At 43.9% G+C, this 144,179-nt stretch overlaps 5 protein-coding genes and 2 long non-coding RNA genes across 14 annotated transcripts in view; 2 read left to right on the forward strand and 5 right to left on the reverse strand.

The window, feature by feature from the left end:
* Positions 1–4,808, forward strand: part of LOC115152816 (integrin alpha-9) — a 151,918-nt gene extending 147,110 nt beyond the window's left edge. Inside the window, exon 28 of the mRNA XM_029697656.1 lies at positions 3,810–4,808. Coding sequence (XP_029553516.1) covers positions 3,810–3,911 — 102 coding nt within the window. The 3' untranslated portion in view covers positions 3,912–4,808. The remainder of the gene's footprint in view (positions 1–3,809) is intronic.
* A 24,521-nt stretch (positions 4,809–29,329) lies between these two features.
* LOC115152817 (fibulin-7-like) lies at positions 29,330–63,780 on the forward strand. Of its 3 annotated transcripts, none has more exons than XM_029697657.1 (8): positions 29,330–29,781; positions 34,985–35,147; positions 42,650–42,832; positions 52,853–52,978; positions 57,048–57,185; positions 59,278–59,415; positions 61,313–61,451; positions 63,334–63,780. In XM_029697657.1, exons 1-8 carry the CDS (start codon positions 29,704–29,706, stop codon positions 63,704–63,706), a joined length of 1,338 nt encoding a protein of 445 aa, XP_029553517.1. In that variant the 5' UTR covers positions 29,330–29,703; the 3' UTR covers positions 63,707–63,780. The 3 variants fall into 3 exon arrangements, with proteins under 3 accessions (XP_029553517.1, XP_029553520.1, XP_029553519.1); XM_029697659.1 differs by lacking the exon at positions 29,330–29,781 and adding an exon at positions 32,226–32,255; XM_029697660.1 differs by lacking the exon at positions 52,853–52,978.
* On the reverse strand, positions 47,699–48,291 carry LOC115152818 (uncharacterized). The gene is made up of 3 exons (XR_003867585.1): positions 48,243–48,291; positions 47,806–48,205; positions 47,699–47,768 (listed from the first exon to the last, which is right to left on the reverse strand). It is a non-coding gene; the product is annotated as an uncharacterized LOC115152818 (long non-coding RNA).
* An 8,123-nt stretch (positions 63,781–71,903) lies between the features above and the next one.
* On the reverse strand, positions 71,904–99,152 carry LOC115152819 (transmembrane protein 87A). 5 transcript variants are annotated; one of them, XM_029697665.1, is made up of 19 exons: positions 98,973–99,152; positions 97,798–97,858; positions 97,577–97,668; positions 97,073–97,207; positions 96,809–96,862; positions 96,345–96,522; positions 93,635–93,696; positions 92,985–93,168; positions 92,537–92,636; positions 92,318–92,411; positions 92,106–92,177; positions 90,989–91,097; positions 90,719–90,777; positions 88,451–88,554; positions 87,599–87,672; positions 87,426–87,502; positions 86,292–86,344; positions 85,933–85,963; positions 71,904–71,938 (listed from the first exon to the last, which is right to left on the reverse strand). In XM_029697665.1, the coding sequence occupies exons 1-19, from the start codon at positions 99,126–99,128 to the stop codon at positions 71,930–71,932; spliced, it is 1,704 nt and encodes a 567-aa protein (XP_029553525.1). In that variant the 5' UTR covers positions 99,129–99,152; the 3' UTR covers positions 71,904–71,929. The 5 variants fall into 5 exon arrangements, with proteins under 5 accessions (XP_029553525.1, XP_029553524.1, XP_029553523.1 ...); XM_029697664.1 differs by lacking the exons at positions 71,904–71,938; positions 92,106–92,177 and adding exons at positions 83,729–84,370; positions 91,658–91,729; XM_029697663.1 differs by lacking the exon at positions 71,904–71,938 and adding an exon at positions 83,729–84,370.
* LOC115152820 (uncharacterized) lies at positions 75,724–76,798 on the reverse strand. Its single transcript, XR_003867586.1, has 2 exons — positions 76,485–76,798; positions 75,724–76,368 (listed from the first exon to the last, which is right to left on the reverse strand). It is a non-coding gene; the product is annotated as an uncharacterized LOC115152820 (long non-coding RNA).
* Positions 99,153–100,712: 1,560 nt separating the features above from the next.
* On the reverse strand, positions 100,713–107,608 carry LOC115152627 (tyrosine-protein kinase Mer-like). Of its 2 annotated transcripts, XM_029697388.1 has the most exons (4): positions 107,501–107,608; positions 107,279–107,415; positions 102,504–102,564; positions 100,713–101,673 (listed from the first exon to the last, which is right to left on the reverse strand). In XM_029697388.1, exons 2-4 carry the CDS (start codon positions 107,371–107,373, stop codon positions 101,410–101,412), a joined length of 420 nt encoding a protein of 139 aa, XP_029553248.1. In that variant the 5' UTR covers positions 107,374–107,415; positions 107,501–107,608; the 3' UTR covers positions 100,713–101,409. The 2 variants fall into 2 exon arrangements, with proteins under 2 accessions (XP_029553248.1, XP_029553247.1); XM_029697387.1 differs by having other exon boundaries at positions 107,279–107,608.
* A 30,290-nt stretch (positions 107,609–137,898) lies between these two features.
* Positions 137,899–144,179, reverse strand: part of LOC115152821 (ankyrin repeat domain-containing protein 1) — a 6,593-nt gene continuing 312 nt past the window's right edge. The window contains exons 2-9 of the mRNA XM_029697667.1: positions 142,895–143,077; positions 142,634–142,756; positions 142,364–142,471; positions 141,458–141,556; positions 141,235–141,333; positions 138,986–139,084; positions 138,773–138,871; positions 137,899–138,577 (exon numbers count right to left, since the gene is read on the reverse strand). Coding sequence (XP_029553527.1) covers positions 138,485–138,577; positions 138,773–138,871; positions 138,986–139,084; positions 141,235–141,333; positions 141,458–141,556; positions 142,364–142,471; positions 142,634–142,756; positions 142,895–143,077 — 903 coding nt within the window. The 3' untranslated portion in view covers positions 137,899–138,484. The remainder of the gene's footprint in view (positions 138,578–138,772; positions 138,872–138,985; positions 139,085–141,234; positions 141,334–141,457; positions 141,557–142,363; positions 142,472–142,633; positions 142,757–142,894; positions 143,078–144,179) is intronic.

The raw sequence follows: 144,179 nt of genomic DNA on the forward strand, positions 1-144,179 counted from the left end.
CTCTAATCAGAAGTAGTGCACAATGTTGGGAATAGGGTGCCATTTTGGACACAGCCTGTCTGAATCAGAGAGAGAGAGAGAGAATCTCTTTTGTTGTCTTTTCGCTGAGCTGACCCTTAGTGTTTTCTCACAGTAGCGTCATCTCTATGTTTAGATAGACATCAACAGATCCATGGTGTGTATCTATTCATCTGTCTATCTAGCTGACGTTTACTGAATTTCTATATTTTCCTTATACAAACTATACACTGAGTGTACAAAACCTTAGGAACACCTTCCTACTATTGAGTCGGGGCCAGGACTCTACAAGGTGCCGAAAGCATTCCACAGGGATGCTTGCCCAATGCTTCCCACAGTTGTGTCAAGTTGGCTGGATGTCCTTTGGGTAGTGGGCCATTCTTGATACACACAGGAAACTGTTGAGCGTGAACAACCCAGCTGCATTGCAGTTCTTGACACACTGGTGCGCCTGGCACCTACTACCATACCCTGTTGAAAGGCACTTTAATATTTTTTCTTGCCAATTCACCCTCTGGATGGCACACATACACAATCCATGTCCCAGTTGTCTCAAGGCTTAAAAATCCTTATTTAACCTGTCTCCAACCCTTCCTCTACACTGACTGAAGTGGATTTAACAAGTGACATCAATAAGGGATCATAGCTTTCACCTGGTCAGTCTATGTCATGGAAAGATAAGGTGTTCCTAATGTTTTGGACACTCAGTGTATCGTCACGGAGTGCAGAATCCAGTTCAAGACTGGTCAACGTTTTTTGAAGAAAAATAAGTAGCAGGATCGCTTCAGGCATTCCAAAACACCACAGGTGGTGTAATCCCCTTGTGGTATCACTTTTCCTTTTGCTTTTCAACTGGTGAATGTTTCTGGAAAAGGCAAATTATATTCTTCAGTCTGTTGACCACTAAGGCACATAGCATGAACAGAGGCTATGTGTAGCCAGTGTATTCTTCCCATTCCTTTTTAAATTACATTCAATAAAAACATTTATTTTTAAATATGTGATTTATCCCTGAGGGGCTTTGAGAAACAACAACTAGACAGCATACCAACCACACAACAATGATAATACCACGCAACCATGACAATACCACACAACCATGACAATACCACATAACCATGACAATACCACGCAACCATGACAATACCACATAACCATGACAATACCACGCAACCATGACAATACCACACAACCATGACAATACCACATAACCATGACAATACCACACAACCATGACAATACCACACAACCATGACAATACCACACAACCATGACAATACCACATAACCATGACAATACCACGCAACCATGACAATACCACGCAACCAGGACAATACCACGCAACCATGACAATACCACGCAACCAGGACAATACCACATAACCATAACAATACCACGCAACCATGACAATATCACACAACCATGACAATACCACACAACCATGACAATACCACATAACCATAACAATACCACGCAACCATGACAATATCACACAACCATGACAATACCACATAACCATGACAATACCACGCAACCATGACAATACCACATAACCATGACAATACCACGCAACCATGACAATACCACGCAACCAGGACAATACCACGCAACCATGACAATACCACGCAACCAGGACAATACCACATAACCATAACAATACCACGCAACCATGACAATATCACACAACCATGACAATACCACACAACCATGACAATACCACATAACCATAACAATACCACGCAACCATGACAATATCACACAACCATGACAATACCACATAACCATGACAATACCACGCAACCATGACAATACCACATAACCATGACAATACCACGCAACCATGACAATACCACGCAACCAGGACAATACCACACAACCATAACAATACCACGCAACCATGACAATACCACATAACCATGACAATACCACGCAACCATGACCATACCACACAACCATGACAATACCACGCAACCATGACAATACCACATAACCATGACAATACCACACAACCATGACAATACCACGCAACCATGACAATACCACGCAACCATGACAATACCACGCAACCAGGACAATACCACACAACCATGACAATACCACACAACCATGACAATACCACGCAACCATGACAATACCACGCAACCAGGACAATACCACGCAACCATGACAATACCACGCAACCAGGACAATACCACATAACCATAACAATACCACGCAACCATGACAATATCACACAACCATGACAATACCACACAACCATGACAATACCACATAACCATAACAATACCACGCAACCATGACAATATCACACAACCATGACAATACCACATAACCATGACAATACCACGCAACCATGACAATACCACATAACCATGACAATACCACGCAACCATGACAATACCACGCAACCAGGACAATACCACGCAACCATAACAATACCACGCAACCATGACAATACCACATAACCATGACAATACCACGCAACCATGACCATACCACACAACCATGACAATACCACATAACCATAACAATACCACGCAACCATGACAATATCACACAACCATGACAATACCACACAACCATGACAATACCACATAACCATGACAATACCACATAACCATGACAATACCACGCAACCATGACAATACCACATAACCATGACAATACCACGCAACCATGACAATACCACGCAACCATGACAATACCACACAACCATAACAATACCACGCAACCATGACAATACCACATAACCATAACAATACCACGCAACCATAACAATACCACGCAACCATGACAATACCACACAACCATGACAATACCACACAACCATAACAATACCACATAACCATGACAATACCACGCAACCATGACAATACCACGCAACCATGACAATACCACGCAACCATAACAATACCACGCAACCATGACAATACCACGCAACCATGACAATACCACGCAACCATGACAATACCACGCAACCATGACAATACCACGCAACCATGACAATACCACAATACCACAATACCATGACAATACCACGCAACCATCACTTCATCATCAAATAAAACATTTAGAATAGTAGAAACTACATAAAACAACATTTTAAACTTGGCGCACAACAAAGACAGCCCAACTAGTGTCACCACAAGAGCAGAGCCCGGAAGCTCACTTTGGGCCTCAACAGCTTTTCCAGCCAGGGAAGCCTTCATTCCACATAAGCAGAGACCAGAGCAAAGGCTCTCAACAGCTTCTCCAGCAAGGGAAACCTTCAATCCACAAGGTTCTAACCTGGTGGTTTCTGCCTGATGGCCAGTATAATAGAGACTAGTAAATCTTAACAGGTCAAACATCTGGCCATAGGTCCATCTCACATAGGTCCTTAGAACAACTGACTGCGTTGCCCGGATGGTCTAGTGGTCTAAGTTGCTGCCTCAGGAATACATGCACCAGTCCAAGCGAGGGTTCAAATCTGACCCACTGCTAGCAAACCCTCAGTCTCACTGTCCTATATAATAAATACAAAAAGATATATGAAGCCACTGACCCTAAAGAACAGCTGACAGGGGTCAAAGGTCCATCTCACTCCCTAACCATTTCACCTGAGATTTAAGCCACTGTTGACCATTGAGGCCCATATGAGCAGAGGTAATCCTCAATCTTAACAGGTCAAACATCTGGTCATAGGTCCACCTCCTTAACCACTGAGCCGGAGCTAACAACAAGTGTTTTTCTTCTCTCCCCCTCTCCTTATCATCCTATTCTCTCCTCCTTTTCTCATTCCCCTCTCCCAGATGGGTTTCTTCCGCCGGCGCTACCGGGAGATCATCGAGGCCGAGAAAAACAGGAAGGACAGAGCTGACGAGAGCTGGGATTGGGTGGAAAAGAACCACTGAGGGACAGAGAAGCCAATGAGAGCACAGGGTGTGGGGATTGGGTCAATGGAGGATCCAATGGGCTGAGGGCTTTCACCACAGCCAGCCAATCAGGAATAAGGGCCCTTCAATCTTCCATATGTGGAAGAGAAATAAATGGTCTCTGGATTTTTTGGAGGGAGACTTTTTTTGTGGGTGGGAGACTGGGGATCGAGGGAACTAACAGACAGACATCTGAGGTGGAGGTTGGTGTCACTCGCTAGGATCAGATTCATTAGGACCCTAATTCAGTGCAATGGAAATTGGAAATTAGCGTTTCTTATTGGACTAGGATCCCATTCCTGTTTGTCAGTTTTCTTCCGTTTTGTGTCAAATTAATACAACACTCGCAATAGAATTCAATTAGTCCCTATGGAGGTAACTTCCTGCCAACGGAAATAAACAAAATGGAACTGTTAAAGAAACAACGGGCCTGTTCAGGATGCTGTAATGTTCCAGAACATTCAGTTAGAAATATATTGTTCAGAACAGACATGATGCGTTAGCTCTAAACATTCTATTTCTATCTGCAACGTTCTGAGTGTTTCACGTCACTGAATACACCCAAGGAGATAGACGTTCTTGGACAGGATGTGGACAATGACGCGGATATTATGGGACGGGACAACAAAAACCCTCAGGGCTCTGTTTTAATAGTAGTGAACATTTATTTTTATACATATTAAAACCATATTGTATTAAATTGGGGCTTTGCGAAATGGTTGGTTCGAGTTTTTGAAGTCTAATGTAAGCATATCTATATGTTTTTCTTTAAAGCACTGATGTCCGAGTTGATGCTATGTTTCAGCGTCTTTCCTTTAGATTCCAGGCCAAAGATACAGCATGTAATGTATAGTAAATGAGTCATTTTGTATATTATCCAGTATCGTGAGATGTGGATTTTCTGGAGTGTGAAAGATTGTGTCTTTTAGTTCTGTACTGTTTCCTGCTCACAAATATCTCTTTAATATCTCACACATCTCCCTCTCCCTTAGATAGATAGCTATATGGGCAACCAGCCAAGCAAGTCCTATGAAGACCCACAGAAATACAATTACAGGAGCAGACATTCCCATTCAAGTCAAAATTATATTTCTCTGTGTAGACCTTCCATTCACCATAAACAGAGATATATTTTTTGTCACATATCGAAGTTGTCACTGTCATGAACAAATGCTGATAACCAAGCAAAAGAGCTCTGTGAAATGTTTAATTGATTATACAGTGCATTCGGAAAGTATTCAGACCCTTGACATTTTCCACATTTTGTTACATTACAGTCTTATTCCAAAATTAATTAAATATAATAAAATCCTCAGCAATCTACACACAATACCCTATAATGACAAAGCGAAAACAGGTTTTTAGAAATGTTTTCAAATTTATAAAAAATAAAAACCTTAATTACATAATTATTCAGACCCTTTGCTATGAGACTCAAAATTGAGCTCAGGTGAATCCTGTTTCCATTGATCATCCTTGAGATGTTTCTACAACTTCATTGGAGGCCAGCTGTGGTAAATTACATTGATTGGACATGATTTGGAAAGGCACACACCTGTCTATATAAGGTCCCACAGTTGACAGTACATGTCAGAGCAAAAACCAAGCCATGAGGTCGAAGGAATTGTCTGTAGAGCTCCGAGACAAGATTGTGTTGAGGCACAGATCTTGGGAAGGGTACCAAAACATTTCTGCAGCATTGAAGGTCTCCAAGAACACACTGGCCTCCATCATTCTTAAATGGAAGAAGTTTGTAACCACCAAGACCCTTCCTAGAGCTGGCCACCTGGCCAAACTGAGCAATCGGGGGAGAAGTGCCTTGGTCAGGGAGGTGACCAAGTACCCGATAGTCACTCTGACAGAGCTCTAGAGTTCCTTTGTGGAGATGGGACAACCTTCCAGAAGGACAATCATCTCTGCAGCACTCCAATCAGGCATTTACGGTAGAGTGGTCAGCCGCTCTTCAGTAAAAGGGGCATGACAGTTTGCCAAAAGGCACCTAAAGACTCTGACCATAAGAAACAAGATTCTCTGGTCTGATGAAATCAAGATTGAACCCTCTGGCCTGAATGCCAAGCGTCACGGCTGGAGGAAACCTGGCACTATCCCTACGGGGAAGCATGGGGGTGGCAGCATCATGCTGTACGGATGTTTTTCAGCGGCAGGGACTGGGAGATTAGTCAGGATCGAGGGAAAGATGAACGGAGCAAAGTACAGAGAGATTCTTGATGAAAACCTTTTCCAGACCGCTCAAGACCTCAGACTGGGGCGAAGGTTCTCCATCCAACAGGACAATGACCCTAAGCACACAGCCAAAACAACGCAGGTGTGGCTTCGGGACTCTGACAAGTCTCTGAATGTCCCTGAGTGGCCCAGCCAGAGCCCGAACTTGAACCCGATCGAACATCACTGGAGAGATCTGAAAAAGCTGTGCAGCGACGGTCCCCATCCAACATGACAGAGCTTGAGAGGATCTGCAGAGAAGAATGGGAGAAACTCCCCAAATACAGGTGTGCCACGCTTGTAACATCATACCCAAGAAGTACTGTGTAAAAGGTCTGAATACTTATGTAAATGTGATATTTCAGCGTTTTATTGTTAATAAATTAGCAAAAATGCTTTGTCATTATAGGGTATTGTGTGTAGATTGATGAGGAACAAAAAAAACTATTTAATCCATTTTAGAATAAGGCTGTAACATAACAATGTGGAAAAAGTCAAGGCGTCTGAATTCTTACAGAATGCACTGTATAAGTTAATGCTTTTCCAGGCCCTCAAAGTACTTTATACAGTAAAGAGGAAACACACCTCATCCACCACCCAGCAACCCATTGACATCATCAACACCATGACATCATCAACCCGTTGACATCATCAACTGTAGCTAGAGAATATCATTTACACTTCATTTGCCACATTTCACAGTGTGGTGTTTTCAGACTGACGGTTTTGAATGTACTCTGAGTTAGGCCGTGGAGATAGTGGATAGATAGCTTAAACAGATATACTAACAATCATTTTTAGCTCAATAACGCATTCCACTTGTCGCAATTAAGCTGAGAAGAACCATGAACACGATGATAGTCTGGAACATTTCACAAATCATGGTCTTTTCCAACAAAATGTTTTAAATTTATCCTGTCATATGAACTAGGGGCAGAGATGAGTAGAAAAGCTAACATTGTACCTTTAAATTGCGGTTATACCTATGTAACTAAACAGTAATAACTGTAGTAACAAAATTGTAGTTACATTGTAATATAATGTAATGGTATAGGGCCATGCATTAGACGCTAGTTAGAACAGTTTGGTTGACATTTAAAATGTCTATTTTTACACACATCCCACCAATCTGTGGAAGCTACTAGAAATGTGTAAAGAAAAAGTGCAATATAGGCTATATTCTATGAGAATCAAGTGTCAAAAGCTGTTTTGGCAAGTAACTATTGCTCAGGTATGCAGATGATCAATCACAAGCTTAGCCTCTTTCAAAAAGGTTTTCAATTTCAGTAAACATGTTTTTATGATTCTCAATGTAGAATCATATGGTGATTATAAAGCCAAACATGACAGTGACCAAATAGGAGTTGGCTATACAGCACAAACAGATCTGGGACCAGGCTAGAGCAATACAAACATATCTGGCCGGGTGAACATAGCCTGGACCTAAATTGTTCCATTTCACTATTGTTTCATTTCAATTTTACAATAGTGAAACTGGACAATTCAATTTGAATCTAGGCTAGGATGAATATCCAAGATTGGAGTAAACTACACCTACCTAACTACACCAATTCCATTACTAGAGGCACAGGGCATTGCATACCTACTGTACCTACACCCATTACTAAAGGCCCCTCCCCATGGCAGAGAAACAGCGTTGACTAATACCCTATAAATAGCAAGGTAGGGAATGTGCTTCACTCTACTCCATCATGCACAGACTACTAGCTCTTTAAGGCTTATGGGAACAACTTGTTTTTAAGTCAACATGTTGGAATGTACTGTAAGGAATAAGAACCGATCTGGCTGAACAGTCTAGAATACCACCATTAAAGCTACAATCTGGGATACATTTGTTTGGGGTATACAGCTGAGGGATGAGTGGTACTGGTATATATCGAGAAAGTTACAATCTGGGATACATTTGTTTGGGGTATACAGCTGAGGGATGAGTGGTACTGGTATATATCGAGAAAGTTACAATCTGGGATACATTTGTTTGGGGTATACAGCTGAGGGATGAGTGGTACTGGTATATATCGAGAAAGTTACAATCTGGGATACATTTGTTTGGGGTATACAGCTGAGGGATGAGTGGTACTGGTATATATCGAGAAAGTTACAATCTGGGATTCATTTGTTTGGGGTATACAGCTGAGGGATGAGTGGTACTGGTATATATCGAGAAAGTTACAATCTGGGATACATTTGTTTGGGGTATACAGCTGAGGGATGAGTGGTACTGGTATATATCGAGAAAGTTACAATCTGGGATACATTTGTTTGGGGTATACAGCTGAGGGATGAGTGGTACTGGTATATAATGAGAACTACAATCTGGGATTGTAGCCTTGAGAAATGGTCCATTAATCAGTTGTAAGAGACCCATAGCCCTGTAAACCCCAGTGTCTCTTTCTCAAACAGTGAATCTGTGTTATCTGATAATAGGAGTAAACCCAATTTAATCCAAAACTTTTCTTACATGGAATTATGTAATTGGCGAACAAGTGAGATGTGTTTGGCTGTGAGATACAGTGCCTTCAGAAAGTATTCACACACCTTGATCTTTTCCCACATTTTGTTGCCTGAATTTAAAATAGATACAATTTAGATTGTGTGTCACTTATCTATACACAATACCCCATAATGTCACAGTAGAATTTAGTTTTAATACATTTTTACAAATTAATTAAAAATGAAAAGCTGAAATGTCTTGCATCAATAAGTATTCAACCCCTTTGTTATGACAAGCCTAAATAAGTTCAGAAGTACAAATGTTCTTAACAAGTCACATAATTAGTTGCATGGACTCACTCTGTGTGTAATAAGTGTTTTACATGATTATTGAATGACTACCTCATCTCTGTACCCCACACATACAATTATCTGTAAGGTCCCTCAGTCGAGCTGTGAATTTCAAACACAGATTCAACCACAAAGACCAAGGAGGTTTTCCAATGCCTCGCAAATCAGGGCACCAATGGTAGATGGGTAAAAATAAAAGCAGATACTGAATATCCCTTTGAGCATGGTGAAGTTATTAATTACACTTTGGATGGTGTATCAATACACCCAGTCACTACAAAGATGCAGGGCGTCCTTCCTAACTCAGTTGCAGGAGAGGAAGAAAATCACTTAAAGATTTCACTATGAGGACAATGGTGACTTTAAAACAGTTACAGAGTTTAATGGCTGTGATAGGAGGAAACTGAGGATGGATTAACAACATTGTAGTCACTCCACAATACTAACCTGCATGATAGAGTGAAAAGAAGGAAGCTCGTACAGAAGAAAAATATTCCAAAACATCTATCCTGTTTGCAATAATGCATTAAAGTAATACTGCAAAAAATGCGGGAAATACATTATTTCTTTGGTCCTGAATACAAAGCATTATGTTTGGGGCAAATCCAACACAGCACATCACTGAGTACCACTCTTCATATTTTCAAGCATAGTGGTGGTTGCATCATGTTATGGGTATGCTTGTCATCGGCAAGGACTGAGGAGTTTTTTTTAGGATAAAAAGAAACGTGATAGAACTTAACACATGCAAAATCCTAGAGGAAAACCTGGTTCAGTCTGCGTTCCAACAGACAGCAAGACAATTACCGAAAACACAAAGCCAAATATACACTGGAGTTGCTTACCAAGACAACATTGAATGTTCCTGAGTGGCCTAGTTAGAGTTTTGACTTAAATCAGCTTGAAAATCTATGGCAATACTTGAAAATAGCTGTCTAGCAATGGTCAACAACCAACTTGACTGAGCTTGAATAATTTTTTTAAGAATAATGGGAAAATATTGTACAACCCAGGTGTGCAAAACTCTTCAAGACTTACCCAAAAAGACTCACAGCTGTAGCTGTAATCGCTGCCAAAGGTAATTCTAACATTTATTGACTCATATGGTTGAATACTTATCTAATTACATTTACATTTTAGTCATTTAGCAGACGCTCTTATCCAGAGCGACTTACAGTAGTGAATGCATATATTTAATTTCATGCATTTTTTTCTAATCATGATATATTAGTGTTTTATTTCCATTAAAAAAAATTATATCATTTTTCTTCCACTTACAGATTGTTGTGTGCATATCGTTGACCAAAAAATGACAAATCAATTTTAATCTCACTTTGTAACACAACAAGAAGTCAAGGGGTGTGAATACTTTTTGAAGGCAGTTTGTGTTTTTAGACTTACAGGTTGTGCGCTTATGAAAGTGTTGAAGAGTTTATGAATGTGAAATCCCAAATTAAGCATGTGCTGGGTATAAAAAGATAAGTGGCACATATATATAAACGGTCATCGGAGGTTCAGAGGGGCATTTGTGTGATGAAATTAGATGTGTCTCAGCATTGCTCTAACTAGGGCTCATTCAGTCTGTGTCGCTGAAGCGTTACAGATTGCGCCATAGACATGTAAAGGTAGTTTCCGATTGAGTCAATATATGCAGTGTTTACCGTGAATGCAGTTTCAGCTAACGGAGGATTTATACTATACAAGCGTCACTTGCCTAGCCACGCTACCCTCGCCCTCATGTGCGTTCTAACAAGCTTGCAAGCAAGCTATGTAGTGGTACAGCCATTGTCAGCCAATCCAGTAGGAGTGGAAGCTATGGTGAGCTTTGATTGGTCACTCATGTTGCGATATCGCAGAGGATTTGAATAATGTTTGGCTTTCCCAAGCTTCAGCTCCCTCGCCCATGCTCGCATCACTCAGCGGTCCTCCCGCCCACTCCACTTCATTCCATTGAAAGTGAATGGCTTCCGATATTCCACTGCGCGATGTTACTTGCTAGTATAAATGGGCCGTAACGCGGGAAGGCTGAACTTCCGCAGATTGAATAGAGCCCAAAATTAAGTATAGCTTTTGAAAGCCAGCTTGTGCAGTGCTCTGTTACCTGACTAAAAGGCTAAAACACTTTACTGTGCTCACTATGATGGCTTAGGTCTTTATCAATCATGCTGCATTGATCTTTGATTGGTTGGTTGATTGATTTGTTAGAAATACACCCTATATTTTAATGTCACTCCTTCCTTTCACTGGCATGGCAAATACTGTACACATTCACCACCTCCTCTGCACCTGATATAGTTATCTATTCATATTAGCAGAGAGGTAAACACTGTTGGGTTGTATTTTAACTGTGACGGTTTAGTTTTTTATTTCTGTTTCACCTTTATAACACATTAGGATGCTGTATTAGATAAACTACTGTCTATATGTTTGATGTTTAAACTCGTGTTCAAGCTTTATATTTATCTGTTGATAAATTTGAAATGAAAACTGTGGTTTTCTCTCTTTTTTTAATAAAGAAATGTTCTCCCAGTTTGACATTGCTGCAGCAGATTGCTTTTTTGTGGTGTATGGCACCCTCTGGTGGCAGACCACTAGCAGTCTTTTCTCACACAGTCAAAATGAGAAGTGGGAAACATCAGCTGATACTGGTTGCCATGAAAGACTGGCACATCAAGCACATGGCTCTTCACTCAGTTATGTGTAAATAATTCATGTGAGTTGAGACAACCAGACTACAGCAACATGCTGCAACACAGTTGCAGATAGAGCTGTCATCCTCACAGGTATATTCAATATTTAATTTATTTTAAAAATGCCAGCATTTTAATGAAGTAGTGTTGCTACATGATGCAAGTTAGCAGAGCTGAACCAGAATGCTTTCATTGTTCTCTTGTTAAGAAAATGAAATGCTTACTTTGAAGATGTTTGTAAGGAGACCTAGTTATTATTTTGTTTAAACTGCTGCAAATAAAAACAAATCAACATGATGGGCAATCTGTCTCATTTGTAAATATAGCTTCATATAACATTACTAACCTCATGGCCATCGCTCCTGCAGTACCTCGACAGGGTCCAAGACCAGTGTCCAGGTATGGCATCTCTCCTGGACCAGGCTGGTCTGATAAAGACAGCTGCTGTAGAGAAGGTGGTAGCCCCCATCGCAGCCCACCTGGTCCTGCTGTGTGAGGTGGCAGAGGGACCGCAGGGACCAGAGCAATTCACTCAGCTAGAGGGGGTAGGGGGGACCAGAGCAATTCACTCAGCTAGAGGGGGCCGGAGGGACCAGAGCAATTCACTCAGCTAGAGGGGGCCGGAGAGACCAGAGCAATTCACTCAGCTAGAGGGAGCCGGAGGGACCAGAGCAGTTCACTCAGCTAGAGGGAGCCGGAGGGACCAGAGCAGTTCACCCAGCTAGAGGGAGCCGGCGGGACCAGAGCAGTTCACTCAGCTAGATGGGGCCGGAGAGACCAGAGCAGTTCACTCAGCTAGAGGGGGCCGGAGGGACCAGAGCAGTTCACTCAGCTAGAGGGGGCCAGAGGGACCAGAGCAGTTCACCCAGCTAGAGGGGGCCGGAGGGACCAGAGCAGTTCACTCAGCTAGAGGGAGCCGGAGGGACCAGAGCAGTTCACTCAGCTAGATGGGGCCGGAGAGACCAGAGCAATTTACCCAGCTAGAGGGGGTAGGGGGGACCAGAGCAGTTCACCCAGCTAGAGGGGGCCGGAGAGACCAGAGCAGTTCACTCAGCTAGAGGGGGCCGGAGGGACCAGAGCAATTCACTCAGCTTGAGGCGGCCGGAGGGACCAGAGCAGTTCACTCAGCTAGAGGGAGCTGGAGGGACCAGAGCAGTTCACTCAGCTAGAGGGAGCCGGAGGGACCAGAGCAGTTCACTCAGCTAGAGGGAGCCGGAGGGACCAGAGCAGTTCACCCAGCTAGAGGGAGCCGGCGGGACCAGAGCAGTTCACTCAGCTAGATGGGGCCGGAGAGACCAGAGCAGTTCACTCAGCTAGAGGGGGCCGGAGGGACCAGAGCAGTTCACTCAGCTAGAGGGGGCCAGAGGGACCAGAGCAGTTCACCCAGCTAGAGGGGGCCGGAGGGACCAGAGCAGTTCACTCAGCTAGAGGGGGTAGGGGGGACCAGAGCAGTTCACTCAGCTAGAGGGGGTAGGGGGGACCAGAGCAGTTCACTCAGCTCGAGGGAGCCTGAGGGACCAGAGCAGTTCACTCAGATAGAGGGAGCCGGAGGGACCAGAGCAGTTCACTCAGCTAGAGGGAGCCGGAGGGACCAGAGCAGTTCACCCAGCTAGAGGGGGCCGGAGGGACCAGAGCAGTTCACTCAGCTAGGGGCCAGAGGGACCAGAGCAGTTCACCCAGCTAGAGGGAGCCGGAGGGACCAGAGCAATTCACCCAGCTAGAGGGGGCCGGCGGGACCAAAGCAATTCACTCAGCTAGGGGCCAGAGGGACCAGAGCAGTTCACTCAGATAGAGGGAGCCGGAGGGACCAGAGCAATTCACCCAGCTAGAGGGGGCCGGAGGGACCAGAGCAGTTCACTCAGATAGAGGGGGCCGGAGAGACCAGAGCAGTTCACTCAGCTAGAGGGGGTAGGGGGGACCAGAGCAGTTCACTCAGCTAGAGGGGGTAGGGGGGACCAGAGCAGTTCACTCAGCTAGAGGGAGCCGGAGGGACCAGAGCAGTTCACTCAGCTAGAGGGAGCCGGAGGGACCAGAGCAGTTCACCCAGCTAGAGGGAGCCGGCGGGACCAGAGCAGTTCACTCAGCTAGAGGGAGCCGGAGGGACCAGAGCAGTTCACTCAGATAGAGGGGGTAGGGGGGACCAGAGCAGTTCACTCAGCTAGAGGGGGTAGGGGGGACCAGAGCAGTTCACTCAGCTAGAGGGGGTAGGGGGGACCAGAGCAGTTCACTCAGCTAGAGGGGGTAGGGGGGACCAGAGCAGTTCACCCAGCTAGAGGGGGCCGGAGGGACCAGAGCAGTTCACTCAGCTAGAGGGAGCCGGAGGGACCAGAGCAATTCACCCAGCTAGAGGGAGCCGGAGGGACCAGAGCAGTTCACCCAGCTAGAGGGAGCCGGAGGGACCAGAGCAGTTCCCCCAGCTAGAGGGAGCCGGAGGGACCAGAGCAATTCACTCAGCTAGAGGGAGCCGGAGGGACCAGAGCAGTTCACCCAGCTAGAGGGAGCCGGAGGGACCAGAGCAGTTCCCCCAGCTAGAGGGAGCCGGAGGGACCAGAGCAGTTCACTCAGCTAGGGGCCAGAGGGACCAGAGCAGTTCACCCAGCTAGAGGGAGCCGGAGGGACCAGAGCAAATCACCCTGCTAGAGGGGGCCGGCGGGACCAAAGCAGTTCCCCCAGCTAGAGGGAGCCGGAGGGACCAGAGCAATTCACCCAGCTAGAGGGGGCCGGAGGGACCAGAGCAGTTCACTCAGCTAGGGGCCAGAGGGACCAGAGCAGTTCACCCAGCTAGAGGGAGCCGGAGGGACCAGAGCAGTTCACTCAGCTAGGGGCCAGAGGGACCAGAGCAGTTCACTCAGATAGAGGGGGCCGGAGGGACCAAAGCAGTTCACCTCCAGTCTAGATGTGGATGTATACTCTGGCGTTTCAGATCACGCCTCTGTGGTGATCCAGCACTTTAAAGTGTTAAGAGAAGAGCTGGAAGGACAACAACATCCACATCACCTCAGTCCACTGCAAGAGGATGCATGCTAGCACATCTCACCCGCAGTCCAACCAACTAATCAGGCTCTAGGATCAATTCTGGATCAAAAAGTAAGAGACCTTGTTTTTCAGTCTCCTGTTCTGGATGTTTCAGAAAGAGATTCACCAGTTGAATCTAAAGTTGAGCCTTCAGAAAAAGACATTTGAGAACCTGTGATGGCACACAGAATTCAAATAGGATTTAAAGGGGCCAGCTGTTTCAGGTGAAGCGAAACCAATTACAAAGCCTCTTAATTTCAATCTTTTCCCCTTCTTGTATGAAGTTGTGACTGTAACTAAAGAAAAATTTATGAGGGTCCTTTGCAAAGCCTGTACAGGGGTTCTGGAGCTGTCAAACTGTTATGCCCAAGCTTCAAAAGAAGCTTTAACTATTGTTGACGCTATCGATAGTTAGACAATGGATATCTTCAGATCAAAGTTAGTGACCCTGACGCAGTTAGTCCAGACAGCTCAGGAGACTGCGATGAGCTCAGTCATGAGTATGGACAGTCTCTACAAACACAGTACACTGTTCTCTGACCTGATCAAAAACATCAGGAAAGTCCTCTTACCAGCTGCTGGAATCTGGTACCATTACCGCTTATTCAATGTTTCAAGGTCGTCCGCTGAACATGGCCATTACTCAGAAACTCAGCTAAATGATGAGTCTGTGTGCTGATGAGGTGCAACTGTTGACGTCGTCTGATATAACGGTACCAAGCGACTGTCAGGAGAGCTTTACGGTTTTGCACAGCAAGCAGAATAGCTCATCAACGTCAGGTCAGGCATATCAACTTGAGGGGCCTGGTATTCTGTGGGTGTGTCAGTCTAAGTCTTACTGACTTCTCTTTATGGGAACAAGGGAACCGTTGATGAGACAGAACTCACTGCGAATTGCAGAGGCAGCAAGACTGACTACTTAAACAGTAAAGGTGCACACAAAGTGAAACCATGGATGGAATTGCAAGAGGAGTTAAAGAATCTTACTGAGGCATACTTACAGGTAGCTGAGGACCTCAGCATTGTGTCCACGTCAGTTGTCCTCCAATTTGCCAGGTCAGAACTCCTTCAAAGGCAGCTCCTGGGTGCTATCCAACCACTTGAACAAAGTGAATAATGACTATGTCTAAACATCGTAAACGTCGCTTATACAGCCGAGCTCCACAGACGTCCGAGGAGGCCCAAGAAAGATGAGAATGCTGCAGAATCGCTTTTAGAAAACATCAAAGCAGCTACGAAGAGCATTGACGACTGTTTCAACTACATTCGCAACCCTCGTGCTTGGGTTAACCTGAGGTCCATCAATGATCATCTGTCCATCCAGATCTCAGACATAGTGAGCCGAGCCAGGCTGGTAGTGGAGACCCATAGTATCCCTCAGTCTGGAGATCCAGATACATATGGTGACCAAGTCTCGCTATATAGTCTAAGAGATCTATAAGGTGGATGGGCTAAACCAGGAGGCTAAGGAACAAATCAAGGTAGATGTTTTTATGGCGTTAGCTTTGTTCATTGTTGTCTGTGTTTTGGTAGTTAGCATTTTAGCTTTGTCTACAGAATGTTCCCTTTGTTTTTATTATTTTGATCACACACTGTAGTACTTTGATATTGTTATATGATAACAATCATGTTATAAAATACATACAGTGCCTCCGGAAAGTTTTCAGACCCCTTGACTTTTTCCACATTTTGTTACGTTACAGCCTTATTCCAAAATGGATTAAATAAAATAGAATCCTCTGCAATCTACACACAATACCCCATAATGACAAAGCAAAAACAGGTTGTTAGAAATGTTTGCAAATTCATTAAAAATAAAAAACAGAAATACCTTATTTACAAAATTATTCAGACCCTATACTATGAGACTCAAAATTGAGCTCCAGTGCATCCTGTTTCCATTGATCATCCTTGAGATGTTTCTACAACTTGATTGGAGTCCATCTGTGGTAAATTCAATTGATTGGATATGATTTGGAAAGACACACACTTGTCTATATAAGGTCCCATAGTTGACAGTGTATGTCAGAGCAAAAACAAAGCCATGAGGTCGAAGGAATTGTCCGTAGAGCTCCGAGACAGGATTGTGTCGAGGCACAGATCTGGGGTAGGGTACCAAAACATTTCTGCAGCATTGAAGGTCCCCAAGAACACAGTGGCCAATGTCATTCTTAAATAGAAGAAGTTTGTAACCACCAAGACTCTTCTAGAGCTGGCTGCCTGGCCAAACAGCAATCAGGAGAGAAGGGCCTTGGTCAGGGAGGTGACCAAGAAACCGATGGTGACTCAGACAGAGCTCTGGAGTTCCTCTGTGGAGAAGGGAGAACCTTCCAGAAGGACAATCATCTCTGCAGAAATCCACCAATCAGGCCTTTATGGTAGAGTGGCCAGATGGAAGACAATCTTCAGTAAATGGCATATAACAGCCCACTCAGACCATGAGAAACAAGATTCTCTGGTCTGATGAAACCAAGATTGAACTCTTTGGCCTGACTGCCAAGCGTCACGTCTGAAGGAAACTTGGCACCATCCCAACGGTGAAGCATGGGGGTGGTAGCATCATGCTGTGGGGATGTTTTCAGCGGCAGGGACTGGAAAACTTGTCAAGATCGAGGGAAAGATGCATGGAGCAAAGTACAGAGAGATATTCGATGAAAACCTGCTCCAGAGTGCTCAGCACCTCAGACTGGGGCGAAGGTTCGACAACAACCCTAATATGTGAGTATTGAATAGCTGATACTTTAAATATTTTAACTCCATACAGTCGTGACCAAAAGTTTTGAGAATTATACAAATATTAATTTCCACAAAGTTTGCTGCTTCAGTGTCTAGATATTTTTGTCAGATGTTACTATGGAATACTGAAGAATAATTATAAGCATTTCATAAGTGTCAAAGGCTTTTATTGACAATTACATGAAGTTGATGCAATGAGTCAATATTTGCAGTGTTGATCCTTCTTTTTCAAGACCTCTGCAATCCGCAACTGGCATGCTGTCAATTAACTTCTGGGCCTCACCCTGACTGATGGCAGCCCATTCTTGCATAATCAATGCTTGGAGTTTGTCAGAATTTGTGGGTTTTTGTTTGTCCACCCGCCTCTTGAGGATTGACCACAAGTTCTCAATGGGATTAAGGTCTGGGGGGTTTCCTGGCCATGGACCAAAAATATCGATGTTTTGTTCCCCAAGCCACTTAGTTATAACTTTTGCCTTATAGCAAGGTGCTCCATCATGCTGGAAAAGGCATTGTTCGTCACCAAACTGTTTCTGGGTGGTTGGGAGAAGTTGCTCTCGGAGGATGTGTTAGTACCATTCTTTATTCATGGCTGTGATCTTAGGCAAAATTGTGAGTGAGCCCACTCCCTTGGCTGAGAAGCAACCCCACACATGGTCTCAGGATGCTTTACTGTTGGCATGACACAGGACTGATGGTAGCCCTCACCTTGTCTTCTCCGGACAATATTTTTTCCGGATTCCCCAAACAATCGGAAAGGGGATTCATCAGAGAAAATTACTTTACCCTAGTCCTCAGCAGTCCAATCCCTGTACCTTTTGCAGAATATCAGTCTGTCCCTGGTGTTTTTCCTGGAGAGAAGTGGCTTCTTTGTTGCCCTTCTTGACACCAGGCCATCCTCCAAAAGTCTTTGCCTCACTGTGCGTGCAGATGCACTCACACCTGCCTGCTGCCATTCCTGAACAAGCTCTGTACTGGTGGTGCCCCGATCCCGCAGCTGAATCAACTTTAGGAGACGGTCCTGGCGCTTGCTTGACTTTCTTGGATGCCCTGAAGCCTTCTTCACAACAATTGAACTGCTCTCCTTGAAGTTCTTGATGATCCGATAAATGGTTGATTTAGATGCAATCTTACTGGCAGCAATATCCTTGCCTGTGAAGCCCTTTTTGTGCAAAACAATGACGGCATGTGTTTCCTTGCAGGTAACCATGGTTGCCAGAGGAAGAACAATGATTTCAAGCACCACACTCCTTTTGAAACTTCCAGTCTTCCAGTTATTCGAACTCAATCAGCATGACAGAGTGATCTCCAGCCTTGTCCTCATCAACACCTACACCTGTGTTAACGAGAGAATCACTGACATGATGTCAGCTGGTCCTTTTGTGGCAGGGCTGAAATGCAGTGGAATTTTTTTGGGGGGATTCAGTTCATTTGCATATCAAAGAGGGACTTTGCAATTAATTGCAACTCATCTGATCACTCTTCATAACATTCTGGAGTATATGCAAATTGCCATCATACAAACTGACATTGTGAAAATGAATATTTGTGTCATTCTCAAAACTTTTGGCCACAATTGTACAGTATGTTAAAATAATATAAGTCATGCATTCGGAAACTATTCAGACCCCTTGAGTTTTTCTACATTGTGTTATGTTACAGCCTTATTAAAGAAAAATTTTTCCCCTAATCAATCTACACACAATAGCCCATAATGACAAAGCAAAAAATGTTTCTTTTTTACATTTTCTTTTACTGAAATATCAATTTTACATAAGTATTCAGACCCTGTACTCCGTACTTTGTTGAAGCACCTTTGGCAGTGATTACTGCAGGGGGTAGGTCCTGCATCTGGGACTGTACTGCAGGGGGTGGGTCCTCCATCTGGGAATGTACTACGGGGGTGGGTCCTGCATCTGGGAATGTACTACAGGGGGTGGATCCTGCATCTGGGACTGTACTGCAGGGGGTGGGTCCTGCATCTGGGACTGTACTGCAGGGGGTGGGTCCTGCATCAGGGACTGTACTGCAGGGGGTATGCCCTGCATCTGGGACTGTACTGCAGGGGGTGGGTCCTGCATCAGGGACTGTACTGCAGGGGGTGGGTCCTGCATCTGGGACTGTACTGCAGGGGGTGGGTCCTGCATCAGGGACTGTACTGCAGGGGGTATGCCCTGCATCTGAGACTCTACTGCAGGGGGTGGGTCCTGCATCAGGGACTGTACTGCAGGGGTGGGTCCTGCATCAGGAACTGTACTGCAGGGGGTATGCCCTGCATCTGGGACTCTACTGCAGGGGGTGGGTCCTGAATCTGAGTCAGCGCACCCCTGCTGTTGGGAGGGGTTCTGACTGAAGGGCTTAGCCCCTACTGGAGAGAGGAGGTGGGGAGATAAGAGGGAGGAATAAACAGAGAATGAGAGGTTTTAAAGAATCAACATCTGCTAACACATTGAAAGAACTGAATAGAAAACTGGAAAGCGAACACAGAATAGAACAGAATATAATATGGTCATTGCTAGGAGCCTTTAGACTGAAAACCCACATACTGTACATTGTTCAATCCCTGTTGGCTGTTATAAAATAAATGTATCCATGTATAATTTTAATACCAACCTCCGTGGCCCATGGCCTGAGCCTGCTTCCTGAAGAAGGTTCCCATGGCTTGGAACGGCGTGTTCATGTTCAGAAGCATCTGCATGGGCTCTGGGAACTGAGGGAATGGCGGAGGGGGTCTCTGGAAGCCCATGTTCATATTGGAGTTAATTTTCATATTGGGGTTCACATTGGATTGGTGACCCAGGAAGGTTGGTGGTGGACCTGGAGGCAGGAAAAAACAGCAAATAAGAGGTTTTAATTAATCAACCTCTACAGATGCATTGAGAGAACCTAATATGAAGAGAAGAAAGCTAGCAGCTAGTACTTACCTGGAGGTGGTGACATGGGGAACAAGCTACTACTTACCTGGAGGTGGTGACATGGGGAACAAGCTACTACTTACCTGGAGGTGGTGACATGGGGAACAAGCTAGTACTTACCTGGAGGTGGTGACATGGGGAACAAGCTAGTAGATACCTGGAGGTGGTGACATGGGGAACAAGCTAGTAGATACCTGGAGGTGGTGACATGGGGAACAAGCTAGTACTTACCTGGAGGTGGTGACATGGGGAACAAGCTAGTACTTACCTGGAGGTGTTGGCATGGGGAACAAGCTAGTAGATACCTGGAGGTGGTGACATGGGGAACAAGCTAGTAGATACCTGGAGGTGGTGACATGGGGAACAAGCTCGTAGATACCTGGAGGTGGTGACATGGGGAACAAGCTAGTAGATACCTGGAGGTGGTGACATGGGGAACAAGCTAGTACTTACCTGGAGGTGGTGACATGGGGAACAAGCTAGTACTTACCTGGAGGTGGTGACATGGGGAACAAGCTACTACTTACCTGGAGGTGGTGACATGGGGAACAAGCTAGTACTTACCTGGAGGTGGTGACATGGGGAACAAGCTAGTAGATACCTGGAGGTGGTGACATGGGGAACAAGCTAGTAGATACCTGGAGGTGGTGACATGGGGAACAAGCTAGTACTTACCTGGAGGTGGTGACATGGGGAACAAGCTAGTACTTACCTGGAGGTGTTGGCATGGGGAACAAGCTAGTAGATACCTGGAGGTGGTGACATGGGGAACAAGCTAGTAGATACCTGGAGGTGGTGACATGGGGAACAAGCTCGTAGATACCTGGAGGTGGTGACATGGGGAACAAGCTAGTAGATACCTGGAGGTGGTGACATGGGGAACAAGCTAGTACTTACCTGGAGGTGGTGACATGGGGAACAAGCTACTACTTACCTGGAGGTGTTGGCATGGGGAACAAGCTAGTAGATACCTGGAGGTGGTGACACGGGGAACAAGCTAGTACTTACCTGGAGGTGGTGACATGGGGAACAAGCTAGTACTTACCTGGAGGTGTTGGCATGGGGAACAAGCTAGTAGATACCTGGAGGTGGTGACATGGGGAACAAGCTAGGACTTACCTGGAGGTGTTGGCATGGGGAACAAGCTAGGACTTACCTGGAGGTGGTGACATGGGGAACAAGCTAGTACTTACCTGGAGGTGGTAACATGGGGAACAAGCTAGTAGATACCTGGAGGTGGTGACATGGGGAACAAGCTAGTAGATACCTGGAGGTGGTGACATGGGGAACAAGCTAGTAGATACCTGGAGGTGGTGACATGGGGAACAAGCTAGGACTTACCTGGAGGTGGTGACATGGGGAACAAGCTAGTACTTACCTGGAGGTGGTGGCATGGGGAACAAGCTCGTACTTACCTGGAGGTGGTGACATGGGGAACAAGCTAGTAGATACCTGGAGGTGGTGGCATGGGGAACAAGCTAGTAGATACCTGGAGGTGGTGACATGGGGAACAAGCTAGTAGATACCTGGAGGTGGTGACATGGGGAACAAGCTAGTAGATACCTGGAGGTGGTGACATGGGGAACAAGCTAGTAGATACCTGGAGGTGGTGGCATAGGGAACAAGCTAGTACTTACCTGGAGGTGGTGACATGGGGAACAAGCTAGTACTTACCTGGAGGTGGTAACATGGGGAACAAGCTAATACTTACCTGGAGGTGTTGGCATGGGGAACAAGCTAGTAGATACCTGGAGGTGGTGGCATGGGGAACAAGCTAGTAGATAGCTGGAGGTGGTGGCATGGGGAACAAGCTAGTAGATACCTGGAGGTGGTGGCATGGGGAACAAGCTAGTAGATACCTGGAGGTGGTGACATGGGGAACAAGCTAGTTGATACCTGGAGGCCCAGTGTGGGATGGATAGGGAGGAGAGAGACCCCCCATGGAGCCAGGGGGAGACCCCGCAGGGAGGACAGGGGGTGTGCCGTTGGGTCCACTCTGCTGCATGTTGTCATTGGGACCCCCTCCACCAAACTCATCACCTTGAAACTGTCCTCTGGACTGAGAATTGAAGTTGGACCCACTGCAATGCAAAAAAATATGCATTATTAATTCCAGTGATTTAAAAAAAATGACATTTAAATGGGATAATGTAGAATATAGCCGAATATATATATATATTATGTATGATATACAATATGACCTATATTATATAGAATAATAAATCGTTATGTTTTTAATAGCTAACAGAAACCTTTCCATTATATTGAAGAGTGCATGAGCACGTCAGGTAAAAGTAGTTACCTTTGAGCAATCTTGTGAGCCATGTCCACCGTAGGCTTAACCACAATCTCAAACAGAGAGGGGATCTTCTTACCCCCAGAATTCCCCCCACTGCTTCACCCCTCCTGTGGGCTGGAGGGTCCAGGGCAAGGACCAGGGTTAGGACCTCCAGACCCAAGAGCACCAGGGCCCCAGGAGGGGGTTTAGGCAGGGGGGCAATCCCCTGTTTCCTCAAGTCCTCCAATGCCATCTCATCTTCATAGGCAATCTCCTCCTCCGTGTTGATGATCTGAAGGCGATTTGTAGGACACAAAGGGCCAACTGTGTGTAGAACAGTTCAAAGTCTGCAGGGTCTCTGCAGTGCATACACCCTGAACTGAGGAGTCTTTACATCAAGTTTCCTGATGCTGATGGCCAAGCCAACTATAAAGTGCAATTCTATGAATATGGGCACTTCCCAGGAGTGATTGGCTGTATAGATGGATGTCATGTTCCCATCAAGTGTCCATCAACTCCTGATGCTGAGGAGTACAGGAACCGTAAGAACTGGTCTTCCATCAATGTTCAGGGTGTATGCACTCCTAATTTAGAGGTTTCAAACATTGTTGCCCTTTGGAAAGGTGCAACTCATGATTCAAGGATTTTTCCCAACTCTTCATTGTGTGCTCAGTTTCAGAGAGGACAACATAGTGGACTACAACTTGGTGACAGTGGATATGTTCAGAGTAACTTTTTATTCACTCCATACATAAATCCCACTACAGCAAAGATACAACAGAGCTCATATACAATGAGAGGGATGGTCGAGCGTATGATTGGAGTAAGGACAAATCGATTCAAGCCAAGAAGATGCTGCATGGTGATCATTGCTACAGCTGTGCTGATCAACTACCTGAAGCAGCATTGCTGTCCTGATCCTCCAATGGAACATCAGGATCAAGCAGATGTGCCCATGGCTGAGGCAGACAATGACCATCAAGGACTTGCACACAGAGATGCTTTCACAGTGCAGCACTTCAACTAGATAAGATGCATTTAAATATGAAATGTACTCACTATGGCACATTTTTGCTTTGATAATGTTTGTTCTGTACAAAATTCAAATAGTGTGCATCAAAATTAAACGAGTGACTAAAACAAGGCTGGTTTAAAATGTAGTTTGTGATTAAAATTCTCACTCATGAATATCCAAATGACAAAACATAAATGTTTTACATATATTGTTCACCATGGCTGATAATCACAATTGTCTCATTACTGTATCTTTTTTTGGATCATACCTCTCTTCCAACTTCATATCCAATTCAACCTGTAGAATTCTCATTTCATGTTCTTCCTTCAGATATTTCATTTTTTGCTCATGAAATTCTCTGGCTAATTTTTCATGCATGGTCATCTTTTTTGTTCTCTGCTGAAAGGTGGTGGCAGCATCTTCTCTGTCACATGAACTGACACTGGAGAAACGAAGCAGGTACGGGAGTAAAACATTTAATAAAGATGGACATAGAACGAGACAGAAACAGCGTCAGCAAACTAATACTAAAGACAAAAACAATACAATGCAGCAGCGGGAAACAGAGCTGGGGAACTGACAAATAGGGGAGGAAATGAACAGGTGATAAGTGAGTCCAATAATGCTGATGCGCGTGATGAGGGAAGGCAGGTGTGCGTGATGCAGGACAACCTGGCGCCCTCAAGCGCCAGGGGGAGGGAATCAAATCAAATGTATTTATAAAGCCCTTCTTATATCAGCTGATATCTCAAAGTGCTGTACAGAAATCCAGCCTAAAACCCCAAACAGCAAGCAATGCAGGTGTAGAAGCACGGAAGAGCGGGAGCAGACGTGACAGTACACCCCCCCCTCAATTCATCAGTCTTGTCTTTTTTTGGTGGTCCACCACCAGTAGTAAATCACTCTCTTCTGATCTCTGCATTCTCTCTTTAAAGCCAGTTTAAGGTTCTTCCATAGAGTCTATAAAGGCAGATATCATTCAATATAAGTGCTGTCACAAAAATATGAATATGAGAAATGTGAAATTCTGATAATAAGATATCACACCTGAAGTTGTTGTACTCTTCTTGTGGTTACATTTTCATTTGCATTGAATTCAAATTGCAGCCCAACCACTTTTTCTTCTGCTCAGTAGCAGTAGTATGATTTTTACGTTCAATAACTGGATGGTTTGACAAAATTTGTTTCAGTAGCATTTTTTCATACTCACTATAGATTTTTTGGAACAAATTATTTTTGCCTCTGCCATTGTTTTGTCTCAAGATTCACACCAGTAACTGTGTTTTCTATTCCATTTTATGAGCACCATTAGACCAACAGCATGTGCTCATACTTAACCTAATCAAGCTTAACCCAGGTGTTCTCATTTAGGCTTGTTTACCTTACTCTAGGACTCCATAGTCTCCAACTAAGCCAAATTTAAGCCATGTTTATAAAAGCTACTTAAATGTCCTAGTTTAACTAGTACACATTAAGGCCTACTCCTGGCTTAATCTAAGCCTCGTCTGTGAAACCGGCCCATAATGAACCAAACAATCTGATGCAAAAGAAATACTCTTCACTTTGTGGCTGTAGGTAGAGACCTAATGACTTGTTAACTACTGTTTAGACTACTGACTACTGATGTTGCTGTTATGTCACGGTTTCTATCCAGGCACAACCACTACATTCTTAGTTTTTAGAAGCAGAACGTTTAGACCAAGATTATTTCAGTTTGTGAAGTTTCTGATCAACTTATTCTTACCTTATCAAGCAGGTCTTTGGTCATGACATTCAAAGGATCGTGGGAGAATTTACAGTTGTCTCCCTGATAACACTTGAAATAACTTCCAGGGATATTCACGTACACCCACAAGTCAAGGACAAGGACACGTAAGGAGGAGTAAGTGTATTACAATTGTATGTTTTATGCGCTATACCCAAAGACAAATTTCCACATTGTGTAGACAAAGTTTTTCTTATTGTAATATTATTACACATGTTACATTGCATACCTATGAAGGACATCACTTACTTATCTCACATACTATAACACACATATTACACAGTGGTTTATAAAGACATTTGTTTCCATCTTTAGCCTAGTCCATATATCTGATGGCCATCTACTGACCCCTTGAGTCATCATGACTAAACACATGAGGGAATTTAACAAATTCATCATGATCAGATAAGTGTAAACCCTCAAGAGGTGTAGTAATGTGTTCATTCCAGGGTTTGGGTCCATTTCAATCCAGTAATTTGCCCTGGAAGTAAAATTTCAATCCATTGCTTACAGTGGGGAGAACAAGTAATTGATACACTGCCGATTTTGCAGGTTTTCCTACTTACAAAGCATGTAGAGGTCTGTAATTTTTTTTATCATAGGTACACTTCAACTGTGAGAGACGGAATCTAAACAAAAATCCAGAAAATCACATTGTATGATTTTTAAGTAATTAATTTGCATTTTATTGCATGACGTAAGTATTTGATCACCTACCAACCAGTAAGAATTCCGGCTCTCACAGACCTGTTAGTTTTTCCAGGACCCTTCCCCGGTCCCTCCTATTGGATAAGACAACCAAAGGGAATCTTTGCCCTGACGTTTGTTCTGAAAACCACCAGGAGGGCCCTTAATTTCTTTCCTATTGACAAGGTCACCGAACAGACAAAATGGATTTGTCTGAACTCTAAACCGAGGTACATTCTGGCGTTCTTTCTCAATTAATCCTTCCTAGATTCCTCTCATCTTCTCTCCTTATCACTTTCTCAAACTGCATTGGAGAAGATCCAAGGTTCCTCCCCTATGACCTTCTAGGAGGTGAGGAGAAAGGATGCAAGAAATCAAGGAAAGATTAATTGGAAAAAAGCTTGGATTAAGAAGCCATTTTAGGAAGGCATGTTTGTTCCTTACATGCTTCATCCCCTTCCTGGCCTGCTTGACCCCTCCTCTCCCATGACCACGCCCCCAGTTTTTGAATGATAGTAAAAAGCTTTGAGGCACCTTAAATTAAATTTCGGGGAAAAAAGCCAACTCGGCTTCATTCATTGAATCAGATGGCTCATTCATCACAAAGCCCACTGATATTGCAAACTACTTTAATGACTTTTCATTGGCAAGATAAGCAAACTTAGGGATGACATGCCAGCAACAAACGCTGACACTACACATCCAAGTATATCGGACCATATTATGAAAGACAAGAATTGTACTTTTGAATTCTGTAAAGTCAGTGTGGAAGAGGTGAAAAAAATATTGTTGTCTATCAACAATGACAAGCCACCGGGGTCTGACAATCTGGATGGAAAATTACTGAGGATAATAGCAGACAATATTGCCACTCCTATTTGCCACATCTTCAATTTAAGCCTACTAGAGAGTGTGTGCCCTCAGGCCTGGAGGGAAGCTAAAGTCATTCCACTACCCAAGAATAGTAAAACACCCTCTACTGGCTCAAATAGCCGACCAATCAGCCTGTTACTAACCCATAGTAAACTTCTGGAAAAAATTGTATTTGACCAGATACAACGCTATTTCACAGTAACCAAATTGACAACAGAATTTCAGCATGCTTATAGGGAAGGACACTCAACAAGCACAGCACTTATACAAATGATTGATGATTGGCTGAGAGAAATTTATGATAAAATGATTGTGGGGGCTGTCTTGTTAGACTTCAGTGGAGCTTTGACATTATCGATCAAAGTCTGCTGCTGGAAAAACTTGTGTTACGGCTTTACACCCCCTGCTATAATGTGGATAAATAGTTACTTGTCTAACAGAACACAGAGGGTGTTCTTTAATGGAAGCCTCTCAAATATAATCCAGTTAGAATCAGGAGTTCCCCAGGGTAGCTGTTTAGGCCTCTTGCTTTTTAAAATCTTTACTAATGACATGCCACTGACTTTGAGTAAAGCCAGAGTTTCTATGTATGCGGATGACTCAACACTATACATGCCAGGTACTACAGCAACTGAAATGACTTTTAATCAAATCAAATGTATTTATATAGCCCTTCTTACATCAGCTGATATCTCAAAGTGCTGTACAGAAACCCAGCCTAAAACCCCAAACAGCAAGTAATGCAGGTGTAGAAGCACGGTGGCTAGGAAAAACTCCCTAGAAAGGCCACACTCAACAAAGAGCTGCAGATAGTTTCAGAGTGGGTGGGAAGGAATAAGTTAGCCCTAAATATTTCTAAAACTAAAAGCATTGTATTTGGAACAAAACACAAAATAAACCTCAACTAAATCTTGTAATAAATAATGTGGAAATTGAGAAAGTTGAGATGACTAAACTGCTGGGAGTAACACTAGATTGTAAACTGTCATGGTCAAAACATATTGATGCAGGAGTAGCTAAGATGGGGAGAAGTCTGTCTATAATAAAGCGATGCTCTGCCTTCTTAACAACACTATCAGCAAGGCAGGTCTTACAGGCCCTAGTTTTGTCGGACCTTGACTACTGTTCAGTCGTGTGGTCAGGTGCCACAAAAAAGGACTTAGGAAAATTGCAATTGGCTCAGAACAGGGCAGCATGGCTGGCCTTTCGATGTACACAGAGAGCTAATATTAATTTTAGCATGTCAATCTCTCTTGGCTGAAAGTGGAGGAGAGATTGACTTCATCACTACTTATATTTATGAGAGGTGTTGACATGTTGAATGCACCGAGCTGTCTGTCTAAACTACTGTCACACAGCTCGGAAACCCATGCATACCCCACAAGACATGCCACCAGAGGTCTCTTCACAGTCCCCAAGTCCAGAACAGACTATGGGAGCCACACAGTACTAGATCGAGCCATGACTACATGGAACTTTATTCCACATCAAGTAACTGACGCAAGCAGTAAAATTTGATTTAAAAAAAAAACAGATTAAAAAAACACCTTATGGAACAGCGGGGACTGTGAAGCAACACAAACATTGGCACAGACACAATTGGAGTTGTAAGTGCATAATCTCAACTAAAACAGGTGCATATCTCAACTGAAACAGGTCTGTAGAGAATAACCAAGGAAGAAGAAAATATAACGTCTAAGATAAATCGATATGTAGGCTTAAAGGTCAATTAAGTCAAATTCAATTGAATTGAATTGAATTGAGAGAGGTGAGAGGGGCTGGTGGGAGAAGGCGGTGCGTCAATGTAGGTAAATTCGCGCACTAGAATGGTTGTTCCAGGTACCACCAGCGGGTGTCGTTTCAACCCAACTCAAAAGTGTACTTGACCATAAACAGACTCGAGCAGTTTCATGCAGCTTCTAGACTAAATATTATGCTGTTCAACCAAAACCGTTTGCTAGATTTCGGGGTATAACAAAACAATAATTTAGCTGAATGCATTATTAGGCTATGAATGCGTTATTGCGCAGTAATATGCTTATGTTGGGCGTATACCTGCTCCACTCCCTTGATGCTCCACTCCCTAGGAATTCATGTAACAAGGGACAATAATGGGGAGCTGATTTGGCCTGATGAAAATAATTCAACACTAAGGCTAAATGGCAAAGCACCCCCTTTACGCGCAAATAAAGTTTACAAACTCACTAATCAACTTCTGCAATGACTTGCTGTAAATTGATCGCTGTGACTGTATAATAATAGCTCCCCAGTCATAAGAACTCCCATAGCAATAGTTTTGTTCCAACCCATGAACTCAAAGATGGTTGCCTGCTCTATTCTGTTGTCTGAGTTTGGGGATCGCGTCACAGCCTATGAGCAGGACAGAACATTGGAGAGAGTGACGCAAATGGGTTGTCGAGCGGTGGGAGGGATTATTCTTACATTTCCCATTTAATCGCTTTTCAAAGTCTAGGAGTCGTCAATTAGGGTTAGGTAGTAGATGCAGGTTCACTATCATCATAGCCCATCTAAAAGCGCACGGCACCGCATCCCAACCGTCGCTCTGCACCACAAAGCGCTCCTGATGAGCAGGGTCTTCCATTCCATCCTGAGTCCAACTGCCAGTTCAGTTGAGAAAACTCTGCAAAGGAGCGTCGGAAATCGGAGTTGATTTCGTTGGTTTTCTATTATTTAAACACCTGACTAAATTGCAGTATTTGGAGAAAAACTCTGACATCATCCAACATCAATTCAGTTGGATTTAAAGTTATGGCACTATCAATGCTGCGCAGCAGTTTGCTTTTGCTATGTGTGACAACTATCCATACTTGCCATGGTGGCCGACAGGTTAGTAGCCTACTTAACACATTATCATCTGTGGACAAGTGCATGGTAACATTCGGCTACATGCTTATATGTTTATATACATGCTTATATACATGTTTAGAGATTGATAATTTTGAAGAATATTTTGGTGGAAAAGTGTTGCACAAATTATTCTGAACAAAAATTAAAACGCAACACGCAACAATTTCAAGGGGTTTACTGAGTTACAGTTCATAGAAGGAAATCAGTCAATTAAAACAAATAAATTAAGCCCTAATCTATAGATCTCACATGACTGGGCAGGGGTGCAGTCATGGGTGGACCTTGGAGGGCATAGGCCCACCCCTTGGGAGCCAGGCCCAGCCAATTAGAATTAACTTTTCCCCACAAAAATAAAATCAAATGTTATTTGTCACATGCTCCGAATAGAACAAGTGTAGACCTTACAGTGAAATGCTTACGTACAAGCCCTTAACCAACGATGCAGTTCAAGAAATAGGGTTAAGGAAATAACACAATAAAGTAACAATAACGAGGCTATATACAAGGGGTACTGGTACCGAGTCAATGTGCGGGGGTACAGTGACTATGCATAGATAAAAAGGCTTTATTACAGACAAATACTGCTCAGCACTGACCGTAGCCTGACAGGCAGTCCTGTCTCCCAGGCTGTGCAACTCCCAAGACCACAGCCAATCATATGCAAGCAACAACGCAGCTAACTTGGTTAGTCTTGTGGGCGAGCTAGCTAGCTAGTGAACTAGGCTCCCTGCAATGAGCCTTACCTATGAAACAGCCTACAAGGCAGCATCCTGACATAACTAGCTAGCTCAAAAGACTAGCAAGTGCGCTGCGTTGTTACTTGCATGTGAATGGCTGTGGTCTTGGGAGGGTCATGCAGCATGGGAGATACCTTTGCCAGTCAGGCATCGTTCAGGGCTTAAATACCCCGTGAGCGCATTGCGATCAACGCAGCCACAGGGCTCCTTGATGACGTGTTATCCTGCATCTGAACAGAGTTGCTTTTCATTATCTCGACAACACAACTTTTGATCATGTCGTGATCAAGAGAGAAAAATAAGTTGTGGTTCATAACATAACAAGGGTATTTTTATTTGTATTCATATGTGCTCTCTGGACTTCCATACTCATCACAACTGTTTATGTTAGGGTCAGAGAAGTAGGCTACATTAACACACCTAGGCCTGTATAAATATGTGTTGCAAGTGTTTTTTTAACTGTTAACTTAGTTCTTCATGTTCTGCCTCAGACAAAACAACCCATAACTTGGAATTGCTATCCATGTTCTGTTTCCAGGTTCAGCCATGATTTGAGCATGTAGCTTACTATTATTATCAATGTCCCCATCATAAATGAGGAAGGGCTGTGCTTACAGGATGACACAAATGTCCCATTGAGGGTGGTAAATTACCCATTGAAAGTTTATAAGAGGGAAACCATGAGCACTGACTCTTGGATTCATTTTGGCGTCTTTGGCCAGGAGTCTAAAACAAGCCATTTGGATATGAGTCCACTGTTCACATTGGTGTGTGTGTGTGTGTGTGTGTGTGTGGGTTGTGTGTGTCTGTTGTGTATGTGGGTTGTGTATGTGTATGTAGGTTGTGTATGTGTGCTGTGTGTGTGTGTGTGTGTGTTGCTAGGATGGATATGAGTCCACTACTGTGTCAGCTGTTGGTATTCCCCTTTAGCCAATGGGGGAAGAGACGTCAAAGAAAATAATAGGAGGGGATTGAAGTATAGGACTCTTGGGCAGTACACCTCTGAGAACCGTTAGAAATTGGATGCAGATTGGAGTTTTCCTTATTCCATCTTGTTCTAAGGGCAGCTCTGCCTCAAGGGCAGAAACACATGTGATCAGTTAAGGTTAGGCAAGTTCCAGTACTCACTGTGGATATTGATTGTCATTTCAAGTATGTAAGGTATGCCTTCACCTGACATTATGCTTTTATACTGACTTGTTATTATTATTGAAAAGGATTAGCAAACTGCCATTTCATTGTTTTCTGAGACTTTGGAATGGACTTATCTGTCAGTAAGTAGCCTGCTCTCAAATAGCTCACTGTTCATAGGCTCATGGCATCCAGGCTATGTGCTGAAACGGAATACAAAGCTGGTCCATTCAGTCATTGTTATCCAAGGAGTCTGTGGCTGTGTCCCAAATGGCACCCAATTACCTATATAGTGTATAACTTTGTATGGATCCTGGTCAAAAGTAGCTCACTATATAGGGAATAGGGTGTAATTTGGGAAGCAACCTGTGTCTCTCTTGCCATACAAAATATACAGAGGGCCAAGGTTCTGGACAGAGGTCTGACTGATAGACATCTGCCAAACAGCTTTGGTCCAGCTGCTGTATGGTCTGCCACTGGAAAAGAAGGAAAAAGTGGAGAAGGGAGAAGGGAGGAGGGAGGAGAGAGGAGAGAGGAGGGAGGAGGGAGGAGAGAGGCGTGGCATCTTCTAACATGTTCCTTCAGGTGAGTACCAGGGGGAGGGGCTAGAGGGCTAGCGGAGACAGCTGAGGCTAGAAGGGTTAACAGGGGTTACTGACTGTATGGGATGAATCCAGGGTATGACTTCTAACTCTTAATAAAAAATAGTATGACTTCTGAATCTTAATAAAAAAAATAACATGACTTCTGATTCTTCCATAACCTGATGGCATGCCACACTATAACAATAAAACAGTAATTATTACGTCCATGTTTTTACATTGGTCTTGTTGGGAGTTCAGACCCTTGCAGCTGTGGATTTGTTTTGAACTCTGAATTCATAACCAGGTGGCCACATCATATAATAATAACAATACAATGATATTCAAAACATGTTATTGGTCTTGTGCAGCTGTGCACCTGTGCAGCTGTGGAATTGGATTGTGATTTGTTTTGGTGACAGTTGATGAAAATGCTAGGGAACAGTGGCGGAATGTCAACATTTGTAACTACAGCCACCACAGAACCCACCCACCACCAGACATTCTAAAGTTGAATATTTTGTTTGTTCCAAATGGCAACCTATTCCCTATATAGTGCGCTACTTTAGACCAAGACCCATAGTGCTCTGGTTAAAATTAGTGCTCTGGTCAAAATTCATTATATAGGGAGTAGGGTGCCACTTGGGATGCAGACTTGGCGTTGATCGTGTGATGTCATTAAGTACCACAGCTGTCCTTTGCTTGTTAAATCATACCTGCCTCTACTCACATTTTATGATGATTACATGTACTGTGGATTTTATTGGAAGTTGTTATTTATTGAAGTTTTCTCATTTTAATTATGTAATAATTCTGTCATATTGCAAATCATGGTTTATTTATATGCTTCCCATTAAATGGATATTAAACATGGCTGACTGTTATTTGACCAGTTATGTGTGACTTAGAAATAAGTTGTGGCTTGGTAAACTGAAAGCCAACATTCCCTAGTTTCTCATTTCCTGGTTATGTACTACTGGTATGTGCTTCTTGGTTTACATATACACTTGAAGTTGGAAGTTTACATACACTTAGGTTGGAGTCATTGAAACTCGTTTTTCAACCACTACACCAATTTCTTGTTAACAAACTATAGTTTTGGCATGGCGTTTAGGACATCTTTTGTGCATGACACAAGTAATTTTTCCAACAATTGTTTACAGACAGATTATTTCAGTTATAATTCACTGTATCACAATTCCAGTGGGTCAGAAGTTTACATGACTGTGCCTTTAAACAGCTTGGAAAACTCTTGAAAATGATGTCATGGCTTTAGAATCTTTTGATAGGCTAATTGACATCATTTGAGTCAATTGGAGGTGTACCTGTGGATGTATTTCAAGGCCTACCTTCCAACTCAGTGCCTCTTTGCTTGACATCATGGGAAAATCAAAAGAAATCAGCCAAGACCTCAGAAACAAATTGTAGACCACAAGTCTGGTTCATCCTTGGGAGCAATTTCGAAATTCCTGAAGGTACCACGTTCATCTGTACAAACAATAGTACGCAAGTATAAACGCCATGGGACCACGCACTCTTCATACTGCTCAGGAAGGAGACGCGTTCTGTCTCCTACAGATGAACATACTTTGGTGCGAAAAGTGCAAATCAATCCCAGATCAACAGCAAAGGACCTTGTGAAGATGCTGGAGGAAACACGTACAAATGTATCTATATCGACATAACCTGTGAGGCAACTCAGCAACAAAGAAGCCACTGCTCCAAAACCGCCATAAAAAAGCCAGACTACGGTTTGCAACTGCACATGGGGACAAAGATCGTACTTTTTGGAGAAATGTCCTCTGGTCTGATGAAACAAAAATAGAACTGTTTGGCCGTAATGACAATCGTTATGTTTGGAGGAAAAGGGGGAGGCTTGCAAGCCAAAGAACACTATCCCAACCTTGAAGCACGGGGGTGGCAGCATCATGTTGCGGGGGTGCTTTTCTGGAGGAGGGACTGGTGCACTTCACAAAATAGATGGCATCATGGGGAGGAAAATGATGTGGATATATTGAAGCAACATCTCAAGACATCAGTCAGGAAGTTAAAGCTTGGTCGCAAATGGGTCTTCCAAATGGACAATGACCCCAAGCATACTTCCAAAGTTGTGCCAAAATGGCTTAAGGACAACAAAGTCAAGGTATTGAAGTGGCCATCACAAAGCCCTGACCTCAATCCTATAGAAAATGTGTGGGCAGAACTGAAAAAGTGTGTGCGAGCAAGGAGGCCTACCAACCTGACTCAGTTGCACCAGCTCTGTCAGGAGGAATGGGCCAAAATTCACCCAACTTATTGTGGGAAGCTTGTGGAAGGCTACCTGAAACATTTGACCCAAGTTAAACAATTTAAAGGCAATGCTACCAAATACTAATTGAGTGTATGTAAACTGCTGACCCACTGGGAATGTGATGAAAGAAATAAAAGCTAAAATAAATAATTCTCTCTACTATTATTCTGACATTTCACATTCTTTAAATAAAGTGGTGATCCTAACTGACCTAAGACAAGGAATTCTTACTAGGATTAAATGCGAGGAATTGTGAAAAACTGAGTTTAAATGTATTTGTCTAAGGTGTATGTAAACTTCTGACTTCAACTGTAAATGGTCTATATGTTGTTGTTATGTTTGACCATTAATATATTTATTTATTTTACAGAACTGCATGGACAGTTCTAAACTTTTCTGTTCTGCTATATTAACATATATGTACTGTACGTCTCTGTCTCCAGAACTGCATGGACAAACACCAGGTGGTTGGTGTTCTCCGTCAGATGGAGAGGTTTCTGAAGGGACAGGAGATGAGGTTCACAGAGGGACTACGCATCATGAAGTCCAAACTGGCAATCCTACAGAACTCTGTGTCCAAGCTACCGCAGGCCGATCAGTCGGCTGGTGAGTAGACAGAGAGGATGACCATTCTCCACCACTCTGCCGCACCTGACATGAAGGTCTTCAATAGCCATGTAGAGATCTGGGACCATTCTAGGTGTTCTTGTCGCTGTCTTGCTCTCTCTAAACAAGATTAATCAATAGAGGAGAAAACTGGAGCTAATTGAAGGAGATTTTAGAAATGCTTCTTTAATATTAAAACCAGAAATCTACTTCGATTGACCTTAAATTTTCTCCACTTTTCTCCTCTATTGAAGCACCTTGGTTAGAGAGAAAGACCACCTAGCCTGCTCCTGGCCTGGTCCACTTCCATTGTCTTCAAGAGTGGCTGAATGTTCTCGTCTCTACTGTGGAGACATAACATTCTAACCAGAGGGGAAGGGGAGGAGTGTTAAGAGGCTAGACAGTAGTGTATGGTCTACCATCATTGGGTTTTTGGGAAATTATGGTATTGTTTACTACATGATAATTTGCATTTATAAAATCCACATTTCCTCCTTCCTGGTGTTGTGATCAATAAATCAACACAACAAGGAGACAAATTTTAAAGTTCAAGTTTACCACTGAAACCCAAGCTTCTACCTACCACTAAAGGACATGTGAACTCTCTTTGACCTGCTTTTGGCCCTTTAGCACATAAACCTCAGGACGTGCATTGGGTCAATGTGGGACACGTTGCTCTTGTGGTGGTTGTGTGTTTGTCCAGTTTACCACTCAGTCCCTTTGGTTCAACTTTTTTTCTACAGACAACTAGTTAGGCTATCATCAGGTGCTTCTATCAGAGCCAGTTCTATTCTGTTCTATTTAAGTATATACTATGCTCTTCTATTTAAGTATATACTATGCTGTTCTATTCTGTTCTATTTAAGTATATACTATGCTCTTCTATTTAAGTATATACTATGCTGTTCTATTCTGTTTTATTTAAGTATATACTATGCTGTTCTATTTAAATATATACTATGCTGTTCTATTTAAGTATATACTATGCTGTTCTATTCTGTTTTATTTAAGTATATACTATGCTGTTCTATTTAAGTATATACTATGCTGTTCTATTCTGTTCTATTTAAGTATATACTATGCTCTTCTATTTAAGTATATACTATGCTGTTCTATTCTGTTTTATTTAAGTATATACTATGCTGTTCTATTTAAATATATACTATGCTGTTCTATTTAAGTATATACTATGCTGTTCTATTCTGTTTTATTTAAGTATATACTATGCTGTTCTATTTAAATATATACTATGCTGTTCTATTTAAGTATATACTATGCTGTTCTATTCTGTTTTATTTAAGTATATACTATGCTGTTCTATTTAAATATATACTATGCTGTTCTATTTAAGTATATACTATGCTGTTCTATTCTGTTTTATTTAAGTATATACTATGCTGTTCTATTTAAATATATACTATGCTGTTCTATTTAAGTATATACTATGCTGTTCTATTCTGTTTTATTTAAGTATATACTATGCTGTTCTATTTAAGTATATACTATGCTGTTCTATTTAAGTATATACTATGCTGTTCTATTTAAGTATATACTATGCTGTTCTATTTGTTTTATTTAAGTATATACTATGCTGTTCTATTCTGTTCTATTTAAGTTTATACTATGCTGTTCTATTCTGTTCTATTTAAGTATATACTATGCTGTTCTGATCTATTTAAGTATATACTATGCTGTTCTGTTCTGTTCTACTTAAGTATATACTATTCTATTCTGTTATATTTAAGTATATGCTATACTATTCTATTCTGTTATATTTATGTATATACTATGCTATTCTATTCTGTTCTATTGGGAAAACTGGTGAAATGAGTCATTCATCAGCGCTAGACTGAGGAGAGACTGTCTGTCTATGTTTCTCTCGCTCAATAAAATTTCAATTTTTATTGGCATGGGAAACATATGTTTACATTGTCAAAGCAAGTGAAATAGATAATAAACAAAAGTGAAATAAACTATTATTTTGGAACTTTTGTGAGTGTAATGTTTACTGTTCATTTTTTTATTGTTTATTTCACTTTCTCTCACTCGCTTCCTCTCTTGCAAGTACTTTACTTTAAGCTCATAGTCTGTACTGTACTAGTCCCACCTCTTTATTTTAATAACTTACCAAATTTTATTTGTCACATGCGCCGAAAACAACAGGTAAGTTGTTTGAATATGATTTCCTCATTTGCTGTCCTCTGTTCCACCTTCAGCTGTTGACCCAAAGGGAGAGGCGTTAGTTCAGTACTGAGTTGTCAATGCTGACACCGTTTAAATCTGCCGTATGTGCCTAAAGCTGAGAGTTTGTTCTTTATGTATCTTGGTATGTATCTTATAGTGAAATGCTTACTTACAAGCCCTTAACCAACAATAGTTTAAGAAGTTAAGAAAAACAAATAAAAATAAGTATTTGGTAAAAAAAAGAAAATAGAAAATAAAAGTAACAAATAATTAAACAGCAGCAGTAAAATTACAAGCGAGGCTATATACAGGGGGTACCAGTACATAGTCAATGTGCGGGGGCACCGGTTAGTTGAGGTAATTGAAGTAATATGTACAGTGGCTTGCGAAAGTATTCACCCCCTTTGGCATTTTTCCTATTTCGTTGCCTTACAACCTGGAATTAAAATCGATTTTTGGGGAGATTGTAATATTTGATTTACACAACATGCCTACCACTTTGAAGATGCAAAATATTTTTTCTTGTGAAACAAACAAGGAACAACACAAAAAACTGATAACTTGAGCGTGCATAACTATTCACCCCCCCAAAGGCAATACTTTGTAGAGCCACATTTTGCAGTAATTACAGCTGCAAGTCCCTTGGGGTATGTCTCTATAAGCTTGGCACATCTAGCCATTGGGATCTTTTCCCATTATTCAAGGCAAAACTGCTCTAGCTCCTTCAAGTTGGATGGGTTCCGTTCGTGTACAGCAATCTTTAAGTCATACCACAGATTCTCAGTTGGATTGAGGTCTGGGCTTTGACTAGGCCATTCCAAGATATTTAAATGTTTCCCCTTAAACCACTCAAGTGTTGCTTTAGCAGTATAATTAGGGTCATTGTCCTGCTGGAAGGTGAAACTCCGTCCCGTCTCAAATCTCTGGAAGACTGAAACAGGTTTCCCTCAATAATTTCTGTGTATTTAGCTCCATTCATCATTCCTTCAATTCTGACCAGTTTCCCAGTCCCTGCTGACGAAAACCATCCCCACAGCATGATGCTGCCACCACCATGCTTCACTGTAGGGATGGTGTTCTCAGGGTGATGAGGGGTGTTGGGTTTGCGCCAGACAGCATTTTCCTTAATGGCCAAAAAGCTCAATTTTAGTCTCATCTGGCCAGAGTACCTTCTTCCATATGTTTGGGGAGTCTTCCACATTCCTTTTGGCAAACACCAAACGTATTTGCTTATTTTTTTCTTTAAGCAATGGCTTTTTTCTGGCCACTCTTCCGTAAAGCCCAGCTTTGTGGAGTGTACGTCTTAAAGTGGTCCTATGGACAGATACTCCAATCTCCGCTGTGCAGCTTTGCAGCTCCTTCATGGTTATCTTTGGTCTCTTTGTTGCCTCTCTGATTAATGCCGTCCTTGCCTGGTCCATGAGTTTTGGTGGGCGGCCCTCTCTTGACAGGTTTGTTGTGGTGCCATATTCTTTCCATTTTTTAATAATGGATTTAATGGTGCTCCGTGGGATGTTCAAAGTTTCAGATATTTTTTTATTACCCAACCCTTATGTTTACTTCTCCACAACTTTGTCCCTGACCTGTCTAGAGCTCCTTGGTCTTCACGGTGCCACTTGCTTGGTGTTGTTGCAGACTCTGAGGCCTTTCGGAACAGGTGTATATATACTGAGATCATGTGACACTTATATTTCACACTGGTGGACTTTATTTAACTAATTATGTGACTTCTGAAGGTTGCACCAGATCTTATTTAGGGGCCTCATAGCAAGGGGGGTGAATATGCACCACTTTTCTGTTTTTATTTTTTAGAATTTCTTGAAATAAGTTATTTTTTTCATTTGAAGCCTTTTGGACCTAGACTTGGCACTCCGGTACCGCTTGCCGTGCGGTAGCAGAGAAAACAGTCTATGACTAGGGTGACTGGAGTCTTTGACCATTTTTAGGACCTTCCTCTGACACCGCCTGATATAGAGGTCCTGGATGGCAGGAAGCTTGGCCTCAGTGATGTACTGGGCCGTTTGCACTACCCTCTGTAGTGCCTTGCGGTCGGAGGCCGAGCAGTTTCTATACCAGGCAGTGATTGCTGTACTGTACTAGATGTCAAACCTCTTTATTTTAATAACTCATAGGCTGTACTGTACTAGAAGTCAAAGCTCTTTATTTTAATAACTCGTAGGCTGTACTGTACTAGAAGTCAAACCTCTTTATTTTACAGTTTTTCTCGATTGTTTACACACATTTTCTGAAAGCATGCCTCATTCTCAGAACTCTACACACAAATCAAAAAACACACACGCAATGGGCAAAAGCCCTCAATTATCCAGCAAAATGAAACTTTACATTCAAAACAATGTCATTTCTTATCAAAATGGTATTTTGTTTTCAAATGACGCACACAAACCATCATATGAATAGACATTTATAAGAACCAGTTGAACACTGATGTGCTCAATGTAAAACACTATGATGAATGGAAAACTTTTCTTCTCCATTCATCATAATGACTTAGGCCTTTTTTTGGTTCAGTGTTGCCATTACTACAGACAGTACATACAGAAGTGTGTTGTAAAATATTTGAGAATATTGTTTTTATACTCAGAACTTACAAATACACGGTAACAAATATATTTTATTTTTCCCACAAAAACAATGTACACAGTGTACATCCCATTCCCAACCAACACAAAGTTGCGCATACAGTGGTCTACATACAAAACAGAAGAATTTAATGTATACAGTTACAGTAAAAAAAAAATTAAAACTATGCTGCATCCTCTCTTCTGTTGCGGTCTGGCCACAGCACCTCATCCACATCACAAGCAATGTTTTCCCTGGCCAAGCAGCGGGGGAAATATCGCCTAGCATGGCGATTCCAGCCATGAAAAGCATCAGCCACTATATCTCCACATGCGTCTTCCATAGCTTGGAGAAGAGGTATACGCGTTTGTGGATTTCGGTCATACACTTTCCATCTCCAGGCAGAAAAAAATTCCTCAATAGGATTGAGGAATGGAGAATATGGAGGGAGATAAACAACTAAAAAGCGTGGGTGGGCAGTGAACCAGTTACGAACCAGAGCAGCCCTGTGGAAACTTACGTTGTCCCAAATGACAACGTACCTGAGCTGCTCTGGGCCATCTACCTGGTCTGGTGGAATGAGTGTGTTGTGTAGGGTGTCCAGGAATGTGATCAGATGGGCGGTGTTGTAGGGGCCAAGGGTAGCATGGTGATGGATGACGCCATGGTGGGTAATCGCTGCACACATTGTGATGTTCCCTCCGCGCTGGCCAGGGACTTGAACAATGGCACGCTGGCCGTCACTATTGTGAAGCACAATCATTATGATTACGATACTGAAATATGTATAATTTATTCAGTGTTGAGAGTATGCATCAATTGTGGGATTGTATAGGACTCACTTGCACATAGTTATATCGCAATTCTTTGACTCTTTCTGAATTGCGTTCAAATGGCACCCTGTAGACGTGCTTCATCCTGAGATTATTTCTGCGCAAGACACGGTCCAGTGTTGATAAGCTTACCCTATCAATATTTTGAAATATCTCATTGTTTTCTATTATTTTTCTTTGTATTTGCCGTAATGTTATGGCGTTATTTTCTAGGACCATGTTCAGGATTTCAGTTTCCTGTTCAGGAGACAGAATACTTTCCCGACCACCTTGTGTTGGTAATCTTTCAGTTCTGTCAAACAAATAGTAAAATACTGTAAATACAAAGTAGGAATACATTTCCCAAATACTTGAAACATACTTTATTTTTACAGTCCTACAGAACAGTCCACAGGCAATACTGTACTACTGTACTCATTGAGTACAGTATTGATATGCAGTACTGCAATTTTCTAGTGAGAGTAGATTTCTTACCTATTCTCATTTCGGAATGTCCGGATGATGGATGCTACAGTGTACCTGCTCAAATTTGGCTGTACTCTTTGCCCAGCCTTCCTCATTGTTAGACCATGGTTGACCACATGATCAACCAAAGTGGCTCGGATCTCAGAGATTACGGTCCTTGGCCTTCCTTGTCCTCGTCCTCCCCATCCTCCTCCTCTTACTCTCACTCCTCTGGCTCTGCCTCTGTTTCCAATGTTGGCATCCACTGCTCCAAAACAGAAGAGCTCACCTGTTGCCCTTTTATGCTAAAGCTCTGATTGCTAATTGTAAAACTGTGTGACGGGTGTTTGCCTATGTGATGAGTCAGTGTGCATATTTGAATGGCAGTGTGTTCATTGTGAAAACAAGAGATTTTCTGCATGAAAATTGTGCCAAATGCAAAGAATTGTGTGTAGTGTTTTGAAAAAAGTGTGTTTTAGAACTGCAATTTGAGTGTAAAGAAGGAATTGTGCTTGTAGTTTAGCAGAATTGGTTCAGGGGGTTGGTGCATGAGTTACATGTTGTGGTCATTGTGTCTCAAGTACCAGTATTTGTGTGTAAACAATTGAGAAAAACTGTAATAGATTTAAAAAAGCAGCACATACTGATGTTATTACATTAACACCTTGGCTGTCAATTCTGGACAATTGTGTGCTGCCTTTGTATTATTGATGCCATTATTTGTAGTAGTTTCTCTCAATAAAATGCTCATTTTTTCAGAACTATTTAAAGTTTTATTTGTTTTAGAGCTGGTATTGTTGGATGAAATGAGGCATTGCATGTCACGGCCGTCGTAGTAATTGGACCAAAATGCAGCGGGGATGTGAATGATCATTTTCTTCTTTATTAAATAAAATGAATACTGAACAAAAAGAACGACGAAAACAGTCCTGTCAGGCACACAGCTAAACAAGAAACAACTACCCACAAAAACCCCATGAATAAATAGGACCTTCAATTAGAGGCAACGAGGAACAGCTGCCTCCAATTGAAGGTCAAAACAATAAACTAAACATAGGAATAGAATAACTAGAAAATAGAACATAGAAATACAAAACATAGAACACTACCCAAAAACCCCGACAACACAAAACAAACACACCCCTGCCACGTCCCGGCCAAACTACAATAACAAATAACCCCTTATACTGGTCAGGACGTGACATTGCATCAGTCTTTTCCCATGAAATGTTTCTAGAGTCCTACAGTACCAACCCGGTTGACACGTGTATGTCCACAGATACTAAATAACACAGTATGCTGGGTGCATGACTCCGTATGCATACTTGTGACAATCCTCTCTCTCCTTCTCTCTCTCCCTGCCCCTCCCTCCTACCCCTCCCTCCCTTCTTCTTCTTTCTTTCTTTCTTTCCCTCCCTCCCCCCCTCTCTCTCCCCCTCCCTCACTCCCTCCCTCCCTCAGCTCCATCCGTTTGCCCCTCCCTGGAAGTCCCTGTCCACGGGAGGAAGTTTGGCTCCAAGTATTTCATCGGTCATGAGGTCCATTTCACCTGTTCTCATGGTTACCACCTGGTGGGCGTCGAGACACGTGTGTGTCAGGAGAACGGGAGTTGGAGCGGTGTCAACACCATCTGTAAAAGTAAAGGTACAGTACTGTTTGTCTGTCTGTCCAAACAGACAATATGGTCAAACACACATCACTTTAGGTAATGCTGGGCTGAGGAACTCATGAAGAGATGGACCGGCAGACACTGCTCCACCATACCTCTATTTGTCCAGTAACTTTCAATGTGTCTGTCCACCTGACACCAGAGCCCATCTCACTCTTTAGATTGCAGTTTCCACCAACACAACCGTTTGTCAGTGTGTTGTTTTGCTGTCTCCTACACACACGTTCCTCTTTAAAATGACTTTAGTTTTACAGCAGCCAGTCACTGTAAATTGTAAAGGTCTCACACGGTTGTTATTTCACTACTGCTGCTGCCATGGCCTCTGTCCTCACAATGCACAGGAATTTACTGGTATTACAGGGCGATACAGAGCAGAGAGGGGGACAGAGTGGGAGAGAGGGAGACGGGGAGATGGGGAGAGAGAGATGGAGAGACGGAGAAAGGGTGTTAGTGAAGTGTAAGGAGGGAAGGTAACGGAAAAATGTTAACTACATGCTGACGTTATATCAGAGTGCTTTTATGTATCGGGGCTGTGTTTTCACAGTATGTGTTTTCACAGTAGAGATACATCCATTCACCTGTTAATTCTTAGCTTTTACTACAGACATTACTGTCACTGTAAACTCCCATCCTGTTCTGCACAATTTGGCCTGTGAAGATTTTAAAACTGTGGTCAGAGCGGCTGCAGCGGCTACACAAACACTCACTGTTGGGTAAATGCAATGTGACTATGCACACTTAACCTGGGTCGTGTTCATTAGGGCATGTTTAGTTTGTTACGCTGTAGAAAGAACACTACTGGACAGAAAGCTGCCATCTGCAACACCGACCCTTTGTTGTTCTAGAATCTACAGTAGTCTCTTCAGACGGAGGGTCCTGTAGACATGTAAAGATTGATGACGGAGGAAGAGAATGAAGAAGAGAAGAGAGAGGGTGAGAGAAAGAGAGGGAGAGGCAGCAGAAGAGAGAGGGGTAGAGAGAGAAGTAGAGGCAGGCAGAGAGAGAGTTAGAGGCAGAGGGGTAGAGAGAGAGAGGGGTAGCGAGTGGGTGAGAGAGCGAGAAAGGGAGAGAGAGAGGAGGAGAGAAAGAGAGGGTGAGAGACAGGGTGAGAGGGAGAGAGAGAGAGAGAGAAAGAAAGAAAGAAAGAAAGAAAGAAAGAAAGAAAGAAAGAAAGAAAGAAAGAAAGAGAGAGAGAAAGAGAGGGTGAGAGAGGTATAGGAGGACAGAGTGTCTGGGTCTTTAGCTCTGTGGACTAACTGTATTTTAGACTAGGGAGGGAGAGAGGAAGGTCTTTAGCTCTGTGGACTAACTGTATTTTGGACTAGGGAGGGAGAGAGGGAGGTCTTTAGCTCTGTGGATTAACTGTATTTTGGACTAGGGAGGGAGAGAGGGAGGTCTTTAGCTCTGTGGACTAACTGTATTTTGGACTAGGGAGGGAGAGTGGGAGGTCTTTGCTTCTGAGAGCTTACTGTATTTTGGACTAGGGAGGGAGAGAGGGAGGTTTTTAGCTCTGTGGACTAACTGTATTTTGGACTAGGGAGGGAGAGAGGGAGGTCTTTAGCTCTGTTGACTAACTGCATTTTGGACTAGGGAGGGAGAGTGGGAGGTCTTTTGCTTCTGAGAGCTTACTGTATTTTGGATTAGGGAGGGAGAGAGGGAGGTCTAGCTCTGTGGACTACGGTAACTGTATTCTGGATTAGGGAGGGAGAGCGGGAGGTCTTTAGCTCTGTGGATTAACTGTATTTTGGACTAGGGAGGGAGAGAGGGAGGTCTTTAGCTCTGTGGACTAACTCAAATCAAATGTATTTGTCACATACACATGGTTAGCAGGTGTTAATGCAAGTGTAGCGAAATGCTTGTGCTTCTAGTTCCGACCATGCAGTAATATCTAACAAGTAATATAACCTAACAATTTCACAACTACCTTATACACACAAGTGTAAAGGAATGAATACGAATATGTACATAAAAATATATAAATGAGTGATGGCCGAACGGCATAGGCAAGGTGCAGTAGATGGTATAGAGTACAGTATTTACATATGAGATGAGCAATGCAGGGTATGAGAACATTATATAAAGTGGCATTGTTTAAAGTGGCTAGTGATACATCTAATTACATCAGATGGCAAGATGCAGTAGATGGTATAGCGTACAGTATATACATAAGAGATGAGTAATGTAGGGTAAGTAAACAAATAATATAAAGTGGCTAGTGATAAATTGATTACATCAATTTTACCATTATTAAAGTGGGTGGAGTTGAGTCAGTATGTTGGCAGCAGCCACTCAATGTTAGTGATGGCTGTTTAACAGTCTGATGGCCTTGAGATAGAAGCTGTATTTCAGTCTCTCGGTCCCCGCTTTGATGCACCTGTACTGACCTCGCCTTCTGGATGATAGTGTGAACAGGCAGTGGCTCGGGTGGTTGTTGTCCTTGATGATCTTTTTGGCCTTCCTGTGACATCGGGTGGTGTAGGTGTCCTGGAGGGCAGGTAATTTGCCCCCGGTGATGCGTTGTACAGACCTCACTACCCTCTGGAGAGCCTTCCGGTTATGGGCGGAGCAGCTGCCGTACCAGGCGGCGATACAACCCGACAGGATGCTCTCGATTGTGCATCTGTAAAAGTTTGTGAGTGTTTTTGGTGACAAGCCAAATTTCTTCAGCCTCCTGAGGTTGAAGAGGCGCTGCTGCGCCTTCTTCACCACGCTGTCTGTGTGGGTGGACCATTTCAGTTTGTCTGTGATGTGTACGCCGAGGAACTTAAAACTCTCCACCCTCTCCACTACTGTCCCGTCAATGTAGATAGGGGGCTGCTCCCTCTGCTGTTTCCTGAAGTCCACGATCATCTCCTTTGTTTTGTTGACATTGAGTGTGAGGTTATTTTCCTGACACCACACTCCGAGGGCCCTCACCTCCTCCCTGTAGGCCGCCTCGTCGTTGTTGGTAATCAAGCCTACCACTGTAGTGTCGTCTGCAAACTTGATGATTGAGTTGGAGCAGTCATGGGTGAACAGGGAGTACAGTAGAGGGCTGAGAACGCACCCTTGTTGGGACCCAGTGTTGAGGATCAGCGGGGTGGAGATGTTGTTACTTACCCTCACCACCTGGGGGCGGCCCGTCAAGAAGTCCAGGACCCAGCTGCACAGGGCGGGGTCAAGACCCAGGGTCTCGAGCTTAATAATGAGTTTGGAGGGTACTATGGTTTTGAATGCTGAGCTGTAGTCAATGAACAGCATTCTTACATAGGTATTCCTCTTGTCCAGATGGGTTAGGGCAGTGTGCAGTGTGATGGCGATTGCATCGTCTGTGGACCTGTTGTGGTGGTAAGCAAATTGGAGTGGGTCTAGGGTGTCAGGTAGGGTGGAGGTGATATGGTCCTTGACTAGTCTCTCAAAGCACTTCATGATGACGGAAGTGAGTGCTACAGGGCGGTAGTCATCTAGCTCAGTTACCTTAGCTTTCTTGGGAACAGGAACAATGGTGGCCCTCTTGAAGCATGTGGGGACAGCAGACTGGGATAAGGATTGATTGAATATGTCTGTAAACACACCAGCCAGCTGGTCTGCGCATGCTCTGAGGACGCGGCCGGGGATGCCGTCTGGGCCTGCAGCCTTGCGAGGGTTAACATGTTTAAATGTTTTACTCACGTTGGCTACAGTGAAGGAGAGCCCGCAGGTTTTGGTAGCAGGCCGTGTCAGTGGCACTGTATTGTCCTCAAAGCGAGCAAAAATCTTGTTTAGTCTGTCTGGGAGCAAGGCATCGTGATCCGCGACAGGGCTGGTTTTTCTTTTGTAGTCCGTGATTGACTGTAGACCCTGCCACATACCTCTCGTTTCTGAGCCGTTGAATTGCGACTCCACTTTGTCTCTATACTGACGCTTAGTTTGTTTGATTGCCTTGCAGAGGGAATAGCAACACTGTTTGTATTCAGTCATGTTTCCAGTCACCTTGCCCTGATTAAAAGCAGTGGTTCGCACGTTCAGTTTTGCGCGAATGCTGCCATCAATCCACGGTTTCTGGTTGGGGAATGTTTTAATAGACGCTGTGGGTACAACAACACCGATGCACTTGTTAATGAACTCACACCGAATCAGCGTATTCGTCAATGTTGTTGTTCGACGCAATGCGGAACATATCCCAGTCAACGTGATCGAAGCAATCTTGAAGCGTGGAATCCGATTGGTCGGACCAGTGTTGAACAGACTTGAGGGTGGGAGCTTCCTGTTTTAGTTTCTGTCTATAGGCTGGAAGCAACAAAATGGAGTCATGGTCAGCTTTTCCGAAGGGAGGGCGGGGGAGGGCCTTATAAGCGTTGCGGAAGTTAGAATAACAATGATCCAGGGTTTTGCTACCCCTGGTAGCACAATCGATATGCTGATAGAATTTGTATTTTGGACTAGGGAGGGAGAGTGGGAGGTCTTTGCTTCTGAGAGCTTACTGTATTTTGGACTCCTTCATGGTGTTAATTTGCCTTCCGCAGGGGCCACCAGACCACAGGACAGGTACAGATGTATAGACCAACTTTACTCCCCAGGATATTTTTCAACAACTCTTCCATACATTTTCCATGTTTCATCTTCCCCTCATATTTTTAAAGTTCGACATTTTCTGTATGTATAGGTCTACCCCCTTTAGAACCCATCCACAGGTTGGGTCTTTTCCTGGTCGTTTCAAACACCTCCTTTACATAGAGACCTGAGCACACCCTGACTGGACTGACTGAACCCCTTTACATAGAGACCTGAGCACACCCTGACTGAACCCCTTTACATAGAGACCTGAGAACACCCTGACTGGACTGACTGAACCCCTTTACATAAAGACCTGAGCACACCCTGACTGAACCCCTTTACATAGAGACCTGAGAACACCCTGACTGGACTGACTGAACCCCTTTACATAGAGACCTGAGCACACCCTGACTGAACCCCTTTACATAGAGACCTGAGAACACCCTGACTGGACTGACTGAACCCCTTTACATAGAGACCTGAGAACACTCTGACTGGACTGACTGAACCCCTTTACATAGAGACCTGAGAACAAACACCCTGACTGGACTGACTGAACCCCTTTACATAGAGACCTGAGAACACTGTGACTGGACTGACTGAACCCCTTTACATAGAGACCTGAGAACACCCTGACTGGACTGACTGAACCCCTTTACATAGAGACCTGAGCACACCCTGACTGAACCCCTTTACATAGAGACCTGAGAACACCCTGACTGGACTGACTGAACCCCTTTACATAGAGACCTGAGCACACCCTGACTGAACCCCTTTACATAGAGACCTGAGAACACCCTGACTGGACTGACTGAACCCCTTTACATAGAGACCTGAGAACACCCTGACTGAACCCCTTTACATAGAGACCTGAGAACACCCTGACTGGACTGACTGAACCCCTTTACATAGAGACCTGAGAACACCCTCACTGGACTGACTGAACCCCTTTACATAGAGACCTGAGAACACTCTGACTGGACTGACTGAACCCCTTTACATAGAGACCTGAGAACAAACACCCTGACTGGACTGACTGAACCCCTTTACATAGAGACCTGAGAACACTGTGACTGGACTGACTGAACCCCTTTACATAGAGACCTGAGAACACCCTGACTGGACTGACTGAACCCCTTTACATAGAGACCTGAGAACACCCTGACTGAACCCCTTTACATAGAGACCTGAGAACACCCTCACTGGACTGACTGAACCCCTTTACATAGAGACCTGAGAACACCCTGACTGAACCCCTTTACATAGAGACCTGAGAACACCCTCACTGGACTGACTGAACCCCTTTACATAGAGACCTGAGAACACCCTGACTGGACTGACTGAAACCCTTTACATAGAGACCTGAGAACACCCTGACTGGACTGACTGAACCCCTTTACATAGAGACCTGAGAACACTCTGACTGAACTGACTGAACCCCTTTACATAGAGACCTGAGAACACCCTGACTGGACTGACTGAACCCCTTTACATAGAGACCTGAGAACACCCTGACTGGACTGACTGAACCCCTTTACATAGAGACCTGAGAACACCCTGACTGAACCCCTTTACATAGAGACCTGAGAACACCCTCACTGGACTGACTGAACCCCTTTACATAGAGACCTGAGAACACCCTGACTGGACTGACTGAAACCCTTTACATAGAGACCTGAGAACACCCTGACTGGACTGACTGAACCCCTTTACATAGAGACCTGAGAACACCCTGACTGGACTGACTGAACCCCTTTACATAGAGACCTGAGAACACTGACTGGACTGACTGAAACCCTTTACATAGAGACCTGAGAACACCCTGACTGGACTGACTGAACCCCTTTACATAGAGACCTGAGAACACTCTGACTGAACTGACTGAACCCCTTTACATAGAGACCTGAGAACACTCTGACTGAACTGACTGAACCCCTTTACATAGAGACCTGAGAACACCCTGACTGGACTGACTGAACCCCTTTACATAGAGACCTGAGAACACTCTGACTGAACTGACTGAACCACTTGGGATGTGTCTCAAATGACATCCTATTTAGTGCACTACTTTTGACCAGAGCCCTATACCCTGGTCAAAAGCAGTGCACTATACAGTGAAAAATATGCCATTTGTTACACAGCCTTGGAATGTCTGGGCTTCTGCCTGTAGCGATGGCCGGACAGAGATGTGAGCCATCAATAGCATGCTTAACATAGCTGCATGCTATCAGACCATGGGCCGTGGTGCTGTAATGACAGCATGCATGGCCTTAGCCTCTGCTTCCTGGAACCCCAAAACAAAGAGACTGCATGGAGAAACAGAAACACAAGAAGGGGTTATTTTACAGTAGCCCTGCTGCCAGTCCTGGGTTGTGTCCCAAATTACATCATATTCCCTATGTAGTGCACTACTTATGGGCCCTAGTCAAAAGTATTGCACTACTTAGGGAATATGGTGCTATTTAGGATGTAGTGGTTATTATGGTGGAATAGCAGCAGCATGTAGAGGGGAAGGGGAATGTTCCTGCTCTGGAATGTAGTCTAGTACTGTACAGGTGTTTTCTGAGTCCACTGAGACATTTAATGGTTTCATTCAGGGAGGGATCTGAGCTCCAGACTGAAGAATGGAACTTTTCTTCTGCTCCCCTTGTCTGTTTGTGTGAGGATTAGGAACCCCTTTTAGCTGGCCGGTCGGCCGCCTTCTCCCTTTTAGCTGGCCGGTCGGCCGCCTTCTCCCTTTTAGCTGTACGGTCGGCCGCCTTCTCCCTTTTAGCTGGCCGGCCGGCCGACTTTTCCCTTTTAGCTGGCCAGCTGGCCGCCTTCTCCCTTTTAGCTGGCCGGCCGGCCGACTTTGTCCTTTTAGCTGGCCGGCTGGCCGACTTTTCCCTTTTAGCTGTACGGTCGGCTGCCTTCTCGCTTTTAGCTGGCCAAACGGCCGTCTTCTCCCTTTTAGCCTGGCTTTCAGGGGCTGCTTCAGGTCAGACAAGGTCACCCTGTGTGTTTGTGTTATTCCTCCTTCAGCAGTAGAATAATTTGGACCCAGTAGACCCCAGTAGTCCTGCTCCAGGCATTCCACCAATCCAGAGAGAGGTGGCGGGGGATACAGGGTGGGGGGTAGAGTAGGGTGTGTGTATTATTCTTAATCCCCTGATAGAGCTACTACTCTCAAGAGAAAGATAGCTTTCTTCTAACTTTGTCCACTTTGCAATTGAAGAGACATTTTTGTTGTAATGGATTAAGTTTCCAAGCTAGAGGAGTAACCTTTTCTTCATGTTTATAAAACAGTACACATCTCTTCTAGATAGTTTTTCACTTGTTATAAGCAATGACATAAACAGAGTCAGTGGAAGGCACATGTCTCTTAAAAATATAGAGTTAAAACCATTAAAACCATAATGTAAATAAAACCATTCCAACCGTCTCTGGAGAGCTTTATTCATCATGCTCACATAATCACCATCATCCCTGCAAGTCCATTTAGCTCAAACTATACCCCTTCTTTATACAGTATGAATCAGGAGTGAAGCATTTCATATTTTATTTAAAGCCCTTTAAACCGAGAGGCTGGAGACTTGAAGGGAAGTATTGACGGGGAAAGTAATGAATTGTCCTCTGTCCGTAAATGATGGTGCCAGGTTTGTCTGGTCTGATTCTGCTGTATAAGGTATCACCCCTCCCCTGAACAGAGAGCAGACATACAGTTGAAGTCGGAAGTTTACATACACCTTAACCAAATAAATTTTAACTCAGTTTTTCACAATTCCTGAAATTTTGTCCTAGTCAAAATTCCCTGTTTCAGGTCAGTTGGGATCACCACTTTATGTTAAGAATGTGAAATGTCAGAATAATAGTAGAAAGAATGATTTATTTCAGCTTGTATTTCTTTCATCACATTCCCAGTGGGTCAGAAGTTTACATACACTCAGTTAGTATTTGGCAGCATTGCCTTTAAATTGTTTAACTTGGGTCAAACGTTTCGGGTAGCCTTCCACAAGCTTCCCACAATAAGTTGGGTGAATTTTGGCCCATTCCTCCTGACAGAGCTGGTGTAACTGAGTCAGGTTTGTAGGCCTCCTTGCTTGAAAGGTCAGGGCTTTGTGATGGCCACTCCATTACTTTGACTTTGTTGTCCTTAAGCCATTTTGCCACAAGTTTGGAAGTACGCTTGGGGTCATTGTCCATTTGGAAGACCCATTTGCGACCAAGCTTTAACTTCCTGACTGATGTCTTGAGATGTTGCTTCAATATATCCACATCATTTTCCTCCTCATGATGCCATCTATTTTGTGAAGTGCACCAGTACCTCCAGCAGCAAAGCGCCCCCGCAACATAATGCTGCCACCCCCAAGCTTCACGGTTGGGATGGTGTTCTTCGGCTTGCAAGCGTCCCCCTTTTTCCTCCAAACATAATGATGGTCATTATGGCTAAACAGCTCTATTTTTGTTTCATCAGACCAGAGGACATTTCTCCAAAAAGTATGATCTTTGTCCCCATGTGCAGTTGCAAGCCGTAGTCTGTCTTTATTATGGCGGTTTTGGAGCAGTGGCTTCTTCCTTGCTGAGCGGCCATTCAGGTTAGGGACTCGTTTTACTGTGGATATAAGTACTTTTGTACCTGTTTCCTCCAGCATGTTCACAAGGTCCTTTGCTGTTGTTCTAGGATTGATTTGCACTTTTCGCAGCAAAGTATGTTCATCTCTAGGAGACAGAATGCGTCTCCTTCCTGAGCAGTATGACGGCTGTGTGGTTCCATGGCGTTTATACTTGCGTACTATTGTTTGTACAGATGAACGTGGTAGCTTCAGGCGTTTGGAAATTGCTCCCAAGGATGAACCAGACTTGTGGATGTCTACATTTTTTTCTGAGGTCTTGGCTGATTTCTTTTGATTTTCCCATGATGTAAAAGCAAAGAGGCACTGAGTTTGAAGGTAGGCCTTGAAATACATCCACAGGTACACCTCCAATTAACTAAAATGATGTCAATTAGCCTATCAGACGCTTCTAAAGCCATGACATCATTTTATGGAATTTCCAAGCTGTTTAAAGGCACAGTCAACTTAGTGTATGTAAACTTCTGACCCACTGGAATTGTGATACAGTGAATTATAAGTGAAATAATGTCTGTAAATAATAGTTGGGAAAATTACTTGTGTCATGCATAAAGTAGATGTCCTAACCGACTTGCCAAAACTATAGTTTGTTAACAAGAAATTTGTGGAGTGGTTGAAAAACAAGTTTTAATGACTCCAATCTAAGTGTATGTAAACTTCCGACTTCACCTGTACAGCTCATAGATGGGTCTAAGACAAGCAGAGAACTGACAGTGGGACAAAGTATGTATTTTCAACAGTTTCCACCACGGAGTTAAATAGAACACTAGAATGGGTATTGGGATTCCACATGCCAGGAAATGTGACTGCAGGGCGGCCATCTTGTTCAGGGACATCTTTCATTCTTTCAGCTCTCCCTTTTGTCCATAGATGTGAGTGAGTGCTCTAGTAACCCATGCCAGAATGGAGGGACCTGTGTAGAGGGAGTAAACCAGTACAGGTGCACCTGTTCACAGAGCTGGAATGGATCCAACTGTCAGCACCAGACACAGACAGGTCAGCAGTACCAAACATCATACACCTGAGACCCTACCAGAACTGCATGACATTGCTATTCGTTACTATCTCACGTATTATGTTTTGTTGCATATACTGTATTAGTGGATATCTATTGTTAGTCTGTTTTGTGTTAGTCTGTGTTGTGTTGTTAGTCTGTGTTGTGTTGATAGTCTGTGTTGTGTTGTTAGTCTATGTTGCATTGGTAGTCTATGTTTACGCAAGATGGCGCCAATAGACATGGCAGCTTCGCTTCTAGTCCTTAGGAAACTGTGCAGTATTTAGTTTTTTTATGTATTATTTCTTACATTGTTAGTTCAGAAAACCTTAAGTGTTATTAAATAGAGCCGGGAAGAACTATTGGATATCAGAGAGATGTCAACTTACCAGCACAACCAGCAGTAAGACCAGGAATACGACTTTCCCAAAGCAGATCCTTTGTCTGCACCTCCCAGGGCATTTGATTTGATTCCAGAGGCCGACCCAAAACAACGGAGTCGGAGGGGAGGGTGCCGGAGCGGTCTTCTAGTAAGGCTTCGGATGCGCGCACACAATCCACCGCTTACAAATATATTACTCGCAAATGCCCAGTCCCTAGTTAACAAAGTCGACAAAATCAGGGCTAGAGTTGCTTTCCAAAGAGATATCCGGGATTGTAACATACTCTGTTTCACCGAGACATGGCTAGCTGAGGACATGCTGTTGGAGTCCGTACAGCCAACGGGATTTTTAGTGCATCGTGCCGACATGAACAAACATCTCTCCAGTAAGAAGAAGGCCGGGGTTGTATGTTTCATGATTAACGACTCATGGCGTAATTGTAACAACATACAAGAACTCAAGTCCTTTTGTTTACCTTGACCTAGAATTCCTCACAATCAAATGTTGACCGTATTATCTCCCAAGAGAACTCTCCACAGTTATCGTCACAGCCGTGTATATCCCCCTCGCAAGCGGATACCAAGACGGCCATCAAGGAACATCACTGGACTTTATCCAAACTGGAAACCATATATCCTGAGGCTGCATTTATTGTAGCTGGGGATTTTAACAAAGCTAATTTGAGAACAAGGCTGCCTACATTCTAGCAGCATACCTGATTTCAGTACATGAGCGAGTAACACGCTCAACCATTGCTACTCTAACTTCCGCGATGCATACAAGGCCCTTCCCCACCCTCCCTTTGGCAAATCTGACTATGACTCCATCTTGTTGCTCTCCTCCTATAGGCAGAAAGTAAAACAGGAAGCGCCCGTGCTTAGGTTATCCAACGCTTGTCTGACCAATCGGATTCCACGCTTCAAGATTGCTTTGATCACGTGGACTGGGATATGTTCCAGGTAGCCTCAGAGAATAACATTGATGTTTATGCTGACTCGGTGAGCGAGTTTATAAGGAAGTGTGTAGGAAATGTTGTACCCACTGTGACTGTTAAAACCTTCCCTAACCAGAAACCATGAATTGATGGCAGCATTTGTGCAAAACTGAAAACACGAAACACCGCATTTAATCATGGCAAGGTGACTGGAAATATGGCTGAATACAAACAGTGTAGTTATTCCCTCTATAAGCAATCAAACAAGCAAAGCGTCAGTATAGAGACAAAATGCAGTTGCAATGTACAGTGGGGGAAAAAAGTATTTGATCCCCTGCTGATTTTGTACGTTTGCCCACTTACAAAGAAATGATCAGTCTATAATTTTAATGGTAGATTTATATGAACAGTGAGAGGCAGAATAACATTCAATTTATAACATTTTTGACATGCGTTTTTCTCTATATTTTTGTTGTTATTCTGTCTCTCACTGTTCATATAAACCTAACATTAAAATGATAGACTTATCATTTCTTTGTCAGTGGGCAAACATACAAAATCAGCAGGGGATCAAATACTTTTTCCCCCCACTCTAACAACTCAAACACAAGACATATGGGCAGGGTCTACAGACAATCACGGATTACAAAAAGAACATTGACACCTTGCTTCCAGACAAATTAAACAACTTCTTTGAGGACAATACAGTGCCACCGACGTGGTCCGCTACCAAAGACTGTGGGCTCTCCTTCTCCGTGGCCGACGTGAGTAAAACATTTAAACGTGTTAACCCTCACAAGGCTGCCGGCCTAGACAGCATCCCTAGCTGCGTCCTCAGAGCATATTCAGTCAATTCCAATCCCAGTCTGCTCTCCCCACATGCTTCAAGATGGCCACCATTGTTCCTGTTCCCAAGAAAGCCAAGGTCACTGAACTAAATGACTATCGCCCTGAAGCACTCACTTCTGTCATCATGAAGTGCTTTGAGAGACTAGTCAAGGATCATATCACCTCCACCCTACCTGTCACCCTAGACCCACTCCAATTTGCTTACCGCCCCAATAGGTCCACAGACGATGCAATCGCCATCACACTGCACACTGCCCTATCCCATCTGAACAAGAGGAATACCTATGTAAGAATGCTGTTCATTGACTACAGCTCAGCATTCAAAACCATAGTACCCTCCAAACTCATTATTAAGCTCGAGACCCTGGGTCTCGACCCCGCCCTGTGCAACTGGGTCCTGGACTTCCTGACGGGCCGCCCCCAGGGGTGAAGGTAGGAAACAACATCTCCATTCCGCTGACCCTCAACACTGGGGCCCCACAAGGGTGCGTTCTCAGCCCCCTCCTGTACTCCCTGTTCACCCATGACTGCGTGGCCATGCACACCTCCAACTCAAACATCAAGTTTGCTGATGACACAACAGTGGTAGGCTTGATTACCAACAACGACGAGACGGCCTACAGGGAGGAGGTGAGGGCTCTCGGAGTGTGGTGTCAGGAAAATAACCTCTCACTCAATGTCAGCAAAAGAAAAGAGATGATCGTGGACTTCAGGAAACAGCAAAGAGAGCACCCCCCTATTCACATCGATGGGACAGCATGTGGAGAAGGTTGAACGTTTTAAGTTCCTTGGTGTACATATCACCGACAAATTGAAATGGTCCACCCACACAGACAGCGTGGTGAAGAAGGCGCAACAGTGCTTCTTCAACCTCAGGAGGCTGAACAAATTTGGCTTGTCACCGAAAACCCTCACTAACTTTTACAGGTGCACAATCGAGAGCATCCTGTCGGGCTGGTACAGCAACTGCACCGCCCACAACCGCAGGGCTCTCCAGAGGGTAGTGAGGTCTGCACAACGCATCACCGGGGGCAAACTACCTACACCTCCAGGACACCTACAACACCCGATGTCACAGGAAGGCAAAAAAGATCATCAAGGACAATAACCACCCGAGCCACTATCTGTTCACCACGCTTCCATCCAGAAGGCGAGGTCAGTACAGGTGCATCAAAGCTGGGACAGAGAGATTGAAAAATAGCTTCTGTCTCAAGACCATCAGATTGTTAAACAGCCATCACTAGCACAGAGAGGCGGCTGCCTACCTACAGACTTGATATCATTGGCCACTTTAATAAATGGAACACTAGTCAATTTAATAATGCCACTTTAAGAATGTTTACATATCTCGCATTACTCATCTTATATGTATATACTGTATACTGTATCCTTCACTATCTATTACATCTTAGCCGCTCTGCCACTGTCACTGTCATTTCGCTACACTTGCAATAACATCTGCTAACCATGTGTATGTGACCAATAATATTTGATTTGATGTTGTGTTGATAGTCTGGGTTGTGTTGTTAGTCTGTGTTGTGTTGTCTACTTTGTGTTGTTAGTCTGTGTTGTGTTAGTCAGTGTTGTGTTAGTCTGTGTTGCGTTGTTTTATCTGTGTTGTGTTGTAAGTCTGTGGTGAGTTGTTAGCCTGTGTGGCGTTGATGGTCTGTGTTGCGTTGTTGGTCTGTGTTGTGTTGGTCTGTGTTGTTAGTCTGTGTTGTGTTTATACGTCTATGTCCTTGTCTGTGTTGTTTGTTCATGTATTGTCATGTACAGTATGTCTGCATGGTTGTGCTTGTGCTTTATGTGCGTGTTTGTGTTGTCCAGTGGTGCACAGGCCCTCGAGGCCCTCTCCGGGCCACCGGGTGAAGTTTAAGCTCTTCCCTCTCCCTCTCTCGTGTTCAGCGCCGCCCGAGTGGAGCGTCATGAACGACCCGGCGTTCAGCAGACGTCCCCGCTGTGCCAAAGTGGACCGCGCCCAACACTGCAGCTGCGACGCTGGCTTTCACATGAGTGGGACATCTGACAACAGTATCTGCCAGGGTGAGATATGAGATGTTTTAGTGTTGGATGAAGTGAGTTCCCACCTTACCCAGGATACTTTGTGAGCCTGTTTGGTTATAGTGTGTGTAGCATTCAGTCTGGTTCAGCCAAGCTAAGCGTTCAGTCTGGTTTAACCACTCTAAGCATTCAGTCTGGTTTAACTACGCTAAGCATTCAGTCTGGTTTAACTACGCTAAGCGTTCAGTCTGGTTTAACCACGCTAACCATTCAGTCTGGTTTAACTACGCTAAGCATTCAGTCTGGTTTAACTACGCTAAGCGTTCAGTCTGGTTTAACCACGCTAAGCGTTCAGTCTTGTTTAACCACGCTAAGCGTTCAGTCTTGTTTAACCACGCTAAGCGTTCAGTCTCGTTTAACCATGCTAAGCATTCAGTCTGGTTTAACCACGCTAAGCGTTCAGTCTGGTTTAACCACGCTAAGCGTTCAGTCTGGTTTAACCACGCTAAGCGTTCAGTCTCGTTTAACCATGCTAAGCATTCAGTCTGGTTTAACCACGCTAAGCGTTCAGTCTGGTTTAACCAAGCTAAGCGTTCAGTCTGGTTTAACTACGCTAAGAGTTCAGTCTGGTTTAACCACGCTAAGCGTTTAGTCTGGTTTAACCATGCTAAGAGTTCAGTCTGGTTTAACCACGCTGAGCGTTCAGTCTGGTTTAACCACGCTAAGCGTTCAGTCTGGTTTAACCATGCTAAGTGTTTAGTCTGGTTTAACCACGCTAAGCTTTCAGTCTGGTTTAACCACGCTAAGCGTTTAGTCTGGTTTAACCACGCTAAGCGTTCAGTCTGGTTTAACCACGCTAAGTGTTCAGTCTGGTTTAACCAAGCTAAGCATTCAGTCTGGTTTAACCACGCTAAGCGTTCAGTCTGGTTTAACTAAGCTAAGCATTCAGTCTGGTTTAACCACGCTAAGCCAAGGTGGAAAGGACCTGTGGAGCTCCCCGATAACAAAACTGACTGTATAAAATAAATAATTAAAATACTGATCTATATTGTATGCTCCAAAAAAATGGGAAATTATATTATTTTACACTTATACTATTGCTCAGAGAAATATATTTTATTTAACAAGTAATACTTTTTTTCTCCTCAAAAAATCAGGGGTCAAAATTATTTGACACCCCTCTTTTCAATACCTTTCATAAACCTGGAGATTTTTCAGCAAGACAATAACCCCAAGCACACATCAAAATCCACAAAGAAATTGTTAATTGGCCACAAAATCAAAATTTTGCTGTGTCCATGTCAGTCTCCGGAATTGAAACCTATGGAAAACATGTGGTTTGAATTGAAGAGGGCAGTCCATAAGCACAGGCGAAGGATATCAAGGATCTGGAAGGATTCTGTATGAAGGAATGGGCTAAGATCCCTCCCAATGTGTTCTCTAACTCACAAAATATATTAGAAAAAGGTGAGGTATTGAAAGGTGAAAAATAAAAAGGGAAATAAATTCGTACTTTTTTTCCCGGAGCAATTGTATTAGTATAAAATAATAGAATTTAAAAAGAAATAGAGAATACAATATAGCCCAGTATTTGAATTATTTAATTTATAGTCATGTTTGCTCATCTTTATCAAGGGTGTCAATAATTTTGTGCTGCACTTTGGTGTCCACTTGCCAAAATGTGTCCATATCGATTAGCTGTGTATCTAGGGCCTTTGATAGAACTAACCAGCCTACATAATGATGCAAAGCGTCCGTTTCATATGAGCGGTACCTCAGAAAACTCTGCCAGGGTATGACTGGCCTTATACAGAAACAACCCCTAGCACCTACCCACTAAACACTAGTTGGGATTGGATAGATTAGATGACTCTCAATTAGGCATTCAACCACTCTTACCAAACCTCCTTACCCCCTCCCGGACAGCCAGACAGAACAGATGCCCTTTACCCCAAATCCTTCTAGCTACTGTATCTCTCTATCGCGCTCTAACCTTTTAATTATATGACTCTAGTGGGTGTACCCTCCTCTCTTTTCTCTCTCTTTCTCCTCCTTTCCACCCTGTTGTTTGTACCCCCACATGTCTGATCATGTGACTGACGTGCGTGTCTCCCCCCTCTCTCTCTCCTCCCAGATGTAAATGAGTGTGAGGTGTACCGGCTGGACCAGGGGGGCAAGCTGTGTGTGTACGAGTGTGTCAACATACCAGGCTCCTACCACTGCTCCTGCCCCAGCCACTATAAGCTGCTGCCTGATGGTAGGAGCTGTGAGGGTAAGTGACAAGAGGGTAGGAGGGGATGGAGGATATGGAGGGTAGGAGGGAGTGTAGGAGGAAGGGTAGGAGGGATTGGGGAGGGTAGAAGGAAGGGTCGGAGGGATTGAGGGAGGGTAGGAGGGATGGTAGGAGGGATGGAGGGAGGGAGGGTAGGTGGGATGGAAGGAGGGTAGGAGAGATGGAGGATAGGGGTGATGTAGGGAGGGTAGAAGTTAGGGAGGGAGGGTAGGGGGATGGTGGAAGGGTTGGAGGGATGGAGGCAGGGTAGGAGTTGTGGTGGAAGGAGGGATGGAAGGAGAGATGGAGGAAGGGAGAGATGGAGGGATATAAGGAGAGATGGAAGGAAGGATGGAGGAAGGGAGAGATGGAGGGATATAAGGAGAGATGGAAGGAAGGATGGAGGAAGGGAGACATGGAGGCGATAGGAAGGGATGGAGTGTATGAGGGGATAGAGGATAGTAGGGAGGGTAGGGGTGATGGAGAGTAGGAGGGCATGGAGGGGGGATGGAGGGTAGAAGGGGATAGAGGATAGTAGGGAGGGTAGGGGTGATGGAGAGTAGGAGGGCATGGAGGGGGGATGGAGGGTAGAAGGGGATGGAGAGATAGAGGGCGGTAGGGAGGGTAGGGGTGATGGAGGGAGGGTAGGAAGGGATAGAGGACAATGGCCCATTCATTTCCATGGTCTTGATCTTGGAGCTATGCAAGGGGCTTTAGAGCTGGGCTTAGAACTACAACGCTACCGGCAGGGAGCACCACACTGGGGTTGTCTGAAAACATTTCTAGCTGTCAAATCCGTGTGTCTGGAGGATGGAGGAAGCAAGGATTTGACAGCTAGTAATGCTTTCAGACACAGCCTGGGTCCTGGCTAAGGCGCTGTATAATGGGTCTGGTAGGGTTGTGGGACTTACCCTTCTGGAGCTACGGGGATAGCAGTGATTTACATGACTAAACCCATCAGGACACCAATGGAGCTTCAAGTACATAAATAAAGGTGCAATGAGAGAATGGAGAATGGAGATGAGGGAATGGAGATGAGGGAATGTAGATGAGGGAATGGAGAATGGAGATGAGGGAATGGAGATGAGGGAATGGAGAATGGAGATGAGGGAATGGAGAATGGAGATGAGGGAATGAAGATGAGGGAATGTAGATGAGGGAATGGAGAATGGAGATGAGGGAATGGAGATGAGGGAATGGAGAATGGAGATGAGGGAATGGAGATGAGGGAATGTAGATGAGGGAATGGAGAATGGAGATTAGGGAATGGAGATGAGGGAATGTAGATGAGGGAATGGAGAATGGAGATGAGGGAATGGAGATGAGGGAATGGAGAATGGAGATGAGGGAATGGAGAATGGAGATGAGGGAATGGAGAATGGAGATGAGGGAATGGAGGGATGAAGAGAATAAGGGATAAACATCATGGTTGGTTTAGCTATGGAGTTCTTTGGAAAGGAAGGCCGATCATGGTAGAGGGCGGTATTTCTGTAGAGGTGTCTGTCCTCCAGCCTCTGCCCTGACCCCTGTCTCCTGGCTGTAGTCCTCAATGCAGTTTATTTTGCCTGCCCCCCCTGTCGTTTCTTAACCTGCTCTACTGCTCTCATCTGCCCTGTAAGCTTAAGAAGCTTTGCTTTCTCTGCTGGCCAGTGGAATAGATGACCTCACCACTTCACAGCAGAACAGAAGGAATGTCTTGGTCCAGGATGCGAGACAAGCTGTTTGAGAGACTAAACTGAGCTACTAATGTCTCTCTTTATTTTTCTGTTTCATTTATTCTCTCTTCCCCTCTCTCTTCTCTCCCCTACCTCCCATCCACCCTCCCTCCCTCCCTCCCTCCCTCCCTCCCTCCCTCCCTCCCTCCCTCCCTCCCTCCCTCCCTCATGTTGTCCTCCAGATGTGGATGAGTGTCTGACCCAGCAGCACAACTGCAGTAGAGGAACAACATGTATCAACACAGGAGGAGGGTTCCAGTGTGTGAGCCCGGAGTGTCCCCGATCACACAGCAACATCAGCTACGTCAAGACGTCTCCCTTGTAAGTAGTTCAGATAGACACCTGTGTGTGTGTGTGTGTGTGTGTGTGTGTGTGTGTGTGTGTGTGTGTGTGTGTGTGTGTGTGTGTGTGTGTGTGTGTGTGTGTGTGTGTGTGTGTGTGTGTGTGTGTGTGTGTGCGCGTGTGTGCGGTTGGTGTGTGTGTGTGGGGGTGTGTTACTCAGCTTCTAATTTTCAATATTAATATTGTCCACTGCGGCCAACTGAAGAAGCGTTTTTTGTTTTGGAAAGGATTAATTTTCTTCAGATATATAAAACGAAATAAGCCTCTCCTACGGAGTTATTGCTATACGTCTTAGGAAAACAAACACATCAACTCTTGGAGTTATTGAAGGGCAAGTCACTTAAAATGATACAAGAACTCATAGGAATGCTCATAAAACCATACCAGTAGGACAAACAAAGTATGCGAGTAAAAAACTCTCTCAAACAATATTGTCAACACTTCTGCCGAAGTCGATGCCTCTCCTTGTTCGGGCGGTGCTCGGCGGTCGACGTCACCGGTCTTCTAGCCATCATTGATCCATTTTTCATTTTCCATTGGTTTTGTCTTGTCTTCCTACACACCTGGTTCCAATCTCATTCATTACATGTTGTGTATTTAACCCTCTGTTTCCCCTCATTTCCTTGTCGGAGATTGTTTTGTTTATATGCTCGTGTATTATGTATTGGTGCGCGACGGGTTCTTGTACCCACTTTTATTTATTATGTACTTTGGTTTTGGAGTTTTGTTAAACGCTATTAAACTACTCCATTTATACCAAGTTCGATTCTCCTGCGCCTGACTTCCCTGCCACCTACACACACGACATTACAAATATTGTTTCTTCATACAGGATGAATCATGACTGAAACATCTCATCTTTCATTTCAAACATTTTGACCGGGGAGGCTGGAGACTTGACTCAGTACTAAGGGGGAAAGGAATGAATTGTCCTCTGTCTGGAAACGATGGTACCAGGTTGTGTGTGTGTGTTTGATCATGTGATTGATCTGTCTGCTGTACGCATTTGTCTGTTCATGTCACTAGAGTCCAAAATAAGTGAAAATGACATCTTCATGTTTCACCTTATTTGAAGCAGTCTCAAACTCTCCAGAATAAATGTAGAATCTCTAGCTCTGTCTTCTAGAATCCCACTAACAGCTGTTCTAGTTCAGGGTTCTGTGTCCTGGCCTCCTGGCTATATGACTACAACCACCATCCTTTCCAAGATGCCTTGGCCTCAGTCTTAGATAGTGTTTGCCAACTCCTCACAAATTGCCTCATTTAAAGGCAATAAAGGTATGAAATGTAGCTCTGTCCACTCCTACTGAACCATCACTGTGCTGAAAGACTGCAGGACTGCCAGTGGAGGAAAGAGAGAAAGAGAGAGAGAGCAAGCGTGAGAGGCAGGGTGAATAAGTACACGGAGACAGAGAAATACTGTTGACAGGGTTTCTCCATTTCACTCGAAAGCACAAGCCTACAGTCTTAGAACAATAGGTGCTATCTAGAACCCAAAAGGGTTCTTTGGCTGTCTCCATAGGATCATCCTTTGAAGAACACTTTTGGGTTCCATGTAGGGTTTCTATATGGAACCCAAAAGTGTTCTACCTGGAACCAAAAAGGAATTCTACCTGGAACCAAAAGGGTTCTCCTATGGGGACAGCTGAAGAACCCTTTTGGAAGTCTTTGTTCTAAGAGTGTAGGGAGGGACGAAAAATGATGTACACTTTCCTCCTTGTTTATTTTCCCACGGAGACTGACTAATGTAACAATACTTTAATCACAATGTTATACTGTGTATGGATCTTTCCACAGTAAACTTACTTAAACTGATGTAATGTTATTTTGGTCTCAACATCTCCTCTCTTCTCCCTCACAGTCAGTGTGAGAGGAACCCCTGCCCTATGGAGAGTCGTTCCTGTCACCTGGCTCCTAAGACGGTCTCCTTCCACTACCTCTCCCTCCCCTCCAACCTCCAGACCCCGGCTACCCTGTTCCGCATGGCGACCGCAGCCGCCCCCGGCCGCCCCGGCCCCGATAGCCTGCGATTCGGCATTGTCGGGGGCAACAGCCGCGGGATGTTTGTGATGCAAAGGTCGGACCGCCAGACGGGCGAATTGATCCTAGTTCAGAGGTTAAGAGGACCACAGGATATCAGCGTTGATGTGGACATGTCAGAGTATAGTGATCGCACCTTCCAGGCTAAGCATGTGGCGAAGGTGCATGTTCTGGTATCAGCGTATAACTTCTGAGGAGGATGGACGGACAGAGGAACGAGTGAAAGGGACAGAGGGAGGGAGAAGAGGAACGAGTGAGAGGGAGAAGGATGGAGAAAGGGAGAAGAATGGAGAAAGGGAGGAGGAGAGAGGGAGGAGAGAGGGAGAAGGACAGAGAGAGGGAGGAGGGCAGAGAGAGAAGGAGAGAGGGAGGATGAGATAGGGAGAAGGACGGAGAGAGGGAGAAGGACGGAGAGAGGGAGAAGGACGGAGAGAGGGAGAAGGACGGAGAGAGGGAGAAGGATGGAGAGAGGGAGAAGGACAGAGAGAGGGAGAAGGACGGAGAGAGGGAGGAGGACAGACGGAGAGAGGGAGGAGACAGAGAGAGGAGGAGAGAGGGAGAAGGGAGGAGAGAATGAGAAGGAAGGAGAGAGGGAGGAGGACGGAGAGAGGGAGAAGGATGGAGAGAGGGAGGACGACAGAGAGGGAGAAGTTGGAAGGAAACGACAGAGCGGGAGAAGGACAGAATGGTTTGGACTGACGTTGATTATGAAGTATATGAGTGAGGATGGAATTGAAATTAATGAATGGTGTATTGAGTGAGTTAATTACTGAATATGAGTGAGTGGGTGAGTAAACATTTGTAAAGCAAACTAACAGAGTGGTAATGAATGGTAATATTATGCTGTTGTTTTTACTTTCTTCTCTTTGATTGGCTCAGGAGTTGAGCACTGAGGTTGCCATGGTGACCGTAGGCTCTGCTCGTATATATGCAATGACATTGTGTAGATCAGTTTAAAGGCCCACTCTGTTCCTTTAAAGCTGTTTATCAAAACGGCTGAAAATATCACAGAATGGGCCTTTAAGAGTCATGAACCCCTGAATGCGTCCAAAGTGGCACCCTATTCACTATTAAATAAATAACTTTTTAGTGCACTATGTAGGGAATGGGGTGCCATTTGGGACGTAGACCCTTTAAAACATGAAGCACTCACATGGCCCTGATTTATCAGAATATGTTTTGTTTATTTTGTTTTGTTTATTTTGACATAGTCAGTGATTCAATGCAGTGTGATTTGACCTTATATCAGGTACAGCTGTTTTTACTGGCTTGCTTCGTGATTATAGGACCAAAACTCGAAGAACAACTTAAGGCGGTTTGGATTTAGTTTTTAACAATAGCATTGTACTTGGACATATTTCTAGTATCATATTGGGCTATTTAGATATGATGTAACTATTACAGGGTAACTACAGTGATTTGGCAGCCTTGCCAATGCAGTGTACAATATCACCTGATGTTTTAAGGAGTCTTTATTATCGCACATAACTATTTCTCCTGAAATAAAGACCGTCCTTCACTACTACTTTGACCTAATTTACACCCAACAAATTAGTTAGTTTGACCTGATTTACACCCTGTGTCCCTATCCCACAACACATCAGTTAGTTTGACATGATTTACACCCCATGTCCCTATCCCACAACAAATCAGTGAGGAAGGTCAAGTGAGAATTGAGAAAGAAGAATTGATCATAAAAAAAGCATGTTTATCAAGAAAGTCCTTTGAAATCACAAACCAGAATGGAGGTCAAAGCCTGCACATACTGGACTGTTGGTCAATGTTAGAACCAAAGGAATGTCAGATCAGAGCTTTCATTTAGTTTTGACTGGAGTAATAGCCATATGGAAATTAAAGATATACCTCAGTGTGTTTTTCAATTATTTATTTGTCCGAGAGAGACTAGAGAGAGCAAGCGATAGAGAGAGAGAAAGGGCGTAATGTTCACCACATGTGCTTTCTCTCTCGTCTTTCTTACTCTCCGTCTTTCTCCATGAACATGCCCTGATCGTGTACTCACTACACCCCTGCCTCAAAATGACAATGCTCTTTAATGGCCGACTCAATACTTATCATTAGTAATATGCCTCCTGCACTCAGCTTGCTGTCCTCGTTTGAAGCTGTATGCTTGGCCTATTTGATGATGCACACATGTTTTGTAGAAGTTCAGAGGAGGGTGATATTGCTGGAGACAGTTAGAGAGCAGAGTACTGTCTAGTCTGGGTAACACCTAACTCTCCAATTCCTCCTGACTTGTTGTCGGCACAATGCGTCAATAATGAAGGGGTCTTTGCTTTTACTGGTTGGTTCTCCTCTGTGTCTTTCTCACTCAAATGCACAGCCACACACAGCCCCCAAGCGCCACCCCCTTCCATTACAATAGAAAGGGGCAGTACTTTTACCTTGTTCAATACCATTTTCCCTCTACCACTAACTGCTAGTGGAATTTGAATGTTACAGTTGAAGTCAGAAGTTTACATACACCTTAGCCAAATACATTTAAACTCAGTTTTTCACAATTTCTGACATTTAATCCAACTAAAAATTCCTGTCTTAGGTCAGTTGGGATCACCACTTTATTTTAAGAATGTGACATGTCAGAATAATAGCAGAGAGAATGATTTATTTCAGCTTTTATTTCTTTCATCACATTCCCAGTGGGTCAGAAGTTTACATACACTCAATTAGTATTTGGTAGCATTGCCTTTAAATTGTTTAACTTGGGTCAAACGTTTCGGGTAGCCTTTCACAAGCTTCCCACAATAACTTGGGTGAATTTTGGCCCATTCCTCCTGACAGAGCTGGTGTAACTGAGTCAGGTTTGTAGGCCTCCTTGCTCGCACACACCTTTTTCAGTTCTGCCCACAAATTTTCTATGGGATTGAGGTCAGGGCTTTGTGATGGCCACTCCAATACCTTGACTTTGTTGTCCTTAAGCCATTTTGCCACTACTTTGGAAGTATGCTTGGGGTCATTGTCCATTTGGAAGACCCATTTGTGACCAAGCTTTAACTTCCTGACTGATGTCTTGAGATGTTGCTTCAATATATCCACATAATTTTCCTCCCCATGATGCCATCTATTTTGTGAAGTGCACCAGTCCCTCCTGCAGCAAAGCACCCCCAGAACATGATGTTGCCACCCCGTGCTTCACGGTTGGGATAGTGTTCTTCGGCTTGCAAGCTTCCCCTTTTTCCTCCAAACTTAACGAAGGTCATTATGGCCAAACAGTTCTATTTCATCATACCAGAGGACATTTCTCCATAAAGTACGATCTTTGTCCCCATGTGCAATTGCAAACCGTAGTCTGTCTTTATTATGGCGGTTTTGGAGCAGTGGCTTCTTCCTTGCTGAGCGGCCTTTCAGGTTATGTCGATTATAGGACTCGTTTTACTGTGGATATAGATACTTTTATACCTGTTTCCTCCAACATCTTCACAAGGTCCTTTGTTGTTGTTCTGGGATTGCTTTGCACTTTTCGCACCAAAGTACGTTCATCTCTAGGAGACAGAACACGTCTCCTTCCTGAGCGGTATGACGGCTGTGTGGTTCCATGGTGTTTATACTTGCGTACTATTGTTTGTACAGATGAACGTGTTACCTTCAGGCATTTGGAAATTGCTCCCAAGGAAGAACCAGACTTGTGGAGGTCTACATTTGTTTTCTGAGGTCTTGAGAAAATCAAAAGAAATCAGCCATGATGTCAAGCAAAGAGGCACTGAGTTTGAAGGTAGGCCTTGAAATACATCCACAGGTACACCTCCAATTGACTAAAATGATGTCAATTAGTATATCAGAAGCTTGTAAAGCCATTACATCATTTTATGGAATTTTCCAAGCTGTTTAAAGGAATAGTCAACTTAGTGTATGTAAACTTCTGACCCACTGGAATTGTGATACAGTGAATTGTAAGTGAAATAATGTCTGTAAACAATTGTTGGAAAAATTACTTACTTAAAAGTAGATGTCCTAACCGACTTGCCAAAACTATAGTTTGTTAACAAGAAATTTGTAGAGTGGTTGAAAAACGAGTTTTAATGACTCCAACCTAAGTATATTTAAACATCCAACTTCAACTGTATGTTTACATTTTGAAATGACGCCGCGCTCGGTTTGTTGGTTTGGAATGTTTTGAAAGTGTCATAAAACATTTTTGGGGAAAAGTTTGGTTACTAGCTTTTGATTTTGGATCCCGCGACGCGGTTAGCCCTTGTGGCTGGGACCGTGGAGTCTTTCAGACTTGTAGATGTCTGGAATCCTACTGTTTGTTGCTGGTTCCATCTTCCCTGTGACCTGCCCTGTCTGGAATTGTGGGGAGTAACAGCATAGCCTACATTGCCACGACAAAGACCAAAGCTGGTGGGAGTACTGTTGAGGACAGGGGTGTCTTTCTATCACAGGTGAAGGATCTTTCAAATTAACTAAAAGAGTTCTACAAGCAGTTGTTACAACATCAAGAAAATAACATCAAGTGTTTTGTCCAAATACTGGTGGATTCAACTAATAAAAGAATGGACAACCTGACCAGAGTGGTCCAGTACCTGAATAACAGTTTGCAGTTCTCCCAGGATCAGCTCAATGAGTTTAAACAGGAAAAAGGCAAGATGCCAACATACAACAATCTGGAAGTCACTGAGAGAGGACATTAGTTCTGTATCCGAATCCATGATAACAATTACAGAGAAATCAGATTGTCTCGAGGGACAATCAAGGCATAAAACCTTATTGTAGACGGTATTGCAGAATCTCCACATGAGACCTGGACAGAGTCTGAGGACAAAGTGAGGGAAATGATCTTGGAGAAACTGAAGATGGACCACAGGAAGATTGAGTTGGAGCACGCCTACAGGACTTGAAAATCCACCACCAGCTCAGGTGACAGGCCCAGGCCAATAGTCATCAAATTCCTGAGGTTCAAAGGACAAGGTAGCGGTTCTGGAAAGAGCCAAGAACTTGAAGGGAACGTACATCTTCCTCAAAGAGGACTATCCTGAAGCTGTGCGTCAGAGTAAAAAATAACTTACCCCTGCTATGAGAGCTGCAAGAGCATGTGGGGACATTGCTTACATCTGATAAGACAGGCTCATTGTCCACCCTCCCTCCCAGAAGCCTGGAAAGGATGAGAGAGCCAAGCCTATGGGTTCGTAGCTTCAACCCCACAGCGGACTAACACACACACCAACTGATTAATTGACTGCTAAATTTATGGGTTTTTTTCTGTTGCTTTGTTGGCTCTCTTCCATATTATATCTATATCTGAGAAGCTACCCAGGAAAGGGCTGAAAATAGCCCATATTAATATACACTACATGACCAAAAGTATGTGGACACCTGCTCGTCGAACATCTCATTCCAAAATCATGGGCATTAATATGGAGTTGGTCCCCCCTTTGCTGCTATATCAGCCTCCACTCTTCTGGGAAGGCTTTCCACTAGATGTTGGAACATTGCTGCAGGGACTTGCTTCCATTCAGCCACAAGAGCATTAGTGAGGTTGGAGACTGATGTTGGGCAATTAGGCCTGGCTCGCAGTCGACGTTCCAATTCCTCCCAAAGGTGTTGGTTGGGGTTGAGGTCAGGGCTCTGTGCAGGCTAGTCAAATTCTTCCACACTAATGTCCACCAACCATTTCTATATGGACCTCACTTTGTGCAGGGGGCATTGTCATGCTGAAACAGGAATGGGCCTTCCCCAAACTGTGGCCACAAAGTTGGAAGCACAGAATCATCTAGAAAGTTATTGTATGCTGTAGCGTTATGATTTCCCTTTACTGTAACTAAGTGGCCTAGCCCGAACCATGAAAAACAGCCCCAGATCATTATTCCTCCTCCACCAAACTTTACAGTTAGCACTATGCATTGGGGCAGGTAGCGTTCTCCTGGCTTCCTCCAAACCCAGATTTGTCTGTCGGACTGCCAGATGGTGAAGCGTGAGTCATCACTCTAGAGAACGTGTTTTCACTGCTCTAGAGTCCAATGTTGGCGAGCTTTACACCACTCCAACCAATGCTTGGCATTGCGCATGGTGATTTTAGGAATGTGTGTGGCTGCTCGGCCATGGAAACCCATTTCATAAAGCTCCAGAAGAACAGTTATTGTGCTGATGTTGCTTCCAGAGGCAGTTTGGAATTCGATAGTCAGGGTTGCAAACGAAGACAGATTATTTTTACACGATACGCATTTCAGCACTCACCGTTCTGTGAGCTTCTGTGGCCTACCACTTCGCGGCTGAGCTGTTGTTTCTCCTAGATATTTTCGACTTCACAACAGGACTTACTGTTGACCGGGGCAGCTCTAGCAGGGCAGAAATTTGTCGAACTGACTTGTTGGAAAGGTGGCATCCTATGACGGTGCCACTTTGAAAGCCACTGAGATCTTCAGTACGGCCATTCTGCTGCCAGTGTTTGTCTATGGAGATTGCATGGAGGTGTGCTCGATTTTATACACCTGTCAGCAACGGGCCACCAAGTGCTAACAGTCAGTATCTAAATAATGTGTGTGAAATGCTAGATAGTGTATGTGATGTAAACAGAGACGTCTACTTTCTTGGGGACCTGAATATTGACTAGTTTTCATCAAGCTGTCCGCTCAAGGTTCTCACAGTAACCAGTGCCTGTAATCTGGTTCAGGTAATTAATCAACCTACCAGGGTGTTTACAAACACAAAGGAACAAGATCATCCACATGTATTGATCACATTTTTACTAATACTGTAGAATTCTGTGCTAAAGCTGTATTCGTACCCATTGGATGCAGTGATTACAATATAGTGGCTATATCCAGGAAAGCCAAAGTTCCAACAGCTGGGCCTAAAATAGTGTATAAGACATCATACAAAAGATGTTGCTGTGACTCTTATGTGGATGATGTTTGTTGGTCTGATGTGATGTGATTAATGAGGAGCATCCAGACGCTGCACTTGATGAATTTATGAAATTGCTTCTTCCAATTATTGATAAACATGCACCTGTTAAGAAACTGACTGTTAGAACTGTTAAGGCTCCATGGACTGACGAGGAATTGAAAAACTGTATGGTTGAAAGAGATGGGGCTAATAAGTCTGGCTGCACATCTGACTGGCTGACTTACTACAAATTGAGAAATGATGTGACTAAACTCAACAACAAAAAATAAGAAACTGTATTATGAAGCCAAGATCAATGATAAAGAATGGTGGGGAAAAAACATAGGCGTACTTTAAATAAAATTAGAGGCAGAAAGATGAATTCAACATCATCTTTCATCGAAATCAGATTGCTTATTCATCACAATACCATTTGATGTTGCCAATTATTTTAATGATTACTTCATTGGCAAAGTTAGTGTGGGACAGGTGGAAAAACTATTGCTATCGACCAATAATGACAAACTTCCTGGCATTGACAACTGAGATGGAAGGCTACTGAGGATGGTAGCTGACTCTACGGCCATTCCGATCTGTCATATCTTTCATCTGAGTCTAGAAGGTGTTTTTCCTCAGACCTGGAGGGAAGCCAAAGTCATTCTGCTACCCAAGAGTGGTAAAGCGGCCATTACTTGTTCTAACAGCAGACCAACCAGCGTGCTGCCAGCTCTTAGCAAACTGTTGGGGGAAAAATAGTATTTGACCAAATACAATGCTATTTCTCAGTAAACAAATTGACAACAGACTTTTAGCATGCTTATAGAGAAGGACACTCAACATGTACTGCACTGACACAAATGACTGATGATTGGTTGAAAGAAATTGACAATAAGAAGATTGTGGAAGCTGTACTGTTAGATTTCAGTGCAGACTTTGATATTATTGACCAAAACCTGTTGAGGACAACTGATGTTTTATGGATTTTCAACCATATTGTGGATTCAGAGCTATATATCTTATAGAACAAAAAGGGTTTTCTTTAATGGAAGCATCTCTAATGTCAAACATGTAGGGTGCGGTGTACCGCAAGGCAGTTCTCTAGGACCTCTACTTTTTCTATTTTTACCAATGACCTGCCACTGGCATTTAAAAAAGCATGCATGTCCATGTATACTGATGATTCAACCATATACGCATCAGCAACCACAGCTAATGAAGTCACTGAAACCCCTAAGAAAGAGTTGCAGTCAGTTTGGAATGGGTGTCCAGTTTAAACGGGTCCTGAACATCTCTAATACAACGAGCATTGTATGTGGTACAAATCATTCCCTAAGTTTTAGACCTCAGCTGAATCTGGTAATACTTGGTGTGGCTGTTGAACAAGTTGAGGAGACTAAATTACTTGGTGTTACCTTAGTTTCTCTTGGCTAAGAGTTAAGGAGAGACTGACTGCATCACTTCCTCTTTTTATAAGAAACATTGTGTTGAAAATTCCAAATTGTTTGCATAGTCAAATTACGCATAGCTCTGACACACACACACTTACCCCACCAGACATGCCACCAGGGGTCTTCTCATAGTCCCTGAATCCAGAACAAATTCAATAAAGTGTACATTTATATAGAGCCATTACTCCTCAAATAAACAGCAAACTTGGTTTCAAAAAACAGACAAAGCAACACCTCACGGCACAACACCTCTCCCCTACTTGACCTAGATATTTAGTGTATATGTATTGCTATGCAGGCCGTTTTTAAATGTATGGAGTTCTGTCCTTGAGCTGTTCTTGTCTATTCATGTATTATGTCATGTTTCATGTTGTGTGTGGACCCGAGGAAGAGTAGCTGCGGCTTTCGCCGGTTCACACTGAGCACGTGACAGACGTGACAGAGTCTGGAGACGCCGTGGAGAACGTTCTGCTGCCTGCAACATCCTCCAGCATGACCGGTTTGCTCAAAAAGATAAAGGGAACACTTAAACAACACATCCTAGATCTGAATGAAAGAAATAATCTTATTAAATACCTCACACCATGACTGACCCACCGCCAAACCGGTCATGCTGGAGGATGTTGCAGGCAGCAGAACGTTCTCCATGGCGTCTCCAGACTCTTGGTGTTCTCTGGCAAATGCCAAACGTCCTGCACGGTGTTGAGCTGTAAGCACAACCCCCACCTGTGGACGTCGGGCCCTCATACCACCCTCATGGAGTCTGTTTCTGACCGTTTGAGCAGACACATGCACATTTGTGGCCTGTTGGAGGTCATATTGCAGGGCTCTGGCAGTGCTTCTCCTGCTCCTCCTTGCACAAAGGCGGAGGTAGCGGTCCTGCTGCTGGGTTGTTGCCCTCCTACGGCCTCCTCCACGTCTCCTGATGTACTGGCCTGTCTCCTGGTAGTGCCTCCATGCTCTGGACACTACGCTGACAGACACAGAAAACGTTCTTGCCACAGCTCGCATTGATGTGCCATCCTGGATGAGCTGCACTACCTGAGCCACTTGTGTGGGTTGTAGACTCCGTCTCATGCTACCGCTAGAGTGAAAGCACCGCCAGCATTCAAAAGTGACCAAAACATCAGCCAGGAAGCATAGGAACTGAGAAGTGGTCTGTGGTCCCCACCTGCAAAACCACTCCTTTATTGGGGGTGTCTTGCTAATTGCCTATAATTTCCACCTGTTGTCTATTCCATTTGCACAACAGCATGTGAAATTTATTGTCAATCAGTGTTGCTTCCTAAGTGGACAGTTTGATTTCACAGAAGTTTGATTGACTTGGAGTTACATTGTGTTGTTTAAGTGTTCCCTTTATTTTTTTGAGCAGTGTATATATATATATATATATATACTGTTTTATACTGTATATTATACATATACACACACACAATATATATATTTGGCCCCCGAACTTTCTAGTATTTATTCTCATACACAGTATCTCACAAAAGTGAGTACACCCCTCACATTTTTGTAAATATTTGAGTATATCTTTTCATGTGACAACACTGAAGAAATTGCACTTCGCTACAATGTAAAGTAGTGAGTGTACAGCTTGTATAACAGTGTAAATTTGCTGTCCCCTCAAAATAACACAACACACAACCATTAATGTCTAAACCGCTGGCAACAAAAGTGAGTACACCCCAACAGTAGAGCCAACAAAGCTAACACTCAACCCCAGCCAGCATCAGAGAAACAACAACAAATGCCGCATTATGGGAACACGAAGAAACAGGCCTCATGATCGTCCCTTGTGAGGCCATCATTAACAAGCAGCTCTTAGAGGTTTACATTAGCCACTAAAGGAGGTTCTAAAAAGTGTCTGATCACTAGAAAAGTGGTCACAGGGTGGAAGGTGATGGTACATAGGGGTACCCTGACATAAAAATGTCAAACACAGGGGCCTCTGCAGGTTACTTACAGTCAGGGCCCAGTGCTGATTTAGGATCAGATCTCCCCTGTCCATGTATGGGGGATACCTAGTCAGTTGTACAACTGAATGCATTCAACTGAAATGTGTCTTCTGCATTTAACCCAACCCCTCAATCAGAGAGGTGCGGGGGGCTGCCATAGATTTTTACCTTGTCAGCTTAGGGATTCGATCCAGCAACCTTTCGGTTACGGGCCCAACACTAACCACTAGGCTGCCCCTCTAATCTTATTCATTACAATCTAAAAGGCAAAACTGATCCTAGATCAGCACTCATACTCTGAAACGCTTTGTGAATATGGGCCCTGGGCTCCACACTGTCTGTTGATCCCAATTCATTCCCTGCCAATCTTTACGTCCCTCTTGGCCCTGAGTAGGTCGTCACTAGTTAACACAGCCACAAAGTCATAATTGTTAAATGGTGCTGTGGCTGTGTTAACTTGTGACAAACCCCTAAGCAACCCTTCGATGTTAGCAGATCTGTAAGGTGTAAGCTCCACCTCTCCACAGCATACTTCCCCAATACCCTTTAGACCAGCAAACTTCTGGGGCCAAGAGAAGGGAATGAATTGGGATGGGCTGTGGCTGTCACTCACCACTTCTCGTTTCCGTTGTTGTCAACGTAGGGATATGGTTGGCTGAGGGATTTCATAACCCTACAAACACCCTGGCCTGAAGCAGTCAGTTTTCTAACAAACGCTGTGTCATTTAACAAACTTTTCTCACTTGATCCTTTGAAGAAAGAAAGCTTTCTTTAAAAACATGTTACTGAAAAACAAGCTTTCATTGTGACAGGACACACACTGCAGGTGCATGCGGTTGTAGAGTTCACGAGGTGGTCCTACATAACTGCCTTCACAACATTAACAGCCTATAGCCCTCTGTGGAACAGATTGGGTTTATTCACCCAAGTCAGGAACACGTTGATTCTGTGTAGTCCCTACACCACATCATTTGTCTGTTACCTAACTGAACAGTCAAGAGAAATACAAATATCACTTTAAAAATATAAGATTCAAATACCATAAAAAAACTGCTTAGTCTGGTTATCAAAAGGATGTCCTAAAACCCCCCTCATGGTAAATACAGTATATGTAAATGTTCTATGAGTGGTTTCTCTGACTTCGGATGAAAATGAGTTAGTCTTTGCTATCTGCGGCACACGAACAGCTGGGCAAATGGAACATTTCATTCCCCTAGACTAAAACAGGGGTTCCCTTTCCAGCATTGGGTAACATCCAGCGGCCCCCCGTGCGCACATGCACTGTTCATGAAACAAACTGTTCACACCACTCTTTGGTGGAGAGAATTTTGCAGGTTTAAAGCTCATTTCCTGCAGTTCTACACATTTTGTCATGGGGTGCAAAGAAAACGTATCAGTTTTAAAGCTAATTGTCTTGCAATTCTATACATTTTGCCGTGTATTGATGTGATATGTGACAAAAAAATGACTATGGGCAAAAAAAATGTTTACAATTTTTTTTTTTTTTTTTAGAGCTGACACGGACTACTTGATCTGGACACTTTTGACAAGTTACAAATAGCTCTCTAAGGTATGCAATGACTGACATGACAAGGGGACTGAGTACAACTGAATTGTACTATTACAACTTTCAAGAGTAAGTTTAAAGCCAGACTGAGTTCCTTTTATATAAAAAATATATATAATAACAGTGAACTAGAGAACGTCACCCAGTCAATACAGGAACACATTGGTTTGGTAAGACATCTGCCAGGACATTTACATCTGAATGAGGGAACAGAGTCCTGCCAGAAGGTACAGTATACCACCTCATGAGAGCGCCAATATGACGTCATATCATGATGATCGCACATCTGCCTGACTTGATCATGCCTGGGTTCAGGACGCTGAAATAACCGAGATCTTATAATGATCAGTGGTTATAATATTTTCCTGTGACAGCAATAATACAAAAACATATTGGTAAAATAAACATGTTTTATTTACAATTAAATTAACCATTGTATTGCAATAACAATCAGAAATACAGATTCTCTCCAAGTCAGAAATAAAAAGACATACAGGCAAATGTATATGTGCTTCCCAAATGGCACCTATCTAGTGAGTTACTTTTGACCAGGGTGAATAGCACTCTGGTCAAAAGTAGTGCACTCTATAGGGAATAGGGTGCCATTTCAGAAGCAGCCCTGGAATGAAATGTTCAAGCATAGTTCTGAAGACAAACCTTCCAAAAATAGGTACAAGGCAATAAATATTCAGTCACCTGGTGACTTAGGAAACAACAGGACTAACAGTCAGCCAAAACCAGACTATTCTGTGATAATAACAGACAAGTGAATACAGACGTAGGCTACATGACAGGGAAAGAATGAGCATGAAGGCGGCCAAGGTCTGAGTAAGAGGAAGCATCTAAATCTGATTTTCTACAAGTTAGGAAAAGCTCCAAATACACTAGGCCTGATTCCCAAACGGACCCCTAGACCCTACACACGAGATCTGAGGGTAAAGATTGGAAAATCTAGGGAGTAGGGATTAGGGGTTGTTTCTGGACAAGTCCTAGGAAATAGTTGGAGTTGAGAACGAGTAAATGGACAACCCCCTAACCTTGTCCCTAGGCTGCAGAGGACAACATCATGAACCAATCCAACATCAACCCACTAACCTTGTGCCTGGGCTGCAGAGGACAACATCATGAACCAATCCAACATCAACCCACTAACCTTGTCCCTAGGCTGCAGAGGACAACATCATGAACCAATCCAACATCAACCCACTAACCTTGTGCCTGGGCTGCAGAGGACAACATCATGAACCAATCCAACATCAACCCACTAACCTTGTCCCTAGGCTGCAGAGGACATCATGAACCAATCCAACATCAACCCACTAACCTTGTGCCTAGGCTGCAGAGGACAACATGGACCAATCCAACATAAACCCCTTGTGCCTATCCAAGGTCCTAAACGATATCATAACCGCCATCGATAAAAGACAGCACTGTGCAGCCGTCTTCATCGACCTGGCCAAGGCTTTCGACTCGGTCAATCACCGCATTCTTATCGGCAGACTCAACAGCCTTGGTTTCTCAAATGACTGCCTCGCCTGGTTCACCAACTACTTCTGAGATAGAGTTCAGTGTGTCAAATCGGAGGGCCTGTTGTCCGGACCTCTGGCAGTCTCTATGGGGGTGCCACAGGGTTCAATTCTCAGGCCGACTCTTCTCTGTATATATCAATGATGTCGATCTTGCTGCTGGTGAGTCTCTGATCCACCTCTACACAGATGACACCATTTTGTATACATTCGGCCCTTCTTTGGACACTGTTAAAAAAACCTCCAAACGAGCTTCAATGCCATACAACACTCCTACTGTGGCCTCCAACTGCTTTTAAATGCAAGTAAATCTAAATGCATGCTCTTCAACCGATCGCTGCCCACACCCGCCCGACCGACTAGCATCACTACTCTGGACGGTTGTGACTTAGAATATGTGGACAACTACAAATACCTAGGTGTCTGGTTAGACTGTAAACTCTCCTTCCAGACTCACATTAAGCATCTCCAGTCCAAAATTAAATCTAGAATCGGCTTCCTATTTCACAACAAAGCCTCCTTCACTCATGCTGCCAAACATACCCTCGTAAAACTGACCATCCTACCGATCCTTGCCATCGGTGATTTCATTTACAAAATAGCCTCCAACACTCTACTCAGCAAATTGGATGCAGTCTATCACAGTGCCATCCGTTTTGTCACCAAAGCCCCATATACTACCCACCATTGCGACCTGTATGCTCTCGTTGGCTGGCCCTCGCTTCATATTCGTCGCCAAACCCACTGGCTCCAGGTCATCTATAAGTCTTCGCTAGGTAAAGCCCGTTTTGCACCCCAGTATCTCTACTTGCACATCATCATCTGCACATCTATCATTCCAGTGTTAATGCTAAATTGTAATTATTTCACCTCTATGGCCTATTTATTGCCTTAACTCCCTAATCTTACTACATTTGCACACTCTGTTGTTTTTGTCGCACTGCTTTACTTTATCTTGGCCAGTTGTAAATGAGAACTTGTTCTCAACTGGCCTACCTGGTTAAATAAAGATTGGGATTGGGAATGTTGGTCCACATGAAACTAACACCCCTACATTTGTGCCTAAATTTGTGCCGTCTCATACACCGTAACACGCATATGAAGACTTCAACAGACACCTACACTATAAAACTGGCACCAGTACCAGAACCTTTTCATAAATGGCGGACAACAAATGTGTACTTTGAAAGTGTTCAACTATTACAAAACATAGGGATTGGGATAGCTATGTTGGAGTCATACCAACATCCCCTTTTCAATGGCAAAACAAATGTATTAATTAATCAGAGACAAGAGGCTGTCATTTCCAATAGTTTCTCCTTTTAAATGAGTTTAGGAAAAGACAGCAAATCAGGGATCAAATTAACACACACAATAACAATATCCCCATAAATTAACCAACAGAGTAAACTAGAGGCTTTAGCAATGACGGCCTACCCCGGTCAAACCCTAACCCGGAGGACGCTGGGCCAATTGTGCGCCGCCCTATGGGACTCCCAATCAATCACAGCCGGTTGTGATACAGCCTGGAATTGAACCAGGGTCTGTAGTGACACCTCTAGAACTGAGATGCAGTGCCTTAGACCGCTGTGCAACTCGGGAGCAAGGTGGAAGTACACTTAAACAATAAATAACAAGGACCAATGTTAGTCCCAAATGGCACCCTATCCTCTGTATAGTGCACTACTTTATACCAGGGCCCAAAGGGCTCTGGTCAAAAGTAGTGCACTACATAGGGAATAGGATACCATTTAGGGCACAAACAATGTAAAAAAATTTATCTAAAAATAAGAAGAAAAGGGAGGGTACCAGGATAGAAAAAAAAACGTTTTGTCACATACACCAGATAGTTGCAGTGAAATGTGTTGTTTTACATGGTCAGCCATAGTAGTACGGAGTTCCTGGGTTCTATAATTGCCATGGTGCCTAGTGGCAGCCTCGGCAGAGAACTCATGTACATATGTAATCATATTTAATATTTTGTACCAAGTTTTTAATTTTTCAATAGCTAAATGAATGCAGATCAAGTCTTGATATCATCAATTTGATTCATGCCCGTAAATTGTAGTAGTGTAAAGTACTTCAGTAAAAATACTTTAAAGTATTTCCTAAGTAGCTTTTTGGGGTATCTGTACTTTACTATTTATATTTTTGCCAACTTTTACATTTACTCCACTACATTCTTAAAGAACCCTACTGCCTCTGATCTGGCAGACTCACTAAACACACATGCTTCATTTGTAAATTATGTCTAAGTGTTAGAGTGTGCCCCTGGCTATCTGTAAATTAAAAGAAAATGGTGCCACCTGGTTTGCTTAATATAAGGAATTTGAAATGATTTATACTTTTAATACTTAAGTATATGTTAGCAATTACATTTAGTTTTGATATTTGAGGAAAAGTATTTAGTTCTAAATATACTTTAGTATTTTACTGGGTGATTTTTACTTGAGTCATTTTCTATTAAGGTATCTTTACTTTTACACAAGTATGATAATTGGGTACTTTTTCTACCACTAGGAAATGTATGAAAATCAACATTGTCAACAAGCTAGGTAATGCTAGCTAGCCGGTGTTTTCATTTGAATTACACCGATGACTCAGGGTAGCTTTTCACCAACGGTTGCTTTTCACCAACGGTGATTCAAGAGGCAGTGGGACAGCTTTTCATTACTCAGGATACTTCTGAAGAAATGACTGTACTCTGTGGGGATCTCAACCTTCATCACATAGTCCCAATACAGAGAATCTGCAGACGGCGGAGACGCCCTGATGACATGGAGCTGCCGGCCTACCTGCCCGCCTTTGGACATGCTGACCAGACCACCACCGCTGCTGACCATCTAGCTATGAGCTTCCAGATCCTCTCATGAGAGCAGCTGTCCATCTGGAGGTTTCAGGAAGCACTCAGACTTGACCCATCTACTGTTGTAGCCTATATCTGGACCCATTCTTTCTAAAATGATCTGCCGAAATTGTTGCAACCCCTATTACTAGCCTGTTCAACCTCTCTTTCGTGTCGTCTGTGATTCCCAAAGATTGGAAAGCAGCTGCGGTCATCCCCCTCTTCAAAGGGGGGGACACTCTTGACCCAAACTGCTACAGACCTATATCTATCCTACCCTGCCTTTCTAAGGTCTTCGAAAGCCAAGTCAACAAACAGATTACCGACCATTTTGAATCCCACCGCACCTTCTCCGCTATGCAATCTGGTTTCAGAGCTGGTCATGGGTGCACCTCAGCCACGCTCAAGGTCCTAAACAATATCTTAACCGCCATCGATAAGAAACAATACTGTGCAGCCGTATTCATTGACCTGGCCAAGGCTTTCCACTCTGTCAATCACCACATCCTCATCGGCAGACTCAATATTCTTGGTTTCTCAAATGATTGCCTCGCCTGGTTCACCAACAACTTCTCTGATAGAGTTCAGTGTGTGAAATCGGAGGGCCTGTTGTCCGGACCTCTGGCAGTCTCTATGGGGGTGCCACAGGGTTCAATTCTTGGGACTAACTCTTCTCTGTATACATCAATGATGTCGCTCTTGCTGCTGGTGAGTCTCTGATCCACCTCTACGCAGACGACACCATTCTGTATACTTCTGGCCCTTCTTTGGACACTGTGTTAACAACCCTCCAGACGAGCTTCAATGCCATACAACTCTCCTTACGTGGCCTCCAACTGCTCTTAAATACAAGTAAAATGAAATGCATGCTCTTCAACCGATCGCTGCCTGCACCTGCCCGCCCATCCAGCATCACTACTCTGGACGGTTCTGACTTAGAATATGTGGACAACTACAAATACCTAGGTGTCTGGTTGGACTGTAAACTCTCCTCCCAGATTCACATCAAACATCTCCAATCCAAAGTTAAATCTAGAATTGGCTTCCTATTTCGCAACAAAGCATCCTTCACTCATGCTGCCAAACATACCCTCGTAAAACTGACCATCCTACCGATCCTCGACTTCGGCGATGTAATTTACAAAATAGCCTCCAATACCCTACTCAATAAATTGGATGCAGTCTATCACAGTGCCATCCGTTTTGTCACCAAAGCCCCATATACTACCCACCACTGCGACCTGTACGCTCTCGTTGGCTGGCCCTCGCTTCATACTCGTTGCCAAACCCACTGGCTCCAGGTCATCTACAAGACCCTGCTAGGTAAAGTTCCCCCTTAGCTCGCTGGTCACCATAGCAGCACCCACCTGTAGCACGCGCTCCACAGGTATCTCTCACTGGTCACCCCCAAAGCCAATTCCTCCTTCGGCCGCCTCTCCTTCCAGTTCTCTGACTGGAACGAACTACAAAAATCTCTGAAACACGTATCTCCCTCACCAGCTGTCAGAGCAGCTCACAGATTACTGCACCTGTACATAGCCCATCTATAATTTAGCCCAAACAACTACCTCTTCCCCTACTGTATTTATTTATTTTGCTCCTTTGCACCCCATTATTTTTATTTCTACTTTGCACTTTCTTCCACTGCAAATCTACCATTCCAGTGTTTTACTTGCTATATTGTATGTACTTCGCCACCATGGCCTTTTTTTGCCTTTACCTCCCTTATCTCACCTCATTTGCTCACATTGTATATAGACTTATTTCTCTACTGTATGTTTGTTTTACTCCATGTGTAACTCTGTGTTGTTGTATGTGCCAAACTGCTTTGCTTTACCTTGGCCAGGTCGCAATTGTAAATGAGAACTTGTTTTCAGCTTGCCTACCTGGTAAAATAAAGGTGAAATAAAAACTCTAAATAAATGCTTGTTGGTTATTTTGCTTAACAAGCACTTTGGGATTCTGTCTAATGAAAAGCACTATCGAAGCTGAATAAATTATTATTCATTATAACTTCTCAATACCATGGGCCTCAACTACAGCACTGCCTCTACCAACCAACCTCAGGGGTGCATCAGTGATGCGAAACTTTCTGAACATCGATAGAACAGGGAATTGTGTCGGCTTTAGTCATTATTTTTATGACAGACAATCAGATCGGTTCTACACAAAACATTTCTATCTGAACAGACCCCAGCCCTGCGATCCTACACTTACATCAACACTTCTGTTTAGTACTGCGTAACTCACACTAAACGAATGAATCCTGTGTCCCAGTCTAGAAAACACAATGCAGACAACTCTCCCCCCCACACACACACAAACACGTCACATTATACTTTGGTTAGGAAGCAATAAACCTTCACTCAGTGAGATATAATAAACACTATATACACACACACACACCTCTGAATTATCATCCATCAAATTAACACGTTGGTCATATATTACGTAATGTATCCAATTGGTGTTGAAATAATATACCAGCTTGTTCCCCTCTCCAAGATACAGTATAAAGTCAAGTTTAGTGGGCATAAAGGTAAATATGCATACAGTCTAACGTCAAGTTCTCTTTTTATCACAAAAACTGTCCCAAATGGCATCCTATTCCCTATACACATAGTCATTTAGCAGATGCTCTTATCCAGAGCAACTTACAGAAGTTGAGTGCATACATCTTCATACTTTATCATACTGGACCCCCTGTGGGAATCGAACTCACAACCCTGGCATTGCAACAGGCATGGTGTACCAACTGAGCCACACGGGACAATAGTTCCATACTTTAAACCATTACCCCATAATGACGAAGTGAAAAGAGGATTTCAGAAATGCTTGCAAATGTATGAAACAAACAGAAAAACCTTATTTACACAAGTATTCAGACCCTTTGCTATCAGACTTGAAATTGAACTCCGGTGCATCCTGTTTCCATTGATCATCCTTGAGATGTTTCTACAACTTGGAGTCCACCTGTGGTAGAGTCAAATTGATTGGACATGATTTGGAAAGGCACACACTAGTCTATATAAGGTCCCACAGTTGACAGTGCAAGTCAGAGCAAAAACCAAGCCATGTTGTAGAAGGAATTGTCCTTAGGAGTTGATACAGGATTGTGCCAAGGCACAGATCTGGGGAAGGGTACCAAAAAATGTCTGCAGCATTGAAAGTCCCCAAGAACACAGTGCCCTCCATTATTCTTAAATGGAAGAACTTCCTAGAGCAATCAGGGGAGAAGGGCCTTGGTCAGAGAGGTGACCAAGAACCCAATGGTCACTCACACAGCTCCAGAGTTCCTCTGTGGCGATGGGAGAACCTTCCAGAAGAACAACCATTTCTGCAGCACTCCACCAATCAGGCCTTTAGGGTAGTGGCCAGACAGAAGCCACTCCTCAGTAAGAGGTACATGACAGCCCTCTTGGAGTTTCCCAAAAGGCACCTAAAGGACTCTCAGACCATGAGAAACAAGATTCTCTGGTCTGATGAAACCAAGATTGAACTCTTTGGCCTGAATGTCAAGCGTCACGTCTGGAGGAAACCTGGCACCATCGCTATGGTGAAGCATGGTGGTGGCAGCATCATGCTGTGGGGATGTTTTTCAGCGGTAGGGACTGGGAGACTAGTCAGGATCGAGGGAAAGATGAACAGAGCAAAGTACAGAGAGATCCTTGATGAAAACCTGCTCCAGAGCACTCAGGACTTCAGACTGGGGCAAAGGTTCACATTCTAACAGGAGAACGACCCTAAGCACACAGCCAAGACAATGCATGAGTGGCTTCAGGACAAGTCTCTTAATGTCCTTGAGGGACACAGCCAGAGCCTGGACTTGAACCCGATCTAACATCACTTGAGACCGTAAAGAAACTGTGCAGCAACACTCCTCATCCAACCTGACAGAGCTCGAGAGGATCTGCAGAGAAGAATGGGAGAAACTCCCTAAATACAGGAGTGGCAGGCTTGTAGTGTCATACCCAAGAAGATTCGAGGCTGTAATCTCTGCCAAAAATGCTTGAACAAAGTTCTGAGTAAAGGGTCTGAATTCTTTCAGTTTTTTTTATTTAGCAAAACATTCTAAAAATCTATTTTCATTGAGTAAGTATGGGGTATTGAGTGTAGGTTGATGAGGGGGGAAAAAACAATTTAATCCATTTTAGAAAATGGCTGTAAACGAAACAAAATGTCAAAAAAAATAAAGGAGTCTGAATACTTTCTAAAGGCACTGAATAGGGAATAAGGTGCACTTTGGGACACACTCAATTGTTAGGTCTTGGTTTGTGGAGAGGGTGAGAGGGCTAAATACATTAGCGCACACCACAGGAAAAACGTTTTACAACGGAAAACTATAACCAGCATTTCTTATTGGACAAGTTCAGGTAGTACCTCCTGTTTAAATCAGTTTTCTTCCGTTTGATACCCAATGAATAGGACCCTGCTGATCGCCAAGTCAGAGGTGTTAAGCCCCAGTAGTGTTGTAGACAGAGGTCTGACTCTCAGCCTAAACAGGCCTAGGATTGGAGAGGTGTCGCGCTCCAGGTGATCTGTCTCTTCCATGCCATGCAGGAGGAACCAATCTCAGGAGGAAGAGACGCTCTGCATCCATCGTGGGTAGTAGAAAGATTTCCCATGTTACTCCATCTTGGACATTTCATATTTTGTAGTCATGATTTCCTGGGTAAGGAACACAGTGAAAAAAAAATAAAAATATATATATATATATATATATATATATACTGCTCAAAAAAATAAAGGGAACACTTAAACAACACAATGTAACTCCAAGTCAATCACACTTCTGTGAAATCAAACTGTCCACTTAGGAAGCAACACTGATTGACAATAAATTTCACATGCTGTTGTGCAAATGGAATAGACAACAGGTGGAAATTATAGGCAATTAGCAAGACACCCCCAATAAAGGAGTGGTTCTGCAGGTGGGGACCACAGACCACTTCTCAGTTCCTATGCTTCCTGGCTGATGTTTTGGTCACTTTTGAATGCTGGCGGTGCCTTCACTCTAGTGGAAGCATGAGACGGAGTCTACAACCCAGACAAGTGGCTCAGGTAGTGCAGCTCATCCAGGATGGCACATCAATGCGAGCTGTGGCAAGAAGGTTTGCTGTGTCTGTCAGCGTAGTGTCCAGAGCATGGAGGCGCTACCAGGAGACAGGCCAGTACATCAGGAGACGTGGAGGAGGCCGTAGGAGGGCAACAACCCAGCAGCAGGACCGCTACCTCCGCCTTTGTGCAAGGAGGAGCAGGAGGAGCACTGCAAAATGACCTCCAGCAGGCCACAAATGTGCATGTGTCTGCTCAAACGGTCAGAAACAGACTCCATGAGGGTGGTATGAGGGACCCACGTCCACAGGTGGGGGTTGTGCTTACCTGAATCCGATTGAGCACATCTGGGACATCATGTCTCGCTCCATCCACCAACGCCACGTTGCACCACAGACTGTCCAGGAGTTGGCGGATGCTTTAGTCCAGGTCTGGGAGGAGATCCCTCAGGAGACCATCCGCCACCTCATCAGGAGCATGCCCAGGCGTTGTAGGGAGGTCATACAGGCACGTGGAGGCCACACACACTACTGAGCCTCATTTTGACTTGTTTTAAGGACATTACATCGAAGTTGGATCAGCCTGTAGTGTGGTTTTCCACTTTAATTTTAAGTGTGACTCCAAATCCAGACCTCCATGGGTTGATAAATTGGATTTTTATTGATTATTTTTGTGTGATTTTGTTGTCAGCACATTCAACTATGTAAAGAAAAAAGTATTTAATAAGATTATTTCATTCATTCATTCAGATCTAGGATGTGTTATTTTAGTGTTTCCTTTATTTTTTTGAGCAGTATATCTCTTTCTAATACCATAGTGGCTGTACATATAAAATTGCCTACTGAGAATTTAATAACATTATAGGAAATGCACAGTAAAATAAACCATATATACTGAGTTACAAAACATTACGGGAATTAGGGGAAACCTAGTCAGTTGTACAACTGAATGCATTGAACTGAAATGTGTCTTCTGCATTTAACCCAACCCCTCAGAGAGGTGGACAAGGCTGCCATAATCAACATCCACGGCGCCTGGGAAACAGTGGGTTGACTGCCTTGCTCATCTTTCACCTGATAGCACATGCCATGGAAAGAGCAGGAGTCCTTAATATTTTGTATCCTCAGTGTATTTTGCCATTGACAGAAATGACCCCGTGTTAAAAATATACACACCTCATCTGAATCAAGAAGGACAGGCAACGCTCTACAATGGAGGAAAAGAAGGAGAAAACATTTGTTTTTAATGACACCACCACCTAATAACGGAGACCACTTTAAACCTGGATTTCACAAACTCAGTCCTGGGGACCCCATATGGTGCAGGTTTTGGTTTTTACTCTAACACTACACAGCTGATTCAAATTATCAAAGCTTGGTGTTTAGTTGGTTATTTGAAACAGCTGTGTAGTGCTAGGGTAAAAACCAAAACATGCCCCCTTTGGGGTCCCGAGGACCGAGTTTGGAAAACTCTGCTATAAACACACCTGCAATTTTGGTGTTGATAAAAGTATTTATTGATAAGTGATGCTTACACGTCTGTTAGAGAGGTAGGAATGTTCTCTTCCACCCACTTCAAGTCTTCATCCTGGACAGGTGGGAAAGAGTGAAAATAAGAGAACTACTCAACGCTGCCCTCTGTTGTTTGAACTCAGATGTCATTCACTAGTCTAAAAATACTAAACAAAAACATAAAACGCAACAATTTTCCTGAGTTACAGGTCATATAAGGAAATCAGTCAATTTAAATAAATTCATTAGGCCCTAATCAATGGATTTTCACATGCCTGGGAAGGCATAAGCCCATCCAATTGGGAGCCAGGCCTACCCACTTGGGGGCCAGGCCCAGCCAACATGAATTCGTTTTTCCCCCACAAAAGGGCTTTATTACAGACAGAAATACTCCTCAGTTCATCAGCTGTCCGGGTGGCTTGTCTCAGACGATGCCGCAGGTGAAGAAGCCGGATGTGGAGGTCCTGGGCTGGTGTGGTTACACGTGGTCTGCGGTTGTGAGGCCGGATGGACATATTACCAAATTCTCTAAAATTACATTGGACGCGGCTTATGGTAGAGAAATTAACATTTAATTCTCTGCCAATAGCTCTGGTGGTCATTCCTGCAGTCAGCATACCAATTGCACGCTTCCTCAAAACTTGAGACATCTGTGGCATTGTGTTGTGACAAAACTGCACATTTTAGTGGCCTTTTATTGTCCCCAGCACAAGGGGCACCTGTGTAATGATTATGCTGTTTAATCAGCTTCTTGATATGCCACACCTGTCAGGTGGATGTATTATCTTGGCTAAGGAGAAATGCTCACAAACAGGGATGGAAACAAATTTGTGCACAAAATTTGAGAGAAGCTTTGAGAGAAACATGAGACTAACACTTTACATGTTGCGTTTATATTTGTGTTCAGTATATACAGTAGATGGTTATTTGTTCTGCTGGTAGGGGGCTTGAATTGCATCACAGGTCAGAGCAAACATTTGAGTGTCAGTTACCTGAAAGTCAAACTTTATTGACTGATAGAAAAGGTTGGCTTGTTGGTATGCTGTATTTCTATGTGGAGATGTTGTGTTCATATTGATTGGATAATTGGAAACGGACTTAATTCCCTGAGGGAACAAATCAAGTTGTATTAATTGAATTGAAGGTTTGATACTAACCGGGTTAGATCCTGAAGGCTTGGCTGAGCCGTTCGTCTCACTCTTAAAATTCGAGGCTCTCAGCTTTATGCCATCAGCTGTGTGTGTGTTTAGAGAAACACGGAGAGAACGATCACCAAGGTTCAAACACATGATCACTAAAGTTAGACAAAAACAGACTACATGTACAGTACCTAAATTAGCTGACACCAGGAACTCCTCAATCTCCTCATCGTCAGAGTCATCCATCAGTGGAGTGAACGCATATCTGAGGAGAACAAAGGAAGAGTTAAAAATTATGAACAGTTATAAAGCCTTAAAAATTGTTATGAAGCTCCAGAACATTTAGAGAAAGGCTGTGTAAGTTTGTGTTTCCTCTGAAGCTTTGAAGAGTGGTAAGCTGAGGCACTTTCTCCCTGACTGACTGTTGGTAGTTTGATATGTCAACATATTGCCATTGATAAATCTACAGCACACTCAACAAGGTAGCTAAGGTGCAGGATGTAGACAATGGTCTCCGCACACTTAGATCAAAGCACATTTCACTAATATAATAGACAGGTCAATCATCAAAGCTGGGTAGTGCGTACGGCCCAGTACATCACTAGGGCCAAGCTTCCTGCCATCCAGGACGTCTGTACCAGGTGGTGTCAGAGGAAGGCCCTAAAAATGGTCAAAGACTCCAGCCACCCTAGTCATAGACTGTTTTCTCTGCTACCGCACAGCAAGCGGTACCGGAGTGCCAAGTCTAGGTCCAAGAGGGTTCTAAACAGCTTCTACCCCCAAGCCATAAGACTCCTGAACATCTAGTGAAATGGCTACCCCCCAATAAAATTTGATTTGACGTTCTCCATAACACTGTCCACATATAGTAGGATGACACACACGTTTGATATTACTGTCCTAGTGGGAACCTAAAATGTACTTCCACTCAAAATCCCATTTTCCCTAACCCTGAAAATAGACTTTATCCTTTTTTACTATCCTTGTGGGGAATTCCAGTACCCACGAGGATAGCCAAACACACACACACCATGTAACCTCACCTCTGGTTGTTAGCAGAGGGTCTCCATAAGAACATGATAACCAGCAGTATGATGGAGAACAGGAACCTCCAGAAGGCATCATCTACCCACAGCTCCAACCAGTCCTGTTATATGGAATAATACAAACAATATGTCAGCCATGATACTGTTCAATACATGACCCAATATGGCTGTCTTGAGCTGGCATTTTTTACAATACGTTGATTCAATACTGTTGATTCAAGGTCTTAAGTCCTGAACAGTGAAAATCATGTTTTCATCAAATTGAATCATATTTGGATGAAACCAGTACCAGTTCAAAGAAAAGTGACCCAAGTATGAAGAATGACTGTAGCTGGTACATTGATAAAGTTTGATCATGAAGTTACTGGTCCCCTCGAGCTGTGTCAAGTCCCTGGATTCAGGAGGCAGGCATGAACAAGGATTTACTTGTAGCTTTATGCAACATCATATGAATCTGGAAATGTAATACACCAATGGTAGCATCTTATCTTCACCAATTTAAACATGTACTGCCTTAAAAATGGCATCACGTGCGTCTACACCTTGCTTTGTTTACAAACTAGTGGGTTGTGGGTTCGATTCCCACGGGGGACCAGTACGGAGGAAAGTATGAAAATGTATGCACTCACTACTGTAAGTGGCTCTGGATAAGAGAGTCTGCTAAATGACAAATGTCAATGAAAATCTTAAGCAGAATACTGGTAACCTTTCATCTGTGGTGTGACTGACAGTTACAGCTGGTCAAGCTACAGCTGGTCAAGCTACAGCTCGCATTGAGGCAAATAACACTGAAACATGCATGAGAGCACCAGCTGTTCCGGATGACTGTGTGATCACGCTCTACGCAGCCGATGTGAGTAAGACCTTTAAACAGGTCAACATTCACAAGGCCGCAGGGCCAGACGGATTACCAGGACGTGTACTGCGAGCATGCGCTGACCAACTGGCAAGTGACTTCACTGACATTTTCAACATCTCACTGTCTGAGTCTGCAATACCAACATGTTTCAAGCAGACCACCATAGTCCCTGTGCCCAAGAAAACTAAGGTAACCTGCCTAAATGACTACCAACCCATAGCACTCACATCTGTAGCCATGAAGTGCTTCGAAAGGCTGGTCATGTCTCACAACACCACTATCCCAGAAACCCTAGACCCACTCCAATTTGCATACCGCCCCAACGGATCCACAGATGATGCAATCTCTTATTGCACTCCAAACTGCCCTTTCCCACCTGGACAATAGTAACACCTATGTGAGAATGATATTCATTGACTACAGCTCAGCATTCAACACCATAGTGCCCTCAAAGCTCATCAATAAGCTAAGGACCCTGGGACTAAACACCTCCCTCTGCAACTGGATCCTGGACTTACTGAAGGGCCGCCCCCAGGTGGTAAAGGTAGGTAATGACACATCTGCTATGCTGATTCTCAACACAGGGGCCCCTCAAGGGTGCGTGCTCAGTCCCCTCCTGTACTCCCTGTTCACTCATGAATGCACGGCCAGGCGCGACTCCAACACCATCATTCATTTTGCCGATGACACAACAGTGTTAGGGCTGATCACCGACAACACAGCCTATAAGGAGGAGGTCAGAGACCTGGCCGTGCGGTGCCAGGACAACAACCTCTCCCTCAACGTAATCAAAACAAAGGAGATAATTGTGGACTACAGGAAAGAGGACCGAGCACGCCCCCAATCTCATCGACGGTGCTGTAGTGGAACAGGTTGGGAGCTTCAAGTTCCTTGGTGTCCACATCATCAAACATGGTCCAAGCACGCCGAGACAGTCGTGAAGAGGGCACGACAAAACCTATTCCCCCTCAGGAGAGACTGAAAAGATTTGGCATGGGTCCTCAGAGCCACCATTGAGAGCATCCTGACTGGTTGCATAACTGTCTGGTACGGCAACTGCTCAGCCTCCGACCGCAAGGCACCAGAGGGTAGTGCGAATGGCCCAGTACATCACTGGGGCCAAGCTTCCTACTATCCAGGACCTCTATACAAGGTGGTGTCAGAGGAAGGCCCTAAAAATTGTCAAAAACTCCAGCCACCCTCTCTGCTACCGCATGGCAAGCGGTACCGGAGCGCCAAGTCTAGTTCCAAGAAGCTTCTAAACAGCCATAAGACTCCTGAACATCTAATCAAATGGCTACCCAGACTATTTGCATTGCCTGGAACCTTTAAGAAATGCACAGAGCAGTCAAACTTGATATCACACAACTGGACCATTTGCTGCCATTACAAGAAGACATACTCACAGATTGACAGTCGGCTAGTCTGAATTTTTTCGTCGTCCACACCATGAAAATGATTGAAGCTGAAGGTGGGGAAAAAAATACAACAAAAACTGCATCAGACCATTTCCATTCAATTGTGAGACTAATTCTGAAGAGTTTGGCAACACTTTCTATGAAGTAGGCTACATACGTATACCGCTTTATAACGTTGCTCATAATGCCTTATACAGTAATAATGTGTTATGATACTCATGAACTATAAAAACAAATCATCTTCCTGGCTGTACTCACCTATAATGGCGAAGATGAGTGTGTTTGTGAAATGTCTGTAGAGAGACAGCTTCACTGGGTTTCTCCTCAGTTTCAGTGTCTTTATAGTGTGAGCCAGGCTCACAAATATGTTAGGAGGCAGTCAAGGAAACAGCAGCTGGGCTTCACAGTATGTAACTAACAGACCTAATGAATGAGACTGAATCATGGAAGAACCTAGCAAAAATCAGCAGGGATGATAACATGCAAGGTGTACACATGATGCCCCAGGCAGAGATAGGGGCCAAGGGCAAGGCTCAGACTACTAGATCTCTACTATCAGACCTCCAGGTTAGCTAGCTGTGCGTTAGCTACTGTGCGTTAGCTAGCTGTGCGTTAGCTAGCTGTGCGTTAGCTAGCTGTGCGTTAGCTAGCTGTGCGTTAGCTAGCTGTGCGTTAGCTAGCTGTGCGTTAGCTAGCTGTGCGTTAGCTAGCTGTGCAAGAATAGATTATTTGCCCTCATGCAGAGACCCTTTGGATTGGCCCAGGGAGGGATGGTGTAGCCCTGGGTAGGGACCATGGATAGGGGGGGGGGCTCCAGGGGACAGAGTAGCCCAAGGCTCAGGCTGAGGACCAGAGAAGCCCCGGTAGGGACCAAAGATAAGGGGACAGAGTAGCCTCAAACAGGGCTACCAGCACACAAAAGGATATCCACCAGCAGAGAGAAGAGTCAAGCAGAGCCAGAGGAATGTTGGCCAAGAGAGCCAGGTCAGAGTCTTTCGCCTGAGAGAGGAAGAAAGGAGAAAGGGATGGAGAGAGACATGTTAGACAGACAGGTGGGAATAATAGGGGGGAAGAAAGAGAGTAGACAGAAGGAGAAGAAAGTGATGGAGAGTGCGTGGGGGAGAGAAAAATAACAGCAGTAACCAAAGAAAATCACCTAGTGAAACATAATTTAATATAAGTTTACAACCCAAACTGTACAAGATACATTATAACCCCAGCATCTAGACTATCAGTGAGAATCATTAGTAAGCGATACAAAAAGGTGTCATTCTGTAACACTGATAGACAAGTGATACAGCCAAGTAGGCCATTAAGTTATAATAGACCACTAGAGGTGCATTATGGGGTAATTATTCTAAATAAGGAAGGATATGAACCAGATGATACAGAAGTCCATCAATGCTAGAACAATGTCTGTGATGAGGGCGGGGCCATTGTCACGAACCTTTAGTGAATACATACACACGTATTGAACATAATTCCCATAACCCACACATTAGAAAAACAGCACGCCATCTAGAAATTAAGGTTCACATTCAAAATGGAAGCTCACCGGAGGTAAGCAAGCTCAGGAATACGCCTTACCCCAGTGATCCTAAGCACACCTTCGATGGCAGCAAAGGCAAAGTACAGCACACCTAGTCCCACCACTCTGTGCATCACTGTACCCAGTCGAGGTCTGATGGGAAACGCACACAACGCAGGAAAAATGACTAAATACATACAGCACGATAACGTCACTGGGGTCACCTATCAAAGGACAGGGAGTAAGAGTGTGTGACGACCTTTATTTTCTCAACTTACTTGACTATACCATATCCCAGACTGACGATGATGACCAGCAGCCGTGCCAGGGTTCTCTTCAGGGCAGAGATGAGCTCAGCAAAGATCAACAGGCCTGGAGCTAAAAATAACATCCACATTGGAATTAATTCTCTCTCACACGAGACAGAAAAACTCTCTCTTGCTCAGAATAACAACACTCCCTAAATCTCCCCCTTGGCCCTAAGCCTGCGATGTTTGCAAACCTGTAAGGTAGAATTAATATGGTGGACTCTCCACCACTATACTGCTGATACCTATTCAGACCCTTCAGATCTGCCAACATTGAAAGGTTAGAGCCAAGGGGTAGGGAGGGAATTGGGACCAGATCAATGTGATCCGATCCACCATGCTACTATACAGAGGATCTTAGTACTTTCTTTAAACCAGTCAGACAACAGAGTTAGGTGTAATAGTAGTGTAGACTTACAAGCTGCCCCGACACCGTTGGTGTTCTCGTACTCAGCACAGAACACAGCCTTCTCCACCATGCCCAGAAAGATGACTCCAGCTATCCAGAACTGGATCCTCAGTAAGTCCTTCCAGTAGCAGGCAGCCCACAGGAACCAGAGTAACGCATACAGGATGTACACTGTACACATCACCATGTAGAACTGAGAAAGAGACAGAAAGGTTGAGAGTGAGACAGAAATATATTGGTTCTTCCAGTAGCAGGCTGGAGACATGAACCAGAGTAACACGCACACCATACAGGATGTACACATCACCATGTGGAACTGAGATGTGTGTTAAAACAAAATAACACACAAGGTATTTTTCAGAACAAACCACAAGGTCCTGTATGGTTCAGTTAGCAGAGCATGGCACTAGCAACCCCAGGATTGTGTGCTTGAATCCCACAGATGCTTTGGATGAAAGTCTGCTAAATGGCATATATTATTACATGAAGGCAACACAAAACAGGCGTCTGATATCTTTGACAATGATTAACCCTACAATGTATATGTGGCTAGGGACAAGCACTGGAAATTAGCGTGAGCTAAAATGTCATGGTGCAATGCATCCCACTGTTGATTATTAAATGTGTCACTGACTATGTTTAATTGTATGTATACTCACGATCATGAGAGGCCATTCCGTGATGGAGATGTAGCCGTGAGTTCCTTTCATTACAACGTTGACTGGAAATATAAAGAGTATACATCAGCTATCCATAACACAATAATTAGCAATATACAATAAACTTCCTGTGGCGTACTGCACTAGCATCGAATAGTCCCAGCGATATGCAACTTTTCAGGGAAGTCAGGAACCAATACACGCAGTCAGTTAGGAACGCAAAGGCTAACTTTTTCAAACAGAAATTTGCATCCTGTAGCTCTAACTCCAAAAAGTTTTGGGACACTACAGTCCATGGAGAATAAGAGCACCTCCTCTCAGCTACCCACTGCACTGAGGCTAGGAAACACTGACCACCGATAAATCCACGATAATTTCAATAAGCATTTCTCTACGGCTGGCCATGTTTTCCTCCTGGCTACCCCAAACCCGGCCAACAGCTCCGCAACCCCGCAGCTACTTGCCCGAGCCTCCCCAGCATCTCCTTCAACCAAATCCAGATAGCAGATGTTGTGAAAGAGCTGCAAAACCTGGACCCGTACAAATCAGCTGGGCTAGACAATCTGGACCCTCTCTTTCTAAAATTATTCGCCGCCATTGTTGCAACCCCTATTACCAGTCTGTTCATCCTCTCTTTCGTATCGTCCGAGATCCCTAAAGATTGGAAAGCTGCCGCGGTAATCCCCCTCTTCAAAGGGGATGACACTCTAGACCCAAACTGTTAATGACCTATATCCATCTTGCCTTGCCTTTCTTTAGTCTTTGAAAGCCAAGTTAATAAACAGATCAGACCATTTCAAATCCCACCATACCTCCTCCACTGTGCAATCCGGTTTCAGAGCTGGTCATGGGTGCACCTCAGCCACGCTCAAGGTACTAAACGATATCATAACCGCCATCGATAAAAGACAGTACTGTGCAGCCGTCTTCATCGACCTGGCCAAGGCTTTCGACTCTGTCAATCACCGTATTCTTATCAGCAGACTCAATAGCCTTGGTTTCTCAAATGACTGCCTCACCAACTACTTCTCAGAGTTCAATGTGTCAAATCAGAGGGCCTGTTGTCCGGACCTCTGGCAGTCTCTATGGGGGTACCACAGGGTTCAATTCTCGGGCCAACTCCTTTCTCTGTATACATTAACGATGTCACTCTTGCTGCGGGTGATTCCCTGATCCACCGCTATGCAGACGACACCATTCTGTATATATCTGGCCCTTCTTTGGACACTGTTAACAAACCTCCAAAACGAGCTTCAATGCCATACAACACTCCTTCTGTGGCCTCCAACTGCTCTTAAACGCTAGTAAAACTAAATACATATTTTTCAACCGATCGCTGCCCGCACCCGCCCGCCCGACTAGCATCACTACTCTGAACGGTTCTGACTTAGAATATTTTAACAATTACAAATACTTAGGTGTCTGGCTGGACTGTAAACTCTCCTTCCAGACTCATATTAAACATCTCCAATCCAAAATTAAATATAGAACGGGCTTCCTATTTCACAACAAAGCCTCCTTCACTCACGCCGCCAAACATACCCTCGTAAAACTGACTATCCTACTGATCCTCAACTTCGGTGATGTCATTTACAAATTAGCCTTCAACACTCTACTCAGCAAACTGGATGCAGTCCATCACAGTGCCATCCGTTGTCACCATAGCCCCATATACCACCCACCACTGTGACCTGTATGCTCTCGTCGGCTGGCCCTCGCTTCATATTCGTCGCCAGACCCACTGGCTCCAGGTCATCTATAAGTCTTTGCTAGGTAAAGCTCCGCCTTATCTCAGCTCACTGGTCACGATAACACCACCCACACGTAGCATGCAGGCATATCTTACTGGTCATCCCCTAAGCCAACACCTCTTCTGGAACGAATCGCAAAAAAATGTAATACAAAAAAAATATCGCTGAAGTTGGATACTTGTAACTCCCTCACTAACTTATACATCAGCTATCTGAGCAGCTAACCGATCGCTGCAGCTGTACACAGCCCATCTGTAAATAGCCCATCCAATCTACCTACCTCATCCCCATATTGTTTTTATTTACTTTTTTTGCACACCAGTATTTCTACTTGCACATCATCATCTGCACATCTATCACTCCAGTGTCAATTTGCTAAATTGTAATTACTTTGCTACTATGACCTATTTATTGCCTTACCTCCTCACGCCATTTGCACACACTGTATATATACTATTGTGATTTTGACTGTATGTTTGTTTATTCCATGTGTAACTCTGTGTTGTTGTTTGTGTCGCACTGCTTTACTTTATCTTGGCCAAGTCGCAGTCGTAAATGAGAAGTTGTTCTCAACTGGCCTACCTGGTTAAATAAAAGTGAAATATTATTATATATTTTTTTAAATACAACATGGAGCAATGTGATCAAAATGGTACAGTAGCCAATGCACTGTCCTTTATTTCATTTTAATTAGTATTTAGGCTGCCTAAAGAAACTTAATTTTCTTCTTGGTAAGCCTCAAAAGCAAGTTTAACATTCCAAGTATTCAATAACTGGGTCATGTTCATTAGGGTAGATCACCGTAAAAATGTTGCAGAGTCCAGCTAGTGCCTTCCCGTTACAGTCAATTCTCTTGTTAGTTCTGGTGGTCCCTCCCTGTTTCAGTCTGTATTCTTCCGTCTGGTTCCTGATGACCACAACCCAGTTGAGGTGCATTGGGGTTAATGTAGTGAACCCACCTGTTAGATTCCAGTTGGCTTCCTGTTTGTTAGACTTAATCACCACCACCAGCAGATAGGGGCCGTCCTTCCACGTGGTGGCGATGACGTCATGTTTAAGCGACACACTGCCGTTCTTCACACCGCCGACTTTGTCGTACTCCTCCATCGTCCACCTCGTGTAGTTTTCATCTGAGCCCTGGGTAGGATTGAACCAACATTTGTTTTGAAAGGGGGTTATATGCATTATGCAATGAAGAACACAGGAAGTAATGAGAATGTGAAAAGTGATAGTCTGGTTCCAGATCTCTTTGTGCATGGTTCCAGATCTCTTTGTGCATGCTATATATGGCCAACTCCTATGGTCATTGACAACAACCTTAGCAACTTGCAATGTAGCCGAAAGTAAGTTTGTGTGTGTAAAAAAAATAAAAAATATATGCATCATCATAGTGAAACATCATGACCCCATCGTAGCACCTCACCGGTGCTGCTCCTTCCATGGGCGGGACAACTGGCCGTGGTTCTGCCTTAGCTTTCTAAAACAAACAAAGTTGTCATACAGTAAGTTGTCAGTAAGTCAAACGCAAAGTTCCAAAACAAATTAGGCGACCAGAATATTTCGTTTTCACACTTTCCCATTCAGCACAGTTTCAGCTACTATGGAAGAGGAGTAACCAGGCCAGCTCAGTAGTGTGAAAAGCACTGTAATGTAATGGAACTCATGTATGTAACCTATAAGCCCTTACATTTAGCATTGGGAAGTATCGCAGGTCATTGTTGCAGGTCAAGGGCTTGTGCTTGTGCTCAATGCATTCCCCTTGTCCTAGAGGGTTAGGATCCATACTCTGTCCTCGACTCAGTGGCGTCCTCTCATACATTTCCTTTAAAGTAATGATATATATTCATATTCCATGTTTCACATCTATTTAATACATAAAATATTAAACCATATTTATTAGTAGTTGAATGTAGGGATACATACATTTCCTATGAGGAATGACGGGATTTAAAAATAACTCCTACAGTTAGTATAGTCAACTGGTAATTCACACCAACTGTCAAAATGTGGCACTACCATAGGAATTCTAAACAAAGAGTCATTACGAAAATGTTCAAGGTATTGATAATGAAAGATGACTACGGCAAACTCACTTTCTGCTCCACGCCCATATATGTCAGCCAATAGACATTAAATAGCCTATAACTTAGTACTAGTCAATTACTGTAATTACTACCTGTACTTTACTTACCTCAATATTATTGAACTCGTTGTGACAGGGATAGTATTTCAAGTACCATTGAATGGTAAAAGTAATCTCCTCTGGACAACCAAAGGACACAACTAAAAGAGAAACAATAAATTGGTGTTACTGAGGTAATTCTTTGGGCGCTTTCATATCCCTTCTGTGAGCCGGATCCTGGAAGTGCTTGGTACTCCGTCTGAAACAAATCCTGGACCTGCTAATCTTACCTTTCAATTTGATATCAGTGTCTTTATACATGGATTTCCTCAAAAGCAATGGTCTTGAGGTCTGAGAAGAAGAGGAAACAGTGTTTACATTAGTTAGATAAACTGAGTGATAGGCCTACACTAGAGTCAGGTCTGATTAATGCCAGCATTGGAACAAAACACAGGCACTGGTCTGATGACCTATGTATCCAGCCTCTCAGAGTAGGAGTGATGACTTAAGATCAGATCGCAATGAATGAGATTAAAAGGGCGGGGTACCTGATCCTAGATCAGCACTCATTCCTACTCAGACACTTTATATGGGCCCTGGTGACCATTATTGGGAGTCCCTAGGCAGGCAATGGCAGCTCTCACATTACTATGCAACAGGATATGGTGGTGGACAGACATCTGACCACCTCCATGGAAAATTGGGTCTACGTCCCAATTAACCTACCTATCCTTCCTCCTAAAGTGTGCACTTGTTCACTTCACTGACTTGAAAGCAAATGACTGGTAGACACGATGTTTGTCTTACCCCTTCAATTCATTGGACATTGTAACGTTAGCTATATAGTTACTACAGCAATAGACTTCTGGCATAGCCTAGTTAGCTACGTGTTCTAATCTGGACATTAGCTAGCTAAATGGTTGTTAGACTTCTCTTATATCGGGGTTAAATTGCAGGCAATGATCTAGCCCAGTACAGGACAGTGGTCTCTCTGTCTGATGTTTGTTTACATACCGCTAACGATCTATGTGACGTTAGCCGATCTAGGTTAGGCACCTAGCTATGTTTGGGCAGTACATTAAGAAAACATTTGGGGTAACGTTGTATCTATGGTCTAAACTAAAACAGCTTGCATAATTGTCCGAGGTAGCATGGTATATCATTCAAAGAATATTCCCAAACCAACTAACGTTAGCTAACTAGTTATCTAGCATATGCTCACTAACCAGATAGCTAACGGTGCATAGGCAGTACAATGGCTTGTGCAAATCGATAGCCTGAATATGTTCAGGAAAATGCATTATCAATCAATACTGTTAATGTTCAATTTTATGAACACAAAAGCTGGCTCGCTAGATTGCTAGCCTAATGCTAGGACGAATGAATCGCACTGCTGTTCTTGCTAGTTAGCTCGAATGCTAACGTTAGCTTGACAGCTAGCTAAATTGAATATTTTAATACTCACATTGACAACTGTAATACTCCATTGTCCCGGTTCTGGTGCTGCCATGACCCCGCTATTTACATCGCCTAATAAAAGGATTCCTGTCAAAAGAAGGAGCCAGGGTTTGACTGAGCTAGCCTTGCTGTTCCACGTCCTCACCCGTACAGAAGCAGCCATGTTTTCAGTAGCTCTAGTGTTGCGTGGCTGGCTGGCCAACTCACCTGAGTGGAAAACGTCACACACTTGGGTATCTTTGAGTTTTTACTTTTTGGTGACGCTTGCAAGCCGAAGAACACCATCCCAACCTGAAGCACAGGGGTGGCAGCATCATGTTGTGGGGGTGCTTTGCTGCAGGAGGGACAATATTTGCTAGGGATACAGTGATTTAATTTGTGAGCAAAGCTTATCTCATTGGAAATGCTGTATACTATAAGAGAGATGTGCAAATGTAGAATATCTTATGTACATCTCTTGCACACTGATAGCTAGTGGTAACCATTTGAGGTATAAATATCCACCGGAAAACTGGTCAGAATTATTTCAATGCAAAGCATTAGGGAATAGACCAGCCTATAATACTGTTTTAATAATTTTTATTTATTTATTTTTATTTCACCTTTATTTAACCAGGTAGGCAAGTTGAGAACAAGTTCTCATTTACAATTGCGACCTGGCCAAGATAAAGCAAAGCAGTTCGACAACATACAACAACACAGAGTTACACATGGAGTAAACAACATACAGTCAATAATACAGTAGAAAAAAAAATAAGACTATATACAATGTGAGCAAATGATGTGAGATAAGGGAGGTAAAAGCAAAAAAATGCCAAAGTGGGAAAGTAAATAAAGTATAGCAAGAAAAACACTGGAATGGTAGATTTGTAGTTTGAAGAAAGTTCAAAGTTCAAATATAAATAATATGGTGCAAAGGAGCAAAATAAATAAAATAAATAAATACAGTAGGGGAAGAGGTAGTAGTTTGGGCTAAATTATAGATGGGCTATGTACAGGTGCAGTGATCTGTGAGCTGCTCTGACAGCTGGTGCTTAAAGCTAGTGAGGGAGATAAGTGTTTCCAATTTCAGAGATTTTTGTAGTTCGTTCCAGTCATTGGCAGCAGAGAACTGGAAGGAGAGACGACCAAAGGAGGAGTTGGCTTTAGGGGTGACCAGAGAGATATACCTGCTGGAGCGCGTGCTACAGGTGGGTGCTGCTATGGTGACCAGTGAGCGGAGATAAGGGGGGACTTTACCTAGCAGGGTCTTGTAGATGACCTGGAGCCAATGTGTTTGGTGACGATTATGAAGTGAAGGCCAGCCAACGAGAGCATACAGATCGCAGTGGTGGGTTGTATATGGGGCTTTGGTGACAAAACGGATGGCACTGTGATAGACTGCATCCAGCTTGTTGAGTAGGGTATTGGAGGCTATTTTGTAAATGACATCGCCGAAGTCGAGGATTGGTAGGATGGTCAGTTTTACGAGGGTATGTTTGGCAGCATGAGTGAAGGATGCTTTGTTGCGAAATAGGAAGCCAATTCTAGATTTCACTTTGGATTGGAGATGATTGATGTGAGTCTGGAAGGAGAGTTTACAGTCTAACCAGACACCTAGGTATTTGTAGTTGTCCACAAATTCTAAGTTAGAACCGTCCAGAGAAGTTATGCTGGATGGGCGGGCAGGTGCAGGCAGCGATCGGTTGAAGAGCATGCATTTAGTTTTACTTGTGTTTAGGAGCAGTTGGAGGCCACGGAAGGAGAGTTGAATGGCATTGAAGCTCGTAATAATAATAATAATAATAATAGTAATAATAATGCCACAAGACAGAATCATAGAAATTGGTATTTGATTTTTATGGGAACTGGGCAGATCCTTGGTGAAACAGGACTTGGAAGGGTGGCAGCTCAAGACTGCACATACTGCACCAAGAAGAAAGCCTATGTGCTCATGAGCCACAGTAACATCTCTTCATACTGTAATAAAATGAAGGAGTAGCATGATATTCCGAGGCATGATTCGAACCCAGTATCATATAGTCCAGAGCCGGACAAGTTACCGGCGGTAATCATGTGGTAATTGTGCTTATCACCGGCCGGGTCATTACCATACCTATAATGTCCTCAGCAGACCAGAGTGCAGACAAGAAGGATGTGTATTATCATCAGGCATGACACCTGAGAGAGAGCTTTTCTTTTCTTTTTTTTGCTCTCAAATCCCTGGATTTCTAGTCCCAATGTACCATGCCCTTCAGAGTAACAGCGTGGTGTCACTCGCGTGCTGCTCCATTCCAGTGACATCACCCACTGAGTCACGGGTAGCTCCATGCACAGCCCCACCCAAGCCCTCCCTCGAGAACGGGGGAGTGTCACTGTCCACAGCTGTTGCTGTGGTCATGGCGACAGCGGGGTCCCCACTCCGATTGGCATTAGAGATGACAACAACGTAACGATCATCTTCCTTAGGAACTGAAAAGGGGGAGGTCCGGTCTCGTCTGGCTGCAGGAAGGGGAGGAGCTAAACAGGTGGCAACAGGAAGGGGAGGAGCTGAATTGGTTGCTATGACTGCAGGAAGGGGAGGTGCTAAAAAGCGGCAAATCTAGGTGGGGGTCTGCACAAACCCCATGCTCCTCCTCAGCGAAACTGGTGTTGATGTAGATGATGTCCTCTTTGCTGGTAGAAACCTCTGGAAGTTTCTCTGTCAGCTTCTCCAACAGTTCTCTTACCTAAGGGAAGATGGGAAGATTCATGATTACGCAGTCTTTGTTTATGTCTGCGTACCAAATTGCACCCTATTCGTTATATACACACTCAGATAAAAAAACGGTTCTTCGGCTGTCCCAATAGGAGAACCCTTTTTGGTTCCAGGTAGAAACATTTTGGGTTCCCAGTACAACCCTCTACCTGGAACCAAAAAGGGTTACTCTATGAGGACAGCCAAAGAACCCTTATAGGTTCTAGATAGGGGTGGCAGGGAGCCTAGCGGTTAGAGCGTTGGCCCAGTAAACGAAAGATCGCTGGTTCTAATACTCGAGCTGACATGGTGAAAAATCTGTTGATGTGCCCTTAACCCTTGCAAGGCCCTTAACCCTAATTTGCTCCAGGGGTGCCATACTACCATGGCTGACCCTGTAAGACACGTGTCAAACTCATTCCATGGAGGACCGAGTGTCTGTGGGTTTTCACTCCACCATTGTACTTGATTGATGAATTAAGGTCACTAATTAGTATGACACTCCCCTCACCTGGTTGTCTAGGTCTTAATAGAAAGGAAAAAACTGAAACTTGCAGAAACTCAGTGGAATGAGTTTGACACCCCTGCTGTAAAAAAAACATTTCACCAAACCATCCTGGTGTATTTCACAATAAAAAATGTTTTTTTCCCTAAAGAGTGTAGTGCACTACTTTTGACCAGGGTATCTATGTCTATGGCTGCATCACAATGGCACCCCAATCCCTATATAGCGCACTACTTTTGACCAGAGCCCTTTGGGTTATAGGGTGCCATTTGGGACACAAGCCTTTGTCTAGAGCACTACCCAAGCAGTTCTCTCACCTGAGTGAAGATGGGGCGGTCCAGGGGGTCAGTACGCCAACAGCTGTACATGGTCTCATACCTGGTGGACAGACAGTGGGACAGGAGAAGATTTAAGGTCATTTCAATGTAAAAGGTTCCATGAGTACCAACATGTGAAGTTCATAGGAGCATGTCAAATTGGGTGTCAAAGTAAAGCTAAGAGTCTATATTTTTGTTGTTGAAATTAAGGCATATATACTACATTGTTCAACCATTTTCCATCTAATTAGGAATAAGCAATAAGAAAAGGCTTTGGACAAATTTCTGGACAAACAGATGGAAAATGGGTCTTCGACAACATCTACCAGACAAAGTCTTAAAAGGTATTAGAAATACATCAAAACACAATAATGTTGAAGTAAAAACCCCTGCCAACTAACATCAATCATTTAGTTTTGGAGAGACTTTTCTGCCTTCTATAAGTTTGAAACATTGCCTTGTGCCTTGTAATTCATCTACCAAAAACCCACATACTGTATCTTTAAGATATTTTCAAATTTCTCTCCCTCATGAGGAGGGAGGATAATGAAAGTTCTCACAAGTAACAAGTAAAGGTAGACCTATCAATTAGTTATAGTGTTTTTACTGATTTCAATTTTGTTTATCAAAGGGCTACCCAGACCCCTCTTAAGCTGCTGCTACTCTCTGTTTATAATCTATGCATAGTCCCTTTAACTCTACCTACATGTACATATTACCTCAATTACCTCAACTAACCAGTGCCCCCACACATTGACTCTGTACCGGTACCCCCTGTATATAGCCTCGCCTGTTATTTTACTACTGCTGTTGAATTATTTTCTACTTTTAGTTTCAATTTTTTTAACTTAAAACCTGTTGAGAACAGACGCTAGCAGAACGCCTAGCCAATATCCAATGGAACAGCGTGGCGCGAAATACAAAAACCTCAAAAATCAAATAATTTTAACTTCTCAAACAAATGACTATTTTACACCATTTTAAAGACACACTAATCCAACCACATTGTCCGATTTCAAAAAGGCTTTACAGCGAAAGAAAAACATTAGATTATGTTAGGAGAGTACATAGACCAAAATAACCACACAGCCATTTTCCAAGCAAGCATATATGTCACAAAAACCCAAAACACAGCTAAATGAAGCACTAACCTTTGACGATCTTCATCAGATGACACTCCTAGGACATTATGTTACACAATACATGTATGTTTTGTTCAATCAAAGTTCATATTTATATCCAAAAACAGCATTTTACATTGGCGCGTGATGTTCAGAAAATGTATTCCCGCCAAAACCGCCGGTTAATTTACAAAAATACTCATCATAAACGTTGATAAAATACATAACAATTATTTTAAGAATTATACACTGCTCAAAAAAATAAAGGAAACACTAAAATAATACATCCTAGATCTGAATGAATGAAATAATCTTATTAAATACTTTTTTCTTTACATAGTTGAATGTGCTGACAACAAAATCACACAAAAATAATCAATGGAAATCCAATTTATCAACCCATGGAGGTCTGGATTTGGAGTCACACTTAAAATTAAAGTGGAAAACCACACTACAGGCTGATCCAACTTCGATGTAATGTCCTTAAAACAAGTCAAAATGAGGCTCAGTAGTGTGTGTGGCCTCCACGTGCCTGTATGACCTCCCTACAACGCCTGGGCATGCTCCTGATGAGGTGGCGGATGGTCTCCTGAGGGATCTCCTCCCAGACCTGGACTAAAGCATCCGCCAACTCCTGGACAGTCTGTGGTGCAATGTGGCGTTGGTGGATGGAGCGAGACATGATGTCCCAGATGTGTTCAATTGGATTCAGGTCTGGGGAACGGGCGGGCCAGTCCATAGCATCAATGCCTTCCTCTTGCAGGAACTGCTGACACAGTCCAGCCACATGAGGTCTAGCATTGTCTTGCATTAGGAGGAACCCAGGGCCAACCGCACCAGCATATGGTCTCACAAGGGGTCTGAGGATCTCATCTCGGTACCTAATGGCAGTCAGGCTACCTCTGGCAAGCACATGAAGGTCTGTGCGGCCCCCCCAAAGAAATGCCACCCCACACCATGACTGACCCACTGCCAAACCGGTCATGCTGGAGGATGTTGCAGGCAGCAGAACGTTCTCCACGGCGTCTCCAGACTCTGTCACATGTGCTCAGTGTGAACCTGATTTCATCTGTGAAGAGCACAGGGCGCCAGTGGCGAATTTGCCAATCTTGGTGTTCTCTGGCAAATGCCAAACGTCCTGCACGGTGTTGGGCTGTAAGCACAACCCCCACCTGTGGACGTGGGGCCCTCATACCACCCTCATGGAGTCTGTTTCTGACCGTTTGAGCAGACACATGCACATTTGTGGCCTGCTGGAGGTAATTTTGCAGGGCTCTGGCAGTGCTTCTCCTGCTCCTCCTTGCACAAAGGCGGAGGTAGCGGTCCTGCTGCTGGGTTGTTGCCCTCCTACGGCCTCCTCCATGTCTTCTGATGTACTGGCCTGTCTCCTGGTAGCGCCTCCATGCTCTGGACACTACGCTGACAGACACAGCAAACCTTCTTGCAACACCTCGCATTGATGTGCCATCCTGGATGAGCTGCACTACCTGACCCACTTGTGTGGGTTGTAGACTCCGTCTCATGCTACCACTAGAGTGAAAGCACCGCCAGCATTCAAAAGTGACCCAAACATCAGCCAGGAAGCATAGGAACTGAAAAGTGGTCTGTGGTCCCCACCTGCAGAACCACTCCTTTATTGGGGGTGTCTTGCTAATTGCCTATAATTTCCACCTGTTGTCTATTCCACTTGCACAACAGCATGTGAAATTTGTTGTCAATCAGAGTTGTTTCCTAAGTGGACAGTTTGATTGCACCGAAGTGTGATTGACTTGGAGTTACATTGTGTTGTTTAACTTTTTATGGATGGGGGCAGTATTTTCACGGCCGGATAAAAAACGTACCCGATTTAATCTGATTATTACTCCTGCCCAGAAACCAGAATATGCATATAATTATTAGCTTTGGATAGAAAACACTCCAAAGTTTGTAAAACTGTTTGAATGGTGTCTGTGAGTATAACAGAACTCATTTGGCAGGCCAAAACCTGAGAAGATTCCAAACAGGAAGCGCCCTCTCTGACCATTTCTTGGCCTTCTTGATCATCTCTATCCAAAGCAGGGGATCTCTGCTGTAACGTGACATTTTCTAATGCTCCCATAGGCTCTCAGAAGGCGCCAGAACGTTGAATGACGACTTTGCAGGCCATGGCTGAAAAACAGTAGCGTATTTGGATAGTGGTTGATCTGAGAACAATGAGACTGGGGCGCGCGTGCACGAGAAGAGTCCATGTTTACATTTTCAGTCTTTGAACGAAAACAACGACTCCCGGTCAGAATATTATCGCTTTTTTACGAGAAAAATCGCATAAAAATGGATTTTAAACAGCGTTTGACATGCTTCGAAGTACGGTAATGGAATATTTTAACATTTTTTGTCACGAAACACGCCGGGCGCGTCACCCTTCTTTACCCTTCGGATAGTGTCTTGAACTAGGAGTGTCATCTGATGAAGATCATCAAAGGTTAGTGCTGCATTTAGCTGTGGTTTTGTTTTTTGTGACATTATATGCTAGCTTGAAAAATGGGTGTCTGATTATTTCTGGCTGGGTACTCTGCTGACATAATCTAATGTTTTGCTTTCGCTGTAAAGCCTTTTTGAAATCGAACAGTGTGGTTAGATAAAGGAGAGTCTTGTCTTTAAAATGGTGTAAAATAGTCATATGTTTGAAAAATGCAAGTTTTCGGATTTTCGAGGACTTTGTATTTCGCGCCACGCACATCATTGGATATTGGAGCAGGTGTTCGTCTAGCGGAACGTCTAGATGTAAGAGGTTAAGTGTTCCCTTTATTTTTTTGCGCAGTGTATTTAACCCCTTATTTTTGGCACTAAACAGTCTCCATACTTCCATTAATCCATACTTCTATTAATTGGACCTTCAGATGAGTCCTGTGGACATCCTTGAGCAAAACATATACGTGTTCATGTAACATGTCTCACCTTTACACAGAGGGGTCATATTAGCGTGCAGCCCAAACTGTTTAGACGCTACAGACAGAAGTTGGCAGATCGGCTGTACCAACTTCAGACGAGTCCCAAGACGCTTGTGGGGGGGTCGTAGAGCAAAACGGCCAAACCGTTCGGACACTACAGATGATTTTGTTAGAAAACAGATTTTCGGGATGTGTCATGGCCTGACAAACACTGCTGTAGCTCCGTCACCTTTCACCGCAGATGGAAATGTTACAAAGGCGGAGGCGGTAGATTGAGACGCATCCACTGAAAAAAATCTGAAACCTGTAGTATAAACGGACAGATTTTTATGGGGATTTTTGTATTATGTTATTAGATTTCCACGCGCGCATGGACATCAACCTTAGGGGGTCTTAAGATGAATGCACAAACTGTCAATCGCTTGGGATAAGAGCACCTGCTAAATGACTCAAATGTAAATATGTAAATCATTCAAACGTTGTCTGTTTTGTGTCTTAATAAACCACTGGGGAGAGTTGCAGACATGACTTCTTCAGTTGGTCTGTATTGTCCTGGCTGTATCATAATGTTCCTTAGCCTGGTCCCATTTCTGTTTGTGCTGTATGGTCAATATTAATTGACAATGACCTTATATGTTGACAACACAGCACAAACAGCTCTGGGACCAGGCTACATGTTCCTATCCACGAAAGCCCAAACCATGTAGACAAGATAAACACTCACAGTTCATCTAGGCAGTCAGTTGGCTGCTTCAGCCTGTGGCCCTCCAGTAGGTAGTCATAAATCTCATGGTTCTGGATGCCAGGGTACGGCGTCATGCCCCGCGTCGCTATCTCTCCCACGGTCACACCAAATGTCCACTGCAAGAAGACACACGATTATATTCTCACACAAAAACACCACATGTATACGTATAAAAGTAAAAATCAAGTAGCTGACAATTACACGCGCAATATTTGGTTTTGTGTTCCTAGGTTATGCTAGCTACCACTAAAATACCATGTTACATGCTGTTTATTCTGGTGAGAACTCTGTTAAGCTACCCAAGGACTATCCAACGACCAGAGCTGTGGCTGTGGGCTGAACTTCACGGGCTGGCTGATTAATATTTTCAGAAAGGGAACTAGTCAGAAAGGGAACTGGTCAGAAAAGGGAACTGGTCAGAAAGGGAACTGGTCAGAAAGGGAACTGGTCAGAAAGGGAACTGGTCAGAAAGGGAACTAGTCAGAAAGGGAACTAGTTAGTGGAATAACAGTTCATTTTCTTTCTCTCTGATACAATTACATGTATTCCCACCATCAGTAAAGGATTGAAAGATATGAAACTAGCAGATGGGGGCTCTCTCAGTCCTTCCTTATCACATCACTGTGTGTGTGTGTGTGTGTGTGTGTGTGTGTGTGTGTGTGTGTGTGTGTGTGTGTGTGTGTGTGTGTGTGTGTGTGTGTGTGTGTGTGTGTGTGCGCGTGCGTGTGGGGGGGGGGCTCCTTACCACATCACTCTTTACAGTGAAGACTCTGTCGGCCAGGCTCTCCACTGCGATCCATTTCACAGGCATCTTGGCTATCCTGCCCTGTCTGTAATAATCACCACTGTTGATCTTCTTAGACAAGCCGAAGTCTGCCACGTACACCGTCATGTCATCACGCAGCCTGTAGGACCAGATCAACCAACCAATCAATACAACTTACTAGAAACAGATCAAAGTTGACTAGTCAGGATAAGCATTTGGCCCTTATAAAAAAAAGGCTAGAGCAATGTGTTTACATCACAATGACACGTTGGTAATATGGTGGACAGTAACAGTGAGTTTTATAATATGGTGGACAGTAAAAGTGAGTTTGGTAACACTGTAGATCATTACCCAGCCGACAGTTTCATTCCTCTTAGATTAGGGAAACCTTGAGGGGAACTCCCTCTCATATCTTAAACCCTCAGAGTTCAAGCTAGGGCAGGTCAACCACAGTTTAACAGTTCTTGGTGTTTACTTAAACACACAGACACACATTCTTCCCTTATCCTAGTCCAACCTCGTTAGACTTAGGCTTAACCCTTTAGTTACTCATTCTACATGCTATATAGACCATATCCCTAATAGTTAAGTCTCAGGGTAGAATTATTTAATCATTACATTCAAACATATAAATCCCTTTACAATGGTGGACAGTAACAGTGAGTTTGTTAATATGGTGAACAGTAACAGTGAGTTTGGTAATATGGTGGACAGTAACAGTGAGTTTCTACTTGAATAAGTTGCCAGATAAGACCACAGCCATACCAAGGAGGTCATCATGGTGAGATGTAATTACATCTTTACATTGTGACAAAGTGTTTACAAAAGCGTTAACATAGTGATTACATCTTTACATTGTGACAAAGTGTTTACATTAAGCATTAACACAGTGATTACAGCTTGACATCTTGACAAAGTTCAGGTCAGAGCTGTCTTCACTATGAGACCCAGTCTTCACTATGAGTCATCCATACATCAATTGTCTTAAAATCATTTATTTACCAACTAAGTAATTCACAGAAATGCATAACAAACAGTAGATATGTTTACAAGGAAATGATAGGAGAATGTGCCCTAGTGGGCTAAACCGGCATGGCGGCTTGTTAGACCAAAGGTGAGTGGGGGGGGTCAACTGAGGAGACACTACAGAGTTGATAATTATAACAATTGAAATGCTAATCCTTTGCACATGAACGTTCACTCATTCGGGAACAATTGCAATCAATATATATATTTACGCTCGGGATCTCTGTTGAAAAGTTTGTTTCTGTTGGAGAGTCTGTCCTCCCTCTCTCTCTGTCGTGGTTAGAATGGGTAATTCAGAGTGACATTCATTAACGTCATTATAGGACAGATGTTTTCGGCGGTTGTCTGTTTTCGCGTTCAATGATACCGAATTCCTAGCTGCAGACTAGTAATTAATATCAAAGACTTGTTCTTATTCTGTCGGTATCGATAGTCTAAGACTTTAACCACGTGGTATGGTTAAAAGATCATCAAGAGAAATGCATGGTCTTCTCTCAAACCTTGGCCCTCTCGTTATCGAGGTAAGCTGGTCTCCAACCTTTAGCCATCTCGTAATTGAGGTAAGCTTGGTCTGGTGATAGAAAACCTAGGTGGGGGGTTTTATTCGGAAGAGCAGAAAAGGGCCTGTCCCATGACGCCAGACCATAACTGTGCTCATGGGCGGTCCTCTGATTTAGTTCAACTCCAAAGGGAATTGGAGTTTCCTTCATTAAACAGTCCAAAATCACATTACACAATTTCACAAACAGTTCCATCCTTATTCATTCATTGTATACAACCATTTAGATGTAAGTCTCATAGCTGAGGCTATTGTATAAACATGATTATGGTAATGTGGCCGTATTGTCTCTCATGAGTTTCACAAAATTGTACCAAACAGACCAGTTCATAGCTGGATTCTTCACTGATCTTTTATACCTTCTCCAGAACCTGAATGTCGTTTGGTTCTCCAGTTCTGTGAGGTGGAAGAAATTCCTTTGTCTTCTCTATGCTGTGGCCATGAGGAGAGGGTCTCCTCGTAGGAATTTACGACCGCTCTTACAGAGCCTGGTGTCAGAAGTATAGAGGTCGGGGGATGGTGCTCGCAATGTCCAAAGAGGGCAACGTCATGACAGACCCTTAAACCCAGACTTGGACCAAACATCCACTCCACTAAATCACAGGCTAGTGATTGCTTTGCAATGCATGCAGTTAGCCACTGATTCCTTCCAAACCACTCATCATTGAATTTTCGATTTCCAACTTGTTGTGTAATTTTTATGAGCCCCGATACGTTCTATCTATAATTTCTCTTCATATGACAAGGATTGAAAAGGATTTGCCAGTAGATTGTCGACTTGATTCATGATGATGACTGATAGCTTGCTAGCTAAGAATTTGAAGGTATGATGTTGACATGTCTAATCAGAGATACTGTAGATATAACGTGATTTGACAACATTTTATCTGTGGCCAATGACCTTGAGCCTTCTTGAATAGGTACACAGTAGATGTCCTAACCGACTTGCCAAAAGTATAGTTTGTCAACAAGAAATTTGTGGAGTGGTTGAAAAACGAGTTTTAATGTCTCCAACCTAAGTGTATACAGTTGAAGTCGGAAGTTTACATATACTTAGGTTGGAGTCATTAAAACTCATTTTCAACAACTCCACAAATTTCTTGTTAAGAAACTATAGTTTTGGCAAGTCGGTTAGGACATGTACTGTGTGATTGACACAAGTAATTTTTCCAACAATTGTTTACATACAGAATATTTCACTGTATCACAATTCCAGTGGGTCAGAAGTTATCATACACTAAGTTGACTGTGCCTTTAAACAGCTTGGAAAATTCCAGAAAATTATGTCATAGGTTTAGAAGCTTCTGATAGGCAAACTGACATCATTTGAGTCAATTGGAGGTGTACCTGTGGATGTATTTCAAGGCCTACCTTCAAACTCAGTGCCTCTTTGCTTGACATCATGGGAAAATCAAAAGAAATCAGCTAAGACATAAGAAAAAACATTGTAGACCTCCACGAGTCTGGTTCATCCTTGGTATCAATTTCCAAACGCCTGAAGATACCATGTTCATCTGTACAAACAATAGTAAGCAAGTATAAACACCATGGGACCACGCAGTCGTCATACCGCTCAGGAAGGAGACGCATTCTGTATCCTAGAGATGAACGTACTTTGGTGCGAAAAGTGCAAATCAATCCCATAACAACAGCAAAGGAACTTGTGAAGATGCTGGAGGAAACAGGCACAAAAGTATGTATATCCTGTCACGTCCTGACCAGCAGAGGGAGTAGTTGTGTAGTATTTTGGTCAGGACGTGGCAGAAGAAGTCTGTGTATGTGTGTTCTGGGATGTCTGTTTCTATGTTGGTCTGTGTGGCTCCCGATCAGGGACAGCTGGTTATCGTTGTTCCTGATTGGGAGTCATATATTAGGAGTGTGTTTGTCATCTGGGTTTGTGGGTCGTTTCGTTAACACTGCTATTATTGTAAGTATAGCCTGCTAACCTGTCTTTAGTCGTTCTTGTTCATTGTTTTCCGTGTTTGCTTTATTCATTATCATTAAAAGATGAGTATTCACATCCCGCCTGCGATTTGGTCACTTCAACACGGCTACACCTGTGACATATCCACAGTAAAAAGAGTCCTATATCGACATAACCTGAACGGCCGTTAAGCAAGGAAGAAGCCACTGCACCAAAACCGCCATAAAAAAGCCAGACAACAGTTTGCAACTGCACATGGGGACAAAGATCGTACTTTTTGGAGAATTGTCCTCTGGTCTGATGAAACAAAATGTAACTGTTTGGCCATAATGACAATCGTTATGTTTGGAGGAAAAAGGGGGAGGCTTGCAAGCCGAAGAACACCATCCCAACCGTGAAGCACGGGGGTGGCAGCATCATGTTGTGGGGGTGATTTGCTGCAGGAGGGACTGGTGCACTTAACAAAATATATGGCAACATGAGGAGGAAAATGATGTGGATATATTGAAGCAACATCTCAAGACATCAGTCAAGACGTTAAAGCTTGGTCGCAAATGGGTCTTCCAAATGGACAATGACCCCAAGCATACTTCGAAAGTTGTGGCTTAAGGACAACAAAGTCAAGACATTGGAGTGACCATCACAATGCCCTGACCATCACAAAGCCCACAAAGCCTCAAACCCATAGAAGATTTGTGAGCAGAACTGAAAAAAGTTTAATCAAGTGAAGACGCAAAAACCATCAAGCGCTATGATGAAACTGGCTCTCATGAGGACTGCCACATGAAGGGAAGACCCAGAGTGACCTGGCCTCCATAATCACCCGACCTCAACCCAATTGAGATGGTTTTGGATGAGTTGGACCGCAGAGTGAAGGAAAAGCAGGCAACAAGTGCTCAGCATATACTGGAACTCCTTCAAGAGCGTTGGAAAAGCATTCCAGGTGAAGCTGGTTGAGAGAATGCCAAGAGTGTGCAAACCTGTCATCAAGGGAAAGGGTGGCTACTTCGAAGAATCTCAAATGTAAAGTATATTTTGATTTGTTTAACACTTTTTTGGTTTCTAAACTCAGCAAAAAAAAGAAACGTTCCTTTTTCAGGACCCTGTATTTCAAAGATATTTCGTAAAAATCTAAATAACTTCACAGATCTTCATTGTAAAGGGTTTATTAAACACTGTTTCCCATGCTTGTGCAATGAACCATAAACAATTAATGAACATGCACCGGTGGAACGGTCGTTAAGACACTAACAGCTTACAGACGGTAGGCAATTAAGTTCACAGTTATGAAAACTTAGGACACTAAAGAGGCCTTTATACTGACTCTGAAAAACCCCAAAAGAAAGATGCCCAGGGTCCCTGCTCATCTGCATGAATGTGCCTTAGGCATGCTGCAAGGAGGCATGAGGACTGCAAATGGCCGTACCATTTGGTTACCTGTTCAGGAGTCTTATGGCTTGGGGTAAAAACTGTTGAGAAGCCTTTTTGTCCTAGACTTGGCACTCCGGTACCGCTTGCCATGCGGTAGTAGAGAGAACAGTCTATGACTGGGGTGGCTGGGGTCTTTGACAATTTTTAGGGCCTTCCTCTGACACCACCTGGTGTAGAGGTCCTAGATGGCAGGCAGCTTTGCCCCAGTGATGTACTGGGCCGTACGCACTACCCTCTGTAGTGCCTTGCGGTCGGAGGCTGAGCAATTGCCGTACCAGGCAGTGATGCAACCGGTCAGGATGCTCTCGATGTTGCAGCTGTAGAACCTTTTGAGGATCTGAGGACCCATGCCAAATCTTTTTAGTTTCCTGAGGGGGAATAGGCTTTGTCGTGCCCTCTTCACAACTGTCTTGGTGTGTTTGGACCATTCTAGTTTGTTGTTGATGTGGACACCAAGGAACTTGAAGCTCTCAACCTGCTCCACTACAGCCTCGTCGATGAAAATGGGGGCGTGCTCGGTGCTCCTTTTCCTGTAGTCCACAATCATCTCCTTAGTCTTGGTTACGTTGAGAGATAGGTTGTTATTCTGGCACTACCAGATCTCTGACCTCCTCCCTATAGGCTGTCTCGTCGTTGTCGGTGATCAGGCCTACCACTGTTGTGTTGTCTGCAAACTTAATGATGGTGTTGGAGTCGCGCCTGGCCATGCAGTCGTGGGTGAACAGGGAGTACAGGAGGGGACTGAGCACGCACCCCTGGAGCTCCAGTGTTGAGGATCAGCGTGTTAGATGTGTTGCTACCTACCCTCACCACCTGGGGGCGGCCCGTCAGGATGTCCAGGATCCAGTTGCAGAGGGAGGTGTTTAGTCCCAGGATCCTTAGCTTAGTGATGAGCTTTGAGGGTAGTATGGTGTTGAACGCTGAGCTGTAGTCAATGAATAGCATTCTCACATAGGTATTCATTTTGTCCAGGTGGGAAAGGGCAGTGTGGAGTGCAATGAAGATTGCATCATCTGTGGATCTGTTTGGGCGGTATGCAAATTGGAGTGGGTCTAGGGTTTCAGGGATAATGGTGTTGATGTGAGCCATTACCAGCCTTTCAAAGCACTTCATGACTATGGACGTGAGTGCTACTGGTCTGTAGTCAATTAGGCAGGTTGCCTTTGTGTTCTTGGGCACAGGGACTATGGTGGTTTGCTTGAAACATGTTGGTATTACAGACTCAATCAGGGACATGTTGAAAATGTCAGTGAAGACACCTGCTAGTTGGTCAGCGCATGTTCGGAGTACACGTCCTGGTAATCCGTCTGGCCCTGTGGCCTTGTGAATGTTGACCTGTTTAAAGGTCTTACTCACATCGGCTGCTGAGAGTGTGATCACACAGTCGTCCGGAACAGCTAATGCTCTCATGCATGTTTCAGTGTTACTTGCCTCGAAGCGAGCATAGAAGTTATTTAGCTCATCTGGTAGGCTCGTGTCACTGGGCAGCTCTCAGCTGTGCTTCCCTTTGTTGTCTGTAAAAGTTTGCAAGCCCTGCCACATCCAACGATCGTCAGAGCCGGTTTAGTACGATTCGATCGTAGTCCTGTATTGACGCTTTGCCTGTTTGATGGTTCGTCGCAGGGCATAGCGGGATTTCTTATAAGCTTCTGGGTTAGAGTCCCACTCCTTGAAAGTGGTAGCTCTACCCATTAGCTCAGTGCGAATGTTGCCTGTAATCCATGGCTTCTGGTTGGGGTATGTACTTACATTCACTGTGGGGATGACGTCCTCGATACACTTATTGATAAAGCCAGTGACTGTTGAGGTGTACTCCTCAATGCCATCGGAAGAATCCCGGAACATATTCCAGTCTGTGCTAGCAAAACAGTCCTGTAGTTTAGCATCTGCTTCATCTGACAGCTTTTTCATAGACCTAGTCACTGGTGCTTCCTACTTTAATTTTTGCTGGTAAGCAGGAATCAGGAGGATAGAATTATAGTCAGATTTGCCAAATGGAGGGTGAGGGAGAGCTTTGTATGTGTCTCTGTGTGTGGAGTAAAGGTGGTCTAGAATATTTTCCCTCTGGTTGCACATTTAACATGCTGATAGAAATTAGGTAAAACTTATTTAAGTTTCCCTGCATTAAAATCCTTGGCCACTAGGAGAGCCGCCTCTGGATGAGCGTTTTCCTGTTTGCTTATGGCGGTATACAGCTCATTGATTTTAGGTTTTAGTGCCAGCATCAGTCTGGGTTGGTATGTAGACAGCTACGAAAAATACAGATGAAACACTCTAGGTAGATACTGTGGTCTACAACTTATCATGAGATACTCTACCTCAAGCGAGCAAATCCTTGAGACATCCTTAGATATCGTGCACCAGTTGTTGTTTACGTATATGCATAGGTCCCCGCCCTGTGTCTTACCAGAGGCTGCTGTTCTATCTGTTCTGTTCTTTCCTGTTCTATCATAAAGCCAGCTTTATGTCCTTAATGTCGTCATTCAGCCACGACTCTGTGAAACATAACATATTACAGTTTTTAATGTCCCGTTGGTAGGATATACATGCTTTCAGTTCGTCCCATTTATTTTCCAGCGATTGAACGTTAGCTAACAGGACGGAAGGCAAAGGCAGATTAGCCACTCGTCGCCTGATCCTTACAAGGCACCCTGATCCTTTTTCCACAAAATCTCAGTTTCCTTCTCAAGCGAATGATGGGGATCTGGGCCTGGTCGGGTGTCTGTAGTATATCCCTCCCCTCTGACTCATTGAAGAAAAACTGTTCTTCTAATCTGAGGTGAGTAATCGCAGTTCTGATGTCCAGAAGCTGTTTTCGGTCATAAGAGACGGTAGCAGCAACATTATGTACAATGCCTGCACACACACACACTACTAGTAAAAATCATGTAGAATGATAAATGGCGATCTATGCTATGCAAACAGGTTTTGCGTTGATGTCTGCCAACAAGATTACGACCACCTGCTGGGGCCCACCTGTGGTCAGATCTTCTTCTTGTAGTAAATGATCTGCAAAGCACACACACAATCACAATGCGGACAATACAAAAGACCAGGGAAAACTCATTTCCAATGTGTGCAATGCAAAAGACCAGGGAAAGCTCATTTCATTTTTCCTTCCGTCTTTCGTAGAATGCTGCTGCTTCTGTGGTATGATGGTAACGTTACTTTTTCCATCTGCAGAATGTGATTCATTTCAAATTGAGGGTTCTGGACTGTAGGAAGCTGATGGAGGTTGTGTAGTAGAAACTGTAAGGTAATTGGAGTCATTTTGTTATATAAGAAAAAGCAACAATGCACAACAAAAATACATTGCTTGATCTTCTGTTACCTTGGAGAATTAATGGCATCTGAGCCTTGAAAAAAAATAACATTGAAGTTCAAGGTATAAGGTGTGAGGGTGATAAACAATGTTTTTGTTACCCTTCCTCACAGCTACATTTGTCGTGAAAAAGGTTTGTGTGGCTCATACCCTGTTCATGATCACACACACACACTGTAAGGGGGAGAAACAGAAAAACAGTTGAAGTATGAAAAATGCTTACTGAATCCTGTCCATGCGGTCTTCACAAATGACAATGTTGTACTTATAGCCACAACAAGAACTAATGGCATGGTATCAGTTAAAAAAATACTTAAAGAGGTTTTATGAACAGTCTGTCTGCCAAAAATGTCTTTCAGACAGACAGACAGTTCCCCTTTGATGTTCAGCTTATTTTTTACTTCTCTATGGAGTGTTGTGTCCTCCAATTTTTTTCTCCAATCCATTAGCTGGTTATTTAGGAATTTGAAGAATAATCTGGCGCATATTTTTTGCGTAATGCAGCAATGTTAAGCTAAACTTCAGACAAGTGAACTATCCAGTTAATGGAAACTTGACTGCAAGAGATGGCCTCTATACTCTCCCAATGAGATATGGTTTGAGCTAATTTACAACATGCAACTTTGGACCTCTCTCCATAAATGGCCCCTTCGAAACGTGACCTGGCCCTGCTCCACACACACAGTCATCTGGCCCTGCTCCACACACACAGTCATCTGGCCCTGCTCCACACACACACAGTCATCTGGCCCTGCTCCACACACACACAGTCATCTGGCCCTGCTCCACACACACACAGTCATCTGGCCCTGCTCCACACACACACAGTCATCTGGCCCTGCTCCACACACACACAGTCATCTGGCCCTGCTCCACACACACACAGTCACCTGGCCCTGCTCCACACACACACAGTCACCTGGCCCTGCTCCACACACACACAGTCACCTGGTCCTGCTCCACACACACACAGTCACCTGGCCCTGCTCCACACACACACACAGTCACCTGGCCCTTCTCCACACACACACAGTCACCTGGCCCTTCTCCACACACACACAGTCACCTGACCCTTCTCCACACACACACAGTCACCTGGCCCTTCTCCACACACACACAGTCATCTGGCCCTGCTCCACACACACACTCACAGACAGGCTAGTGTGTTTCAAATAGAAGAGAATAGAGTAGAATACAGTAGAAACCTGCATTTAGTCATATCCAAATCAAGTCATTCTAAATTCACAATGACAGCAGACCCAGTTGTTGGCCATATAGTGTTTTATAGCTTAGGGATTTGAGGATGAAACAGCAGAACATAATTTATCTTAGTCAGCCCCCAAGGACCGGAGAAAGGCATCTGGAGCAATAGCTTGAGTTTCTTGGCAAAGGAGCTAGTGTGTCGTCTTCGTGGACTTGCAAGGCTTTGCAACATAATGTGCACCGTACAATGGAAAGACGAGGCAGTGGCAAACGTTATTAAGTAACCTGTAATGGATCAATTATAGGCTACGTCATCTGAAAGTAGGCCATCAAGGCAAGTAATGCTACAAGTGAACACTTGTACTTTTTAAAACACCATACATGCCTTATCTTTAAGCTTTGATTGTATTCTTATTGAACATTTTGTTTGCATGCTCAGTGGTTGCAATTGATTTGACCCGTACGTAACAGCACACCAATTCGAGTTACCATGTCCATCAACAAAACACTTATCAGATCAGATGTAATATTCATCACTTACTCTTGGACCCCTTTCACTCATTGGAACAGACTTTCCAGTGACGTTGTTACATCTAATGGTGTTGGAGGAACATCAGCAGATCCCTGGACACAGGAAGCTCGAAGCGCAACGGCAGCCAAAGCCAAAGAAGAGCAAAACAGACGGAAAGCACAGGAACGGCAGCGATATCCACATCGTTGAATTATCCTAGACTATTTCTCAATAAAATGCTTCGTAATGATTGCAGAGAATCCCAAGAAATACACTGGAGCAGCAAGGATGATGCCCCCCATCTTTGTCCTTGTGTTGGAGCAGACTTGTGGATGGATGCAGCGCTAGTTTCAATTGAGAATGAAACAGACATTGCACTATCCATCAAAGTGATAGCCTGTGTGATTAATTCCAAACAGTTGAGCGAGCGCATGCTTCAGACGCGCACACACTAGGTGCTCACATTCCCACCTACCACCTCATCTCAGTAGAATTTATAATGATCCTGGCAAGGGATTTCATGGTCCTTTATGGCTTTGGTGGCTTGTGATGCATTAGTCCTACAGTGTCTAGCTCTCAAACATGCAGTAATTACTTGATTTAAGGTGTCCTAGGATAAAATGGTCCCAGGGTAAAACGCCCCCTGCCTGTAATGCCCCATGTACACTAGCACAAGATGACGCACAGTGAAACACCGCTTCCCGTTTGTTTTCAATGGAAGAAAAGCAGTGGGAAGCGGAGAGGGCGGGGACCTTTGCGCGGTGCAAACGTGGCGTGGACGGCGGTGAAAAAGACTTTTCCCAACTTTATGCAAATCACCAGTGGAGACTGCTGGGTGATGACCAATCATATTGAGTGGTTCCCATGACGAATTTGACGCTATGAGACCCAAGGCTGAAGACTTTCTTCAGCAAAGATGACTGACAAAAATACTAGGATGGAAGCAAATGTAAGTGATTATAACATCATAAAGAATCATGCAAAACATGTACAGTTGAGAAGAATATGTTAGTTAATGTAGAGACAAACGATTATGCATATTTTTTTATCATGAAGTTAATTTACAAAAATCGAAATTTAGCAAGCTAGCTGACTAGCTAACATTAGCCAGCTATCAGGCTAGTTTTATGTATTTTTGTAAAAAAAAATGTAACCTTTATTTAACTAGGCAAGTCAGTTAAGAACAAATTCTTATTTGCAATGATGGCCTACCAAAAGACAAAAGGCCTCTTGCTGGGACGGGGGCTGGGATTAAAAATCAAATATAAAAATAGGACAAAACACACATCACGACAAGAGAGACAACACAACACTACACAAAGAGTGACCTAAGACAACAACATAGCAAGGCAGCAACACATGACAACACAGCATAGTAGCAAGACAACATGGTAGGAGCACAAAACATAGTACAAACATTATTGGGGCGAAAGAAACGCACACCTATTTAGGCGAGGTGCTGGCTAGTGGAGTGGAACACTTAAAAAAATAAAGGAGAGCCGCACACTTGTCACGACTTCCGCCGAATTCGGTCCTCTCCTTGTTCGGGCAGCGCTCGGCGTCGCCGGTCATCTAGCCATCATCGATCCACTTTTCATTTTCCATGTGTTTTGTCTTGTTTTTCCTCACACCTGGTTTCAATTCCCTCAATCACTTGTTGTGTATTTAACCCTCTGTTCCCCCCATGTCTTTGTGTGGGATTGTTTATTGTAAGTGCTTGTGCACGTGTTGATTGGTGTGCGATGGGTTTTGTACCCATATCTTGTTATTTTTATGCCGTTGGTTTTGCTATTAAACTACTCCGGCTATTACCAAGTTCTGCTCTCCTGCGTCTGACTTCCTTGCCACCGGTTACGCACCCCTTACAACACTCTAGGAGCTCAGATGCAAAAATATTTATGTCCAACGTTTCGACAGAGAAGCTGTCTTCATCATCTGTCGAAACGTTGGATATAAATATTTTTGCATCTGAGCTCCTAGAGTGTGCGGCTCTCCTTTATTTTTTTACCAACAATATTGGGAACAGACAACAGCACAAAGGGCAAGAAGGTATAGACAACAATACATCACACAAAGCAGCCACAACTGTCAGTAAGAGTGTCCATGATTGAGTCTTTGAATGAAGAGATTGAGATAAAACTGTCTAGTTTGAGTCTTTGTTGCAGCTTGTTCCAGCCGTAAGCCGCAGTGAACATAAATGACAAGCGACCCAGGGATGTGTGTGCTTTAGGGACCTTTAACAGAATGTGACTGGCAGAACGGGTGTTGTATGTGGAGGATGAGGGCTGCAGTATATATCTCAGATAGTGGGGAGTGAGGCCTAAGAGGGTTTTACAAATAAGCATCAACCAGTGGGTCGAGCGATGGGTATACAGAGATGACCCGTTTACAGAGGAGTATAGAGTGCAGTGATGTGTCCTATAAGGAGCATTGGTGGCAAATCTGATGGCCGAATGGTAAAGAACATCTAGCCGCTCGAGAGCATGTTTACCTGCCGATCTATAAATGATGGCTCCGTAATCTAGCATGGGTAGGATAGTCATCTGAATCAGGGTTAGTTTGGCAGCTGGGGTGAAAGAGGAACGATTACGATAGAGGAAACCAAGTCTAGATTTAGATTTAGTATGCAGATTTGATATGTGCTGAGAGAAGGACAGTGTACCGTCTAGCCATACTCCCAAGTACTTGTATGAGGTGACTACCTCAAGCTCTAAACCCTCAGAGGTAGTAATAACACCTGTGGGAAGTGGGGCATTCTTCTTACCAAACCACATGATCTTTGTTTTGGAAGTGTTCTGTACGAGGTTAAGGGTAGAGAAAGCTTGTTGGACACTAGGCATTTAACACAAAATCTGGGGAGGGGCCAGCTGAGTACAAGACTGTATAATCTGCATATAAATGGATGAGAGAGCTTCCTACTGCCTGAGCTATGTTGTTGATGTAAATTGAGAAGAGCGTGGGCCCTAGGATTGAGCCTTGGGGTACTCCCTTGGTGACAGGCAGTGGCTGAGACAGCAGATTTTCTAACTTTATACACTGCACTCTGTTAGAGAGGTAGTTAGCAAACCAGGCCAAAGACCCCTCAGAGACACCAAGAATGGAATGGTCCACCGTATCAAAAGCTTTGGCCAAGTCAATAAAAATATCAGCACAACATTGCTTAGTGTCAAGGGTTGATGGTGACATCATTGAGGACCTTTAAGGTTGCAGTGACATATCCATAACCTGAGCGCAAACCAGATTGCATACCAGAGAGTATACTATAGACATCAAGAAATCCAGTCAGTTGATTATTGACAAGTTTTTCAAACACTTCTGATAAAAAGGGCAAAATAGAAATCGGTTTTTAACAATTAGGATCAGCTTGATCTCCTCCTTTAAATAAAAGATGAACTGTGGCTGCCTTCCAAGCAATGGGAACCTCCCCAGAAAGGAGAGACGGTTTAAAAAATGTTGACGATAGGCTTGGCGATGATAGGGGCAGCAACCTTAAAGAAGAAAGGGTCAAAATCATCTGACCCAGATGTTTTATTTGGGGTCAAGTTTGAGGAGCTCCTTTAGCACCTCAGACTCAGTGACTGCCTGCAGGGAGAAACTTTGTTGCAGGGCAGGGGGAAAAGAGGGAGAAGCATCAGGGATAGTCGCATTAGAAGGGGTGGGAGATGAGGAAATGTTGGATGGGCAAGGAGGCATGGCTGAGTCATATAGGAATCCTGACTTAATGAAGTGGTGATTAAAGAGCTCAGCCATGTGCTTCTTGTCAGTAACAACCACATCATCAACTTTAAGGGACATGGGCACCTGTGAGGAGGAGGGTTTATTCTCCAGGTTCTTTAACCGTTTTCCAGAACTTCTTGGGGTTAGACCCACAGAGAGAAAACTGCTCCTTAAAGTAACTTACTTTGGCCTTCTGGATAGCCTGAGTGTACTTATTTCTCATTTGCCTGAACGAGAGAGCCAGTCAGCCTGAGTATGCGTGTGCCGAGCCTTTCGCCAAATGCAATTCTTGAGGTGGAGTAACTCTGCAAGATCATGGTTGAACCAGGGGCTGAACCTCATTTTTATTCTCATTTTCTTTATGGGGCATGTTTGTTAACAATATCACTGAAAATATAAAAAAAGAAGGTCCAAGCGTCTTCGACAGAGGGAGATCAAGCTGATTGTATACCATTTTACAGAGGCCAGTTCATGAAGGAAGGCTTGCTCATTAAAAAGTTTAGCAAGCGTCTATGACAAAATAGGATAGGTCATTTCACTGAGCAGCCATTACGAACACAGGCTGTAAAACAGTGATCACTAAGGTCATTACACCAGACTGATACTTATCAGGATTATTTGTGAGGATAACATCAAGAAGTGTAGCCTTTTCTGGGTGTTTGGAGTCAGACCTTGTGGGATTGGTAATAATCTGAGAAAGATTTATGGAGTCCCATTGCTTTAGGACTTGGTCAGGCGGTTTAAGCATGTCCCAGATTAGGTCACATAGCAGGACAAATTCAGACTTAGTGTAAGGGGCCAGGAGAGAGTTTAGGGCAGGTAGGGTACAGGCCGGCGCTGATGGAGGACGATAGCACCCAGCAACAGTATTTGAAATGTAATACTTAAAACCAGCAAATCAAATTGTTTGGGGACAGACTTGGTGGAGACAACCGAGCATTGAAGGTGATCCTTGGTAAAGATTGCCAGTCCCCCACCTGTGGAAGATCTGTTTTTCCGAAAAAGGTTCTAACCAGAAAGGTTAACATCAGTATTCAAAACACTCTTCCATAACTACATCTCAGTATTGACCAACACATCTGGATTGGAGCAGTGAACCCACACTTTCAATTGATCCCTTTTAGGTAATAAACTTCTAGTGTTAGCGTGCAGAACACCCAGTATTTAACTAGTTAAAGGCTGATTTGTAATTCATATATACAGAAATAGAATTTACAGTACACTACACTTCCTATGCATCATGCAAATACTCTAGAACCGCTTCATCTCAATATCTAATGTCCTTATTAATCTACATTGATCTGATAAATACAGGATAGGTGTAGTATTTCATCAAATGAGAGACTTAATTTCAAACAGTACAGAATGTGAAACGCTTTATTGAAAGAAGTTCATTATCTAAGTGTTATAAATACATGCATTATAAATATTATAATTGTATATTATAAATACAAGTTCAATCTTTACTTCAATGCACATATGTTGTGCATTATAAAAACAGAGGAAGAAAGAGGTGGCTAGAGGTGTAAAAGACAAAGAGAAAGAGGTAAGAACATAGAAGCAGGGAAGGCAGCAAATGGTTAATGAATCACAGTGCTACCCTAATATTCTCTCAGTTAATCACAATTACATAATTGATAACCCGAAGGTTATCTTATTAAGGGGGGGTGAGGTGCCGATGACAGGACTGGGGGTTGGCATCCTCTCTCACATCAAAACATACCTGCAGACGAGAGACAGATGGAGAGAGAGAGAGATAGCATGTTAAAGCCTTGTGTGTTTTTTTATTCTAACACTGTCAGTCATAATCATCAGGAGGTGAAATGCAAAACTGAACTTGGATCATTAACTCTGGGACTACTGCATCTCCATTTTAAAGTAAAGCATCTCTTTAATAATACTTCCTGTTGACCTGACCAAGTGACCTCTCACCTCTAATCATGCTGTGCCCTTTATGTTGCCAGTTCAGATGCGGGAGGGGTTCCTAGAGGATTTAGGGAGAAGGGGAGAGAGGGATGAAGTGAAGGAGAGAGACTTATTGTGAAAATAATGTAGTTAAAGAGTGTTCAACAGGAATCAATGTGTGTGGCCTCACCTGGTGTCCACACTAAGTGGCTGCAGAGTACTTTATGCTGAAAAACATGTACGGGCACAAAAGGACAAACAATATAGCATAGTTATAGAAATAATGAAGTATCTTACTATTCTCCATGGTTGGCCCTCTTGCCTATTCTTTGAAGGTGGAAGGAGCCACAGTTATACACCCGAGACTGTTTACTGCACAACACAATCCATCAATCAGATTGATACATGAGTGTGTAGGTGTGGGTTACAGGGTGTCTAATTGTTGTACATTTTTAAAATAGACTGTTTTGTTTTTGTACAGACATCACACCTTTACCTAAACAGCAACCTCACCTGAGAATTAGAAGTCAAAGGGAGAGAAACTGTGAATTGAATAACTGCAGTTGACATAGCTAAGGAAATGGAAGAATACTCTTATAGTAATGTGGATGGCTCTTAAAAGAGTATTTTGTTGTGCATAGTGTAGTCTATGGTGTTGCCAGGGAACAGCACCCTCTTCAAAGAAGTAGGAGGTGAAGATCTCCTGCACACAGATTGCCTCTTTCTGCGTTGTTAGACCCCATCCCTGAAACATCCTGCAGAGCACTAGACTTCTCCTCTGGCTCACGCCGGGAGCTGCAGATCCCCTCCTGGTCCTCGTGTCCATCCTCATGAAGATATGAAGGACACAGGTAGCCTTCATACGCCTGAATTCCTCCAGGAGGCTGTCCCAGATGGCCCTGGTCACCCAACCGGGCGGCAGGGTAGCCTAGTAGTTAGAGTGTTGGACTAGTAACCGAAAGGTTGCAAGATCGAATCCCCGAGCTGACAAGTTACAAATCTGTCGTGCTGCCCCTGAACAAGGCAGTTAACCCACTGTTCCTAGGCCGTCATTGAAAATAAGAATTTGTTCTTAACTGACTTGCCTAGTTAAATAAAGGTAAAATAAAAAATTCAAACCTTTCAGTGCCCTACACGGTAACTGTTGCCAATCTTTTTGAAAAAATCTCCAGTTACAAGGTATCTGTAGGAATATGGATTACTTAAGTATAATATCCCTTATAACAAATAATGATCAAATTTGATTGATAGATGCATGTGCACACACATGTGCATGTGTAGCATGTGACAATAACAGCATTTCATAGCTCTCTTTATCTGAGGACAGAAAACCTCACAAGAAACAGACTTCTGTTACTATTATCTCTGTCACATCTGCTCCTACCATGCCCTCTAGTGGTCATCCGGTGTCTGCTTGACCTGCAGCCATTCCCCCAGTACCCTAGCTCTCTCTCTCTCTCTCTCCCCCTCCCTTTCTGTTTGTGTGTGATTGTGTGGTTGGAGACAGGTGTGCTGGAGTCAGAGCAGATCCCTACCAGCTGCAACTCGTTCCATAATCAAGACCTCTACAAATACTCAGTTCTGCCACCTCCACTCTGCCAGATTGTAATCTCTGCTCAGTCAGTTTATGCTTCTAGCCATTATTATTATTCAAGATCCTGTTTCCCTGCTTGACGCTGTTTATCCTCTCACTGCAGTTTCGCCGCTCTGGCTCCTGTCTCCTGTTTCACATCTCGCTACCCTGTTCCGGACTCACCACACCACCACTTCCTTGGATTCCCCTCCGGACCTGTTTACTCTGTCCCAACCCAGCACACTCCAACCTCAGCCTTCACATCTGGTTTCTTACAACTCATCCAAGCTTCCCCGGATCGGCACTCCATATCTCCCTGTGTTACAATAAATACCTTGGTTCATTCATCTGTTTCCTCGTCTAAGCCTGCTCTTGGGTTCACCTGTGCTGCGCCACTTAACAATCTCCGTCCTCACTTCTAGGGACTGGAACTACAAAAGTACCTGCCCTATCCAGAATAGCCTACTCTCTCACTTTGACAGTTGGGGCTTCTATCCTTTCACCCTCCTCCATGGTTGTTAGCGAGCTACCTACTAATGCATTTGGAGTATGTTTTTTACAGTGATAAATACATCAAGTTAACTAGCTAATATGAAGTTAGGTAGCTGGTGATATTTAACTTAGCTAGCTATCGAAAAACAATCAAATGTGTGTCCATCGCCACCACTGTGTGGGCCTGGTGATTGAAAAGTAACAACATTTTCAAAATGGTTTTAAATGCATTCAGGGGGCATCTGACGTCAATGCCCACTATGGGACCACCATACTATGGGCCCAAATCAATGGGGGCCGGCATTAGTGATTTATGGAGGTTTGTAAAAAACAGTCTGTCAGTGTCCACATACTTTTGTCGGCCTGGTGATTGAATGAGTAACAACATTTTCTAAATTATATTTTATCCATATAGGGGGCATCCAGACCTCAATGCCCACTATGGGACCACCATACTACGGGCCCAAATCAATGGGGGCCGGCATTACTGATTTATGGAGGTTTGGAGAAAAAAAAGTCAGAAAAACTTCTAAGTTCCCACTTCTCAGAAATCAGGCATAGTTTGACTGTAGGCCTGGTATTATTTTTGGGTAACCAAGACTAGATTTTCAAAATGGTTTTAAATGTATTTAGGGGGCATCCAGACCTCCATGCACGGTATGGAACCACCACGCTACTGGGAAAAGTCACTGGAGGGCGCCAATGGTCAATTTATGGAGGTTTTAAAAAATCTTCAAAAAAACAACCAAGTCCAAACTTCTCAGAAATCAGGGTATGTTCAACTTCTCAGAAATTACACTATGTTTGGCTGTGGACCTGGTGATTGAACGGGTTACCAGTTGATGATGGGGGGGTGGCTCCTGGAGCCATCATGTCTGGACTGGGTGTCCATACACGGGTTAGGGAGACGGGGGGCCCCGCACTCCCCACCAAGGTCACCTGGTAACCCAATGTAATTCAATGACAGAGTCATACTGCTGATCCACCACCGCAGACTGCTCACCCTCGTCCATCAGCTGCTGCTCCATGGACAACTCACTTTCAACACACTGCAAAAACCCAGGGTTCTCCCAGGGCTCCAGCTGCGGTACAACACCGTTGTTAGGCTGCATATACTGCCCTGATTCGGGCTGCTCTCTCTCAGTCGAACGCCGCCTAGATTGCATAGCACGCTCCATTCTATAGTATCAGACTTAAGTGCATGGACAAACTTGAAATGTCGGTCTATCCGCACGATTTTCAGCTTGGGACAAAGCCCACAGTCACGTCTTTGTCTGCTGTTCATAGCTTCTCTCTCCTGCCTTCCTGCGTGTGTGTCTGTCTCTTTGTTTGCTCCACCGAACAACAACCTAACCCTAAGCAAGGGCTTAATATGCCCCAGCTGTGGGCCATTATCGGACCAATTGGACTGGAGGGAAATTTGAACATAAACCTCACCTCGTTGCCTCTTTGTTCATCGAAGGCCAGTTGGTTGTATGAGTAGCGACTGAGCCTTACAATCTGCCGATCGGTGTTTGAGCCCCACCTGGGATCCACCCATTGGATTTTTTCCCCAGAGCCTGGGAACCAAAAGGCCCAAGGCCCAAAGGCCCAATGCCCACAGCCCTGCCCTGGTACTTTCATAGGCTTCCAGGGCTATACACGTTAGATACTATGCCTGAAAAGGGGCACTCTGATTGGGATTCAGAGAATAGTTCACTGCCCTTGAAGGCCCATAGGCCCAAAGGCCCAAGGCCCAAAGCACACAGCCCTGCCCTGGTACTTTCATAGGCTTCCAGGGCTATACACTAGATATTATGCCTGAAAAGATGCACTCTGATTGGGATTCAGAGAATAGTTCACTGCCTTTGAAGGCCCAAAGGTCAGAGACCTGCCCTGGTACTTTCATAGGCTTCCAGGGCTATACACACTTGTCAATATGCCTGAAAATAGGCACTCTGATTGAGATTCAGAGATTAGTTTACTGCCCTTGAAGGCCCAAGGCCTTTGGTTAAGTAACCACCAATCGGTCGCCGAAGGGAAATGGTCCAAAGTACCATAGTTCTGAGGGGCCCACAACCCTCAAAAGTGTCCATATATCATTTGCTATACGGGCTGAGTAGTAACCACTAATCGATTGCGAAGGGATATGGTCCAAAGTACCATAGTTCTGAGGGGCCCACAACCCTCAAAAGTGTCCATATATCATTTAGTATACGGGCTAAGTAGTAGCCACCAATCGGTCGCCAAAGGGATGTGGTTCTCAAGTTGTCAAAAAACAGGTTTCTGAAATCGCGCCGGTAGTTGTCTGGTCAACCCGGGCATGAGTGTGTAAACGCCGGACAGGTAGAATTATCGATCTTTATGCTGTCACTCAGAGGGTTTTACTGTGTGCCGTCGTCAGGGGTCAAATCTGTGGTCCTGTTGTTTTTTTGGGTTACCAAGACCCGATTTTTAAAATGATATTTCATCCATATAGCGGGGACCCAGGATTCACTGCCCACAATGGGAGCATGTCACTCCCGGGAAAAGTCACTTGAGGGCGCCATTGGTCTATTTATGGAGGTTTTGACAAAAGTCCAAACTTCTTGTTTGGCTGTGGGCATGGTGATTGAATGGGTTACAAGATGTAGATTTTCAATATGTTTTTTAATGCATTTAGGGGGGATCCAAGCCTCACTGCCCGCTATGGGAGCACCCCACTACGGGCCCAAATCAATGGGGGCTGCCCCTAGTGATTTATGGAGGTTTTAGAAAAATCTTCAGAAAAACGACTAAGTCCAGACATCTCTGTTCATTGCACTATGTTCAACTTCGCTCCAGAGACTATGTCCAGCTGTGGGCCTGGTGAATAAACGGGTCACCATGTCTATATTTTGGGATGGTTCTTAATGGCTTCACCCTATAGGCACCCTATAGGTGGCCTCCTACCCCCCCACCCGGGATTGTCCACAAGAGGGCGCCACTGGACATTTTAAGCTGATTTTAAGCATCAATGTAAGTTAGTGACAGAGCTTTGCTGAAAAATGACAAAGTCCAAACTTCTCAGAAATCGCACTATGTTCAACTTTCGCTCCAGAGACTCTGTCCAGCTGTGGGCCTGGTGATTGAACGGGTTAACAGACCAAAATAAGGGGGACAGAGCAGCCAACCTCCACAGAGGCTGACTGCTCTGCCCCCCTTAAGGACAGTGGAAATACGGACCTCCAGGTCTCTAGGCCTTCACTCACTCTCCGGGTAACACCCATCTCTCTGGGCCTGAGACTAGAGCTTACTCCCTGGAGCAATGGACCTCCAGGCCTCTAGGCCTTCACTCACTCTCCGGGTAACACCCATCTCTCTGGGCCTGAGACTAGAGCTTACTCCCTGGAGCAATGGACCTCCAGGCCTCTAGGCCTTCACTCACTGTCTGGGTAACACCCATCTCTCCGGGCCTGAGACTAGAGCTTACTCCCTGGAACTACTAAGTCCAAAATTCTCAGAAATTGCACTATGTTCAACTTTAGATCCAGAGACTATGTCCAGCTGCGGGCCTGGTGATTGAACGGGTCCCCAGCTGGTGATGGCCTTCACTCACTGTCCGGGTAACACCCATCTCTCCAGGCCTGAGACTAGAGCTTACTCCCTGGAGCTACGGACGTCCAGGCCTCTTAGCCACCATCCCTACCCGGGTCAACACCCCTCTCTCTGGGCATTACTTCCAGCCTGGGGATACCCCTCATCTCCACAACCTCGCATACCAGGCGAACCAGGGCACCCACACTTAAACACCCTTCCTCGGACACTAAAGTATATAGCCTCGCTGTTCCGAACCGCGGGCACCTGGTGATCCAAAACGTCCGTCGTGCACCTGGTCACCCGAAACGGCCTATGTGCCCCTGGTCACCCAGCCGCTTTCCGCTCAGCGACTAAGTTCACACACATGGATTACCAGGTGCTGGTGGTACTTTACACCCGGGTCCCCACCTTCTTTAGTCTGCTAGCCCACTCTCTTTCTCTGGGCCTCCGGACTCTGGCTCCTGGCCCTTCTCTGTGGACCTGGTAACCCGTTAGAAAATAAGGGGGAAGGTGGAGGAAGACGCCTTTCGTCTCCCGACAAAAGCTTGGATCGAAGGCTGACTTTCAATAGATCGCAGTGAGAGCTCACCGGACGCCGCCAGAACCATGACGCTTTCCAGGGCTTGGGCGCCTCTCTCGGGGCGAACCCATTCCAGGGTGCCCTGCCCTTCACAAAGAAAAGAGAACTCTCCCCGGGGCTCCCGCCAGCTTCTCCGGGATCGGTCGCGTTACTGCACTGGACGCCTCGTGGCCCCTATCTCCACCACTCCGGATTCGGGGATCTGAACCCGACTCCCATGCTGTTGACATGGAACCCTTCTCCACTTTGGCCTTCAAAGCTCTCGTTTGAATATTTGTTACTACCACCAAGATCTGCACCTGCGGCGGCTCCACCTGGGCCCGCGCCCTAGGCTTCCGTGCCCGACGCTCCTGCGCCATCCATTTTCAGGGCTCGTTGATTCGGCAGGTGAGTTGTTACACACTCCTTAGCGGATTCCGACTTCCATGGCCACCGTCCTGCTGTCTATATCGACCAACACCTTTTCTGGGGTCTGATGAGCGTCGGCATCAGGCACCTTAACCCGGCGTTCGGTTCATCCCGCAGTGCCAGTTCTGCTTACCAAAAGTGGCCCACTAGGCGGCTCGCATTCCACGCCCGGCACCAAGCCAGTGAGCTGGTCTTCTTACCCATTTAAAGTTTTAGAATAGGTTGAGATCGTTTCGGCCCCAAGACCTCTAATCATTCGCTTTACCAGATAAAACTTAGCGACTTCGAGCACCAGCTATTCTGAGGGAAACTTCGGAGGGAACCAGCTACTAGATGGTTCGATTAGTCTTTCGCCCCTATACCCAGGTCGGACGGCCGATTTGCACGTCAGGACCGCTACGGACCTCCACCAGAGTTTCCTCTGGCTTTGCCCTGCCCAGGCATAGTTCACCATCTTTCGGGTCCTATCGCACGCGCTCACGTTCCACCTCCCCGACAGAGCAGGCGAGACGGGCCGGTGGTGCCGGGATGGGGCAAACGTACAAAATCAGCAGGGGATCAAATACTTTTTTCCCTCACTGTAAATGTATATTTTTTATGTATACCAGCATGTATATGTATACCACCTCTAAAAATAAATAATCCACTTGTTTAGAGAGAAAATTATAATCCGTTTTTCATAAAGTAGTACAATTTAAAGTGAGTATGTTTGGGGCAAAATGCTAAAAGATTAGGCATGGTGTTCACTTCTACCCTTTCTTTCCTTGAATACCTACTATTGGTGTTACTCGGCGCTTAGTTCCATTCTAGTTTTCTTCCTAGGTTCCTGCCTTCTAGCGAGTGTTTGCTAGCCACCGTGCTTCTACATCTGTATTGCTTGCTCTTTGGGGTTTTAGGCTGTGTTTCTATATAAGCACTTTGTGATATCTGCTGATGTCAAATGGCTTTATAAATAAGTTTGAATGAATTTGACTTTTAGAATATGTATCTTATAATTGATCCAGTCAATGGTACCTACAGTTGAAGTCAGAAGTTTACATATAGCTTAGACAAATACATTTAAATTCAGTTTTTCACAATTCCTGACATTTAATCCTCGTAAAAATTCCCTGTCTTAGGTCAGTTAGGATCCCCACTTTGTTTTAAGAATGTGAAATGTCAGAATAATAGTAGAGAGAATGATTTATTTCAGCTTTTATTTCTTTCATCACATTCCCAGTGGGTCAGAAGTTTACATACACTCAATTAGTATTTGGTAGCATTGCCTTTAAATTGTTTAACTTGGGTCAAAATGTTTCAGGTAGCCTTCCACAAGCTTCCCACAATAAGCTGGGTGAATTTTGGCCCATTCCTCCTGACAGAGAAGGTGTAACTGAGTCAGGTTTGTAGGCCTCCTTGCTCGCACATGCTTTTTCAGTTCTGCCCAAACATTTTCTATAGGATTGAGGTCAGGGCTTTGTGATGGCCACTCCAATACCTTGACTTTGTTGTCCTTAAGCCATTTTGCCACAACGTTGGAAGTATGCTTGGGGTCATTGTTCATTTGGAAGACCCATTTGCTCTTAAATGCTAGTAAAACTAAATGCATGCTCTTCAAACGATCGCTGCCCGCACCCGCCCACCCGACTAGCATCACTACTCTGAACGGTTCTAACTTAGAATATGTGGACAACTACAAATACCTAGGTGTCTGTCTAGACTGTAAACTATCCTTCCAGACTCATATTAAACATCTCTAATCCAAAATTAAATCTAGAATCGGCTTCCTATTTCGCAACAAAGCCTCCTTCACTCACGCTGCCAAACATACCCTCGTAAAACTGACTATCCTACCGATCCTTCACTTCGGCGATGTCATTTACAAAATAACCTCCAACACTCTACTCAGCAAACTGGATGCAGTCTATCACAGTGCCATCCGTTTTCTCACCAAAGCCCAGTATACTACCCACCACTGCAACATGTATGCTCTCGTCGGCTGACCCTCGTTTCATATTCGTCGCCAGACCCACTTGGCTCCAGGTCATCTATAAGTCTCTGCTAGGTAAAGCTCCGCCTTATCTCAGCTCACTGGTCACCATAACAACACCCACCCGTAGCACGCGCTCCAGCAGGTATATCTCACTGTTCATCCGCAAAGCCAACACTTCCTTTGGCCGCCTTTCCTTCCAGTTCTCTGCTGCCAATGACTGGAACGAATTGCAAAAATCGCTGAAGTTGGAGTCTTATATCTCCCTCACTAAATTTAAGCATCAGCTATCTGTGCAGCTTACCGATCGCTGCAGCTATACACAGCCCATCTGTAAATAGCCCATCCAACTACCTACCTCATCCCCATACTGTTTTATTTAGTTTTTTGCTATTTGCACACTAGTATTTCCAGTATTTCTACTTGCACAGCATCATCTGCACATCTATCACTCTAGTGTTCATTTGCTAAATTGTGATTACTTCGCTACTATGGCCTAATCTCCTAACGCTATTTGCACACACTGTATATATACTTTTTCTATTGTGTTATTGACTGTACACATCTGTGTTGTTGTTTGTGTCACAATGCTTTGCTTTATCTTGACCAGGTCGCAGTTGTAAATGAGAACTTGTTCTCAACTGGCCTACCTGGTTAAGTAAAGGTGAAATAAAAAACAATTTAAAAAAATTGCGACCAAGCTTTAACTTCTTGACTGATGTCTTGAGATGTTGCTTCAATATATCCACAGAATTTTCCTCCCTCATGATGCCATCTATTTTGTGAAGTGCACCAGTCCCTCCTGCAGCAAAGCACCCCCACAACATGATGCTGCCACCCCCGTGCTTCACAGTTGTGATGGTGTTCTTCGGCTTGCAAGCCTCCCCCCTTTTCCTCCAAATGTAACGATGGTCATTATTGCCAAACAGTTCTATTTTTGTTTCATCAGACCAGAGGACATTTCTCCAAAAAGTACGATCTTTGTCCCCATGTGCAGCTGCACACCGTAGTCTGGCTTTTTTATGGCGGTTTTGGAGCAGTGGCTTCTTCCTTGCTGAGCGGCCTTTCAGGTGATGTCGATATAGGACTCGTTTGACTGTGGATAAAGATACTTTAGTACCTGTTTCCTCCAGCATCTTCACAAGGTCCTTTGCTGTTGTTCTGGGATTGATTTGAACTTTTCGCACCAAAGTATGTTCATCTCTAGGAGACAGAACAAGTCTCCTTCCTGAGCGGTGTGAGGGCTGCGTGGCCCCATGGTGTTTATACTTGCGTACTATTGTTTGTACAGATGAACGTGGTACCTTCAGACGTTTGGAAATTGCTCCCAAGGATGAACCAGACTTGTGGAGGTCTACATTTTTTTTTAGTTTGAAAGTCGTCCTTGAAATACATCGACAGGTACACATCCAATTGACTCAAATGATGTCAATTAGCCTATCAGAAGCTTCTAAAGCCATGACATCATTTTCTGGAATTTTCCAAGCTGTTTAAAGGCACAGTCAATCTCTGTATGTAAACTTCTGACCCACTGGAATTGTGATACAGTGAATTATAAGTTAAATAATCTGTCTGTAAACAATTGTTGGAAAACTTACCTGTGTCATGCACAAAGTGGATGTCCTAACTGACTTGCCAAAACTTTAGTTTGTTAACAAGAAATTTGTGGAGTGGTTGAAAAACAAGTTTTAATGACTTCAACCTTAGTGTATGTAAACTTCTGACTTCAACTGTATATTAGCATTTTCCAAATTATTTCCAAATCATCAATAAGTGACTTCATTGAGTTACATAATCCATTTTTAGATACCTCCGGATGATTTGGACAGGGAGTGTGAAAATGAAATGACTGACCTTTCATCAAAACCTCATCATAGTGATGATATTAATAGTGAGATGTGCAATGCCATTTTGTTTCGATATTTTATTTATTTAATTAAAATACGATACCTAGACATTAGCTTTTAATGGTCAATTACTCAAACATTTAAAAATAAAATGGATTTTAACACACTGATCTTCAGGGGCATGGTGGTGTAAAACGGCCCTTTTCCAAAAACATTTATTTGATAGAATAAAAAATACAATTACAACTGTGCCCACTTATTTCCCTTCAGAGTTCGTATGACAATGATCCACAAGCCCAATTCTTACAAACTTTGCTTTTTTGAGACAGCAATTACACATGTTCTAAAGGGGGGGGAATTGTCCCCCAAATTACCCTAATCTGTATGTTTCTATTCTGAGGCAAGTTACAATTTATGTAAAATATAAACTTACTAAATATCAACATATTAACTTGTATAAAATATAACATTTCTGAATCATTCTATATGGAGGTTCCAAGCCTTTACTTCAAGCCCTGTCTGAGCCTAGTGGAAATGTACCATAATAGAATGATTATAACTGGGGGGGTTTTTGTTGCATTTTTGCAAACGAGACAAGAGATAGGCCTAATTAAGGATAAGAACATCATCTTCTAGCCTATGTATCAATTTGCATAGAAATATTGCAGAACAGAAGGTTAGAGGGACCTTGAAAGAGGATCAAATGGGAAATTAAATAGAGTGGAATCTTGGATATGCATGGATTTTATTGCTATTGCTATTATTGCTATTCCACCCCACCCTCCCTTTGGCATATAGCTTGTGTCAAAGGACGGAACCTTCTTGGGTTTCATATAGAAGCATTTTTCTAAGAGTGTGGACAGACACTACATTTCCAATTTCTCTCAGTCAGGAGAGATCAACTTCAACTTATATTGTAACATTCCACTGATTCCAGGAACCTTGAAGTACATTTTGTAGGCCTCTGCCAAGGACATATAACCTTGCCTTGGACCAGGCGCCAGACAAGATACAGTTTTGGGAGGCTCCTTAATTCGGGTCACAGTGTCCTCTTCAGGATCCCTATATTAGCAAGCGTCTCAGAGTAGGAGTGCTGATCTTAGATTAGGTCTCCAGTGGCGACCCGTCATTCATGGCAAAAAATATCTATATATAAAAAATGTTTCGCCTGTTTTGCATGTTGATTTGGCATTAATACGTGTCACATATCAGTTTGCAAACAATGTAAAAAGAATAATCTTTGAGTTTATAAACCCTCATACAAACATGGTATATTTTTTTTCTGTCTTGAGTAAGGCAGCTCCAAAATGCAGGTATTGCAGCCTAGCTCAGTGCTTTCTGTGGTGGTGGGGCAGCCAGCGGAAAATACAGAGCGTAATGGTTGGTAATGTTCTCTAGATGTGCCTTGATTGGCTCAGTGTTCTGTCACTCATGGGGACACTATGTCACTGCAAAATCTACGGGGAGAGTTAGAAAATTCAAGCCCCTTGGGTGCTGCCATAGAGTTACATTAGAAGTGCCCATCCAAGTAAGCTCAAGGTCATTGGCTACAGATAAAATGTAAAATCATGTTATATCTACAGTAGCTTTGATTGGACTGATCATGTCAACGTCATACTTTCAAAAGCTAGACAAGCAGTCATCACCATGAATCAAGTCGACAATCTATTGGCAAATCCTTTACAATCCTTGTCATATGAAGAGAAATTATAGATAAAATGTATCGTTCCTCATCGGCAATTGGACATAAAAATTACACAACAAGTTGGAAATCGCAAATTCCACAATGAGTGGTTTGGAAGGAATCAGTGCCTAACTGCAAGCATTGCAAAGCAATCATGAGCCTGCTATTCAGTGAACTGGGTGTGTGGTCCAAGTCTGGGTTTAAGGGTCTCTTTTCCAAGCTGTAAACATTCAACACCGTGGGCCAGAAAAGGTTGAATACTATGAGGAATCGAGGTAAGACCCAGATGCAGACTGTCGAAGTAACAATGTTTATTGTAGCAACCGGGCAGCAAAGACAGGTCAAGGCAGGCAGGGGTCAAAAATACAGGGTAAGGCAAAGGTACAGGATGGCAGGCAGACTCAGAGCCAGGGAGAGTAGTCAGGCGAGCGGGTACAGGGTCAGGACAGGCAGAGGTCAAAACCAGGAGGATGAGGAAAGAGGCTGGGAAACGATACGAGCTGACAGGAAAAACGAACAAGGCAAACTGGCTTGAACGAACAAGGCGAACTGGCAACAAACAGACAGAGAACACAGGTATACATACACTTGGGATAATTGCATGTGCAATGAACCATAAACAATTAATGAACATGCACCTGTGGAACGGTCGTTAAGACACTAACCGCTTACAGATGGTGGGCAATTAAGGTCACAGTTATGAATAATGTGATAATTGGGAAGAGGGGTGCATGGGAAACAGTGTTTAAACCCTTTACAATGACGATCTGTGAAGTTATTTGGATTTTTGACAAATTGTCTTTGAAAGACAGGGTCCTGAAAAAGGGATGATTCTTTTTTTGCTGAGTTTATATTATTTTTTACATTGTTTGCAAACTGATGTGACACATATTAATGCTAAAAATAACATGCAAAACATTCAAGCCCAAAAAATGTGGGGCCCTGTAACGAGTACACTGAGTACAGGGAGTGAGTGTTTTAATAAATAAACAAAACAAACACAAACAACGCACCTACATGAAGCAGAGTCAAAATAACCTGAGGAAAGAACCAAGGGGAGTGACAGATATAGGGAAGATATTCAAGGAGGTGATGGAGGCCAGGTGAGTTTCATGAGGCGCTGCTGCGCTTGACGATGGTGACAGGTGTGCAGGATAATCAGCAGCCTGACAACCTAGAGGCCGGAGAGAGAGTATACGTGACAGTACCCCCTCCTCGACGCCGATAAAGGGGACGAACCCGAGGACCAGGAGCCGACCGGTCACATCTGCTGAAGCGCGGGAACCTGTCGAGCCGGATTGGGTGCTGGAACCTGTCGAGCTGGCTGGGGCGCGGGAACCTGTCGAGCCGGCTGGGGCGCAGGAACCTGTCGAGCTGGCTGGGGCGCGGGAACCTGACAGACCGGCTGAGGCACGGGAGCCTGGCGATCTGGCTGATGCATGAGAGCCTGACGAGCCGGGGGAAGCAGACAAGCCTGGCAATCCAGCAGAGGCATGAAAGCCCGACGAGCCGGCTGAGACAGGGGAATCTGGCGATCCGCCTGAGGCACGAAAGCCTGACAAGCCGGCTGAGGCAGGGGAGCCTGGCGAGCCGGCGGAGGCAGGGGGAGCCTGGCGATCTGGCTGAGGCATGAGAGCCTGTAGCAGCTCCCGGACCCGACGTCATTTACACTGACACAAAAAAACACTGATGCTTCCCTTATGTGAGGTGTTATTCTGTAACGAGTGCGCTGAGAGTCGGGAAGCAAGTACAGGGAGTGTTTAAATAAATAAACACAAACAACGCACCGACATGAAAAAGAGTCATTAACACCTGAGGAAAGAACCAAGGGGAGTGACAGATATAGGAAAGATAATCAAGGAGGTGATGGAGTCCAGGTGAGTGTCATGAGGTGCTGCTGCGCTTGACGATGGTGACAGATGTGCGAGATAATCAGCATTCTGATGACCTAGAGGCCGGAGAGGGAGTATACGTAACAGGCTCCAAACAGGTGGGGCTCTGCCCAACATGCCCTGAATGACGGGTCGCCACTGAGAGGCGCTATGAATGCAAGGACCACCCAGTTTAATATTTTGAAGCTATAGGCTACATTGTTTATTTACAGAGACTCAAACAAGAAAAATATTTACAATACATTACAAAAAAAGTATTTTAAAACATAAGATTGGTTTATTGACTTAAACAATAAATAACAAGCGAAATATACAGATGAACTTTACAATACATACAGAACTCAGTGAGGTCTCTTGACGCTTTGCATTCCAGAATCTCTTCTTAAAAACATCAAAAATATATCTCAAACGATTTCCTGTACAAAAACATTATCTTAACCAACAACAACTTTCCTTACCAGCTCACTGTTATCACTTCTGTCTCCGTGTTTAAACAGGTGAATGTAACCAGAAACTAGTTTTGGTTAAAACTCGTTTGAATGTTCAAACGAAGTATACTTTAGCACTGTAAACAGGTCACTTTGTAAAGTCCCACAGTATCATGCCGTTGCATTTGTCTTGCTCATTAACCAACGCTTACATACATCTCCCCAGAATCTCAATTGACAACTTCAACACAACATCAAAATGGATGGAAGCTACAGCCCTAACATTGGCCAGCAATATCAGCATTCAACAAATCAATCAGTATCAAATATTAATGATCATCTGAAAGAATGGGTGGATTTCCCCAAGACCTCAGTCATTGGGTGGATTTTCCCAAGACCTCAGTCATTGCTCTACTTGACAGATTTGTCATTGTTGACGTTACACAGGATGTATTTAGCGCCATTCTGCCAAGCCAGAAGATTCTCTCTAGGGGACTTGCCTTCCTGCATGGGAAAAAACACAAACATTCAAATGAACTAAGCATTTGTAAAATAGATCACCTTGCCGTATCAAGCATCAATATTCAAATGCACTGTAGGGGGTGCTATGCTCATACAATAGCCACTAATAATCATACCAACCGGAATATACTGAATGAATGTGAAAATATGAGAATTGGATGATTAGGGAGTACTAACGCTGTTCTTAGTTTTAAGACTGGCTCCATACATCATCAGCAGCCTGATCATTTTGAATCGGTTTATCCTCACAGCATCGTGCATGGGTGTGTCTCCATCCTGGTTAAAAATAGTTAATAGCAACACAACCATACTACAAGAAGTGCAATGGTGGGTTTCTGAAGCCGTACTGAGATGATTGTATTTTGTCATATTAGGGTTTGAATGTCTTACTCTGTCTTTAGCGTTGATGTCTGCTCCACAATGGATGAGGTGCTCAGCACATTCATAATGTCCAGTCCTCACTGCCACGTGGAGAGGAGTGCTGCGCAGCTGAGAGAAACCAGAGAGAGGAGGAAGTCAGATCACAAAGCATCCCTAAACTGTGCAGCTGAGAGAAACAAGAGAGAGGGGGAAGTCAGACCACAAAGCATCCCTAAACTGTGCAGCTGAGAAAAAAAAGAGATAGGGGGAAGTCAGACCACAAAGCATCCCTAAACTGTGCAGCTGAGAGACACCAGAGAGAGGGGTAAGTCAGACCACAAAGCATCCATATACTGTACAGCTGAGAGAAACAAGAGAGAGGGGGAAGTCAGACCACAAAGCATCCATATACTGTGCAGCTGAGAGAAACCAGAGAGAGGGGGAAGTCAGACCACAAAGCATCCATATACTGTGCAGCTGAGAGAAACCAGAGAGAGGGGGAAGTCAGACCACAAAGCATCCATATACTGTACAGCTGAGAGAAACCAGAGAGGGGGAAGTCAGACCACAAAGCATCCCTTTACTGTACAGCTGAGAGAAACCAGAGAGTGGGGGAAGTCAGACCACAAAGCATCCCTTTACTGTACAGCTGAGAGAAACCAGAGAGAGGGGGAAGTCAGACCACAAAGCATCCCTTTACTGTACAGCTGAGAGAAACCAGAGAGAGGGGTAAGTCAGACCACAAAGCATCCCTTTACTGTACAGCTGAGAGAAACCAGAGAGAGGGGGAAGTCAGACCACAAAGCATCCCTATACTGTGCAGCTGAGAGAAACCAGAGAGAGGGGGAAGTCAGACCACAAAGCATCCCTTTACTGTACAGCTGAGAGAAACCAGAGAGAGGGGTAAGTCAGACCACAAAGCATCCCTTTACTGTACAGCTGAGAGAAACCAGAGAGAGGGGGAAGTCAGACCACAAAGCATCCCTTTACTGTGCAGCTGAGAGAAACCAGAGAGAGGGGGAAGTCAGACCACAAAGCATCCCTTTACTGTACAGCTGAGAGAAACCAGAGAGAGGGGGAAGTCAGACCACAAAGCATCCCTTTACTGTACAGCTGAGAGAAACCAGAGAGAGGGGGAAGTCAGACCACAAAGCATCCCTTTACTGTGCAGCTGAGAGAAACCAGAGAGAGGGGGAAGTCAGACCACAAAGCATCCCTTTACTGTGCAGCTGAGAGAAACCAGAGAGAGGGGGAAGTCAGACCACAAAGCATCCCTTTACTGTGCAGCTGAGAGAAACCAGAGAGAGGGGGAAGTCAGACCACAAAGCATCCCTTTACTGTACAGCTGAGAGAAACCAGAGAGAGGGGGAAGTCAGACCACAAAGCATCCCTATACTGTGCAGCTGAGAGAAACCAGAGAGAGGGGGAAGTCAGACCACAAAGCATCCCTTTACTGTGCAGCTGAGAGAAACCAGAGAGAGGGGGAAGTCAGACCACAAAGCATCCCTATACTGTGCAGCTGAGAGAAACCAGAGAGAGGGGGAAGTCAGACCACAAAGTATCCCTATACTGTGCAGCTGAGAGAAACCAGAGAGAGGGGGAAGTCAGACCACAAAGCATCCCTTTACTGTACAGCTGAGAGAAACCAGAGAGAGGGGTAAGTCAGACCACAAAGCATCCCTTTACTGTGCAGCTGAGAGAAACCAGAGAGAGGGGGAAGTCAGACCACAAAGCATCCCTTTACTGTGCAGCTGAGAGAAACCAGAGAGAGGGGGAAGTCAGACCACAAAGCATCCCTTTACTGTACAGCTGAGAGAAACCAGAGAGAGGGGGAAGTCAGACCACAAAGCATCCCTATACTGTGCAGCTGAGAGAAACCAGAGAGAGGGGGAAGTCAGACCACAAAGCATCCCTTTACTGTGCAGCTGAGAGAAACCAGAGAGAGGGGGAAGTCAGACCACAAAGCATCCCTTTACTGTGCAGCTGAGAGAAACCAGAGAGAGGGGGAAGTCAGACCACAAAGCATCCCTTTACTGTGCAGCTGAGAGAAACCAGAGAGAGGGGGAAGTCAGACCACAAAGCATCCCTTTACTGTGCAGCTGAGAGAAACCAGAGAGAGGGGGAAGTCAGACCACAAAGCATCCCTATACTGTTATATACACTCTTTACATTGCTCTGTATATATATGGAGGAAAACCCCATTTGGAGGAAAACTCCATATGTTTCTAATGTTGGTCATCACAAATGGAGTTTAAGGGCTCTCTGTCTCAGTGATGTACCTTGTCTCTGGAGTTGAACCTCCCTCCTTCATTGAGTAGCAGCTCCAGAGTAGGCAGGCTGCCTCCCCTGCAGGCCCAGTGTACTGCTGTGGCGTCCGACTGGAGGGAGTGGGACATACAGAGTTAGGATGATGACAGTTCCCATCCATTCCGAACCATTTCCCATGTATGCAAATAGAGCTCTGATGAGTGAGTGAGTGTAACAGGGAGAGAGAGAACTTACTCTATCTTTCTTCTCAATAGAAGCCCCAGCCTCCAGCAGTCTCTTCACAGCCTCCACATGGCCCTTAGATGAGGCTTTGTGTAGTGCTGTCCTTAGGAACTGTAAAAGAGAGGGAGGGCAGACAGAATTGGCACATTCATTTGGCTGCCTGTTACGTGTCCTATGGCATTGTGAGACTAGGGATATATTGGCCCTCGGCTACCTGTTATGTGTCCTATGGCATTGAGAGACTAGGGATATATTGGCCCTCGGCTGCCTGTTATGTGTCCTATGGCATTGAGAGACTAGGACTATATTGGCCCTCGGCTGCCTGTTATGTGTCCTATGGCATTGAGAGACTAGGGATATATTGGCCCTCGGCTGCCTGTTACGTGTCCTATGGCATTGTGAGACTTGGGATATATTGGCCCTCGGCTGCCTGTTACGTGTCCTATGGCATTGTGAGACTAGGGATATAATGGCCCTCGGCTACCTGTTATGTGTCCTATGGCATTGAGAGACTAGGGATATATTGGCCCTCGGCTGCCTGTTATGTGTCCTATGGCATTGAGAGACTAGGACTATATTGGCCCTCGGCTGCCTGTTATGTGTCCTATGGCATTGAGAGACTAGGGATATATTGGCCCTCGGCTGCCTGTTACGTGTCCTATGGCATTGTGAGACTTGGGATATATTGGCCCTCGGCTGCCTGTTACGTGTCCTATGGCATTGAGAGACTAGGACTATATTGGCCCTCGGCTGCCTGTTATGTGTCCTATGACATTGAGAGACGAGGGCTATATTGGCCCTCGGCTGCCTGTAATTCAAGATTTAGTATCTCAATCAATGTAGCTTCTGGCATGTCAAAAGACTGACTGAGATGGCAGTCCATGTGTCATCATAAGAGAGACATGATGCAGTACTCACATGATCACTGACGTTGGGGTCACCTCCACCTGACAGGTACTTCTCAATCACAAGCAACTTATTCTCCATTGCTGCTTTCAGGAACGTGTCTTCATCCACTGTGTCGGGCTGTGTGACAACGAAAAGAGACTTGTTACATTAGCTTTGAGTAGTTTGACTTGTTTGAATCTATTGTTGGCCTTTTGTATTGAATTCCCTCTTCTTGATTATGGTCAGGAATTTTAAGCAAGAGGGAGAGAGAGATTGTGAGCAGGAAGTGGTGGGACGTACAATGATCTCTGGCTCAGGTTCTTTCTTGTTCTGCACCTTCCTCTCCCTCCTCCTCTTCCTCAGTTTCAAGATGTTGAAAAGGTCATCCACGGTCTCTATCTTCACCCGGCCTGATTTGTCTGTCTGAAAAGGAACAAGGTATACAGTAGGTCCATTTTAAACGGATGATATGGCTCAGAAGCAATCAAGCATTGGAAGGTGAGTAGAATGTTCAGTGTTTTTAATTGAGTACAAAGCATATGAGGTGCTGTAAAAACTCACATTGAGAATGACAACTGTGATCTCCTCCTGAGTGTTGTTCTCATTCTCCTCTGGGATGAGGTCTTTGTGTGACCTCCGGGCATCCTGTTTCTCCTGGTTGACGGCTGCCTCGTACACACTCTTTGAAAACGCCCCTGACAGGTGCTTGCCTGCCCCCTTTCCCTCACACCTCTTACCAGTGACCTGGGAGAGAAAACAGATTGGAGATGAGATGACCATCCTCATAAGCACTACATTCTATTCCAAGAGAGGAAAAAGCAGACTGGAGGACAGGTAGCCATCCACACCAAAGCCTTCCCCTTGTGAGATGTTTCTGTCTTGATCAAGGGCCAAAGAAGGATGGATGTTGCTAATAGAGCAGTGTCCAACTCATTTAGAGACTAATCAAAGTGAACCCTGTTAGGTGACCAACTGATGGATTATTTTGGACCAAATGAAAACCATCATTAATTGTAGGATCTTAATTAGAGCCAGTTTGCTACAGCAGGAAAATAATCCTGCAGCAACAGGAAATGTGCATTATTATGTGGATTATAATTAATGGACATTTCTGTAGGGGTTGATACATTTTTCACGAGGGAGAATTGGAAATTACCAACTTCAGAAGCCTTTTTAAACCTCAAAAACACCACTATATTAAATGTGTTTTATTTGATGACTTTATTATTTCATTCCATGTCATCATCTCATCTCTTTGTCAGACAGCCTGTGCTGTCTGATAAGATCACTATTTTAGTAGTTCTTCAAAGTAAATAAGGCATACTTCTATGACTGCTGAATACCAACTATCAATCACTTAGATCTTGTATTTTCAGGTACAGATACCTCGAGAAGCAACTGCTCTTGATCATGCATTCTTCTGTCTCCTTTACAGGCATAAAATAAACACAGACTGGACAAGTAGGCGCGCAATGGATTATATATTTAAATAAGAATGTGTTCTTAACTGACTTGCCTAGTTAAATAAAGGTTAAATAAAAACAAATAAATACATGTATTTAATTACCATGTTTCCTGCACAATGTTGAATGTTGCCTGTTGGAAACTACAACTCTCTACTACATCGCACAGTTTATCTCAACAACAACAAAAAATGTGCAATGTGTGCATTGAGCTAGCAGAAAAGAACAGAACGAAATGGAATTCTAATAATCGAACTGAAACGAAAAATTACTGAAATGTCGGTTAATTGCTCAGCACTAACGGCTGTCAAGAGAAGACTACTTGGATTCCAATTCGGTCTTATATACCCGTTTTAGCCGAGAAAGAAACCTTTCACAAACTT

Source organism: Salmo trutta, chromosome 18 (assembly GCF_901001165.1).
Source record: "Salmo trutta chromosome 18, fSalTru1.1, whole genome shotgun sequence".
Taxonomy (NCBI): Eukaryota; Metazoa; Chordata; class Actinopteri; order Salmoniformes; family Salmonidae; genus Salmo; species Salmo trutta.

Excerpts from the sequence above, each read along its gene's own strand:
- LOC115152817 (XM_029697657.1), top strand. The coding sequence starts at position 29,704 with ATGGCACTATCAATGCTGCGCAGCAGTTTGCTTTTGCTATGTGTGACA. Across the intron at positions 35,148-42,649 it reads GCAGGCCGATCAGTCGGCTG|CTCCATCCGTTTGCCCCTCC; the intron begins GTGAGTAGACAG and ends TCCCTCCCTCAG. Across the intron at positions 52,979-57,047 it reads TCAGCACCAGACACAGACAG|CGCCGCCCGAGTGGAGCGTC; the intron begins GTCAGCAGTACC and ends TCTCGTGTTCAG.
- LOC115152819 (XM_029697662.1), bottom strand. The coding sequence starts at position 99,128 with ATGGCTGCTTCTGTACGGGTGAGGACGTGGAACAGCAAGGCTAGCTCA. Across the intron at positions 91,098-91,657 it reads ACTCTTCTCTCTGCTGGTGG|ATATTTGTGAGCCTGGCTCA; the intron begins ATATCCTTTTGT and ends CTGCCTCCTAAC. Across the intron at positions 86,345-87,425 it reads AGCCTTCAGGATCTAACCCG|GATGAAGACTTGAAGTGGGT; the intron begins GTTAGTATCAAA and ends CCACCTGTCCAG.
- LOC115152627 (XM_029697388.1), bottom strand. The coding sequence starts at position 107,373 with ATGACGCCGTACCCTGGCATCCAGAACCATGAGATTTATGACTACCTA. Across the intron at positions 102,565-107,278 it reads ACTGACTGCCTAGATGAACT|GTATGAGACCATGTACAGCT; the intron begins GTGAGTGTTTAT and ends TCTGTCCACCAG. Across the intron at positions 101,674-102,503 it reads ACCGCCCCATCTTCACTCAG|GTAAGAGAACTGTTGGAGAA; the intron begins GTGAGAGAACTG and ends ATCTTCCCTTAG.